The 144,179-nt window shown below is 35.3% G+C and overlaps 2 protein-coding genes across 12 annotated transcripts; one reads left to right on the top strand and one right to left on the bottom strand.

The window, feature by feature from the left end:
• Positions 1–61,889: 61,889 nt before the first annotated feature.
• Positions 61,890–128,558, bottom strand: LOC138709080 (katanin-interacting protein-like). Its single transcript, XM_069839585.1, has 15 exons — positions 128,238–128,558; positions 124,199–124,336; positions 120,388–120,713; positions 104,674–104,921; positions 102,835–103,032; positions 99,463–99,600; positions 94,785–94,922; positions 92,529–92,664; positions 89,474–89,570; positions 85,238–85,403; positions 82,821–83,406; positions 80,519–80,658; positions 78,043–78,144; positions 74,915–75,060; positions 61,890–71,589 (listed from the first exon to the last, which is right to left on the bottom strand). Exons 1-15 carry the CDS (start codon positions 128,348–128,350, stop codon positions 71,442–71,444), a joined length of 2,820 nt encoding a protein of 939 aa, XP_069695686.1. The 5' UTR covers positions 128,351–128,558; the 3' UTR covers positions 61,890–71,441.
• A 160-nt stretch (positions 128,559–128,718) lies between these two features.
• Positions 128,719–143,961, top strand: LOC138709081 (uncharacterized). Of its 11 annotated transcripts, none has more exons than XM_069839587.1 (6): positions 128,719–129,926; positions 136,020–136,165; positions 136,263–136,337; positions 137,394–137,500; positions 138,405–143,791; positions 143,876–143,961. In XM_069839587.1, exon 1 carries the CDS (start codon positions 128,876–128,878, stop codon positions 129,920–129,922), a length of 1,047 nt encoding a protein of 348 aa, XP_069695688.1. In that variant the 5' UTR covers positions 128,719–128,875; the 3' UTR covers positions 129,923–129,926; positions 136,020–136,165; positions 136,263–136,337; positions 137,394–137,500; positions 138,405–143,791; positions 143,876–143,961. The 11 variants fall into 11 exon arrangements, 10 of the variants coding, with proteins under 10 accessions (XP_069695688.1, XP_069695693.1, XP_069695689.1 ...); XM_069839592.1 differs by lacking the exon at positions 143,876–143,961 and having other exon boundaries at positions 138,405–138,512; positions 143,336–143,855; XM_069839588.1 differs by lacking the exon at positions 143,876–143,961 and having other exon boundaries at positions 138,405–138,512; positions 141,609–143,854.
• Positions 143,962–144,179: the final 218 nt, after the last annotated feature.

Here is a 144,179-nt window from a genome sequence, read left to right as displayed (position 1 = left end):
ATAAACTTCACATATCATCTCTGAATACTATTATTATGATTCTGTAGTTCTCGATGGTATAGTGGTTACCACGCCAGCCGTTGTACCTGAAGTTCGCGGGTTGAAACTCGGACCAGGTTGGTGGTGAAGATTGGTACTGATAATTATGCGATGAGGACAAGGACTCTACTTAAGCACTTCAGTTCAAGTAAGCTTTTAGTGCATCCATTATGGAATAGGTTGCTTACAGATTGTGCTGCCAGCTAACCGGCTCCACAATCCATCGCACCACGCATTCCTCTCAAGTCAAGTCTGAATAGACCTATCACATCTCTGTTGGCGGTCTATCGTAACTCAGTTCCACCTGAATCATCATCAGGCAGCGCATTTCCGTTCCCAAAAGTACAGCGAATCGAGTAGTTTCTTCTCGTACATCTATTACGTCACGTGGATGCATACGCAGGGTGAATTGCAAGCAGGTACGCATGGGGCCATTAAATAACAACGATGTAATGTATTATAAATATGGCCCTGTAGAAAGAACATTCTCTTAGTTTAAACAAATTTTATGTGATCTTCGTAAAAGATTTGCACTTCATAACCTCAGAATATGCTTTCGTTCACTGCAACGGGATAGGTTTTGATAAATGAATTATTTTGTCATTATGTAAAATGTAAATATCGATAATTTGTATAGGCTATTGATTTCCGTTACTATTATTTTGTCCCTGTAACGTCATGCGACTAGGAAGAACATTTTCTTAGCTTAAACAAATTCGTACTGGCAGTTATAGTAAAAGATATGAATTTCATAATCTCAGAATATAATATATTATGTTTTTGTTCACCGTAACGGAATTGATTTCGTTACTATATGAGTGTACAGAGTATTTATAGTTAATGTGTATCATGTTTACTACTATGTTCTATAATATATATTGCATATACTAGTTCAGTATTATTATCGATCTAATTATATTCTCTGTCATATGTAGCACTAATATTTTGTACAGTGTTAGTTTCGCAGTGTTAGTACGTTCATATGGTTAAAAAGTAGAGCTGGAGAACATTTGAGTTTAGCAGCGATCCCATTTACAGTTATTATGCTCCATTATTATTATGTACCGAACTAGATTATACCTTTCGTAGCGTCCTGACGTAAGCATTTAGGGTTAGAGTTTTAACTCTAAAACTCCAGGATATACTAACTGATAATTTTCCTAACTTGTCTGGGAACGAAAATGCGCTGCCTGGTCATCATGTCCCGGTCAGGGTAGAGAGACGTCTAAAATGCACTACCACTATCATCTACTAGTCTGTGGACGAATCCTGAGGAACGACCAAGACAGAAGGCAGATTCGGTGTCGCACAAACACAAGTCGTGCCCTATCTTTTTCGAATCGAAGAGGTAATGAAGGGGAACTGAATATTGTTGTTGGAATGAGAAGAGAACCCCGAGAAAAAACCTCACAGTTTAGACTTTGTTCACGCATTATACAACCCCGGTGTTGCAGAGATTTCGACTCGGGTCCGTAGTCTTCGTAAGCCAGCATTCTGTCACCTGAGCTAGGAGGCAAAAAGACAATAAATCCAATAGTAAGCCTGCTTCGTACTTTTACGTTAAGTAAATGAACCCTCTCCCTGACAGAAGGCTTCAGACGAAATTTATCGAGACAAACCGGAGAATACTCACAATGACGGATGATCGGTATGGCGTCACCCAAACACAAATGGTGCTCTATTTATTTTCGAAACGGACTGAATAAAGAGGAAGAATTTTTTTAAATTGTTGCTGAAATGAAGAAGAAAAACTAAATAACTCCGAGAAAAACCTCACGATATTGGCTTCGTCCACCATCCGGTATTTCGACTCGGTCGTCGTAGTCAGCGCTCTATGAACTAGATTACTACTAAGAGAGCTTATAAAGGACAATAAATTCCAAGCGAAAGTAAAGCATCGAGATCCGTGCCGTGCTTTTACGGTACGTAAAAGGATTCTGTTCCTGACAGCGGGCTCGAAGCAGCAATAATCTCCCACGTCGAAATTTGGAGATAATATAATACTTCCATATCAGTGGTTTGAGTACGCGTGGGTTTGTCCCGACCTCCACCTGTGATCAACTATGGTTTTATTATTAGGATACATAATTCTATAACATTTTTCTTTACTCCTGTGTTAATTATTAAGTTAATTTATGCTCCGTATCACCTGATAACATAATATAAATGTTGTAGTTTTTTTGGTGAATTTTTTTCTTCATATGAAAGAAAGGCCCGAAGACTAGCACCACAGACTTAAAAAGGCTCATTATCACTCTTTTACTTAGGAATGATTGTTGAAGTCCGAACGGTCATTTTATTTGTTGATATCGTGACTCTGCTATATCATCTGTCGATTCAGCCATACAAACTTAAGGATGTGATGGAACCTCACTAGTGTGTCCTTGAACCGTCCAGAACTGTGGAAATTCATCACGTAAGGAAGATTGCATTGTGGAATATAGACAGTTTCTATCGACGTTTGGACGCTGGATACATGCCACAAGTCCATTCATCTCCTGAAGATTTGTATCTTAAAGAGTTTCACGAAGTTGTTGATAATATTGTGAACTATTTGAAGGGTTCAGAGCCATAGTGGGCCAAGCGCCATTTATTAAAAACGGAGGAAGTGAGAGTTAAAAGTAGTGAATACCATAGTTTAATGAAGATTGACATATTATTTAGTTTTAATGTGCATACTTTATATTACTTGCTATATGTTTCCATTGAATTATGGTAATAATTTAATTTTAACCCTTGTTTTCTACGTCTTTAATATATGGCGCTTGGCTAACTATGGTTCTAAACCCTTCATTTGGATGATTACACTGACACTTAATACTGCAAATTTTTAAGCTTGAGAATTTTCTTAATTGGTGTTTTGAAAGATGGTGATAAGAAACTGAAAGAAATTCTCTCATTTATGGAAATGACTTGGACAAGGAGAGGATACTTTTACACAGGGACACGTTATTAGATATAGCAAGATCAAAACTGCACCACATCACAGATTTTCAGACTGTTTTTTGATCTCCTTCGGAAAGAAGCTTTTCTTCGTGACATGCTACCAGAACTTGTTAAGTTCATGAGAATAGTTCTTACAATAGTAGTGTCTACCTCACGGCTGAGCGATCATTCTTCTCTCTGTGTAGATTTAAATCCTACACTATGTCCACCATGAGTCAACAGTGAAGAGAAGAAGCTCTGCATTTAGATTTCGATGAAATAGCAAATGAGTTCATCACCAGAAATGAAATTCGCAGAGAGACATTTGCTATGAAAACGTAATTCGCAAAAGGGCCACCCTTCTATGGTACAACATGTTAAGATTTTATTAATCCTCATGAAAAATGGTAGTGTTATTGATAATGAAATAATTATTGATTAAAATGAAATATTCAATTACACAATAATAAAATCATTCCAATTGGAACAGACTATGAACAGAATATTTATAATAATGTTAAAGGTAAAAATTGTTCCTGGACCGAGTATCGAACCCGGGATCTTTGGATAAGCGCGCCAACGCTTTACCACTGAGCTATCAGCAAAACAACGACCAATTATTTATTATAACGAAGAAGGACTTTCAACAGTTTCATCATAAATTATATTAAACTTGAATGTGGTTTTCCTTTGAGTGGGTACCTCCAATAAATTTTGCAAGTCGGCGCCTGTGTGTAAGAGCTGATGTTAACTCTATAACACAGAAGACAAAAGCACTACAATTTGATAGCACTCCGTTTTCTCAAGGAACTAAAGAAAAGGCGGATTGGATGCTATCTAACCACACGCCTTTCAGAACCAGTGCTGATTTGTATGTACGTGCGGTTCTGGACTTCGAGGGTGACAACGAATCGACAGCCATTGCAATCCATTAGTGAACAGTGAGATTTTGCCCAGACCACTCGTTCTTTCAACCCCGTTTGTAACACCCATAGGGTAACTGGAATGGAAAGGATAGGGAAGATGTAGGGTCGCAACCCCTTTTAGATGCATTTCATAACGAAGTGAAAGGGGCATATTTGCTTTACCACATAATCCAAATTTTATCATTCGTATATGGTACGGTTTTCATGATAGAATTCGAACAGTGAACATTGAATCTCCTTCAGAATTTAGTGTTAATTTATTATTATTATTATTATTATTATTATTATTATTATTATTATTATTATTTTACTTTATCATTACACGAGAATATCATTTTACAACACGCTACGCTTGCCACAATAGACAAGTCATTAAAATGTAAAATCTCCTCCTCTTATTGTTCAAGATTTAGGATTTTCCTTCTTACGTGACAGGTCTCCAATATTATTGACTTTTGAATTTCTGGTATTATGTAATTTATAGTGGTGAATCTCTTGATGTTTGTGTGAAAGTTCTTCGCAACAACTTTTGTGGCATAGTTATTTTCTGTCGGACCCCGGCCACTTAGTCACTCATAATGAGTGCACCTCTGTAAGCCTCCATAGTGTTGAACATTGTGCCACTGTCACATATTCTGTGACACAGAACATGAAGGTAGGCCACCAAGAGAGAATAGAGAGATAGAACTTAAACTGAGAAGAATTCAAACCTGCTTCGGAACTAGAATCCGGTGTGGCTTAGTGGATAAAGCGTCAGCATGTAGAGGTGAAAACCCGAGTTCGGGTCACGGTGCCGCAGAGAATTTTTCTCCGTCCTACCCATTCTTCACTACATGGCAATGCAGAATTCCTGCACGGAAATATATGTACTTCGGTACATGATAGTAATAGTAGTTATTTGTGGTAATATATTTTCTAATTCCACAATCTGACTACTTCAGGGTTTGGTACATCATGTGTTCCTCGCCTTCTGTTCTTGATAGACTGTTAGCACAGTTTAGTATATACAGTCACGAAGCTTGAGTTGTTGAGGATCCTAGGAACAATAGACTGTGCCGGTACTATTTCGCATTGTCTGTGATGAGGCGATAGTAGCGATCCTAGTGGTTAGCAACAATCTATGGATGCATATTCCCTGCGTATTGAGCTTCGTGACTGTATATACTAGACTGTGCTGTTAGTGTGGGGAATTTAAATGCATACAATTTATTCTGTTACATTTGATGAGCTAATATCTTTGTTCATTATTCATTTATATTGCATTATCACTACTATCAACACCGCTACTACTATTATATTGATCTTCGTGGCTTCTCACACACCTTGACTTAACTGATTTCAATAAACTGAAGTGGAATTCAGTGAACTGTAAACCTTCTCTAATATTTAATAGACATCACGTGAAAAGTCTCCATTGTATCAAATTTTTCCCCTTAAAAATCTGCAAATATATTAACATGGAAAGTGAAATTTACGTATGAAACCTAGATGGTAATTTTTTAATAAAATATTAATACATCTTGATTACACAGCTTTTAACAGTATACCACTTCGGAGTTCTGAAGAATACCCATAACAGGCCGAAACATGTTAACGACGATAGAATTTAACACGAGAAAGACATATAATACATACCGGTATTCCGAAATAATATTAATATTTGAATAATTTGTAGGTCTACTTGTCGCCATACCTAATTTATTCGGATTAGTGTAAAATATTCATCACAATTTAACTAAATTAATCTTCATTATGAGTTATATTATGCTCTTGTTTAACACTGATAAATTTCCAAACAGAAATCCTGTAACATATAGAAGTCTTAACTGATTTACTGACTTTACTGACCGATTGACTCACCAGCTGACAAAGAGAGGGAATAATAATCTAGAAAATGTACTCAAAACCACGTTCTTAAACAGCTTTCTGAGGCTGAAGACCATCTATGTTACTTCGTTCGCACTGTCCAGAATGAAGGGAATTTGGAAGATTTTTATGAAAAAAATCGAACGTAGGACATTAACATTAATATACAATTGAGAGAAGTTAGCCTTGAGCATTCAACAAGTACAGACACACCAAGAATAGCCACCTTTCTCACATCAGCAAAGAACAGAGTATTACAACCAAAATGGGAATATAAATTCGAATAATAAGTTAAGCCTCCCTCAATTCGACACCTTAAGCATATTTTATATTTAAACGAAATTGATGATGAAGACATATTTCGAAAGTATAAAAATTGCGTTGCAATATTGATACTAAAGAACATCTAAAATAAAAATTTCGTAAATAGTAAGGTACTACTTCTTCTCGTACAAAAACAAAAGAGAAAGGGGGATGCACCTGGCGAAGTTAGGATGCATGTGTTCTCTAAGTTCGCCACTTGTTTGCCTGATGTAAATTCAAATATATTTTAATGTCATCAGAAATGAAGCTGTGTTGTAAAGAATGGGTGAAGAAAGGATGATGCTGAAACTGATGAGGAAGAGAGAAAGAAACTGCCTACTGAAGGATACACTGAAATGGAACAAGAGTTCGGGATAGAAGAAGATTTCATTTGATAAACGACATTAAGATATATGATCATATGAAGAGATAAAGAGGAAGGCAGAAAATAGGAAAGATTGGAGAAAGCTGGGTTTGCAGTGAAAGACCTGCCCTTGGGCAGAAAGCTGAATTAATTAATTAATGAGAATACAGATGTAATATATTTAATACAGAAAAAATGGTCATAGTAGAAATTAAACAAAGTTTTATCATTAATAAATTATCACAGGATTAATAATTTTAGTATTTCTTTACCTATAAAATATCTCATGTAAATACTAAAGTTAAAATGTAATCAGTTATTTTAACTGCCAACTGTGATTGAAGTAGCAGAGAACGATCCTAAGTTGACCATGCACGAAGCTGCAGTGGCGAACTTAAGAACAGTTCCAACATTTAATAATAATATCAGAAAATAGTCAATCACTTTAGTAAATGTAATTCTAAAAATACAACCAGAAAGTACTTAAAATAGCTTTAAAATGATATATTACACTCTGTAAATGCATTACTTATTCCGCTGGATGAAACGGACACTTACAGAGCAAATCTTACACCTGCAACCACAGTTAACACAATATGGAGACTACCTCATAGCAAGAGATACTGGTAATGAAACTTGCATATTCAACGAACTTCTAACGCATCATGCATCAAGTTACTGTTGCCACAACGTTTGGTCAAATATCGTATCTTAACGAAAATGACGAGTGGCGAAATTTGGAGACCTGGCGAACTTAGAGATACCTACATTACTTCCAAAATTTGAGTGAGGAATTGAACCTGGTGCTAAAAGGTTTCTTTGGTAGTAAAATTGAACGTTATAATGTTGAAATACTAAGGGAATGTGTTATAGTAGTAAATTCATGGCCCATTATTACCGGGACTCATCCCGATATTTGTATTCATTCTTTAAGAAAACCACCGAAAAACACATAGGCAGGCTGAGTGGTCTCAATATTATTTAAGAGAGTGAGTGAGCCAATCGATACATGTAAATTGGTTCTATTAATTATCAAACCTTTGCTGGAAAGGAAATTACACATTGTTAAATTAATCAGTATGTGGGATGACAGTGGTAATTAGGAAAAGACAGGGAGGGGTAGAGTGGGAATGATTGCTACCTTCATTCTGACGATTAAGTAAGTCTAAATCAATCGCTATTAGCATCATCATGTGAGTCTTGTCCCAAGTCAAGTCCAATTAATCTCTCCAGAGCGGAACTGTATTCCTGACTATAGAAGATAGAGGACCGAAGACGAAATACTCCTATAGTTCGCAGGTCTGATTAAAAAACTGAACAATCAAGGAGAACTGTGTCATGCGCGTGTTCCAATGGCCTGACCAAGATTATATTCCCATATGAGTTTTAAGCATTTTGCAAACCTTCTATGCGTTAATAGTTTCAATTGGCAGCTAAAATTTTATCTAATCTTTCATTTCGCTGTAACTTTTTGCCTGATGATTTTTTTAAATTTCCTTAAGAAGCGTACAGGATTCAAGGACCTCACATTAGAATGTTATGGGCATTTTTATTCTCTTGAAGGATTCGGTACTCGATTTTATGGAAAATTAATGGACTCTATGGCAAGATGAAAAATTCCGTCTCCGCTTGGAGTAAACCAGAGATTTCCTACTCCGAAATCGGGCATTTCATGGAAGATGGCAAATATATCTATGTTCTAGGAGGGATTGGAACCTACAGTAACCATTCTCACACGGTTTAAAACTGTGATTTATTCACTGCATAATAGTTAAATGAATTATACGGGTGGATTGAGTGTCTTTGAGGACTAAGCATAATCCATCCTGAACCGAGGCTTTGTTATTGTTATCAGGATGAAACGAGTTCATAAAGGCGTTAAAACTGTTATAGACGCGCAATATATACAACATGCGCTCAATGATCAAGAAACGTATTAACTGCACAGTATAGCCCAGAAGCTTTGTATACTGACTGGCGGAACAGAAACAGCGATTATGTGCCAAAGAGTTTGTCACAATAGCTTCAAAATACGTACATGTTCACGCCAATTTCTTCCATACTATGCAAAAAATTATTCTTAAACTCCCACAAATATAAGACAATAATAAAATTATTAATAAAATATTAACAACAGAATTATTGTTAAAATAATCGTGACTAACTAACTATTCTGTCTATTATCGGGCAGTACCGTACATATCACTTGACAATTCTGTATCTGTCAGAGAAAGAGCAATTGTTTGTATGCATCTGAAGTCTGATTAGTATAACTAGTCAGCAATGTATGCTATGGAGGGGGGGAAAGGAAATGGCCACCGTACCCCATTATCTCCTGGCTTAGTTGTCTCATGAGTAATGCATTATTGTCACTTATGAGGTTCAATCCTGTTTTCGGACAGATAACTAAACAACAAACAACTGCTCCTAAGTGTTTACATCCAAATTCCAAACATTATCTACAGTCCTAAACAATTGCTTCACAACCGTAATAACTAGGACCAAGAAATCCATGCCCTAAAAACAAAGGTACTAAAAATATACATGCTAGTATGCCTTTAAAACCTTAAAAAAATTAATAAGCACTAATAAAATCTTATATTTATTGTTATATGATTAATAAATAATAATAATAATAATAATAATAATAATAATAATAATAATAATAATAATTTAAAATATCAAAATTCAAATTTAAATTAAGAAATCACATTCTAGTTCATGGAAATGCTTGTTGAACATCTGTCAGGTTGCGCAACTTCAGCTTAACCCATGACATATAGTAAATATTGTAACTATGCTGTTGTAAAGTTAACAATTAATATGTAATGTATTTATTATTATTATTATTATTATTATTATTATTATTATTATTATTATTAGTTATCACTATCATCATTGCTATCTCCGTTTTTCTTTCTTTTTTTTTTTCTTGTATTAGCTCGATGAAAGCTCTATAGTGTTCTTTTGACCCTGTTGACCCTCCATAGGGCTTTAATTTAATTTGTATTATTTTCATCAGTGTTCGTACTTATTTTTGTATTTATATGTGCTATCTGGTAGGATGGAAGAGAAGGCCTTATGGCCTTAATCCTGTCAGATTAAATAAATAAATAAAATAAAAAATATCTCATTGTTCGCGCAAATATTGAGCTGAAATTTTTCTATTATTAAATATCGGTACGCTTTAAATATATCATCGAATTTCTGTGCATTATGATGAGTAATTAGCTTCGATTTGTTAAAAATAATATTACAGGAGTAAAATCATACAACTTTTACAAAAGAGAGATAAAAATTAAAGATAATTCACATTAAGCCATGCTAAATAAACTAAAATAATACTTAATTCGCTCTTCTGGTATCTGTGCTGTCGAGGAAACCAAAATATTACAAGTTAAAAGTAGAGTTGGTACAATACAATACTGAGGAATGAGTGGAATTACGAAGATTTGAATGAAACGTCTATAATTCTACACACACAGAATGCATGACAGGTTAGTCAGATCAAAGTAAATAATAGACATATGTATTGCAGAAAAGAGGTATGCATGTAGACTCACAAAATGTTGGAGAGAAAGCTAGTCCTCATTGCCTGAGTCTCCAGTAAATGAAATTGAAGCAATAGATCACATACCTATAAAAGAAAAAAGAAAAAATGTTTATTTAGTGAACTGCAATAGACTAAGAATCCTTTACGAAGTATGTCTTAATAACACAAATGTCTAAGTCTTGACTGTGAACGGAGTTTTTTTTTTTGTAAGTAACACAAAAATTAAACTGAAATGAAATGGAAATTTTATAAGAAAACGCTCGAACATGTCGACCCTTGTATTTCGAAAGTAGCATTTTTATGGAAGTATTTTTGTTCCATCGATAATATTTTCCGTCATATTATTCAAGATACAATATTTTTAACATATATACATGAAACCGGAGTTTGTGTGGGATACATATAGGCTGATGGTAACCTCTGTATCAACATTTAAGAGGTGAGTCTACATTTTAAATACCGTAAAACTGGGCAACATTGTAATATGAGTGTAACTTTGCACTACCACCACTTTTTGAATTGTACATGTGATTTTATAGATCTCCTACAAAATATTCCGTTTGTCTAGTAGCTCTTTTTCAAGTCTGTGATTTCAGCTACCATCTGGTGTAAGTTAAATTACCAATCGTTTATTTGTCCATCACTTATGGAATGAGTGGTTGAAATTGTGATGAAAGTTTTTGTTGTCTTACTGAAACTTTTGAATCATATATTTTATTGGGTTATTTTACGACGCTGTATCAACATCTAGGTTATTTAGCGTCTGAATGAAATGAAGGTGATAATGCTGGTGAAATGAGTCCGGAGGCCAGCACCGAAAGTTGCCCAGCATTTGCTCGTACTGGGTTGAGGGAAAACCCCGGAAAAAACCTCAACCAGGTAACTTGTCCCGACCGGGATTCGAACCCGGGCCACCTGGTTTCGCGGTCAGACGCGCTGACCGTTACTCCACAGGTGTGGACGAATCATATACTGAAAAGGTAAGTTCCTAACAATAAATTTATATCAATTCATGTACCTGTAAGTAGGTTTGCATATTGCATATCATTAAAATAATGATTCACATGGATTAAATGATTGGAATGCAGAAATGTTCAGTCACATTACTCTGAACAACTTCGCACCGCGATATTCTTAATGGCATTTACAACAACACACATTGTGTATTAGTAAACCACATTAATAGCGAACTGCAGTATGTATTAGAATAAAATAACTTCAGAATAAGCATTTTTGAATAGTTACTAAGGCATTACATTATTCCATTCCAAGCACGGTTCCATGTCTCATTCGAGGAACTACAGGAGAGACATTAAGAAAAACAGAAGCAGAAGGAGTGGGCACTCTAAAGTCAGCAAAGAGGAAGAATAATGCAGAAAATCAGTTCTGTGGTAGTGAATCTGATACAGATGTAATTTTGGATGATGAAATTGATGTCAGCATTGTGCCTTTTAAGTGTAAAAGCCGACCAAGTGCTGCAAAGAAAATAGTGACAAAATCTGAACCATTAAAGATTAATAAGGGTGTTTATGTAATTGTAAATTATTTTGGTAATTTGTATCCTGGTGTTGTTACAGCCAGTGAAAAGAAGAGGGTTCAAGTTAGTGTAATGTATAAATCCAGTAAGTGTTGAAAGAGGCCCAATGTAAAAGATGAACTGTGGTATGACATAGGAAATGTAATATAAATTATTTCTGAAATTAGAGGTATCAAACCGGGGATACTTTAATGTTCCAGAAATTTCAAAATATTTAAACTGATTAACAAAGACCGGAAGTTTAAGCATTATGAATCAATAAAATAGGCAGGCAAAAAGGCATCATAAATAGCTAAAATAGTTGGGCAAAAAAAGCATTATAAATAGCTAAAATACGCAATAAAAAGCAATTACAAAAACCTTGCACTAGACCCACAATCTTGCACTTTCCACAAAGGGATTTCGGCAGCAAGAAAAGCTTTACATAAATCGAATGCAAATTGAGATTATTTTTTGACTGTATGTTGCAATGTTGGAAGCAAAGAAATCTTCTTCCCAGTAGCCTTGGAAAGTGCATTTCTGTGTTTATTTATACTGATTGCGATATGAAATATTTAGCTAGCTACAACAACGTCGCAATGAAAACTGAAAGAACAATAGCCGTCAAAAATAACGTTAGAACCGCACTTAATGTTGCCTTGTCAAATAAACACAAGCGATAAAAAACACTTACTGTTATAGATTTTCCGCGGCAGCACTCATTGTTGCAAAGAGAATATGAACTGATTGAAAGACAATAACATACATTCGGTGAAGTCACTTTCATTGTAACGGTTATAGAAATAAATTAAAATATACCTGTAGGAAATTTTAATAATAAATTAATAAATAGTAGATAAATAATAATCAAAAGCATTTATTTTGTAAATTAGACATTTATATTTTAAAAAGGCAGAAAAGGGCAACATAAAACTGTGACGTATAATTCGTACAGATTTACTTTCAAAATGAAGATAGATTTAACACATTTAAAAAGGCATTCTGCCAAAATTCCGGTCTCTGCTGATTAATATACAGTACTAATTCGGTGAGGGGTTCAGAAAGGTACACTACTAATTCGGCGGCCGGGTAGCTCAGTTGGTAGCGCAGCTGGCTACGGACTGGAAAGTCCGGGGTTCGATCCCAGGTGGTGACAGGATTTTTTTCTCGTTGCCAAACTTTCAGAACGGCCCCGAGGTTCACTCAGCCCCCTATAAAATTGAGTACCGGGTCCTTCCCGGGGGTAAAAGGCGGTCAGAGCGTGGTGCCGACCACACCACCTCATTCTAGTGCCGAGGTCATGGAAAGCATGAGGCTCTACCTCCATGGCCCCCAAGTGCCTTCATGGCATGTTATGGGGATACCTTTACCTGTTTTACCTTGTTTTTACAATACTAATTCAGTCCGAATTATGAAGGTATGTCCCGCGCTGTAGGGTCGTAGTCTAAGGCATTTTGCATAGGAGTCGCGTTAAGGAATGCGCGCTGGTTCGAGTCCTCACGGGAGAAGAAATTTTCTCATGAAATTTCGGCCAGTGTATAGGATCGGTCCACACCCAGCATCGTGATGCACTTGGGGAGCTACGGTAGGTAGCGAAATCCGGTTACGCAACCAGCTACAACGGCTGGGAGGTTCATCGTGCTAACCACGATACCTCCATTCTGGTTGGATGATCGTCCACCTCTGCTTCGGCATGTGGTCGTGAGGCCAGCAGCCGGCTGGTACGTCTGGGTCCTCCATGGGCTGTAGCGCCACTGATTATTATTATTACTATGAAGGTATAGACAAGTTATATATAATCAAAGAAGAGACTAGTTAATAGCAGTGTTTTACATTTAAATGATGAATTAAATTGAAGCAGTAAATCACATACCTATAAAAAGAAAAGAAAAAAAGTTTATTTAGTGAACCCCTCCGAGAGTATTTGGTAAAATCTGAGCCAAACATCGTCATGTATACCTAGTACTATTTCTGTCCTATCAGGTACACAACTGAAATATTATACAATACTAATTCGGTCCGGTGTTCAGAAAAGTACAATACTAATTCAGTCCAAAGGTATAGACAAGTTATATACTGTATCATCAAATATATCAAATAGACTGTTACAATATAGGCCTATATCATCCATGCAAAGTTAAATGGCTTATTCTACATCGCTCACTCTAACATCTTTCAATTAATAGACTTCTAAAACGAATTCAAATTCACACATACGTACAAATTAAAAGTCCAGCAACAAAAAGAAGACCAAACCAATTACTTACTTACTTAATGGCTTTTAAGGAACCCGCAGGTTCATTGCCGCCCTCACATAAGCCCGCCATTGGTCCCTATCCTCAGCAAGATTAATCCAGTCTCTATCATCATATCTCACCTCCCTCAAACCCATTTTAATATTATCTTCCCATCTACGTCTCGGCCTCCCTAAAGGTCTTTTTCCCTCCGGCCTCCCAACTAACACTCTATATGCATTTCTGGATTCGCCCATACGTGCTACATGCCCTGCCCATCTCAAACATCTGGATTTAATGTTCCTAATTATGTCAGGTGAAGAATACAATGCGTGCAGTTCTGCGTTGTGTAACTTTCTCCATTATCCTGTAACTTCATCCCTCTTAGCCCCAAATATTTTCCTAAGCACCTTATTCTCAAACACCCTTAACCTATGTTCCTCTCTCAAAGTGAGAGTCCAAGTTTCACAACCATAAAGAACAACCGGTAATATAACTGTTTTATAAATTCTAACTTTCAGATTTTTTGACAGCAGACTGGATGATAAAAGTTTCTCAACCGAATAATAACAGGCATTTCCCATATTTATTCTGTGTTTAATTTCTTCCCGAGTATCATTTATATTTGCTACCCGGGACCGAACTAGCATTGTTTACTTCTTGGCTACGGACCGAACTAGTATATATTTTTACCATGGGACCGAACTAGTAAACTCCGGACCAGTTGTGACCAATCAGGTGCTCTTTCAAAGCATTGTTTGCATTCACGTGCACTAACGAGAAAAAGAGAACGTTGGCGTTGTAAGCTTTGGGACGATCTATCCTCGCACACTGCTCATGTACAGAGAACAGTGCTCTTGTATGGAGAGCAAGAGTTGGCCACCACTTTAGTAGACCATGATGATATCATCTCTGTAGCTGCCGGCAGAAAGGAGGAAGTCTCTTCCCCTCTGCTGGTTTGACTCGCTCTATTCTTCTCAATTAACTTATACGTAGTGATCAGTGTGAATAATAGGTATAATATACATTTTAAGCCAAAATTTAGTACAGTAGGCCTATTCGAATGTACCGTCAGTATAGCCTATATCTTGTCACACCTACACATAAATTGCAGGAGAGAGTTGCAGCTCAAATATTATAATACTTGCAATTTTGTCGCATACCACAGTGAGCGGTCCTATTTCCAAAGTCCTTAAATCCATATCTTCCCACGTATCAATTGCAACTTCATGAGTTATCGGTAATAGACGTAGGTTTATTCTTTTACTGTAAATATTTCTTCAAACACAGGATAAGTCATTTTCTATTTGCAGGATACTTGGAACATCTCTAATCGTTATATCAATTATTTTCGATGATTGCTGTGAAATGTCCTTCTATCTTTTTCTTTTCATACTGATACCAGGACGAATATTAGAAATAGTGTACGCACTTCTATGTTTTTCCATTGTCGGTGACGGACCTGACAACTACTGGCGCTTCGATCGCTAGGATCTATCGTTTGTCTGAAGTCAGACACCTCGAAAATATATTTCTCGCGCGTTTAATGATGAAAGTTTCTAGGGGTTGTTAATATGCTTTGTTATTGAGGGTTACGTAGATGTCTTCAATTTGTTGTGCTTTGAATTAACCAGGGTGGTTACAAAATAATTACAAAAAGCTGTACTGTTTTGTTCCGGAATACAGTAGAAATAGTGTAACAAGACATTTCTTATCATCTCCCAAAGAAAAAGATGGGTTAGAGAAATGGACCGAGCGATTCCGCGGAAAAATAGGCAGTTTTCGGTAAATAACCATATTTGTGATGTGCATTTTTTCCAATACTGGTACATGATTATAAAATCAGACTGTTTTATTGTAAAAAGCCATAAGACAGAATTGCCGCGAGTGCGTTGAAAATTACAACCAGGAGCTGTACCTCACATTTTTCCTAATTTACCGAAATGATTAAATATATGAAAATAAACGTTACGGAGTGGTAACATTAGTGCTGCTCATCGAAGTGACTACTACCGCGGAGGAATCGGAGATTACGAATAAAGCTCTCCACCGGTGATCTCCGGTACTATCGTAGGTGGAACAGGGAACATACGGAGGGATGCGGTGGTTCGGAGCGAAGCGAAGGTGGAGGACGTAGAGCTCAAGGACGACCGGCGCGTACGTACTGAGGGTAGTTGTGAGTGGAATAAAATGGCACCAAATCGTATATCCGTCGCATGGAAATTCTTTAATTTAATTGAAGATGATAATAAAGTCCCACGCTGTGAACTCTGCGGGCGAATTTACTCTAAGGGAACTTCGAATTTGTTAGACCATTTGAAGCGATCGCACAATCGCGAACTTGAAGAAAGTAAGTAAGTAAATTTAACTGTTCAAAACACTTTTGAACTCTTTTAAAAAGCGTGTTTACTTTGATTTATATATAAAAGTTCTAATAAATAATTTCGTGGTTTTGTGTGCAGACAGAGTAACATTGCGAATGAAAAACTAAAAAGCAAAAGAATTTCAGCAAAAAAGGACCCTCTAAGATTGATCCAGCATATTGTTACGAAATGAAAGTCCAAACTTCAGTGATGAGCCGCTTACTTGAAAGGAAATATGAGTTGGTGATTGTGTTGCCAGAAAAGCCAAACGCTCCTAGGACGCTAACAGGTCCGTATTTGGAAATCTATATGGCGTGGACCAGGTTAGATAGAGTCTCTGAGTAGGTCTAAATTTTAAAATGTAGGTATGTAAGTGTTTAGGCTAACATTAAGAACCGCGGTTGTGGTACTCGTACTTGCTGTCAAAAATAAATTATTACCATTCAGATACACATTGACGGTTAATTAGTGATATCATCGTTTTCATAGTTTTAAAATTACGCAAAACATTTAATACGATTTTTTTAAACTGCTTTAGTGCTATTGTTCTAAAGATCCACAGTCTAGAAAAAAAGTCTTGAAATTTCTATAAAACGTAACTTTCGAGGCAATAAAAATCATACATAACTTATATGGAATATTTAAAAGGCAACTTGAGTTATTAGATTAAAATATTGAGTTTCATTCTGAAACGTAAGAAACGTGTGGTAATAATATAATTACAATTATCCTTAAGTTGATATCCGCTTATATTTTTTATTACAGAGGAAGAGTGATGCGTTTTAGAAGAGACAGTTGAAATACTGACACCCTTTAACACAATGATCACAATCCTGTCTGGTGAAGAATCTTAATAAATTATTTTGGACAGTAAACTTTAACCCATTGATACCACATGTTTCTTTTGTTCCATTTTGAAACTCCGTTAATATACTTTACATTAAACTAAACCGATTAGAATAATAATTGACAAAAACTGTTTGTGAATAAACGAGTGTTTCCAGCATAATTATAAATGTTTACATTTACTGAAAATCTTTACTTCTGCGTTAGTTTTCAGTTAATTTTAATGTTATTCATTCATTTTATCAATGACATAAAAATAATACGCCTTTCCACATATACTATGAATTTTAAAACTAGAAAAAAAAAAATTGTCAACTAACATAGTACTTCAAGCAAAACAAGAAAAAAGAAGAGCCGAAGAAAGACAGAGAGAGAAAGAGAGGTAAATAAAAAAGAGAAAATAAACAACAAAGAATTGCACACTTATTTTAAAAGATACGCGGACGTCAGCGGACTCCAATCACTACCTGATCCGATTAAAGGAATGCTCAGCGGAGGTAACCGGAGGTCTCCGATTGAAAGCGCACAAACAACCGCTCCGGAGAAAAACCTAATCATAAGCAGCACTAGGTAACATTCTATGAGGTCAAGCTCAGAGAAGAAATTCAATTTAATCATTATTCCTTTAAAGTGAACGAATTTGTTGATTTCGAGATCTCACGACTGATGTCCAAAAGAAACAATTAGCAAATCATGCATTAATATTCATGTTTATGCCATTTATGCACGATTGGATTCAACCAATTGCTATTTACGCTAGCAGAAACGCTACTCCAGATGATATTCTCGCTAAAATTCTTATGCAAGTTATACTACAATTAGGAGCTGGCAACAAATCATGATGAGTAATTTAATTTATTTATAGGCACGTAAAATATCATTCAACTCTTTATATAAACCTACTAACATGTTGTAGGTTTTGTTTTCTGTCTCTGAATTCGCAACTTGTTACAAAAAGATTAATTATTTAAATACTGAATCTATAATTGCTTTCACAACGTTTCAGATGCCATTGTATTTTCTGTTACGAACGTTCATAATAGTATTACTTGATATAAGACTATTAATAATTATGAATAAGGGACTATAAAGGTATTTCTTAAGTTACGAATAGCCGGGTTAAATGGAAGAAATTTGCTTTTAAAAAGGACTGCATTCATAGTGTAACACGTACTGTGAACTCTTTCCGAGTCACGCTCATAGCGGTAGCAGCGCCGCATTGCGGCAGATATGTGTAAACTCACAGAGTGCGTGCACTATTTCTTCTATTCGTCCTGCTGATACTAGCAATATTTCTATCTGTTGCTTTCAGTGAAACGTCATGGTTATAATTTCGATCACTTCGAGTTATTACATTTACACACTCCATGGTAACAACTTTTGTTTTACCTGGTTTGACTAAGCACGACACAGAAACACACGTCACTTTTTTTTAAATTTGTTCTTTATGTATATTCATATATATAAATCTATGCTGTCCATAATTATGTCGCTCCCTCTCTCAGAAATCTCTGTCCGAATATTCACAGCAAACATATCATAAATAAAGTATAAATTTATACACGAAAAATGATTCACCATTTATGAAATATTTGTTTGCATTCAAAAACAATGAACACTACTCAGTCAAACCAATAAAACTGCTCTGAGTCCGACTATTATTAAAAACTGTTCAACACTGTCATAAAATATAGAAAACAAAATAAAATACGGTTCTATACTAAAACCACTGTTGAGTATTCATTAATATTTTGTGTTCATTTTATATGCCATTCTGCAGTATTAATAAATCATGTTGCACCACTAGACAAATCACTCTGACAGAACTGCACTGCAAAAACACGTTTTTTCAAGCTTAGCTAATGCGCTCAACTACTCATCCCAACCGCTTCCACTCAGTACAAAACTTTACCCAGCTGCTTTCACTCCGAAACATACGTGCATACCTTCCGCTAACCGCTGACGAGGCCTAAGATAACAAACCTACTTTACTCCGCAATTTATCATCGCCTCATGAAACATCTCACACTTTCAATAAGTTAAATTTGGCGTTTCTCTAAAGTTTTTTGTTACTTGGTTATTTAACGACACTGTTTCAACTGCTTGGTTATTTAGCTTCGGTGGAATTGGTGATAGCGAGATGAAATTTGGCGAGGCGATGCCGAGGATTCGCCATAGATTACCCGATATTCGCCTAATTGTTGGCGAAACCTCGAAAAAAATCCAACCAGGTAATCATCCCATACGGGAATCGAATCCACGCCCGAGCTAATATCCGGATCAGCAGGCAAGCTCAGCTACGTCTAAAGTTGATGTTATGACATAACAGTTTTTGTGCAAATAAAATTGTATTACTTTAACATGTTGTCCACTGCTGTGGTCTCGTGGTAGCGTCTTCGCTCCCGAACCCAGCGGGCCGCTTCATCCCATGATTATCAGGTAACTTATCAGGACTATGGAACCACATTCATTCTCTCCACTTCCATTCCTCCTTAATCATCCTTTCCTCATCATTCTTGCTGTCTTCCTTGGTTTTCAGATCGCGCCTGCGGCGGCCCTCCGAAGCCGCTGACTGTCTCGGCCGGCCTCCGTGGATATGTCAAGGTATGGTAGTTGGTGGCCAGCAGCGGAACCCACTCCCCTTCCGACGGGAGAGAGGGCTTTTACCTCAGACCGTTGAGGAAACAGGAGAGGGGGATTATACCTCAGACCGTTTGAGGGGGGAAATGTGGGGGCTGTTGGCGTAGAATGGTACACGAATTTCAAAGGATGGCGGGACTGGTCGTCAGGGTGTTTGCGGTTAGGTCGGTTCGGCGTAGGTGGGGTCGGTGGGTTTGCAACTCATCCCAGGGGCTCATAATAGACCTCAGGTCGCGTGCACAGGGATGTTCCTCTCCCGCCCTCATAGGGAGATAAAAAAAACATGTTACGTCTTGTAAAAATTTTACGTTTTTACAAAAGTGCAACGAATATTTAAGTGAATTAAGTAATTTCACGCAGTTTAAATCCTAAAATTCACTTAATTACAAGTTCAAAATGTTTCCCATTTACAATTTTTCAATGACAAAGGCGCAACACAATAATTTAGTTATCAACATTTTTCGTCACCCAGAGTCGGGAACGAAACAACAGCGCGCAGAGCTGAGAGGTCCTGGATTCGATTCCCGGTGCCGGTACGAATTTTTCTCGTATTAAATAGGAATAACACTAATTTTTTACTTACGACATTTTTACTGCGCACCGTAGAATTGTAAACTTTACACTTTAAGTAAATATACGAGTACTTATATGATTAATTTAAGAAATATTTCTATGATTCAAATTTTTCTGTAGATATTGTTATTGATTATAATATTGCCTTGCTATTTATGACAACAGGTATTTCCAATTGATAGAAATACAGAAAGTTTGGCAGGAAACAGGTTTTGCTGAGGTAAATGCCGTCGACCTTTTACTGTTACAGATCGAACGCGACTGCCGAGAAAATAGTGTGTACGTTTCCTCTGAATAGAGCGTGGGAAGATATTGTGTTTTGTAAAGATAACAGAGGCTGAAGAGACGTTAAGGATAGAGATTTAGAGTGTAGCTGATTTTCATTCAGTTCAGTCCAGCGTCAGATTTCCAGCCCATCATAATCATTTCAAACTTTGCTTTTGCTCCACTAAAAATTTGCAAATTATGACTTACGCCCTTTTTACCACGTTCCATAGAATTTCAGCAAAAAGTCTTACTTTCTAGAGTGCAAAAAATATCCGTTGAGTAAAATGCAGAAAGTGAAAGATCTAGCTTTTTATATTGGTGCATAGCAAATTATTTTATTTTTCTACATTTCGTGAATGGTATTTAGTGAAAACCTACACAAAATATTACTGTTAACATGTTAAAGAACTGCGACACTGCGAAACGCGAACATACAAGATTAATATCATCTTCATTACACTAGAGCAGCGGTTCCCAAAGTGTGCTCCGCGGAGCCCTTGGGGCTCCGCGAGTGATTTTCAGGGGCTCCGTCCGCGGCAGTTATGAAGATGACAAAAATGTCTGCTTCCATCTAGTCTCTAGTAAGAAAACCGCAAACTACCTCCATGAAGCGAAAAATACTTTCTCAGAAAATAGTTTGCGTTTTCTTTCTAGATGGAAGCACCAATAATAGATCTACTCGTTGGAATTATCTCGATTTTTCTTGCTTGCCAAGTACTCGATGATTCTCGAAATTTATTTTATGTTTCATACACCAAGCAGGCAGCGTTTGTTAATCGTGATACGTGGAATCTACAATCTATTGACTGTTATGTTTCCTCAAAAAATATATATACACCTGCATGTTAATTTCATTGCTAAACTTTCGTTGAACTGAAACTGTGGCTTAAGATGGGCTCCGTAATACCCGAGAATCATCAGCTACCAACCAGTGCTCAGTCAAAGGGGATAACAGCAGCTGTAACCTTACTTCAAAAGAAGATAATGCGAATTCCTTGAGATTGAGTTTGGAATATGCTGAACATGATCCTGCTTCAGAGTCTATGGTGCCTAGTGTAGAAGTACTGAAAGGAATTTAAAAAAAAGGAAAATATTGTGATTTATATTTGGATATGGGATTCACTGAGTTTGCTGATGGACGTCCACAGTGTGAGATATGTAACAAAGTTTTGCCCAATAGTTCTATGTTCACTGCCAAGCTTAGTGACGGCATTTCAAAAATCATCCTGACTTCACAAATGAAACTGCAGACTAGGTACTTTAAAAGAAAAACTGACGAACTCCATGCAGTTCAGACAATATTTTTATCTCATGTAAAAAACAAGTAACGAGAAAGCACAGGAAGCGTCGTACTTGATTAGTCATGACCTGGCTCTTGCTGGTAGTGAAGGTAGTGAAGTGCATCTGGACGAAAAAACTGCAAACTTGATCCTCAGTGTGTCCTTATCAAATAACACTGTGCGTAATCGAATACAGAATCTATCAAACCATGTTAAAAATACCATAGTTTCCCGTATCAGTCAAATGAAATTTTCACTACAACTTGACGAATCCATAGACGTTGCCGGATTAGCTGTGTTAAAGACGTTTGTGCGGTACGAGTTTTCAGATCCTTTCTTGAAAATATTTTGTTCTGCAAGCCATTGCCATCCTCCACAAGCGGTACTGAAATTTCATTGAAAACCTTGGGACAATTGCATTGCCGTGTGCACAGATAGTGCAAAGGCCATGGTAGGTCCTGTTTCTGGCTATGTTACAAGGATCAAGAAAGTAAAAAAAAAAAAAACTGCACAAGTAGTCATTGTGCACTACACCAACACGCTCTCGCAACGAAAAAAATTCCAGCGTTATTAAAGCAAGTACTACGTACTCAACGTCGTCAAAATTATAACCTTTGTTAAGGGACGACCTTTGCAGTGTAGGCTACTCAGTATTCTGTGCAAATATAGGGCTATACAAGTCATTGTTATTACACATAGAAGTGCGATGGTTGTCGCGTGATAAAGCGTTGTCCCGTTTACTTGAACTTCGAATGGAAGTTTCGTCACTTTTGAATGACCAAAACAGTTTGCTAGCAGATTATTTGATTATTGATCAGGAATGTTTGTGCAAATTATGTTACTTGGTAGACATGTTTTCAAAATTAACTAATTCAACACATCCATACAAGGTAAACAGAAGATTATATTCGATGTCAATGAAAAAAATTGCCGCGCTGAAGAAAAAGATAGCGTTCTGCATAGAAAGCGTCGAAAATAACTGATTTCAAACTTTATAGAAGAAAATAACACAACAATGAATGACTCATTCATAGCAATAATAAAAGAACACCTTGGCAATTAGTTTCTAAATTTGAATTCATACTTGCCAAGGGACACTCAGGAATCGATTCGAAAGAAGTATGAATGGATTGTAGATCCATTCCTAGTGAAGTCAAACCAGCTCTCACTGCGGCACAATATGTGGTCCTTATAAATATGAATTCTGACAGCCACTGTCAGGCATCATTTAAAAGCAAGCCACTTCCGGAATTTTGGGCTCAGTTAAGGGAGGATCTTTTGATATTAAAGTCAAAAGTTAAATTTATCTCACTGGCTTTTGGTACTACGTATCTCTATGATTCGGTCTTTTCGAGGTACGTGGCTACAAAAATAAAATATCGAGCTTGTTTGGACGCAGAAGATGATATACGTCTTCAAACTCACTTCTGTGACAATGGACAGTGACAAACTCTGCTGCAAGAAATAGGTACATTCTTCACATTAACTTCGAGTGCACATGCAACATTGCAACATTTTTTATAAATATCTTAACTACTTGTTATATCATTTTGTAGATTTAAATAATATTATATCCAGTACTTTTTACTATTGTTGCCTTTATTAATACTGTTTATCTTATTATACATATTTTCATATTATGTATCATGTGTAATATGCTTCATAGAACATAGACAGATATAACTAACAGCTAAACTTTTCTTGGGGCTCCACGAGAAACTTTTGCTTCAAAAAGGGCTCCGTGGCTGAAAAAGTTTGGGAACCGCTGCACTAGAGAAAAATTACTGTTAATGTATGAATGAATAACAATTTTAAAATAGGCAATGAAGTCTATATTTGTAATTATATATCTAATAATTTTACTCTATCTATCCATCCATCCATCTATCTATCGCTCTTCGGCCCGTTTTCGGGCCAAGACCTCCCCAATTCTTCCTCTCCATTCTTCTCTGCCCCTTGCTGCCACCTTCCAGTTCCGCAATCGCAGAAAACTGGTGGTATCTTCTTGAACCATATCCTCCCATCTATTCCTTAGTCTTCCAACAGGTCTTTTTCCTCCATATTGTCCCTCTGAAGTTCTCCTTGGTATCCTTCCCTTCTCCATCCTGACTATATACCCTGCCCATTGCAGTCTCCTGATCCGTAAGTAAGTTGACAAAGCTGTATCATTGTATAAGGTGTATAATTCATGATTATATCGGATTCTCCATTTTCCTTCCCTTATCACTGGTCCAAATATCCTCCTTAACACCTTTCTTTCGAAGTTGTCAACTGCATTCTCTGATTTTTTTGTGAAAGTTCAATTTTCACTTCCATATATAATTATACTACGGATCATTGTTTTATATAGTTCAATTCGACATCTCCAATTGGTTCCACGATGCCTAATTAGAGGGATAAGTGAATAACATTCTTTATTAGCGATTTTAATTCGATTCTGGATTTCTATATTCTCTTCATTGTCATGCGTGATAGTTACACCTAAATATTTAAATTCATTTACTACTACTGCAGTATTTTTTGGTTGGAAATTTTACTGACATGCATTAATAGCTTGAAATACTTCCCTTCTCTTAATCTAAAGCTACTGTTGCATTAAATTCATCAACACCCCTGAAAAGCCGCTCCAAAATGAGGCAGAAATCATCTGGAGTGAACTGTTACAGAATAGACCTAAATTGCACTTAATTCGCAGGCGTTTCCAGAATTTAAACCCGTAGAATTAGGTTGAAAAAGAGCATTAATATAAAAAGACGACTAGGAAATGTACTTAAAAATACTGCCGCGACGTATAATAACGAATCACAGCCAGTTCCTTCACTGTCTAAACTTCCATACATCTCCATATTTCATGGTTTTAATAGACCAATTCTGAAATTTCTATGCCACCATCTCTCTCTCTCTCAACCTTGATAGTTTAACGTAACTCCAAAGTATTTTAAACCACCCCGTCTCACCTTCTCTCATATAAAAAGGTCGATCCAATATCTATTCGAATCACGCACATTTCGCGAACATGACTTCAACTGCTTCTACTAACAGTGGCGGGGCGCCGCCATAATAAATAAAGCAGTGGAACTGAAAGGCAGGAAGAGGCGTCCGTTGAATGTTAAGCAGCGCAGACAGACGAACAACCAACCAAGGCAAAGCGCTTTTATCAATTTTCACATACAACAGCTCAAGTATCCATATCATCTTTGCTTTCAACTAAAACAATGAAAGTTCATTTCCAAGTTGGGATAATTACAATGCAATAAAACCATTTTTGTTACGATATAATGAATATCTTAATGAAAAATTACCTCTGAAATTCAGGGTTTAAGCCACAGTCGCATCTGTCGCATTTTGCTACTCGACTTCTAAAAATACAAGAAACTTTCTATAGTAATCTCAGACCTCGAGTGACATTTAATTATTAGGACTATTTCGTGAATAAAAAAAAGTAAATCTATTCCTAAAATTATCTCACAAAATGTTAATAATTGTATATTTATGAATACTTAACCTATTCAGACATTGTGAAGTCGAAATAGATGAATAACGATTACTGCAATAAAGAAATTTAATATTATTCAGTAATGTCAATTGAGAAAAGCGAAATACAGCTTTAAAAATGTTAATTACATTCACTGCGCTTTTCTCTTATTATAAACAGAAATACGTTTCCATTACCTTAATCATAATTTAATTTCAACATTTTATAAAATAATTACAAATAACCTAATTAATACATTAATTAAATGAACAATTGTTATGAAGTATTGTCATTTTCTTTAGATACAATGGAGTGGAATTATAAAATGAAGATGTAGATGTGGAAGTAGGATTTCGCACTTTATTTAGTACAATGGATTCATGCACATCGATTTACAGGGAAACAGTTGGCGACACTGACCAACCAAAAGAACGACTATGCGATAAATTGATAATGATAAATCGAGCTGCAGAAATTATCGCGATGTATGACTGTGACTGGTTGGAATTCAACATTTCATTACACTTCATTGGCCGAAAATGGAATGATGTCATATAAACAAAATAGTGAATGTAAATGTGCAAAAATGCGACAACCACATTGGACTTAAGAAACGAAGATGGTAATGTAGAAAATGAAATCTGAGATATGTTTGAACTAATCTGAAATGCTAATAGCATGGGCAATGTTCAAAAAGGTATTGAGCAATAGATGTTCAGGAATGGATTTCAAAGAGTTGGTGCAACTCATGTAAATTAAGTGAACAATTTCTTCGAATTGATTTATGTAATTTCATCGCATACTGTAAATTTTGAACGAGAATTTAGTTGCATGAATCTTGTAAAAACTGTATTTAGAAACCGCCTTTCATAAAAAAGAGTTAGCACTCTGCTAACAATAAATCTTTAAGGGCCTACTCGTAAAGAATTTCAATGTTCGGAATGCTCATAAAATAACGTACTTTAATGTGATGTAAATTCAGCAGTAATTGATTCTAAACATACCTACATGTAATGATTTGCTTACATAAGTATATCTATAGTGTGGTAAGATGGATTGAAAGTAATAAAACTTCAAGAAAAAATTACATAACTTTTTGTTTCTGCATTCTTTATTAATATTTTATCTTTATATAGAATTATTTATAATATTGCACTAGCTTTTCGCAATTTGCACAAATATAATTTCACGTTTGTGCATTTTTGCGACAATTATTTATTTTCTAGCTTAAACCCTTCTCTGAAAACATTATTGTAAAATAATGACTACTGTGACTCAAGGACTAGAATTTCCAGTTACTGATTTCGACTTAATACGCAGCAGACCTAGATTTGATTCCCGATGGGAAAATAGAGATAGTTATCACGTCCATAGATAATCCATGTATTGATTCATTGATTGATTGATTTCGCGAGGGCTGGATCCGGGATGGATCTTTGCACTTACGCCATTTAGGCCCGTTGTTCGCCCTATATGCGATGATCGTCTAAGTCCGACGGATGGCCAGGGTGGAAATCGTGAATCCGACGCTGACAGGCGAGCAGTATCTGACGTGGCTCCGTCCAGCTGAAACCACATGTTTTCGATCTTAAGATCGTGCAGTCTCGGTACAAAGAATGTTTCAAGCATAGCAACATACTGCTCGACAATCGATGGAAGCCGTTCGCCAATGCTCATTTCGGGTATATATCCATATGTATCATCTCAAATGTAAATTGTGAATAAATTTGAATTTGAATTTCGAATTTGAATTGTTTGGAAGGCGCGTCATGGCAAGTAATGGTGACATTGTCCCCTGATCTCAGTGTTTGCGATTTCTTCCTGTGGGAACATCTTCAAAGCAATGTATACCGCACACGTCCTGCAGCCATTGCTGAACTAAAACATAGGATTGAAGACGAAATCACTGGCATACCTCGAGACATGATACACCGAGCATTCCAGAGTTTCCAGACGCAGATATCAGAATGTGCACGCAGAAATGGAGCACAGGTTTCCGATGTCATCTTCAAGAAATAACATGACAAGTGACAGTGTGTAAAATTGGCAGCATAAATGGCATATTATGTACATGCACTTCCATCAATAAATAATGTTTGTACTGTGTTCGTGTCATTTACGTTAATTCAAAACTTCCCGTTTCCCTGCGTCACTCTGTATTTATCTATCTGCTTGTATAGCAATCAGCTATTTCTCTCGGGCCATTACCGCAACAGAGCGCTGCAAACATTGGGCAAAGACTATTTTTTTTCCTACTTAAGGGGACACTCAACTTAAAAATTGGAGAAAAAGTGTCATAGAAATGAAAAATTAAATTTCTACACTAATTTACGTGACAGAACTAAATCAATATGCAGAATTCTTCCCCTATTCATTGAGAAGTCACAGTCAAATGCACAAAGCCAAAAAATAAAAAATGATAATTAAAAGTGATATTTCAATTAATGATTGATTAAAAAGTGAAATATTTTTTATTTTGAAAAGTATTGGATCTAATGAGCTGAGATTTTGTATGTTACTTTCCATGTGTATATTAAACTTTTTCTCCAAATTTTAAAAAGATTGGTCAAATAGGAAAAAAGTTCCAAAATATAGTTGAGTGTCCCCTTAAGGGTGCTTCAGCGAAGGAAAGGCATAATAAAAGTTTTGTTATATTTAACATATAGAATCAACTCGTAAATTTTGGTGCATCGGTCCCCTTCCATCCTGTAGGCTATATAAAGTTACATATCTTCAAAACTATTAATGTTACATGCATATTTGGTACACACATCCTTTAGGCTATAAAGGAACTTTCCTCTGTACGCAAATTTGAGCCTTTCTTTTATTAAAAAAATATGCCTCATATTTCTATAAAAGTAACTTTAAAATTCAATCACGAAATGTAATTGTTTGTCTTAAAATTGTGAAAGCTAATATCAAAACTATACTACACACAACTTAAAGAACGAGCTATTAGGAGTAAAATGTCATAGAGACTTTGGATTTATCTTAAATATCTGAGATAAACATTTAAATGAATTACTGGATCCTGCTTTTTTTCTCTCGAAATTTTAGCCCAGTTTTTTTAACTAATCCCGAATTTAAGTTGTTGCAGCAATTATATTTCTACGTACAAAATGTAAATTGTGCACAAATTAGAAAGAAATTCAAATATCAAATCCTCTCCGTTTAACCCGTTGTTAAATACATGTCATTTTCATGTATAGCCTAAGAATTTTTAACATCTAGTAAAGTAGTGTAAGAAATTCCGAAATGGAGACATCTATTTACAGTTTTCGCATTCTTCTTAAGTGAACACATTAACAATTTTGTTTATATTTCTATAAAAAACATTAAAAACAGCTATTTTGATTTGTGTGGGAGAAATTTGTGCTTCGGCGATTTTGTTTTTTCAGCTCCGTCAGGATGAATAAGATCGATGTTAAACAATCAATGAACCAACGTGGGTAAACAATTATGCCAAACGGAACATTTCAATTCCGGACACGAACAGCTCTAGTATTTGTTATGCAGTGGTTTAATGTGTTTTGTAATTCTCACCAAATGCTAGTTGTTACCATTCAATGCACCTGCTGCATTCACCATCTTTTTTATTTATTATAACATCAAAATAGCTTTCAGTAAAATAGTGCAACATTTTGTCACATGAAACAAATGTAATAAAATGTTTTATTCCCACTCCAGAGAAATACGAAATAGCAGAAGTTAGGTCAATAACATATTTAATATAATTACACCTATTTTGAAAATATATAATACAAATATATAATTTGTAGACAAAAATGAAGATGTATCCGATTACATTAAATATTCATTAGGTCTAATTTAATCCATTTAGGGTCAGTTGCCTAATTATACACTTAACCTCATATTAATATATCAAATTAATCTTCAATTATACTTAACTGCGAATTTTTGGTTGTATAAATACTAGCTTTATTCTTAACACTAGCCGTACCCGTGTGCACCGCTGCACTTGTTAGATATAAATATAAAGTAATTACAAAATTAAAATAGGACGTTTGATCCAGGGAACATTCGTTTTTGGTAGAAGGATAAATCTTTCAATATGTTATTTCATTTAAATTGTATTTAAATAATTACAATGCGGTCATTTTGGTCCAGAGAGCAATCGTTTGTTCAATGACATTTCCTTTAACATGTTTCTTAATTGTTATTACATGCAACCATAGTTTAATGAAGATTGACATATCATTTAGTTTTAATGTGTATACAGTACTTCATATTACTTGTTATATGTTTCCATTGAATTATGGTAATAACTTAATTTTAACCCTTGTTTTTTACGTCTTCAGTAAATGGCGCTTGGCCCACCATGGTTCTGAACCCTTCAAATAACTTAAATAGTGATACAGCATAAACGGTGATATGTAATTATATTTCTTTCTTTCGAAAATGTAAGAATTCACGATCTCCTATGTACCATTGCCATGGAATGAATAAATGTGTTTTTTCTTCCTACTCAAAAATTTTATATTTTGCACATAGGAGTTACTGCAGGAACAACAACGCTATAATCTGAGGCGGCGGTGAAAATGTATTGTATTGTTATTTCAAAAGTCTTGTATATCCTTAAATTTCACTCAGAAGTTACTGTAATAACATTACAGAATTGTGTCCATCTACAGAAACTACACTTTCCAAAGGTGAAATAATAATTAAACAATTAATTAGCTTTCGATATTACTTCATACAAACACAGAAACATTCTCTGTAGGCTATGTTAATAGATTTCGATGGTTGTTGTCCAAGGCCCCTTATAGACGAAGTTTTTATTTCAATACAGCGCCTTAGATGGCGTTGTTATTGTAATTTTAAAACTCATTTATCTTATTAAATATCAGTCCTATCAAACTTTTGTATAGAATAAAACTTATCGGAAATCATTTATAAAGAAACTTTTGTTATGTAACATTTTTCATGAAAATTAATAATAAGGGAGATATTTCGATTTATTTAATTCAGGCCCCCTTATGACCCCCCTTTTAAATAAAGTATTTTAAATTCCGTATAGCCTAAAATCTAAGTTACAACAAACTTAATTTATATTCCAATTTTCATATAAGTCGGTTCAGCCATTATCGCATGAAAAGGCAACAAACATCCAGACAGACAGACAAAAATTTCAAAAAAGCTATTTTCGGTTTCAGGATGGTTAATTATACATGTTAACACCAATTATTTTTGGAAAATCGAAAATTACCAGAAAAATTTTGGCTACAGATTTATTATTAGTATAGAAGATTAACTTAAATATAACTGACGAATCTCCTGGAGTTAAATATATTAACTGAGTTTTACAGAAAATATTTCCGAAAGAAAAAAAGAGCAATGTTGCCAACTGAAGTGGACGGAAAGTATACAGTAAATTGAAATGTCACTAGATTCCTAATTATCAAGAGAAAGTTCAATTTTTTCTAAAGGTTGAAGAGAAAGTAACTAAATCCTTATTTAAGCAAAAGAAAAACTAAAAAAAACTTGTCGCCCGAAAACAGTATAAAATCTCCAGATATAACGACAAAGTCGCCAAATTGGCAACAATGATTAGAAGAGAAAAGTTTCCCTTGTAAGGGGTGACTGAAGTTTGTTTTTATTGTATTTAGGCAAACTTTTATTAATTTTTAAGTTCCGATTGTAGTGAAATAATGTTATAAACACTTTTAATATAATTTTCTAGATTACGTTAAGGCTCCCATACAAGCAAAGACTTACCGAAGACTTATCTGTTCACTGGCTTTCAGAGATATCTGACCTCCAATTTTCTGATCGGTTAAGCGAACTTTCTAACCACGGGAAAAGTCAGAGCCAACGATACAACAAATTGACAAACTTTGAAATAGTTCCGCTAGTTCTCAATAGGTGACCCTATTATTGGGACGGGTAAAAAAGTATTTGGGGAAATGTTGATGTAGATTAAGTATAAATAAATTATTCTCATATTAGATAGTATCATCTGCATAGTGGTTTTTTTCATTCATTAGTGGGGTATGAAATTTTGAATTTTATAATGCGGGCGAAATGACTGTTACCTTCACCGTCTATTCACAGAATAACCAGTGAGCTCTAAACTAAACTGGAGGCTTAACTCAATGCTTTAAAAGCGTGATGCGAATGCTGAGCACCTGAGCGTATTGCTATCTCTTTCTAACATAGTGTTGTCCTTGTCTGTCTTGCAATGAATGATATTTTTATTGCTAACTGCGCATGTGCAGCATGAACCTCACGAAAGACTGATTGAAACATATTAGTTAGAAAGAGAGAGCAATACCCTCACCAACATAGCGTCTACAGTCACACTTTCAGACAGGAAAGAGTATTGCGGTGGTGTCTCCTGTTTAGTATAGAGCTCACTGTTAATAACTAAAGCGACACACTAACAAATTATCGAATACTATCGATTAGTGGAGTCAGGTAACTTTGAGGGAGGTAGGTACGAATTGGATGATTGTTGACTGCAATTCCCTGGGAGCAAAGCAGTCATTCGAGAAATACTATTCCTTGATGGTTCCGCGTTCATAGAAATGCGTGAGAATAATTTCTTTCTCAAATCTGTACTTCCATAGCTTATAGACATTTCGCTACAGAGAACTTCTTGAAAACAAAACCATACGGCGAAACGACGAAAAATATCCACCACATGCTTGTAGTATCGTTTGTTTCTATGTTTACTTTTTCTGCCGCTACATTCAAAACATGTGAAATAGTCGCAGAAGTCTGGAGACTTACCACAAGGCCAAAAGCCTTTATATTTTTCCGAAATTATTCGCAGCTCACAAATTTTTTAGTATGATTCACTCAAAGTGTATCGTATGTGTCTATCATCACTTTAATATTGTAGAACTCGCAGTTACAAATCAAACAAGTGGTCGCACAGCTCCGTAGCTGCTCTCGATATCGAAATATTACTGAGAGAAGCCGCGCGGTATGGCTAATTTTATACGCAACTTTGGCGCCCTCATGTTCGTAGCGAGGGGACGTGGTAACACAGGTTACATTGGTTCATGTTCTAACTACTACTAACATTGGCATTCGATTGTGACTCAAGTGTTGTTACGATACATATTTTAATGTGTGTACTTTTTTTTTCACCATAGATCCCGGAAAGACTTATTCTACGTTGAAAAATGAAGATATAAGAAAATAATTAGCAATAGACGAACTAAACACAACAATCGAATAATAAAGATTAGATTGGACACGGCATGTACAGTACGATTATTTAGTCCTGACAGTCGCTGGCAATGTGCGCCTGGGTCAGGCGAGTCCATTTAGTTACGACAAGGGGTGTTTGGGTTAGTCTGTTGCTTGCCTTCACAGCGATAGGATGTCATGCGTGAGTTAGAGCAGTATGTTTCCAGTACAATTAAGCTGTACTGCATTCCTTTACTGACCGCTCGCCCTTATCTCTACTCCGGAGTTCTTCCCACTACTCCTATTACTTCCCCTTTTCGCGTCGTCGAGCTGTCAGGACTAAATAATCGGTCTGTACTACAGATGAACAACATGTTACCAAAGTGAATTCTGCACTACACACTAGCTGGCAGGAGACATTATTTGGGAAGTCTGTTGAAAAGATGAGCAAAGGAATCAACAATAAATTATTATTGGTACAAATTTAGATTCGGAACGGATCCTTGATGAAGAAGAAGGAGAAGAAGAATTAATTTCTCTCATACAATCATTGTTGTTTACAATATCTCATTTACGAGAGGATATCTCAGGAGGAATGTAAAATACTTCAAGATAATGCAGTTTGGGTTAACCTACATCGATTTAACCTGATACACCTATGTAACGGCTGGTAAATTATTGGTGGGCGAACTTTTAAATGTAAAGAGGCATTATAGACGTATTTCTACATTTTAAAACATTATTGGAAATGTTGGAACTTGTGTTATTCCAATAAGTTGGCTTCGTAATTAAGTATAAACTCTGTAAAAAAAAAATAATTACACAAGGCAAATTACTAAGGTTGCCCTTCTTATGGATTCCATGAATTTTAAATTCGTATCAGGTGCCGGCACCGGTTGTCTTTCCGACCTCAATGAAACACTTGGTAGCTTGCCAGTTTCAGGTAACATCCGGTAAACACGGAAAAACACACAGCAGGAGTTACCCTTCGATTGGGAAGACGTCGTCTGTATTCCTCAACAGTAGCCAATGCATTGAATGAATGGCCTGATAATGTCCCGTGTAGGGCAAAGGCCTCCTAAGAAAGGGTGGCTCGATGTACCTTACTTGGTGAGCCATTCCAAGTAAGACTTGTGGCACTCTGATATATATCACTGACACTAACTTTCCTCTTACAAGCTATTTACACTTTAGATTGTACAATGTTCACTTCTCTTAAGTGTTACTCTAGTTCCTTCCACTTTTTCCTGTCTCTTGCTATTCTTGACCACTGTTTTCCGGCCCTCGCTGCGAGTATGTCTGCCCATCTGCGCCTTGGTCGTCCTTGTCTTCTCTTCCCCGTGAATGGATTCTACATTGTAGCTGCGTATGCCCATCTTTCTGGATTTTCATTAAAAATTCATGAACAAAAAGAATGTCAGCATATTCACTATACGAATATACGAATTAAATGTCAAGTGAACGTGTATTCAGTTACGTATGTTGCGCAAGCGTTATGGTGCTCAGATGCTGCAATTTTCAAAAGAGCTTGCGTAGTATAGTACATGGAACCGCAAGAGGTTCCAGTATTTCTCCCCTTAATTTTTCCCCAACAGACTTCGGACATAGGTATATCAGGTTAAATCGATGTAAGCTAACTGCAAACTACATTATTCTGAAGTAGGCCTATTTTACATTTCTCCTGAGACACTCCGTATATTTTTATAGATAAGAAAAAATTCATTATATCGTTACAACCAGTATCGTGCAAATTGATAGTTTGTAATAGCCTACTTTCCTCAAATAAACACACTAATTTTAGTAAAAGTGACTACACTTAATGTCCGACCTTCTTGGGTAAATTCGGTGATAGGTAATTAATATGAACTATTCGTTCAATAGTTGAGGAGCAATCGTTGTACACAGACAGATGGAATGCAGTAAACAACTTTCTCAATACCAGGACTAAGTTTACATATTCCGAAATAGATTCTTTCAGCATTACATTACTTTTTCTTTACACTCAATGTGATGAAAAAAACATAAATATTGTTTCGAAGCACAATAACAGAAATTAGACTAGTATAATTAAAAATAAATACAGAAGGTCATTGTGTTTGTGACAGTTGATGTTTCCAGTAATAATGTCAATTTTCCTGTTAAAATATAGTAATATGTTTATACGGAGTAAAGAGGAAACGTGGTGTGTTTCAGATAGGGGAGGAAGGAATAGATTAATTGATATTCGATTGCATGGTCGATGATATTGCTTTACTGGACAGTTGAATTACACACTTGTCAGTGGCGCTAAACGTCATTCGAGCTACAATATCAATGTCCATCACTAGTGGCTTTTGTCTATATATTTTGCAACAGACCTTTATGTTAAATCTACAAACCCCTGGAATTATATTCACTTCAGAGAGCTGTAGAAACAGACAGATTTTTCAGTGGTAGGCCCTACTATCACCATTATAGAGAAAATTTTCTGTCTATCCAGGATCGGCTTTCTGTGCCCCGTGGCTGCCTTATCAATCAATTACAGTCACTTCTCACAATTCATTCCCCATCTAAAACTGATAGTTGTTTCCAAACAGCGTTCATAAGTAAGAAACATGTAATAAATACAGTTCAAAAACTTCAGCATTAATTATGACCATGAAGTATTGTTACCATCATAATCATAAACCGTACAAATTAGTCCTCCTGGCCTATTCCAGTTTCACAGAATTTTGTTAAATATTAGGACTGCTTTCTCCAGAGTTTTCTGTCTGTCAACATTTCGTTTTCCATTGGGTTTATAATTATATATTTGTGATAGTTTTCTAAATGATTGAATTCTAAGCATATGTGTAAAGAAATTTTATTTATATTTCACAATTTCAGATATTATCTTCTTCTTCTTCTTCTTCTTCCTTCCAAAGGAGTGGGTGTTTCTCGTTCCGAAACCAAATATCATTAGAATTGTTGTGTCCATCTTCTTTTTGGTCTCCCAATGTCCCATTTTCCAGTAGGCTTATAAAACGAAGCTTATCTTGGCAGTCGACCAGGTAGCATTCTATGTATGTGACTACGCCAATTCTTCTGGTATGTTATGACTAAGTAGCGGATGTTGATGAAAAGTCATCGTCTTATTATTTTCATATTAGGACGATGCCTATTAATATAGAAATCCTTTCTATGTTAATATCAACGTAAAATAATAATTTCTTATATTGCATTTTTTTACATTTTTGACGTTTTTGAATTAATAGGTCATTTTTATATTTTTTCGGCATTCTTTGGTCATTGTTAATACTTTGAAGAACTTTATGATCATTTGCAATGCATTTTACTTTCTTCTTCACCGATAGGTCTGTTAAATCATTTTCTATCCAAATACATGAGTAGTAATTACCTACTGAATAAGTGAATAACAGTGAAGCTTGAGTTTTATAGTTTGGAACAGACTCTGAAGTCCATCCCTTATTCCACTGAAGGCTTCGCACAACGGAAGTAATACAAAATGCTTGACAACAGCTTAGTTTAAGTGAGGGTTTTGACCACTACTGTTCTTTTGTCGGTACGAGGATGTCTTTAGAATTTATATTTGGAAGGGGGAAACTTTCACAGTGTCCTGGACAGGACGTGGTTCGGAAGGGATGTCTACTGTACTAGACAGTATTAACACAAAGATTGCAAGAATGCACGGTGCGCCCACAATTTGTTTTGTCATTCACACTCCATCATCTGGAAGATCTGGTAACAAAAGTGAAGCGCGGAAGGAGACAGAGAATGAAGGCACTGACATGGGCGACCCCTGATTGAAACACATTTTAAACTCTCATTAAAATCTATAATTTTTCCTTAAAACTTTCATTTTGTTGCATGTTATTTTCCTTTATCTCAGTTAAATTCCAGGACGTTGCCTCCGAGATTTGCTGGGCAGTCATTGAAACAAGGTGACTAATTTTTAAGAAGTTGTGGTGCGACTACGGTGAATAATATTTTAATGTCATTTTCTTTTAATTATACGTCATTTTTCTATTAGTTTAAGGACATTTTAATGATCATTTTAAGTAGATTTTTAGGTCATCAACATCCGGCCCCTAGTTATGACTTTTCGTAACAAGATTATAGCAAAACAGTTCTCACTTTAACTTTTAAACCATTTTTTCATACTTAGAAAATGTATGTAATGAACATGCCAGATGGCTAACAGACTTTCCTTTATTTTTCAAGGCTTAATAGTTCCATCTTAACAATGAAAACGTTTGTTTCAGCACAGAATAACTAAATTCCGATCTTGAAACCTAATTCCTAGTCACTTTGTTCATCTCGATTACTCAGTTTATTTAAAAATTATATACAGAGTGCAAGTGAAATAATGCTGTAAATTTGAAGGAATGATAGAGTACACTTAAATAAATAGAAAACCTATAGTATGTTTTGTGATTAAGTGCACGGTTAATAAAATTAGAAAACTGAGTTGGAAGTTTCAGTAGTCTGGCAACATCGCCGCTAACACACTACACTTTCTTCTCGTAATATAGATATAAGAGTTCAACGAACTCAGGCCTGTCTGTCTTAGTGAACTAGCTCCCATTTCCCTTTATGACTACAAAGTTGCAAGCTTGTCGCATCGATCAGTGGCTTCAAATTAATGAATCTTAAATTAAATATATACGAAACCCTCCACACTATTGAAATACGACAGAGGGATAAATGATTATTTATTACATTTTCTATCGATATGGACAAAAATCATGACCCTACTAGCAACAGTTAACCAATAAGAGGATGTTAAACATTTAGGGGGGAAAAAAAACATTTTTTTTCTAAAAAAAACAGACTTTTCACTTATATGGTATTACGCTTTTTTGTTACACACAACATAAACTTGTCACTCTGAAAATCTTCAGTTATTTCACCTCCACTCTATATACTAATTTCAAGTGTGTTAGTTATTTATAATCTTATACAATCATATTTTCTTGTAAATTAGTATTATTATTCCATACTTTTGTAAAATAGATGCCAGATCTAATATATGCAAGGAACATGATGATAAAGTTAATATTAAATAACTAAAGTCCCAAAATTCAGGTTTTGTTCATAAATGCATGAAGTTTTCAAAGCTTTTCTGACATTGTACTAACAATATTACGTGACCTACTCTGGTAATATTAACAGAAGCATGTATCGTGTATTGTGAAAATGTTTGGTAAAGATGAATTACACACACTGAAATTTTGAAGCAAGCAAAGGAAAGCAAACATAAAACATATTTTACATGCTTCGAATATAACCCAGCCTACAATATTTCAAGTCTAGGACGTGACATGAATCAGGAGTAGATGTAATCAATTTTTCCAGTAAACCATCAAGAGTAGTGACATATATAGATGAATGTATAAAACAGAGGAGAGGGAGAAAGGGAAAACCCCTTTACATTGACGCTATCGACTGCATGAGAGTGAGAAATGTTTTTCTGTCGCCTCAAAGGTTTAGGCGGATAAAAATTATTGCCACTTTCTTAGATGAGCCTAAAGCCTGCAGGCACTTCGTCACTAGCAATGGCGGCAGCAACCTCCTTGTTAAATGCAGTGCCACAGCGCCGTGTATCGACACAGTCCATAGAGCTTGAATTGGCGCTGCACTGACAGCGAAGAATTGAGTGACATGCGAATGACTAACTATAAGGAATACCTTTCTCGACTGTGTTCTTAGGAAAATCAAAGCGGATTAGGCCTACATTGTACAAAATTCATACAAGTCGTGTATTTATTCATTTATTTACTTATTTACGTATGTATTTATTTGTTTATTTATTCATTTATTTATTCATTCATTCATGCATCCATTTATTCATTCATTCATCCATTTATTCATTCATTCTTTATTTATTCATTTATTTATTTATTTATTTACTTATCTGTTTATTTACTTATCTATCTATTTATTTATTTACTTATCTATCTATCTATTTATTTATTTATTCACTTATCTATTTATTTATTTATTTATTATCACAGACACAATCATAATCGAGTGATTATTATGTTAATTTACTCGCTTCAATTTTCAGTTCAAATCCTGTTGAGTATATACACATTGTCCCAGAAATAAGCGCCATAACTTCAGGAATGTGTTCCTCATATGTAAGAAATAAAATAGTTCATACAATAAGTATGTAGGTCCGGAAATGCTTGCTTTCCGAGTCATAACTTTCACAACACGTGTTAACTGAAATGTCTATACCTCCCACAGGTGATTTCCTGCAACACAAGATACTGCTAAGGGGACACTATGGTGAAATATTGGTGAAAAATTAAGAAAATCCACTTAAAAATTTATTGTGACTCTCTATTTAGATCGAGCTCAAAAAGCTAATTAATTTATGTTCCCATGACTATTTTGAAGCTTTTGAGCTAATATAAATTAAAAATTGTGAAAATTGTGACGCAAGGAGCCTTTTTAGTGACGTCAATATAAAATATATTTAAAAAATATCATTTCAAAACTATTAGTCCTAATGGCACCAAATTTTGTACAGATGATAATATTGTAGGCATATTTATGTAATTTAAAATTCATAAATTTTGGATGAAAATTGTAAAAGATTTAAAACTCACATAAGTGTCCCCTTCACAATATGGTAGTTGTCTAGTTAGTGGTACATATTGATTGAACGTTGTTCAGACCGTGTACACATGAAGTGAAGAGGTGCGTTGTCGTGAAGGAGAATAATGCCTTTAGACAATTTTCCACATTGTGGCTTCTTTCAATTTATCTTTCAAAAGACTACTGTAGTGTGTTGCATTCATAGTTTGCTAATCGATCGATTAATATCGGCCCTTCTAAGTCCTGAGAAACAGCACCCATTATCTTTTTCTCTGATGATTTCATTTTCACAATTTCATGTTGGCGGATATATATATTTTCATGCCTTACTATATCAATCTTGATTTTAGGAGTATAAGTAACCAAGAAACCGAAAAAATATCAGGATTCTAGACAGAGTATACAGAAATTCGCACGCCAAAATCAGACAGGACACTGAGGGAGAAAAATGTCCACTAGAGAAAGAAATCAAACAAGGAGACCCAATCTGTTCACAAGTCTATTGGAGACCTCTTTCGAAAATTCAAATGGAAAGAGCATGCCATAAACATAAATGGTAGAAAACTGATAAATCTTCGCTTTGCAGATGACATTTTCTTGTTCGCAAAAATCCGCTAACGAATTGACAAAAATGCTGGACGATCTAAACAATGTAAGCCAAGAAGCTGATTTAGCCGTGAACCCGAGCAAAACGAAGTTTATGATAAATCACACAGAAACTGAAATCGCAATCAGTGACGTAACCCTGGACTATGTCACACACTACACATACCTAACAGACAGCATTCTTACGCAACACATGTACAAAGGAAATTAAAAGAGGGCAGCCTTGGCTTGGAAGAAATTTTGAAGTTTAAAATGCATTGCGACTGAAAAGTACCAAACCCTGATAATGAAAAAAGAAGTACTGAAGAAATGTCTGATCCCTGTTCTTCTGTACGGTTGCCAAACATGGTCGCTAACAGAAAAGGAGAAGACAATGCTTCAAAGATTTCAAAGAAAAATGGAGCGCATCATCACAAACGTCTTCCTGAAGGACAGACTACGGAGCAGCGACATAAAGAAAAGGACGGACATGACTGACATGGTGACGGCAGCACAACGACTGAAGGGGAGAGGATGGTATTTTTAAAACGTTTTTCCTATTTGGTGTAAAATATTAATTTTTTGTATGTAGAGAGCTCATAGCTGTGGCAACTCAACCAAATAAAAATATTTTGGAAAAAAAATTATTTGGGGGCCCAAATTTGAAAAAAAAAATATATATATCCAATGCAGGATTGTACTAAAACCGATATATCTAAACCGTTTTTAAAGATAGTTTCAAACAGTTTTTTCCAATGTATTTGCAAAAGCATGTTCTACAAACTGTCTGTAACAGAATTTCGATATTAGTCCCTACGTTTCTAAAATAAACAATTAAAATTTAATAACAATTTTCTGATTTCCTTTTCTGCAAACAAACGGACGTATTTTTTTAATGAAATCAATTAACAAAATTCTGTTGCAGAAAAAAGTTTCCTAATAGTCTAAAGAATGAGTGTTCTAAATTTCATGCATGTATCTTTAATAGTTCAGAAATTATATCCATTTTTGTTTGTCAATGTAGCAAAAAAATGAAGTTACTGGAAACCGATAAAAGCGGGCATGTGATTTAAAAATCCATAGCACAGGAAGTTTAAAAATGACATCTCAACATCCGATAAGAGCACAAATACCCACAAAATATTATGTAATGCATTCCACACATATCAAAGAGTATTTTAACGAAAAAAAAAAAAATTTTAATTTAATTTACCGGAAACAACAACAAAAGTGGGCGAGTGATTTAAAAATCCATAACGCAGGAAGTTTAAAAATGGCGATTCAACATAAGATAAGGGCACAAATGCCCACAAAATGTTATGCTATGCATTCCACACATATCACAGAGTATTTTAAACATCTTTTTTTTTTAATTTACTCATTTTTCACCAAAAAATACCATCCCCTCCCCTGAAGTGGAAGTCAGATGACCATGTGTGCAGACTTCATTCGACGGGGTAGGCGCCGAAAACCAACATGAGACCCAAAGATGGGAAAGAAAAACATCTGCAGACTATGCGCGCATTGAGTGGGCCCCTTCAGGAAGGAGGCTGGAGGACAGTGGATCAGAGCAGATAAATGCAGGACATCCAGAGACAGCTGGAAAAAAGGCGGACAGTTTAAATAAAGAACAAAGAGAAAAGTGAACATACCTAATCTGTACCAGGAGTAGCTTCCGGCAAGTAACAACAAAGACTAGCCCTGCGCATGCACGATGCCCTTGTCCTGACGGAATTCTGTGGGTTTATCCTTATCTTCATGTTTATCTTTAATAGAATATCTAATTCTCAATGGTTGCCGTAATTATATTCAGGAAGTCATTAACTTTTGGCCGTAGTGCTGGAGATGTTGGGAACAAAGTTCAACTTTTGCTTTGTTTTCTTCACTCATATTTCTGTGCATCCATTTTGTACGCACTTTTAAAAGTTTTTGGTGTCACTGAATAACTTTCTCGATGCTACCAACGCTGATATTTATTTTCTTGCACAATTTACTTCTATCGGTTTTCCCGAATAAATTTTTCAGATATTTTGTTCGTTCACAGAAGTCAAGAATGTGTAGCATATGTAAGTCGTCTAGTCGCAAGACGTTGAATGCAATAACTCAAGAATTTTCTGGTAATTACAGTAACAAATGGAGAAACATTTTACTGAAAATTACGTAATGTGGAAATTTAATCTGTAAAACAGTAGTTCAGGAACACTGTGCTGTGAAAAACAAGTGGAACACATCTCTTTATATTACGGGAAATACAGCAATGAAGAGAAACCATCTTATTCAAAACCTGAACCAAGTATGTATTTTTTTTAATATAGTATTTACAGGACGTATAAGTTAATTTTGGTATGTTGCAATATCCTTACAAACAACTGAACTGTCCATAACAGTCATTCATTTGCAGTCCATAATTATGGAAATAAGCGAAGCCGTGAGATATCTGGAAGAATACAATTGTTAAGTATATATACCGGTACCAATCGAAGTCCCAATAGTTATTAAAGCAAATATGAAAAGTGTCCCTAAAAATAATGATGGGTTTAATATGATGTGCCACATACGAAATGCTCCATTAGATTCACAAAGCTGTTATTCATTTGATGATACAGTAAGAAATAGTACTGTATCATATTTTATATTTTGCTCTAGTCACATCTTGACATAGAATGAACATTTTTCACATACAAATATTTTTCTGAACATAGAAGAAGAATTTCTTTTGATACACTGATAATGTACAGGGACATCATTTTATTTTTACTTCAATTTTTATTGTACCTGAGTTTTTGAATGTACTTCACTCCCACCACCTCTACTAGTAAACTTCCAACCGTTCTCCACACACAACAGAGGCCGCGTATGCAGTACTGAATTAGTGAGTATAGTGCGTTCCAGAAATATGTTCGCGTTTTCCAGTGACGAAAGAGCTTTCAATATTGAATCATATTTTCGCACAGGTACTGTCGTCCGTTTGCCTACGTCGCATCCCGGTTTCCTCCCCTCGCTTCTGCTCGCCTCTCTGTAAAGGCTAATGGCTGGGCTGTCTTAGCTCTTTTCTGAAAACATTAATTTCTGTTAGAAATTGGACGTCTACGTAATATTATATACTGTTTAAAGTAACTTAAATAAAAGGGCCTCGTTAAGTAATTAACTGTCACGTGATCCCCCTTTCTACGACCCTGCGACAAAACCACTTGAACGGACAGTACATAGCATTTCTGAGTAATTTTATCTTTTCGGATCGGGCAGAAGTGAAGATTGAATTTACAGTACGTAAGGTACTCTTTTATAGAGTAGGTATAGAATTATTTCAACATGAGTTACTCGTACGCAGGACGAAACTGGTAATTGGAATTAGGTACAATAGTCTATAGTGCGATAATATGCACAAAAGAACTGGAAGCCTGTATCGAAATGAACGGCCACCATTTTCAAAAATGTGTTTAAATATCCATATTATGATTATTTTTCAATTTAACTTCATTCTCTATATTGTACGCTAATGTGCTGTAACAGTACAATATACACTGCATAATTAATACGTCTGAATGGATAGCTCAATTCGTGAGTAAAAACACTAAGTGTTAATATAGTACTGTATTTTGATTAAACAGAAACCTAATGAAAATTATCAAACTCAAAATTGCGATATTTCCTAGTTTACATAAATGGATGAACTACTTTTCTTCCCTCCTATACCTAGTAAAGTGATTTGTATTTTACGCCAGTATCATCGAACTCCTGTCTTGGAAGGGGGAGAAAGCGGTGTTTCCGGTTGTAGACTTTTAATCCAAAGATATAGCCAGATTAACATTAAAAATGTTAGTAAAAATAAAATGATGTCCCTGTATATTATTAAGATTGTAACAAGTCTAGAGATATAATAATATGTAAAGTATTTTATTTTTTACTTTCATACGTATGCGTAAATTATTTTGGATTTAAATTTGTCAATGTTCTAATTTGACAATAATTAGTGTCTTTTTATATTACTTGCCTGTAGTATTTCTTTTTCTATGGGCATGAACCACTAGCACAAAGACAAGTTTGGTTACCACCCGACTGTACATGTCTGTTGTGCTGGTTGACGTTTACTACTGTTCATTCGGTAGAGATATAGTTCAAGCTCACACAACTTACTAGTTTTAGTATCAACTTTTTAGCTCTGCTTATTACTACTGCGTTAGTAAGCGTTTGACCTCTCTCACGCTCTGTTACTACAAGCAGCTGAGTAGGCTATTTTCACACGAAAATCATGCTTGAAAACGAGATGTCTTCTTAAAATTGCTTCTCATAGAGGTATAGTTTTATATAAAAAAATAAACAGCAGTATTTAGTATAGAATTTTAAAATTGATCTTTTTTTCAGTTTCAAAACTCTACTTTCCGCAACGAATTCGCACTTCACTGATTAAAGGATTTAAAATCGAAGGATCATTCCGGATTTATTCCTTTTGAGGGATTAAGAACTGTTTCCCTCATAGAAATAATTAAGCGAGGTTGTAGACCTACTTGAAAGTGATTTTACGTGTACCTATTCTATCTACTGACTAAGCACACTGCATTTTCTCTCTACAGTATGTCCGAGAAGTACCTCTAGCTCTGTGTTATAAATATTTTTTTAATTATGGTTTATTTAACGATGCTTACAACTGCCGAGGTTATATCAACGTCGCCGGTGTGCAGGAATTTTGTCCTGCAGGAGTTCTTTTACATGCCAGTAAATCTACTGACTCCTCTTTGTTATACAGAGAACACATTTGGTTCTACAATGTTATTTCAGTTGTAATATTATATTAGTATCCCTGCTTTGAAAGGCATCGAGAGCACTGTCAGCAGTTCTGTTGTGACATGGAGCAGCGAGCCTGCCGTGTTTTGTTGCCACAATTTCCAAATGACTTGTCTCGCACAAGGGTGTTATTTTCCGATGAATGTGCGATATATCGCAGTTCATACAGGATAAATGTGGTTTTCTGGTCTGAAGAAAATCCTCATTATGTGCAAGAGTTGGAACAGAACCCGCCTCATTTCATGATATATCACGAGACCTGTTCGGACCGCATTTTTTTTAAAGAACGTGAATGGACATTCTTATTTGCACATGTTGCAAACGTGGTTAATACCTCAGCTGCAAGAGAAGAGAATCAAAGGTCATGTGTCATTACAGCAGGAGGGGATCCAGACCACTTTGTTATTCAGGTGCGAGAATTCCTAGATGAACAATTTCCAGGCCGCTGGATTGGGCGTCGATCAGGAACATCTACAGCCCCATTGAAATTACCCCCGGATCTTATCACACCAGAAAACTCATTGTCGGGACTAATCAAATCCCATGTCTCTCAACGTCGGTACAGAACAAATGAAAAATCGCGTGAAAGTGTGGAGGAAGCCTTTCGAAACATAAAATATAAATAGTGTTACACAATATTCTTGATATGTAATACAGAAAACAATGGAAACAAAAGTAGACTTCAATATTAATATGTATCTGTCCCGTGCCGTAGCTGCGTGGTACGTTAAAAGTAAACTATTATGATGCACGGTAGTCTATATGTTAGATTTTCTGGTATTTTTACAGAATTCATCATCATCATCATCATCATCTGGCACTACAACTCTAGGCGGGTTTTAGCTGTTCGTACAACAGTCCTTCATTCTGTCCTAGTCCACCGTTGCGAGGCTGCTGTATTTGTTTCGTAACGATTAAATTTTTACTGAGGTGGAATCGTCAGTCCCAAGCTCAAATCCCCAACCTGGAGGACCAGAGTGTCTCTCTTCGTCTGGGTTCTCACTTTCAATCTGTCCGGCAAGGGAGACCCTGCCAGTAGCTACGCTACCGCCGGCTTAGCTCTCGAGATCATAGAACCACTCAAACCCCCCCACCACGTTAAGGTGGAGACACCATCGGGAGGTTTTTTACAGAATTATGAATGATAATTATTGTGACTTTTGGTAATCAAATAATTCTTTTTTCGGTAATTTGCTAGGAGACGTCGTTGCATATGGACCACTTTCACGCTATGGTGCGTGCAAGGTACACTAAAACCCTAAACTAACCTAACCTATCGTAGATTCAAGAAAGGTTAGGTTATGTTAGTGTAACACATGGCATCGGTGAAAATTTCCCAGAAAACTATTACAGTAGAAATGATAGGAAGTACACAGAAGGATGCCGGATAATTGAGAGGCCGGATTATTGAGGTCCAGATTAGCGAGAGCCTAGTTTATCTCACAACTTAAAAATTTCCTAAGTGATCTATTATATACTTTTGTTTGCTGTTTGTTTTTAAATGCGCTTATCTTTTCATAATGCTGAGTGTTACCACCCCTGGTAAATATATTTACGACAAGGGCTTTGGTTTTCGAGGGATGGACCCGAGAATGGGTACTTACACTTAGGCTTACTTTGGCCCTTTGTGCTTCTTATGTAAGCAATGATTGCCCAAATGCGGCAGATGACCTGGGTGACATTCGTGAATTCGATGCTGACTGGTGAGCCATCCAACCTCAGATCTGACACAGCCAGGTTCCATCCTGATAAGCTCCAGGGCCCCAAGTCCTTTCTGCATCAACATCGGAAGCCCATGTTATCCCCTAGTCATCCCAGACTATTTTTAACTATTGCATATACAGGGTGATTCAGACCACCCGTAACAATCATTTATTTCGGAAACTAGTGCATTAAAGTGTTAGTTGGGAGACCGGAGGGAAAAAGACCTTTGGGGAGGCCGAGACGTAGATGGGAGGATAATATTAAAATGGATTTGAGGGAGGTGGGATATGGTGATAGGGACTGGATTAATCTTGCACAGGATAGGGACCGATGGCGGGCTTATGTGAGGGCGGCAATGAACCTTCGGGTTCCTTAAAAGCCATTTGTATGTATGTATGTGTGTATGTATGTATGTATGTATGTATGTACTAGTGCATTAAAATTTTCGAGACAAAAATATTTATTACTAAAGCACATGTGAACTTTCACTTGAGCTTGATTTCATCAATCAATCTTAACAGGAAGTAGGGTCAGTGGCGTATCACTTTAAAATTTCAAATGGGAGTAGTGGTCAAATATGGTACCATTTGATAGAGCTCTTCAAAACAAACAACTTTCAGAGGAAATGTTTTTATTAATTCCTACTCTTTTAGTGAGAAAACGTACAAAAAAGCAATGGGTGATTCGGACCACCGTTAAGTCATTTACTTCGGAAACTAGTGCATTAAAATTTTCGAGACAAAATATTTTTAACTAAAGCACATGTGAACTTTCACTTGAGCTTGATTTCACCAATCACTCTTAACAGGAACACTTTAAAATTTCAAATGGGAGTCCGGTCAAATTTGGTACTATTTGAAAGAGCGCTTCAAAACAAACAACTTTCATAGGAAACGTTTTTATTAATTCCTACTCTTTCAATGATAGGAACGTGGAGAATATTAGTAGAATAATATAGAAAAACGGGAGTACCCCGAGATAAACCCTCCGCAACGTCTGCTTTAACCATAAATTTAATCATGACCTTTCCGAGGATCGAACTCGAGCAGCCTGTATGTAAGACCATCGTGCTAGCGCTTGAGTCACAGAAGCGGATACAATAAAAAAATAAATATTACATAATGAGACGATCTTCACTAGTCTTCATTACCTGGCTGGCGTTGCTAATTCCGATTATAGCTATTGACTCCTAAATACCGAGTCTGAACAAAATCCGACAGTAGTTCAGGAGAAATCAGCGGTACCGATAGATTGACTCAGGTGTGCTCAAAATGTGTATTTTCGTAAAAATATCGAAATACGATATTTACTTACTCAATTTCCCCATCGAATGATTTCTATGCCCTCAAGACTTTTAAAACATTTTTAAAATTGTATTTTCTTCTTACATTAAACAACTAGACACCCTTTTCCCATCAAGATTATCTTTCGTAAAAATCCCAAGAATCGTACAAATACGCATGGAAAGGCCATCCAGTCCTTAGGCAAAAATTGTTACCCGTTTATGAATATCTCACTCTTGCCCATGCAAGTCTGAGCGAGAAAGCTCCGTCTTTGTCTACCGTGAGAAGCTGGTGCACGAGGATTGTCTATGCGGCTTTGAAAGCAATAATTCATGTTTCCTTCCTGTCGGAAACATGGGACACTGTCATCCCTGCTTGTCCGATTGTAAAAACAGTAACTAAACAAATGAATAATAAACTGATTTAGCGCATGAAATTGTAATTACTTTGCAATATGCTTCAGTAATAATTTAACTATCACAAATATATCACAGCTATTATGTTACACGTATAGAAAATAAATCTGTTCTATTGTTAAGTAACACTTTATCACAGCTTTTACTTACTTACAAATGGCTTTTAAGGAACCCGAAGGTTCATTGTCGCCCTCACATAAGCCCGCCATCGGTTCCTATCCTGTGCAAGATTAATCCAACCTTCCTCAAATCTATTTTAATATTATCCTCCCATCTACGTCTCGGCCTCCCCAAAGGTATTTTTCTCTCCGGTCTCTCAACTAACACTCTATATGCATTTCTCTGGATTCGCCCATACGTGCTACATGCCCTGCCCATCTCAAACGTCTGGATTTAATGTTCCTAATTAATTCAGGTGAAGAATGCAATGCGTGCAGTTCTACGTTGTGTAACTTTCTCCATTCCCCTGTAACTTCATCCCTCTTAGTCCCTAATATTTTTTCAAAAAAACTTATTCTCAAACACCCTTAATCTCTGTTCCTCTCTCAAAGTGAGAGTCCAAGTTTCACAACCATACAGAACAACCGGTAATATAATTGTTTCATAAATGCTAACTCGCAGATTTTTTGATAGCAGACTAGATGACAAAAGCTTCTCAACCGAATAATAACACGCATTTCCCATATTTATTCTGCGTTTAATTTCCTCCCGAGTGTCATTTATACTTGTTACTGTTGCTCCAAGATATTTGAATTTTTCCACCTCTTCCAAGGATAAATCTCCAATTTTTATGTTTTCATTTCGTACATTATTCTGGTTACGAGACATAATCATATACTTTGTCTTTCGAGATTTACTTCCAAGCCTATCGCTTTACCTGCTTCAAGTAAAATTTCCGTGTTTTCCCTAATCGTTTGTGGATTTTCTTCTAACATATTCACGTCATCCGCATAGACAAGAAGCTGATGTAACCCGTTCAGTTCCAAACCCTCTCTGTTATCCTGAACTTTCCTAATGGCATACTCTAGAGCGAAGTTAAAAAGTAAAGGTGATAGTGCATCTCCTTGCCTTAGCCCGCAGTGAATTGGAAAAGCATCAGATAGAAATTGGCCTTTACGGACTCTGCTGTAAGTTTCACTGAGACACATTTTAATTAATCGAACTAGTTTCTTGGGAATACCAAATTAAATAAGAATATTATATAAAACTTCTCTCTTAACCGAGTCATATGCCTTTTTGAAATCTATGAATAACTGATGTACTGTACCTTTATACTCCCATTTTTTCTCCAATATCTGTCGAATACAAAAAATCTGATCAATAATCGATCTATTACGCCCAAAACAGCACTGATGATCCCAAATAATTTCATCTACGTACGGAGTTAATCTTCTCAAAAGAATATTGGACAACATTTTGTACGATGTCAACAAAAGTGATATTCCTCGAAAGTTACTACAGTTAGTCTTAACCCCTTCTTAAAAATAGGTACAATTATGGACTCCTTTCATAGTTCTGGTGCAATTTCCTTTTCCCAAATAGCAAGTACAAGTTTATAAATTTCGCTAGATAATGCCCTTCCAGTGGAAGGCTTCCACCCTCATGTATTAATTCTGCTGGAATTTAATCGATACCTGGAGACTTGTACTTTTTCAGATTTTCTATCGCAATTTCGACTTCTGAAAGTGTGAGTTCGGGTATAAATGGCTCAGCAGTTTGTATTTGAATTTCGTCCCGATCATTTCTATCTGGCCTATGTGCATTTAGTAGTAGCCCAAAATAGTTTTTCCATCTGTTTAGGATTGAATGAGAGTCTGCAAGCAAGTCACCATTCTCATCCTTCATCACGTTTACCCTTGCCTGACATCCGTTCTTAAATTCCTTTATAGCTACCCTTATATAAATATCGAATGTTTTTATTCTTACTATTTGTTTCTACCTCATTCAGTTTTTCCTTCAAGTAACCTCTCTTTTTATTCCTAAATGTACAATTTGCTTCCCGTCTCTCATTGAAATAATTATCTCTATTCTCACCTGGATCCTGTAAGAATTTCAATTTTGCCTGTTTCCTTCTTTCTACTACCATGCAACAATCTTCATCAAACCACGGTTTCTTTTTTCTTAATTTCATAATAACCTATGCTCTGCTCAGCTGCAATTTTGATACTATCTCTGATATTTTCCCATACGCTATTAACATCTTACTCTTTCTCAACTTTGTCGGAACTTCCTAAAGTGGCAAATCTATTCGACCTGATAATGTTGCTTAGTTTTCTCATCCTTTAATTTGAGAATATTGAATTTATTAATTGAACTTGTTACTCTACTCGCTTGGCTACTGATAGTATTTCTCTTAATTCTCCAACTACCAAATAATGATCAGAATTACAGTCTACCCCCCCCCCCTGAAAGTTCGAATGTCTACTATACTAATATGTCTCCGTTTATCTATCAAGATGTGATCTATTTGGTTGTGTGTCAATCCATCTGGAGAAGTCCAAGTATATTTATGCATTTCCTTATGGGGGAATGTTGTACTTTTGACAATTAAATTTTTTGATGTCGCAAAGTTGACTAGCCTAACTCCAATGTCATAACTAGTTACGTTTAAGCTCTCTTTTCCAATTGTTGGTTTAAAAATATCCTCCCGTCCTCTTTAGCGTTGAAATCTCCCAATAAAATTTTCATGTGATATCTAGATAACTGATCAAAAGTATGTTCCAATTCCTCATAGAAGCTATCCTTTATATCGTTGTCTTTCTCTTCTGTAGGGGCATGAGCATTTATAACTACGATATCGCACCATCTACCCTTAAGTGCTAAATATGATAACATGTCATTAATAAATTCGACCTTTTTTACTGCTGATTTTATTATTTTATGAACAAAGAATCCTGTTCCTAATTGGTGATTATTGTTTCCTTCCTCATAATACAACAAGTAATCTGTGATATTCCATTCCGATCTAACCTAACCTCTTGTACTCCCACGAAGTCTATTCTATATCTAGCTAGTTCTTTTGCTACTAATGTTACCCCTCCTGTTCTATAAAGACTAGTTACGTTCCACGTACCAAATCTCATAACCTTATTCCTTTGCTGTGGTCGTGCCAGAGAATCAGTCCCATTCCGAGGCTTATTGCATGCATTCGTAACAAGCTGTTTTTTACGGTGATGGGTTGTTAGCCCTTCGCCCAACCCCCAAGCTGGAGGACCACCCCTTATCGGCTGTCCACGACTGCTTATTCAATATATTCGCAGCTACCCTCCATATCTGGAGGCCGTCTCCTCTATCCGCAACCTGAGGACGCGCCATGCCGTGGTGATAGGGACCCACAATACATGGTATCACAGCTTTTACTTTTGAAAAATAATAATGATATAAAGCATAGTTGGTGGGAAAATATTTTAATATTTCAAGTTCTTTATAGTGGGTAATCTTAATAGATTTATGAATGAATATGAAATCAAGACAATTATATCGTCAATGACATATGCAAGGTCGAAAATAAAGATCTGTAACTGCGGGTCGAAACACTACGGCGAGTCAAATTATTCGCACTCTAATTCTAAAATTCGTTGGAACAGCAGAGAACTTACGAGAACATCATTTTTAACGTAATCGTCTTGCTTTTAAATGTATTTGGTCCAGCGTTCCAAATGTTAACTTATACTCTTGGTAAAGAAAAAAACATGTTTTTGGTTGGTCTCTCAGCTGTGTACTAACTTACTTTATTTTGATTCATGGCAAATCGATGACGTCTTGGGGCATCTTTCAGTGGACAAAACCTACGGAGGATACTCCAATACCACGAAATACAATTTTTTAAGCTTGTGGGCAGTCTATAAACAGTAGTATATAACGCATTGTCATGCAATAACAAAACACTTTTCTTTGGTCTTTGCTTCGAATCCCAGGTTTCAGTTTTTCGCGTATTATCTCACAATAAGCTTGTTCTGTTTACTGTTGAGCCCGTCTTCTAATGGTTTTCCATTAATGACCTTTGTGAGTTCCAAAAACTAGCCTATGATCATCTGAATTCTTTTTACTGGCCAGCCACGATATTTTCAGTTCATATTTCTAGCATTTACTCTCCAAGTCGAAGTGCCCTTGGGTCCACGTTTCATTCCCAGTAATAAATTATTCTTTTATCATCGTCTTCATTACCATACTGACCCAGTAAACGCTGACGGAAGTCCAGACGATGGCTTGTGCTCTTCGAGATCTTGTTCATGGAGTCTTCGTACACAGACTTCATGAATTTATTTTATTGGGTTATTTTATGACGCTGTCTCAACATCTCAGGTTATTTAGCGTCTGAATGAGATGAAGATGATAATGCCGGTGAAATGAGTCCGGGGTCCAACACCGAAAGTTACCCAGCATTTGCTCGTATTGGGTTGAGGGAAAACACCGGAAAAAACCTCAACCAGGTAATTTGCCCCGACCGGGATTCAAACCCGGGCCACCTGGTTTCGCGGCCAGACGCGCTGACCGTTACTCCACAGGTGTGGACCGACTTTATGAATAAAACCTGTTACGAGTGAGACTCATTCGTCTGTTTGTCAGAATCATGGCATAAACTTGTTCAAAATTGTCATCAGTAGTGCATGTGAATGGGGGTCCTTCTCCTTCGTCGTAATTAACGGCTGTCAGACCATTTTCTGTCCATACTTCGGTTTGGTACTACCACAGTCTAGTACGTACAGTCACGAAGCTCAATACATAGTAAATATGCATCCATTGATAGTTGCTAACCACTAGGATCGCTAATATCGCCTCATTACAGACAATGCGAAATATTACCGGCACAATCTATTGTTCCTAGCATCCTCACAACTCAAACTTCGTGACTGTATAAGTGTAGACTAGACTGTGGTACTACATTGACACTATGCGAGGATTGGTCAACTGAACGTTCTATGGCGAAGCGGAGGGTGTTTCTTGCTAACGAAATAATACTACAAACCCTCACAGTTAGCCTATATCCAGTGCAAAACAACTGAGCAGAGAGGGATTACAAATTATAAGGCCGTGTCTCAAAGCTCAAGTCCATACTACACACTAGTGACTAGCAACTAGATGACTTGTGAACTACACACTAGGGAGCTTTGGACATGTATGCTTGAAACATGGCCTTCTTCATAGATTATTTTTCTAAAAACCATGACATTACGGTGCAGCACTAAATTAAGAAGGCAGTGTCCTAATGCAGTTTCATTACGAGTTATATGGAAAAGATAAGGGCTTAATATATTACAGTAATGATTAAAACATTCTACAGAAGATACTAACAATATCAGTGTTCAAAGTTAACGTGTTATTCTAAATTATATTTACATTATTTTACTTCCAAAGCATTTTCAGATTTCATAACCCCATTTGCTGATGAGGTATCCATGTTTGTTTAGTGAACAAGTCAACAATCAAGCAAGCATTTTCGTTGACTAGCTACTACGGACTTGATTGCTATGGACTATGTAGCTTTGGATCATGACTTCAGACGTCACATCCGGCTATTTAGTCAACAATCTAGTTCACTTCAGCTGAAAATGTAGCTTTGAGACACGGCCTCAGTATATATCGAGCATGGATATAATAGAAATCATATTCACTCTGTCAACAGTTAGAATTTAAAAGAGATTAAAATAAACATATTTCAAACAATTAGAACATTCGTATTTGGAAGGAAATAAACTTACACAAGCGCTACTTATTTTTTTAGGAATATAATATAAGGTGATTATTTTCACCTGACTTGGAAATTAATTACCATATATTATATTCCTAAGTGATACAGTGTTAAAAGTTGTGTGATCAAGATTCTTATTTTAATTTATAAAACTCAAAGTAGGCCTATTGCGGATTAAAAAGAAAAGCAAATACATTTAATCTCGCCCTAACAATGGCTCAACAAAAACAATCACGTTAAAATTGCGTATATTTAAAAATAAACTCTATTTTCTATCATTTTTTGTAGATGAGCTTAATTCTATTATTTCCGGTGAAAATGTCGGTCACATCGTCGTTGAATGTAGCAGCCCATAGCAGTTCTTACAATGAAGTCTTTTGATGAATACTTAGCAGGACAAATTCTCAATGATTTACAAGGTAACTGGAAAGAGTTTAATTTTTCACTCTAGCTAAAAATGATAAGTATGAATCTTTCTCTAAAAACCAAATAATTCTTTAAAATCTAAATCACAAACTCAATGATTTACAAGGTAACTGGAAAGAGTCTAATTTCTAACGCTGACTAGAAATAATAAATATCAATCTTTCTCTAAAACCGAATGAACAAATGAAATGCGAATTATTTTAAATTTTATTAGATTGTGATTTATAATATGGTTCAAACAATACAAAATTGATTTAAACCATTAAAATAAACATACACATAAACTTGATATAAATACTTTTTTTCGATTTTCACCACATATAAAACAACAACAACGTAGATTATTACATTTTAATTGAGGTCACCTTCAATTTGTAATTCGATGATAGTTGCAAATTTAATTGACTGGATTGTCTTTGTTAAGTATTTATTCTGATGAGCCAATATTTAATTAATGTAACAGGACTACATTAAAATGGTCAAACAAGAGTTACCTGATACTGCAAACCCCGAAATGTTTACCTCATTAGACTGTTCAAATTGAATTTCAGCTATCCATTTGGTTAATTCAATTAGAACTTCAATTAAAGTCACTAATGGTATTGACAATAATGTACTAAGTATTCGACCCAAACCAACTAATGGAACACTAAAAAAAAACACGTAATTTATAAATTTATTGGGAGAGAAGAAATACATAATTATAAACGAATACGCATTATCCTAGTATTTTGGCATAGGTAAGAAGTTTCATAAACTGAAAACAAAGTCATTATGGGAAAATAGTCATTGCACATATTTTTTTAGAAAATTTATATAATTTTAATTAAGTGGGTGATAATGTCTGCTTAGTCATAGAAATTCATATAGAGTACATGCAAAATAAACTTCAAAAATTAGTTTTATTTATAGTCAACTATAATGCAATTATTACAATGGTAAAACACTACATCTGCAAGATGAACAACTTTCATGCTACGTACAGTACCTTTAAAACTGTCGAGACGTATAGCGATGACGTCACTTCACAAATCACCTGACTGCTGGTAAGTCGCTCCTCTCTGCATGTGTGCCTCTATGCTGTATTTGCAGTCCGAAGCGAAATAACACATTTCTTCTGCCTCTTCTTTACTGGGTTTTGCCGTGTAAATAGTGATGCTACATTTCATTGTCGATATTTTCGATCCGTTACGCGTAGAATGTTATAGTTCCCTTTGTTTCGAGGTACCTCGTCCAGTTTTTTTTACAAATCAACTTTTGTGACCAATAGACGGATTTACTATATTTTGTTCTGTATATACCTATTATCACAAAGGTTTTGAAAATTCCACTATTGTATATTTCAGTTCATCATCATGGATCTTACGTATATTTTTTCTTTTGAAATACATTCTTTTGGGAACGTATTTCAGTTTCTTATTATGAAAATATAACGGAATCGACATGTTTAAAATGATTTGTGTATTATGTTGCCCACCTGCAGTTAAACACAGACTTCTTTCAGTGCAATGCAAAGTTATCTCCGAAAAAAATAAAGCACTATTGTAAATCTTCATGAAGTCCTGATGCAATATAAACATTAGGTAAGATACCTAATGAAGATGTTCTTTTCGTCTTACGATTACCAGCTAAAGGAATGGCCATTGGTCCAAATAGTTTTCAATTGAATATCTTGTATTATTGTAATTTCCGTCACGCACAACACATAATGGCATAGTTTGAATAAACATAACAATACACTGGCAATCACTAAATCATTTATGAACTTTAACGTTCACTTATTTTCAATTCGTTCACTTTCCAAATCCATACAACTGAACACATAATATTCTTCACAGCAATGTAATCACACTACTTGTTCATTTACTGCATTTCTATAAGATCCAAGATCCAATTAATATTGAACGTTTTCATCATGCTCAAATGCTCATTATGTTATCTATTTATCAAAGTACTTACAGATAAATCAAATGTCTTACTGATGTATTGCTAGAGCTAGGTTTATGGCTTTCCAATGGTTGTGAAACTATTTTCTTTCTTATGGATGACGAATCCATTCTTTCGGACATTTTTGTGAGGACAGAAATTTTGTCGCAATCATGTCGTCCTTTAATCTTGGATGTTTAAACGGTAAAGTCTTATTTTCGATAGGCTACGTCTGACTTTAGGAAATCTTCATTTCGGAAGTGAACTTGATTATGAAATGGATTTTTTCACCTTGCACACAAACCTATTTCTTGTATACACTAGAAAATGTTTCTTTATATGGAGAAGATAATAACCGACAATAATATTATCACAACAATACACGCTACGTAAACCCATTTTACACAATGCTACACGAATAAATCAAATTTCACTCAGTACCGTATTGACAATTCGACACTTGCATTTTTAGCGCGTAACCTCCACAAAGAAACGATGCACTGATCAGTAAAATCGTTGCTTCTATTCGCCGTTCCTAGAGACGTAGCATAGTGACGTCATCGCATCGGAACACCAACTTCACACATAAATTCAAAACATTTTCGTACTTTGCGATGTGGTTTTCAATGCTGCCATCAGTTCCATATTCTCTACAATATACATGAAAAATACTTATTTTGTTCAGTATTCCTTTGAAGAAATCATATTATTTAATCTACTCGTGTAATTTCATTATTAGGGATAGGCCTATATAACACAGTAATCTACACAGGAAATAATATACCGGTTCACTGTTGGACACCTGTACTGTTTCACGCGCAATAGGTCCTATCACAGTCTAGTATATACAATCACGAAGCTCAATACGTAATAAATATGCATCCATAGGTAGTTGCTAACCACTAGGATCGCTAATATCGCCTCATTACAGACAATGCAAAATAGTACCGGCACAGTCTATTGTTCCTAGCACCCTCACAACTCAAGCTTTGTGACTGTATATACTAGACTGTGGTCCTATACTGAAATACAAAACGCTAAATGGAGTAAGTTAAATATAAAGACTTAAAAAAATTTAAATGAGTTCAACTATTATAACTTTTTAAAGTAAGAATGAATTTATTTGTCAACAGATATAACATTTTAGTTCAGTATTTATTTCGGCGTCTCTCGAAGTCCACGTCCCTTAATACTAATTCTACTCGTTATTCAGTATGAAGAAGACGACCTTGAAGTTAAACTGATTGATACCGTATCTTAAGAGTTACAAAACGAAAAATCATTGACAATAATTATTTCTGATTATGTGAGGTTATAGTAAAGAACAACTTGACCTCAAATTATGTAGTCTCTGGTGGGGATAAGACAAATAATGGAGGGATTAATAGAAAGTCGGGAAATAATTTTATGTTAACGCATATGAAATAAAAGTTAAAAAAAATATGGTCGATATTGTTGACCAGTGCATTGTGCACAACACGATCTATACTGCATGTTAACCTATGAATATGTGTGTGTGTGTGTATAATGCCTACCCACGTCACTTTACGTGATTCGGGTTCCGCATACTGCGGATAGATGGCAGACTGCGACCCATTTTCAAATTGCACACCACTTTGGCAGGCCACGTTATGCATGATGTGTATCTGTGAAGAGTTATGTCTTGTACTAGGGTGAGTGTATCTTAAGCGTTCATGTAAGTGTAGCACAGGGAATGAGCGAGGATGATGATGGTAAGGAAGGGAGAAGGGGAAACCCAGTGCCGGCACCTACCCTACTCCTGTCGAATAGCACCAAGGGGGCTGCCAGTCTTAACGTCGCCATCCGACGGATGAATCACTATCGACAGTGACATATGTCTTCCCTTCATATGCACTGCGGAGAGATTTGGGATTTAACCCAGGCATATTGTCCACAATTTAGTGATTAGAAGTTGTGCACCGCCATCTCTCCTAGTCTCAAGGTAGAAATTTTACAAAAAAATTTCTGATCCTGCCAGGAATAGAACCCGAGCTGGCTAGTCTGGGGGCAGACACGCTACCACAGAGCTAACTCGGTGTGGGTTCAAATCCAGCTGAGGACGATTTATTTTCAAAGATAATAAAAAATTCTTAGCATGCCTTCCTTCAGAAGGGAAGTAAATCTGGGTAACCAGTGATTTGTGGCACATAAAAGGAATGTTCTCCTGAACAGGAAGGTATCAATGTATATTTCCCAGTCATTTTTTGCTTACATCAGAATTCAGTTCTACTAGTAACTATTTTCCCCTATCAACATATTAATTCATTCATACTGTTCTACCCAAGGGCAAATCCAGCATTCTTCAATCTATTTTCCGCCATTCTCTTAGTCTTCACATACAATTCATGTATTTTAATGTTGTCTATCATCTGATATTTTCTTCTGCCCCAAACTTTTCTTCAGTTCAGTATTCTTTTCCACATATGTATTATTAAGAATAATAAATTCTGCTTTACAGTTTCTCTAACTCAGAAATGAAATTCTCTATACCACTACAATTGAGAGATCTTTATTGATCCTGGACGTGTTAGCAACCAAACAATATTTTAACAACAGTCAAATTAAGATTGAAGCTATTGCGTTGCGCATCTATTGTTACCCAACATTATCAATCTAGGCCCACTTATTCCTAAAGTTTTAACGCAACTGTATAAATTTTTATCTGTCCCCATGAGAATATTTGCTTGTAAGCTGCATGTATACTATAAATATGGAACTAATTAAATATATGCATAACGATATCATCTATATTAAAATAAATTTTCGAAACCTTTAATTTCCATCGTCCTGATCCGAGCATCAAATATGAGTTTGCAGAAATATTCATCTATGAAATTTGTTGAGAAAAGACATAAATTTAGTTGTCATTGGTTCAATGCCTAAGCACTTGACAATGAAGTCATTTGGCATATTGCATCCCAGTATTTTTGTACGATTTCATCTTCTCATTGCAATGCTGTGCATTTTTTGATGTGTTCCATGCTCATCTCTTAATTTTCATCATATAATACACAGGCAGATGTGCAGATGGCTTGTTAAACAATCATAACCTGAATATCGCAACAGCAGATTTATTTGGCTCTTACAGGATTATCTTGGAGTTAGTCAACAAAATTTCGTAGGTTTCATCTTTTGCTCCATCCGAATTTTGTTGTTTTTGGGCAGATCTGAATTTGCTTTTGATGATTGTAAAATTTCAATGCCCAGTTTAGCCAAAAAGCCTGCTGTTTTATTCCCATTCATATCACAATGCTCTGGAATCCACTGTAAATCATTTTTTTTCTGTAGTTTAATTATGTAGGTAATAGATCATTTTCTTACAATCCTGAATTTCGGACCCTTTTGTAGACTGCTGTGAATTATATACTTGTATGGTTGATCTTGAATCTGATAATATGACAGCATTTTGAAATTTATTTAATATATATAAGAGGTTTAGCAAATATATATAAATAACAATGGGCGGCCGTGTAGCTCAGTTGGTAGAGCAGCTGGCTATTGACTGGAAGGTCCGGGGTTCTTTCCCGAGTGGTGACGGGATTTTTCTTGTTGCCAAACTTTGAGAATGGCCCTGAGGTTCACTCAGCCTCCTATAAAATTGAGTACCGGGTCTTTCCCGGGGGTAAAAGGCGGTCAGAGTGTGGTGCCGACCACACCACCTCATTCTAGTGCTGAAGTCATGGAAAGCATGGGGCTCTACCTCCATGCCCCCCCCCCCAAGTGCCTTCATGGCATATGACGGGGATACCTTTTTATATAAATAACAATAACTTCTCCTTAAAAATTTGTTGTATATGCTCCTAGAGAATGGTAAAATGAAAAGAGAGAATACTGCAGTCCCAGTAAAATAGTGTCATAACTCGAAAATTGTTATTTCTAAAGATATCCTATTTCCCAGTAAAATACTGCTGTAAAAATATTTTAATAAATAGGTACCAAAACCTTTGATAATTCATTATTGTATTATTAAAGTTTCATACCTCTGACTAGTAAAACAGCATTGAAAATAATTTACGAAAGTAATAAGTGATTTTCGACTTAGTACAGTATTTTATTGAGTGTGCGATATGTTCTTCCAGCTCCTGCTCCTCTTGAATGTGATATAAGGGATCCATCTGTATAAATTTGTAACCATTACATACGTGGATATCTTGTTTGAATTGTTTCTATAGCCAGAATCTTCAAAACTAGTTATCTGTTTCCAGGGCTGGGCAAAATACTGACATCCAAGTATTTCAAATACAAATACAAAATACTTCAAAGAATAGTATTTGAAATACAAATACAAAATACTTTTAAAAAATTAACCAAAATACATTTGTATTTCAAATACTCAAAATATCTTTGTATTTGAAATACTCGATACAATATACAAAGAAATAAGAATATTACTTAAAATCTAAGTATTTTTACCTCGAAGTTTTATATAAACACTGTAACTGAACATTCTTCCTTTTCCCAGTCAGCAATGAAATTATGCCATATACGAATAATTACTGCTCCCCTTAAAAAAAAAACACTCTCTCAAAAAGTTTATCAGATAAGGATCCCCTTGCTTGTAAATGAATAAATCCTGCAAAACAGAACAGTCTTTCTACAGGCGCAGAAAGCTTGTTTCATTGTTGGATAATTCTGTAGAGTGCACAGGGTTGTCCCTTTGCAATTGAAGAATTGTGTGAGCTCATACTCCGCAGTAGACAAGTTCTTTTCTTTTTGCTTTCAAAGTCTGTTGTACTTGAGTTGAAAACATAAGAATTGTTTTGATCATCTTCGGCAGAGAACTGCCCAGTTGATTTCAAGCACATATTCTGTGTCCTCTTCTTATCATTTGGTAAGGCAGTGTCAGGTAGCCAGCCATCCATCTTAAATGATGGGTGGAAGCAAGTTGCCAAAATAGCTCAATTTGCTTCTGGGGTCAGATCAAACATTGCTTTAAATATTGATGAAAGCGAACTTATTAGATTGGAGTTACTTGGAATAGGGGCGTAGATTACTAGATAACAGAATATGTAATCTGTTTTGGAGGGAAATTAATGTGGGCAAAAGTTGGCCATAATAGTACGTCTTCTCATTTTGCATTAAATCAAAGGCTACAACAATGGGTTTCAGAACTGCACAATATTCTTCAATGTACTGAAATTCAACAACTTTGAAGGTTACAATCCCAGTTTTTCACATATACTGTTTATATCATGTTTGAGTTCCAATATTTGAGGGATTGAGTCATAAAGAGAATTCTATCGAGTTGAGCAAGGAAACTTTATTGAATATTTCAAGACATCTGATATAATTTCTGAGGATTTGGGTCTCCTAGACGCATTCCATAATGATGAACATTTATTAAATGTTGGGTGATGCATCCTTGATGCTGTTGGAAATTTCTTTATGGCATTAAGGAAATCAGTTGTGACAAGAAAACTAAGTGTATGACTAGCACATCTGAAATGTGTAACTTAGGCAAATAATACAAAAGCTCATTCTTCAAATCCAAATCCAAAACTTGGACAAGCAGAAGAAAAAAGTATTTTGAGTACTTGAAATAGATAAATCAATTTTATGTATTTAAATACAAAATACTTTCTAAAATCCTTACAAATTACAAAATACAAATGTATTTCAAATACAGCCCAGCCCTGTCTGTTTCAGATTTTTTTTAACATCGTCCAATAAGGTCAAACTGTGTTCTATATGAATGGTATTTAATGGGTTGTCTTTCATTCATTCCTTTGAGGAATACTTAAGTTTTTTTTTTTAATTTCCTATATACTATCTTCATAAAACATTTCTGTCTTTTTGATCTCTATCCACAGTTTGGTTCCAACCATTTCCTGTAGGCTACATGGCAATCTAATTAATTTATCATTCAGGCCTCTCTTATAGGGACACGATTTTTTCACGTGGTTTTACTTCTGATCTAAAAGAAGTCATGCAAGGATTTTATTAATATTGACCGTGTTTAAATACCGAACCTGAATTTAAAATCAAGCATATAACCAATACTCCATTCAGATATTGTACAAGTAGCGGTACTTACACACTTGAGTTGTGGTTTGCATGAAAGGAAGAAAACATGAAAGTATACCGAAAATTTGAGTAAGAAATAAAAACCTTTACGAGGGGTAATACAAATTATAAAAGCAGCAGTCAATTGGAAAGAATAGAAGCAGAGTTCTTCCATTGTTTATTTATTTACAGTTAAATTCATAGTGATGGAGTAGACATTTTAATCAATGTGAAAATAAACACTTAAACATGTACTTCAGTACTGACGTCAGGACAAATTCAACTCTTTGTACTTATTCATATTTTCTGTTGTTAACATTTCATCTATTTATGTGTGCTATAAACAAAAAGAACATACAATTATTCATTCAAATGGCAGTATGAAAATGTGTTAGAATACAAATCTCGATTTTATATAGAATGTCTTAGCATCCATAATTTATTCACTACCATACGTAAATTCACTTACTATGTCCATATTTAGGCCTATAACACAGTTCGGTACAAATTGGTAAAAAATTACGTATACGTATAAGTAAATACAACAAACATATAATTGTGTACTAATACAGTATTGCAAGTTGCCTACCCAGTTATAGTTTTGATGTTGTCTATTTAAAATTCATACAATTAATTACGATGATAATAAAATAATATGAAACAAAGTAGGGACTTCTTATATCCATATAAATAATGTAACATACTAGAATATTGCTACAATGGTTATTACAGCTTCGGTTTTTTACTATTACTGATATCTGTGATGAAGAAAACACTAATGCAGTATATGGCTCTATAAAAACATACAAGAAACAATTTTAAAAGTGTGTTAGAATTAGTAGTATATGCTAATATCATGTAGAAGTGTGTAAATATATTATGAAATATGTATATTAATTATTTTAATGTATAATAAGTAATTCATTGTCATATTTCATCAATAATATGCTTAAAGTTTGAAAGAGAAGACCAGCTGATGAAAGAGAGCAAAACGTTTCAGTTCTTTGAATACATTAATATTATTACAGTCTTAAAATAATAATAATAATAATAATAATAATAATAATAATAATAATAATAATACGTCTATATAGTTAATACTATCTACATTAGTATAAACATAAACATCATAGCATATGGTTTTCTTCTATTCAGAATTCAAAGTTCAATTAAACAACAATTCGTCAAATACCATTATGCAACGAAATTAATTTATAGTACTGTAAGTTTACCGACAATGTTGTTTTCTTTACAACATATTTAGATTACTTTTTTTCATAACCAGTAGTTTCCTGTGAGAGTATACACTAAATGTTCAAAATTTTGGTAAAACTAGAGCCCGAATATGCGCATACAAATTTAGCAAAATACTATCAATAAACGATTACAATTAACGTAACTATAACAAGACTGGCATCATACAAATGGATTTATCTTATTCTTTGCTGCAGTATTCACGAAAATCATTTCGAGATTCTCCTTAATGATGCTTTCATATTATGTTGTTCTTTTTTAGTGGGTTATGTTATGACGCTTTATCAACTGCTGTGGTTATCTAGCATCTGAATTATATGAAGGTGATAATGCTGGCGAAATGAGTCCAGGGTTCAGTGCCGAAAGTTATTCAGATCTTAATGGGTTGAGGGAAAACCCGGAAAAATCTCAACCAGATAACTTGTCCCAACCAGGATTTGAACTCGAACCCGCTCGTTTCACGGTCAGGCATGCTAACTGTTACTCCACAGCGATGGACCATGTTGTTTAAGGAGATTTTTCACAGTAAAATGTTCTTTTTGTATTAAGACTTTCTCAATACCCACATATTACTAAAGCATGAGAGATGAGGCTTGCCAGACTTAAGCATCATGATTATGATTCTTCTTCCAGTAGCTGCTGTTAGCATATTACAAATTCCGTTTTTTTCAGCAAATCTGAGCTTTAAAGAGGAGAATATGCATTTTCTTGTAGAAATCGGAAAATATGCATAAAAATACTTCTGCAATGAAATGTACATAATCACATGCATCTAAATTCATCGACCAAGGAGTAATTTTCCAAGGACATCAATTAGCCATAGCCATGTGTTCTACAATATCTTGTAGAATATGCACGTTGTTTATCCGGGTTCTAGTTTTAAAATTATACTTAAGCCTTCCAAAGTATTTTATACATTTATTTCCCAAACTCTCCCAAATTTTTAAATTTCAATATATATGTTATATTTCACCAATTTATTTAATTAGACATTTTAATACCCATCCTTCCTTCCCTCCTCTCAGGATATATTTGACAAAAATAATCAATGCTGCATCTGAAACTAAAGTCACGTAAGTCCGAAAACAAAATTTTGGAAGAAAGCTGTACAACAAAATTTCACTCTTATTTTTATTACTTATGTATTGAATTGTGCTTCAACCAGCAAATGAGAAGAATCGAGAGACAAAATAGTCCAACTGCAGTTACATTTCTGCCTTCGAAATATTATTAACAGTTAAATGTTGTGCGTCCAACTCTTCGCAGGTCAAGTGTAGTTCTTACGGTTTATTTATGCGTGCCCATGCTAAGTCTAGTCAGTCCCATAAGGGTGAGGGTGGAAGAAAGAGAAAGATGTATGGTCCTTACAAGCAGACAGTGTGTTGCGGAGGGAATAGTTGAACGCACTATATCAGTAAAGTGAATTTGCTTTAATCAGATTGAAGTGAACAAAACTTGTATCTTGCATCATTACAAACATGTTTATTCCATAATAAATAACTATTTTCGACTTGCTACATTGTGGATCTCAAGCATCATATCAAGAGCACTTCAAATCTGTCATAACCTCGTTTTCGAAAGAAAAAAATGGACTTACGTGACTGTTGGCTCCTATGTACAGATTTAAATTAATTTAAATTTTAATGGCAAATTACTTATTCCTTTCAGCAAAAACGTTTTCCTTAGCTTTCAGGAGGTGGGAACTCTACACTTTAGAAACAATGATTTAATGCACTTTTATAAATGAATTTTTAGGATAAATGGAGTAGGCCTATATAGAAAAAGTCCCTGAGCTTTACAACATTAATTAAATAACTCATAAAAAATATCAGAACAAAAAGATATATAAATCATATTTTAATTTGCAAAGAATATTATACGTAACACGAACATTTTACACGTAGTTTTTCTATTTCATCTTTCTACATTTCTACCTATTTTCCATAAAATGGACGGAACATTAATAAGACACTTTTAGATGATTCTAGCAAAGCAATTCTAAAAATACAATATTTGAGTGATTATTTTTGATTTAGTTCAGGTCACTTGCGAAAAAAAAAAGTAGAAGTACAAAGTATGGTTTGGCATAATTTTTTTTTCGTTTATATTCTATTGTTAGCTCATAAATGTAACCGTTAGCCTTCAACAACTGGCAAAGTCTGAATATTTGGGCATGCATGTTTTCTTTATGCGCAATAATTTATTACATACCGGTACTAAATTACCTTTCAACTACTGTGAGGACAGATGTCTTTAATTTATAACTTACAAACTTCTTTTTGATTATTATTTGACAAAATTTTCAAATAATCCTTTCATTTTGAAAATATTTTTCTATCACATATAAACATACATACCCAGAACTCAACATTTCAATTCACTAAAACATCAACAAGATCCAGTGATCACTTTCGCTAATGCACACATATTACACTTCGAACTTTTGTCTTCAAAATTACGTTTTTCAGTACCATACATTACATACTAACATTACAATACAACTGCATTCTTTCATTAACAATTAATTGCAAATATATTTATAGGTACACAGAGATAATAAACTCAATTTCTAATGCTACTACAAAAACGAAAACACACAAACGTCATTTCTCTAGAACATGGACTTAAAATAATTTATGCATAACTTTATACGTCGTAAAGTACATAATTTCTTGGACTAATGACCATGTGATCCATTGCACCAAACAACACACTGTTCGCACAAGTAGTTTCACCTATACGCTGTTCGCTGATGACAAGGAATTTACTTTATATTTTACAGAGTTAGTAATTAACTAAGTCCATCAATGTTTGATTGTACTCCCACTCACATTTTACCTCTGATCTCACCTTGAGAATTTTACAGGAAAACTTTTCAAGTGCTACAGATAGTCAACATTTTCTGCTTAGAGCAATAGTAGATCCACACAATTATAATAAAGAAAATTATTAGAGAGAACATTGGTAGAAACGTGCAAATGATGATGCACTTACTGGTTACTTAATTGCAACACAAGTCCTCTGCTCGAGTTCGAAATATGTTTTATTGAAATGTTTCCAGCAATTGTATCAATGCTGGTAGAAGTACAGCTTAGGGAGATTACTTTGCAAACGGATGTGGATGACAATTGAAGCGTCAGCTGGAACAACGTTGTAAGTTACAAAATTTTCATTCGGTGTGTTTCCGTGTAATAATGTTGTATGTCATGTTACTTTGCTATACTCTTTGGCTTGCAACTGTCCATCAATGCAGTACGTGAAATTTGTCCACTCAAAAGTTTGCTACCCTATAAGAACAACTTTGTATGTGTACACATTTTTGCAGTTCCTGTAAATTTTACCAAATGTAACTTATAACGTTGTTCTAGCCGACACTTCAATTATCTCATTGGTGTTCACAATAGCTGTAGTCCACGAAATTATTCACTCTACGTTACTACTTCAGACCAGATAATGCATAATTCATTCTGCAATTCCAGTTGATCGTCATTTCCAACAAAACAGAAAAATATGTGCACCTACGAACACAATATCAGTGCATTTAACATATCTGTGCAGATAAAACGGACATTTTTCACAGAATCATTTTGGATTACCTGATATCCATTTACTAATATAATATAAACCATATGTGTATACTTAGATTAGAATAAGATATGGTAAAAATACTTTATAATTCTAATACTTTTGATTGAGGAAACGTTTCCTTCTTGTTATCATTTCCCTTGCATATTTATACGTCAACCCACATAACTTCGGTTTTGATGTAAACAAAAAGAAAAATCATATTCTTCCACTTGAAAATTGAAAGCAGATGATGCGCATTCACACACAAAAAAAAGATCTTAATGAGAATCACTTAATAGTTTCATTTGATCAGTGAATTACCGTAACCATTTCTTTATATACATGGAAATACCTATTTTACAGCACATCTTGTCATTATACTGGCCTTATTCTGTGACTGTAATGAATAGAAGATCTAACAGAAGATATTACTGCTAACGTAAATATCTTTAAAATGGTTACACAATATATATGTGACGCTATTTTCACGGAGTCAATAAAAATAAATTATGGGAATTTATGTATGAAAAAGAGAGAACCTCAACATCTTTTAAGTGTAATTCAAAGCTTATATGTAAAAAGACATTAATTGAAGTAGGAAACAAAGGAAAAAAAGTACGAAAAAATACCAACTGCACGTGGTATGAGACAAGGTGTCCATTAATGCTCATATTTTAAACTACTGTATTGTATGACGCTGCCATACAAAATTAGAAAAATGTTTAAAAAATACAAAAAATTACCAGTAATAAATCTATTGATTCCAGATGACCAAGTCACTATTATAAACCCTGAACGTGATCTGCAGAAAGCACTATATGAATTGAAAGAAATTAGTAGTAACATACAATTTAAATACATCAATGAATAAAACTAAAATACCGGTAATGACATTTAGAGGAAAACATGTAATTAGAGCAAAAATGTTAGCAGAAAATACACCAATAGAACAAGTTATCAATTTTAAATATTTGAATTGTACAACAGGCTTGGACAGATTCAGAGATGTTTCCAATAGTTATGTGGCACAATTAAAAAAACATTAAACGAGTAAACCAGAACAGAAACTATAATGAAGTTATATGAAACAATGGCAGTCTCAATGTTGCTCTATAGTGCAGAGTGCTGGACCCTGACTACAAATACAAAGCAAACTCGATGATTGGAAGTGGCAGAAATTAAATTCCTGAGAACTACTGAAGGATATAGAAGACAGATAATGTCAGAAATGAAGACATTAGAAAATACTGCTTAGTTTATAAGAAAAATTAATGTGGCTACCATTCTGTAAGTCAGGATTTCTGCAATATTTTTATAGTCCATGTTCACAATGTACCAGCAATCAGATTTAGTTGTGCCTCACCGAAACAAATGTCACTGCCAAAAAAATCTGCCATCTGCATTGTCGTAATTCAGAGCTAATTAAGTTAATTTTCATATACATCTTCAATACACACTTTTAACACTTATCACTAATGATTTGATAAATTTGTTATATAAATAACTTTCCATAATAGTTTCAATCAACACAGAAGTTATTTATACAGTGTAACAAATTTGCCAAATCATAATTTTTATATGAAAGAATTTCATCAAAGATTGAAAAGTAATCGATGAATGATATGTACAGATACAGGATTAAAAAATGAGCCAAATCTTGGTAACAGTCCTCCTCTATGTAGGCAATAAGCTTCGCAAGACTGTCCACAAGTAACATACATTTAGGTGTTTTTGTTTACTGCAAATGCACAATGTGTTGTATCTGGAACTTAGTAAAATTAGTTAGTCCAAATTTTGTTTCTGGGTCTGTATTATATTTTGTAATGGCAGTTTAATTATGGGGATGAAATTATATAATAAGCTCCCAAGTCAATATTATAAATTACCAATCAATAGCTTCAAAATTATATTTTACAATTGGTTATTAAATAATCTTTTTTATTCTGTTGCTGAGTTTTTCAACACAAATTTGTATGAAATTGTATTTTAATAAATAAGTTTAATTGCAATTTAGTTAGTTTTCTTTAATTTAAAAGTTTCAAATTATTTCATGTTTTCACTGTATTATTTAAATTTTACTGTTTCTTTTATTAGTGTTTTTTAAAATGTATTTATATGTTTTTCAATGTATTCTGACGAAGCTTAAAACTGTATGTCTAATGGCCAAATAAATTGAATTGAATTGAATTAAATTTAGAGTAAAAGGTTGCAAAACTAACAAAATTCTGGATGCCCAAGAAATAAAGTCACTTCTTAGGAGAAAGGCTCTGCAAATTTACAAAACTACAACCCAGAATGACATCAAAGATAAACAGTGAAATAAAATACAAGAAGAATGAATAGTCAATAAATAAAAACCACGGAAAGAAGCAGTAGCAACATTAAGACTGAAGACAGGTCATGATTGTCTAGCAGCACATCTCTGCAAAATAAAGCTCTGCACTTCTGAGGAGTGTACTCTCTGTCGACAGCCAGGGACAACAATGAATGCAGATCACTTTCTTACCTGCAGGAAACTTGATGCAAAACAACAGCAGACAGCCGTCTTAGCCAAATTGTACTGAACAGCAAGATTCCAAATGAACTAGATGATTTCAGTTGGAAGGCCATTGGAGGAAGAAGAAGAAGAGATTTAGAGTAAATGTTTTTTCTAAAATCAATCAGTGACATAATTATTAAGGTTTCAAAATCCCCCATTCCATCAGTTCACCCTTTATATCTATACAAAAGTCTCGACTGACTGAAGAGCAACATCTCATTAAACTGCTGATGTGTTACACAGACAGAGGAGGACAAAACGAATTACCAAGAAAAAAGATCTGCAAAGGCTGTAGCATTGCAGCATTTAGGACACTTAAAAAGACCACCACTATTAATAATTTAGATTCATATTTTAGCACCTATAATAAAATTGTTTTATATTTTACTTTAATTTACAAGAGACAGTTTACAAGAATGCTTAATGTATGAAAGTTACTATTTTTCCTGACCTCACAAAAATACAGGATCCAGTCGATTTATCATAAATTAAGGTCACAAGAGAAATTCGCCACACATTACATATTGGCCATCACACAAGTCGTCATATATTACGTTTCTGTGATCACAAAATCAGTCACATATTAAGTATTTGTCATCCTTCAATGTCACATACTGTATTGTATATTCGCTAGCGTGCAATTCATGACACTACTGTATATTTGAAATACATAACTGTAACTTATTAATTACCCTAATCTTTACGCACTTAAAGGGTAGTAATTAAGTCATTAATTAATAATAATGTATACTGTTTCGAGAGTGTTTATTAATTGACGCTTTATTTCCACAGTTTATTGGTCCAAAATTTCTAGTTTGACAGCTTAATCATTTCTCTTTGAACGTTCTACACAATGGCGTAGGAAATTAGATTAATAAAAACAGAACGCGGCCAAGACAAACTAATTCCCAAGGTTTTATTGGGTATAATAAACAATGAACGATTACAATCAGAGAGCCTCATTGAGGAATACAGAAGAGAAAATAATTTTGAAATGAGAGCAAAATTCCATTCTCTTATTTCTTTGGCATTTATTCCGGAAGATGGTGTTGAATCTGCATAGTATCAATGGGTGACAATCTCATAGTAGTTTTTGACTACGTTGAAGATTATTATGTGAAGAGACCTAGAAGAGGAAGAGGAAGAGGAAAGCAAGAATCAATGTTTCCTCTCTACATATCTGGAATTGCTTCACACGCACTCTGGAAAATATTCCAAGAACAACAAATACCAGTGAAGCCTACTTTAATAGGGAAGATCGCTCATCCCTGTATCATGTGCTAGAGCAGCGGTCATCAGCATACTGCACTCTTGGGCTAGCATCTCTTACCCGCAGTCTCTTACAGCACCAGGGTGCATCCGTGGCTGCTGGTGGGTATGCTATCTCCCTATCCCTTCTGCACAACAGAGCATATTTTGTTGCACTCTTTGCACTCTACCCATTTCAGCAAGTGCTGACGACCACTGTGCTAGAGGAACTGTAGGGTGAGGTGGTAAAAATGGATAAGACTCTTGAGAGACTGGAAGCTGGCTTCTCTCTTCAGAAAAAGATGAAATGGTAGTTAGATTTAGACTCAAGAATTTGGAGAATAGTTTCGAATTCTGAGGAGTGCAAAGAAGGAAACACACTTCAATACCTGTGATTCATTGGTCACAAAGTGTCTGGAAATTGACTGTAAATCAAAATAAACATGTAACTTTTTATACTACAGTTTCATTTCTCATTTATAAGAACAAAGCTGTGACGAATTAAGTACAAGTGACTGTATATACTGGGACGAATTTTCAACTTGTGACCATTCATCAGGTGATCAATTTGGTATGTGTAACCAGTGAAAGGTGATGAGTCATTTATGTCAGACCAGTAAGAAGATGGCAGGTCTACTGTGACTAGTTATAAAAGTGATGAAAAGATTTGTGACGCATTCCGCTAAAACACAAAAATAAACCTAGTACTGTTTTTATATGTGGTATGCTCACATAATTTCGATGTCGTTAAAAAATACATAAATCACAAAACAATACCATGCATTGTAACACTGGTATCAACTGTAACATATGGTACCATCCAGATATATATCACAAATTACAAACTGAAGTAGAATAGCAAAATGAAAACCGTAAAAACTCCAAGACTCAAATCTAAGCTCAATTATACATTCAACATACCAGATCTTAAAGAAAGCAGTGTTAAGTCGTTAATTTTGAAAGACCAGGACTAGAGTTGTATACGCACATATAAACACTGATGTGGTTGTGGAAGCTGGATCAGGAATATCTGAGTTCTCAGCAGGCTATTGTAGTTTGGAAGTTGAGAGACAAGCAGCAGTTCATCATAAGTTATACAAGCTTCTGCTACGTGTAGTTGGTACAAGGGATGTAAGAGGGCGCTGTGACTGATCTGCAGACAGGCATGATCCACCAGATGTGACCCTCTTGTGATCATTCAGTAACTTTACATCATGACCGTAACTGCTATTCCTATGGAAGAAACATAGGTACATAAACAAATAGTTTTAAGTTTTTCCAAAATAAGGTAATTAATTATACATAATGACCTACTAGTCAACAGAGTTCTAGCACATTTGAACAGAGACCTTGATAATACCACTAGTGACTGGAGAATTGAACTGTAACAAACCTTACTTAATAGATTTAGATTTATTTCCATCCTTTGAATCAATTTACATTAATATTGGACACGTCACCTTGTATGAAGACCTAGACTATAACTTGATTTTTTTTTATTTCGCTTGGTTATTTAACGACGCTGTATCAACTACGAGGTTATTTAGCATTGATGGGATTGGTGATAGCGAAATGATATTTGGCGAGATGAGGCCGAGGATTCGCCATAGATTACCTGACATTTGTCTTATGGTTGGCGAAAGACTCGGAAAAAACCCAACCAAGTAATCAGCCTAAGCGGGAATCGAACCCGCTCCTTAGCCGACTGAGCTATGCTGTGTGTGTCTGTGTCTATATATATATATATATATATATATATATAAACTTGATGTTATAATAATACTGGCTTTTAAGGAACCCGGAGGTTCATTGCCGCCCTCCCATAAACCCGCCACTGGTCCCTATCCTCAGCAAGATTAATCCAGTCTCTATCATCATATCCCACCTCCCTCAAATCCATTTTAATATCATCTTCCCATCAATAATAATAATAATAATAATAATAATAATAATAATAATAATAATAATAATTTTACAAGGTACCATATTACATGGACATAGCTTAGAATCTACAATGAAACTTACAGTAGACAGCAGTATTTTGATTACAGCTAGTCTTACAATATATTCACTCATTCAATAAAAGGTAGGCTATGTAACTGTAGGAAAGATCTTATTCTTGTTTGAATTTTTTAATATGTTTTATTTCTTTAATCTGCTGAGAGAGTCTACTGTATATTCTGGTACCAGAATTAATAAATTACACTGTACTTGCCAATTCCTGTTCTACAATATTGTACATGTGAGTCATGCTTCTGTCATATATTCTACAATATTGTACATGTGAGTCATACTTTTTTCGTATACTCTAAGTATGTAATTTTGAATTAAATCTTATGACATTTTATGGATTTTACCAATTCTTCGATATAGATGCAGGTAAGTGGGAGAAGGTCAAGTTTTCTGAATAAAGGTCTACATAATGTTTCCTTACCAGCTCCACATATTGTTCTAATTGTCCTTTTTTAATTTTAAATGCTACCTGCCTGTCAAAGTCTTCATCCCAAAATATTACACCATATTTCAAATGGGAGTAAAAAATATGCATAATGTACGTTTTTTAACACTTGCTGACTGACTGTTTCTCTAAGACAGTTTATCATGTAACAAGCTGAACTCAATTTAGAAGCCAGTGAATAACATGAGAAATGAAAACAGACTGGCTATTCTTAGTCAAAAATATAAAAAGATTAATAATAATGAAGAAAAAATAATACATCTTGAAGCTCAAGTACATAGCATCACCAGGTGATGTCTTGTACTGATATACATCAAGATTGTAACAGCTTTTTGGAAGTATACAAGTCCGAAAGTAGTGTAAAATCTAAAATAGCATTCACTGAACTTAAGACAGCAGTGGTAAATACAGTGATGGAATTGATGAAAGTAAAAGAAAAATACGTCCTATGCCATAGCATTGTGGTCTAAGGCATTAAGCCTAGGATTCATATTACGAAATGCACGCTGTTTTAGGTCCTCATGAGAAAGGAATTTTCTCATTAAACTTCAGCCAGTGTATGGGACTGATGCCCACACAATATCGTGATGAATTAGGATAGTGAAAATTTGGTTACAGAAACAAGCTATAACAGCAGGGGGAATCACCGTACTAACCACATGATACCTCCATTCTGGTGGGATGACCGTTCACCTCTGCTGAGGCTTGTGGACATGAGGCCAGCAGGTAGCTGGTGAGCCTTAGCCCTTCATGGGCTGTCACGCCATTGATTTAATTTAATTTACAAGGAAAATGTTCAGTGTGTGAATAGGTAAGGGGAAGACAAACTCTGGAAACATCAAACATATTACTGAAGAGTAAACTGTAGACAGTGAAATTCTACCCTCCTCCTCAAGCTGTCGTCATTTAGGACACCTAAACTCATCAACAAGAATAAACATCCAAGTTACCTGTTTGTTACTATATTCTTCTACAATACAAGGAATAGCAAGTAAGCCCAGACCTACACATAAGTCTTATATCAGGGCTCCCATCACTCAAGAAGAAAAAGTAGGGCATTTAACAAAACAATATGGGCAGTATTTCATTATAATATATTTATTTAAAGCCTCACAGGGACCCCTACATACCACACATACGCGATTCAATCAGCGCTATAAGAAGCCATTGCACAATGAGTCTAATGCCATTAGAAGAAATACTAATATGGAATTATTTAAGATTATTTAGTTGTTTATATAATAATGGGAATGAACTGTATGTGTGTCCCTACTCTTTGTTTAATACAAAAGTAAAATATTATTTGTTTATTTATTTATTAGCATGCAATATTGAAGTTAGCCACCAGCATAGCTCAGTCGGCTAAGGCGCTTGCCTCCTGATCTGGAGTTGCGCTCGAGCACGGGTTTGATCCCTGCTTGGGCTAATTACCTGGTTGGATTTTTTCCGAGGTTTTCCCCAACCGTAAGGTGAATGTCAGGTAATCTATGATGAATCGTCGGCCTTATCTAGCCAAAATACCATCTCGCTATCACCAATCCTATCGACGCTAAATAACTTAGTAGTTGATACAGTGTCGTTAAATAACCAAGTAAAAAAAAAAAAGGAAGTAAAATATTGAAGTTAATTTTGTGAGTAATGTTCAATTTAATTCTAAAAATTGTTAATTCTTAAATATTTACCTGAATATTTTTAGAATTTCAAGACCTAAAACAATCTCACAAATTACAAGAAAAATATAACTTAACTTCTTTCTTCATCATCCATGTTGAAGATCTTCATAAAATCTTATTGATAAAAGTAAAATATTATTTTACTAGAGTATGAAAACTCAGCAAAAAGTGGGAAATATAAGACAAATTACTAAAATGTAAGACAAAGTAGGATATTTTACGCAAAAGTAGGACAAATGGGAGCCCTGCCTTACATAAATTTTCTTTCTTCTTCTGTCTTTCTGAGGACTTAGTCAATATGTAGCACCGAAACATTGGATGTCTCTACATCTAGGACATTGTGCAAATAACCAAAAATCTCGCACCAAATTATAAGTATGAATAAACAAGATAGCAACAACAACATAATTTAATTTTGTTTCCTTACCGAACTTGGGTGCTACGTTCTCTCCTTAGTAATTCTTTATCCGTTGTAAAGAGAACTGTTCTGTAAGGAACTTTCACTGAAGTCTTAGGGACACTCGATACCTTGTCAAGAACACCATTATATACTAATAGATCATCGACCAGTATCTGTAAAGGAGTGACAATGTGAATTAATGTGATTCGAAACACAAGATAATACCAGTTATACTCTTATTCTGCAGTCATGAATACTATGTACAGTTGCTCCTAAAAAAGATTGAGTGCACTTTTGACAGCGCATGTTATGGCACTAAACCAGGAAATGAAGACAAAGTCCTCAGTCTGACAGCAGATTGAAAGCGGTTCACCTCAACTGCTGCCAAGAGGGCCTCATCTTGCTCCCTATCAGAGATGCGTGGACGGGCTGTAGAATGCCTTTTTGCTACTTGAGCAAGCTCCTGATAAAGCTTGGACCATAGTCTAGCTGTAGAAATAGAAACGCCATGTCTCCGACTGGACTCAGTTGCCGAAAAGTCTGCCCTCACTAGAGCTAAAACTGCTGACCTTTCTCTGAGCTCTGCCATTTCATGAATGATAATAAATATAGTTTTGTTGCCCTCTAGCGACCAATATAACAACATAAGATTATAGGTTCATTGTTTTTAAATGTTATTAAAACATTCCATTACAACACACAAAAGAAATCTGCTCATTTTTCACAATAAACACTAAGAATGCTAGACATTTCGCTAGCCCACACTAAGAGTGTGCTAAATTAGCCCTGGTTATCGACTGATTACTTGAACATGATTCATATCATATCATATCGCTAACACTGGTTCATGAATACGAAAAACGTTAGTTCGCTGATCATCCACAGGAAGCCCGCGCTATGAATGTCTATGAATACAGCCCTAAAGAATTAAACATTAAGATTACCTAATTAACTTTTCGCAAAATATTACGAGGCGTGTTCTTAAAGTAAGTTCCAAAAGGGTGTAGTAAGTAAACGGGAAAATATTTACAAAACATTTTGTTGTATTGTACTCCCCACACTTCAATTACTTCTCAACGTAATCTTCACCATTATTGAGGCATTTATCGAGTTGTGGCACAAGTCTTTCTATCCCCTCATTGTAGAATTCGCCTGCCTGCGATGCGAACTACTTTCGCACTGCTGTTTTCACTTCATCGTCGCCATCAAAATGTTGATCACTGAGGAACTTCTTGAGGTGCAGGAAGAGATGAAAGTCACTCGGAGCCAAATCCAGGCTGTAAGGGGGGATGGTCAATTTGTTTCCAGCCAAATTTCGAGATGAGAGTTTGGGTGTCACGAGCTGTGTGTGGCCGAGCGTTGTCATGAAGCAACACAACTCCATCGGTCAGCATCCCATGTCTCTTGTTCTGAATTGCACGACGGAGCTTCTTCAAGGTCTGACAATAGGTTTCTCTATTAATGGTTTCACCCCGAGGCAAGAATTCGATGAGTAGGACTCCTTTTCTGTCCCAAAAAACAGTGCACATGATCTTGCGTGTTGACATGGTTTGTTTGAATTTCTTTTTCCTTGGCAATGCAGTGTGACTCCATTCCATGGACTGCTGCTTCGATTCAGGTGTCATGTGAGACACCCAAGTCTCGTCACCTGTCACGATATAGTCAAGAAACTCATCGCCTTGCTCACTGTAACATGTGAGAAAGCTCAATGCACTGGAAGCTCGTTTGGTTTTGTGTTCCTCGGTGAGCATCTTGGGTACCCATCGTGAGCACAATTTTCGATATTGTAATCAATCTGTCATTCCGCGACATTTGTAGAAAATTCAAGTAAAGCGAAGAAATTGTGAACCTCCTGTCCTCATGAATTTTTTCATTGACAGCACGCACCAAATCGTCATTGATCAAAGATGGCCGACTGATATGCTGCTCGTCATGCACAGAGATGCGGCCCTCGTTGAACTTCCTAACCCATCTCCTGACCATTCCATCACTAATGGCATCATCACCATACACCTCACAAAATTGACGATGAATGTCAGCTGGTTTGATGTTCCTCGCATTCAAGAAACAGATAACAGACCGCATCTCACAGTCGGGGGGTGCTCAATCACTTTAAACATTTCAACTGATCACAGCTAACCACACACACGGACTGAAGCTCTGAAACTGCATGCACAGCTTGCCTGAGGACTGAAGAAGAAAACACACATGCGCAAAATAACGATTGCAGCAATGCGCGGCTATAATTGAAAACGGAACTTTACTTTAAGAACACGCCTCGTACCTTTAAATACATTAACCAGAAACGCAATCTATGAGATGAAGTGGAAAATTTTACTTGAACAAAAAAAAAAAAAAAAAAAGGAATGGACTGGAATCGAACTCGCAATCTTCAGGTTTATTTCTCTATGCCTTAACCATCTACGCTAAGCTTTCACATTTAAGAGTAGAGATTCTGTGTATCATACTATTAAATGTTGACAGATATACCGTACCCAAATAAAAGTTATGTGTGTATTTCTCAATATTCATTCATTCATTTAGTTTCTGCCCAAGGGCAGGTCTTTCACTGCAAACCCAGCTTTCTCCAATCTTTCCTATTTTCTGCCTTCCTCTTTGTTTCCTCATATGTTTCTTAACATAAGTGATTAAAATGAACTAATTTGAAGGTCAATCAATTAAATTCAACCATTTCGTTCTCCAGAATAATGTACCGGTAATAAAGTTAGGGATGGAGGAAAAGGCTTATTTTCCTTATCATGTGAACTGATAAAGATGGTACAACACATGCACACCTGTGCCCAAGAGATACTTTGAAAATATTATGTGCTCAATCTTTTTTGGAGTGACTGTACATTAAAATTGATAACGGAAATATAATAATAAAATATGGACATAAAAAATGGAAAACAGCTCTAGATCTCTATTTAGCTGTTACACTTAAATAATTACATTTATTTACATCCGTATAGTTTGCTTTAACAACGAAGTAAAAACACATACGGTATTTTAATATTATGCTCTTTATCAAGTAGAAACTCAAACTTGAATATTATGCTTCTATCAAAAAATTAAAGCCCTATACAAATATAACTGGACGAATAAAGAATGAAAAAAAAAAAAAAATGAATAAAATACAATCATAAAAGACTTACCCCAAATTCTTTAACACCTCTGCTAGGAGTTTTCCCGTAATTCCATAATTTTATCATAGAAACTGTAACAGGGTAGTCGAATACTATGTACACACGATTCAACTGAAACATGAAGGAATAAGGCAAAATGAAACTCGTTTAACTTTTGTTTAAATATCACTAGATTTGAGTAAAACTAAGAGGCAATCCAGTCGTCTTTCCAACTTTCATGAAAGATTCTTACTTCATTATATCTGTGTGTTCCTTTCTATAAAATAACTATGATAATGTTTTGTGATTAATTTGTAATCATATTCTCCATTAAGTTGGAGGTTTGTGCTTCCTATTAAATAAAAAGGTGGCAGACCGCACAGAAAACACCTTAGTTGTTGGTTGAAAATAGAAGAAATCTATGTAGATCTCTACGTAATAATAGCCCAAAGCTTCCAAAGAAACATTTCTCTTATGTGTACATTCTGAGATAAGAAAAATTTTAAATGAAGAATTTACGTAAAATGTGTTGTCTTTAGGTCTGAAACTGAAATATGCAATACCGGTATATAAAAGAGTATCACTATCTCCACATGAGTTAAGCAATGGGAAGTCCAACTTTGTTCTCAGTTTTCTTCAGATAATCATGTTCCAGAAGTGAAGAAGAAAGTAACAAAAATCAGAATTGGATATTGAGTGGTCCAGTATCAAAACTAATCACCTTACATTTCACTGATTTTACAGAACAAAAATACCGTCCATAGTTTACCTACAATGAAATTGTCGTCCTACATAGGTACAGTATAACTTTCAACTTCACTAAATCTATAGAAGTAGGTAAAATTTGTAACTGAAATGTGTAGATAATTAATTCTGTAGCCATACAAGTAGGCTGATTAGTTTTGAATCGATATAATATACACAAAGACTGTCACATATTGAAACACAATTCATTTTATGTATTTTTTATAATATGAATTAGAAGTTTTATGATTATTAATATTTTAAACAGTGATTATAAAAAACACATTTTATTTGAACAATGAGTAAATAAATTGCGATTTCAATGAAACCAAGTTCAAAATTAAAACAAACAACAATATTATTTGAAAATCTCCCTCCTCCTCTCTTCCTCATCATCACTGTGGTCGTCGTTATTACCATCATAATCACTATTATCATCCATTGAAGAACCATCTTGAACTCTTTCATTCGAAGTGTCCTTGTAGAAGGAGAAAATATGCATCTCCCGCCAGTTGTTGCCATTATATTTTACCAGTAATCTTTCCACATCCTTATTTTGTTGACATTGAGTTCACAGACTAAATAAACTGGATTGTGCTTGATATCAGCAATGCTCTCTTTATTATTATAATTATTAACATTAAACCTCTGTTTTCCTCTTACAACTGCTTTTTCCTAACAATTATTGGGCCTAATGGGCCGTTATGGTCTCAAGCCAAAGGTCTTCCTACTGATCTCTTCCCTCTTGGACAGTAGGTAGAAATGTGACAAGGAACGCGAGTCCTTTCCATGTGGTGAACATGTTGCTGCCAGTTAGTTCTGTAACTACAGATGTAATCCAAAATATATTTCCAAAGATATTTCAAGCTCTTGAAGAACATCTTCGTTCCTCTTGCGGTCTAATCTAATATAGCCAGCTATTCTTCGCAGGAATTTCATCTTTTTGACTACTATTCGGGTTTTATCTCTTTCCCTCAAAGTCCAGGCCTCACAACCATAAGTTAGTACTGGTGTTGCCAATGTTTAATAAACTTTAATCCTCGTATGTTTCTGCACTAGTAAGGGTTTAAGCACTTTATTGATGACTGCCATTCTGATTCCATATACGGATATTTCGATGTAAATGATACATTCTGAAACTGAAACTCCAGTATAAATGAACAGATTTATAACCAAAACGAAATTTCAACATCAATTTAATGGTGAGAAATGATACATTATGCTTCCAATAATTTCACACAACGTGCACTGCCTTCTTTCAAATATTGGAGGAGGGAAGGAGCAAGACTCTGCACAAAAGTCTGACAAGCATATATTACACCACTTTATACACCGGCTGTCTGGCAGCAGCCGATACATCCAGTGAGTCTGCCTAAAATCATGCATGAACATCAAGCTTCCCTTAACTACTGTGCTCAGTTTTGCATCCCTAACATAATTGCTTCTGATGGGAAAAAATAATGTTGATATATTTTGGACAGACCTCATACTTAAATGGTACAATTGATGAATGAAGTTATATTTTATTTTTGAGATTAGAAAGCATGCTTATTTTATTATTTGGCTGCATTGTAAATGATTCATTCATGTAGCTGTATGTCTTCAGAATGGTTGTTCAATAAAATGAAGTATGAATATGAATATCATTCGCAACATAAAAATTACTGAATTGTTGCAATATGAGTCAAACGTGTAATGTGTTGGTACAGTATGTGTCATTTCTGCAACACCAAGTAGGCTGGAAAGTATGGCAAACAATTACCTGGTTTGGAAGAATTGGTGCAAGCCACATATGTCGACCATCAAGTGTATCATTCACACCATCTACAAGCTTCTCAGGTGTTCGAACATCACAACTCACACCTTCCAGTACATTCACACTATCAGGGAAAGCTCCTATGTCTGGAAGAGTTATTATTCTCTTGTAATACATAGATGCAGCACAAGTAAAATATATTGCAGTGTAGAAACAAAATAATTTTGTCTTTTAACATTTCACATAAGGTCTGTAACTTAAAATGTTCAAGGATTTTTATATCTAAAATTGTTTATAGGTATATAAAGGCCTTTAATACACATCTGATAAAAAGACACTGTTTTAAGAACAATAAGTTGTTCCCATTTTCCAAGCAGTCTAGAAAGTAAAAATCAAATGAATACTTTAGAGAGAAGATTTAAAATGAAATGCAGGCAGCAATTCTTCGAGATGTGGCTAGATTATTTATTACAACAAAATCATTGTTTAATATGCCTTCTTTCGGCTTTAACTAATGCCTTTATTTGTTTTAGCCTACATTGATTTGTATTGTTTTTGTGTAAAACTACCATCCAATCTTACATCTCGCAGTTGTTTCGTTAGAGTTAAATGGGGCAATCCCTGGATTTAATGCCACGAGGGTACTTCAAAAAGTAAGGTAATAAGAGCTCTCAGAGACAAACTTTACTTCACAGGCAGATATACTGATGCACAGTAGTAGGGCACTGGTACGCATTACTTTTCAACATAGTCACCATGCTTGTACAAACACTTGTTCCAATGGTAGACCATTGATGACAGCATAAAAGAAATCTGCATCAATAGCTGAAGCCACGGTATGACGGCTTGTTGAAAGACCGTATTGGTGTTGAATCCTTACCACCCAAGTATTTATTCAATGATCAGAAGGGATGCAAATTACTGGGTTCCAGGTCAGGGCTGTAGGGAAATGGTCCAGTACCTCTCACAGAAAGTACCGCATCCGTGACATGACTTTCGCAATGTACACAATGAATTTCTGCTGGTGAGGTGCCCTTCAGACGCAAAATTCAGATCACACTACGCACTTCCACATTTGATCAGGTTTCCATGCACGCAGCCATCTTACAACTGATAATGCGAGGGTCTGACGCAACATATGCGCCATTTAATAGCTGAGTGATAAAGCTGTGGTTTGCTACTGCTGCCCTAGGGGAAAATTCGAACACAAGGGGGAATATGACACCTGAGAGAGCTCTTGTTACTTTACATTTTGAATCACTTCATAGATGAATTTTACTTCTGCCATAAGCTGAAAAACAAGATAAATAAATCAAAGCCGCACATTTTAAGGCCTTAAGAAAATATTAGCAAACGAAACTGAATAAGTAGCACTTGCAGATCAATAGAAACCTTTTTCAGATATATGAAGCCTCTGTCAAGCCAGAAGAAGAACATTTTGAGCATCATTTACAAAGGATACGTGTTAATTTATAGTTAAAACATCTGCTGATAATGAGACAGTCTCTTTTGTTTCGACTGAGTTATCGCACAAAATTGCTCCAAGCTCAGACCAAATAAAATATTCCTTGTATTTACATAACAAGTAAATGAAAATAAATTTGTATATGAACAATTTATGAAGACAATAATGTCAGTGAAATTAATGGAGAATATGAACTTACACGAAAACTTAACTCATGAAAAGTACGGTTCTGTTTACTTTGATGTCTTAAATTTGCTAATTTATGAAATTACAGTCTGCCAAACATCAAGTAACAAAAATAAAAGGTGGATGACTAGGTTACATAGATCGTGTTTATGCTATTACTAGAATTAAAGTAAGATCTAATGTCCACTCTAATAATATGATCATGTCTTCAATTTAAATATATAGATTAATATATATTATCTATTTTATCAATTTTCAACCAGCGAAATGAATCATCTATTCGCTTCGAGAGTTCGATAATGGAGTTAAAGTCTTGCAAGTTCAGAGCCACAGTGATACCAATGTTATTAAGAATACAACTCTTGCATTGGAAGATCAAGGTTCAATGACTGCAGAAAAATTGGCTCAGACATAGGGTATATCTATTCTCCTAGTTAAAGAGTGCTTGATAACTACAGAGAAACATGGGAAAGCTTGCAGAGATGAAAATATTGAAGGCCTCAGATTCTATCCAAATCTATTTCTTCAACACGAAAACTAGAAATTATAAAACATATGTAAATATTCCTATCATAAGCAAATAATAAAAATTGTCAGTTATTTTTTATCTCAGAACTTTTCTAGTGATCTATGTACATAATTATAATAGATACTCACTATTTTCTGTCAGTCTTATCTTGTCTCCATCTTGATCATAAAGTTCCAGTCCATTGAGCCCTACATAGTACGGATCCCCCCATGTCGAAAGTATGAGCAATTGAAACACAAATCCCTGAGGCATCACAGGTGATTCATACTCCTCGTCTCCCACCATCACGCCACTCCCAGCACGCGGTGATGCTGCAAGTAAGGAGTTCCTCCGCAATGGCACATATTCATCATCTCCCACACCACGAATAGTAACTGAAGGATAAATGTGGGGATATGGACTCAGTCGTTCTTCATCAGCATCTCCAGAGCCATGTGGTGGAGATAATTTCACCAGGGGATGCTCGACAGGGGAACTGAGTGGATCCTCATAACTGCTATCTCCCACGTGCAAGCTACTTGAGGGCTGAGACATAGAGTAATAGGCTTGGTCGACGTGCATTGAAGACTGGTGGCTGTAAGGGGGCTCTTCCAATAAATTCAAGTCCTGAGCGAAGTTGAAGTGGCAGTTGCCTGGTGCTCGACGAAGTGTGAGGAGACCTTTCAAACCAGGTGACACGAGTTTTCCATCGAAATGTACCATCACCAACTTTACCTGCAATTTGCAAAGTATTCACCACATTAATTACAACAAACTTCTCATACATTTTATGTGTTTCACAAAAATTGAGTTCCTTCCTTATGTTGTAAATTATATTATTACTGCTTATAGTTTATATTCGGGAACTATTATCGGTACCAGTATTTATTGTGATTAAAAAGAAGATTATTTAAATTTTATGAAGTGGACATAAAAAAGCATTCTTCATAATGCCAAGGATAATATACGATATCATTTATAATTGTATGGCTTAAAAAGAGTAAAAATTTTGCACAAATTACCCTGACAGCTTTCTTCATAAATTGAATCCACTTTCAATGGTAGCTTTCATAAAAATCAGAGTTTAAGGGGTTAGGTACAGCTTACAGTGCTGTAAGTAAAATTTTTGGAAATATTCAACATTTTTTCTCCATTACTGCATCTTGTACAATAATGAAAATTTGTATGTATAAAACACTGTCCTTCTCCATGTGAAAAAAATATTTTTACGATTAAAAAAAAATTATTTATATATATATATTTTTTTCAAAATTCAAAATGGTGGCAGTTCACTGTTCAGTGATCAAGCATTTCCCTCATAACTCAAAAAATTGTTTTTAACTTTTTCATGTTCTCTCTCTTTTACTTTATTGCTGAAATTCATGTTTACAATATCATGCTCTTTCAACTATATTCCTTAATAAATAATATTTTTTTTTATTTTGTGTTAGAAAAAATACTGATATTTGACTATTTTTTTGAATGAATTTATTTTTTATCAGACAATCTATCAAAGGTAGAGAAGTGACCTTGCATCATATTGTCGATATGTCATTCATAAATACACACAAAAAATTTCATCTCAGAATGTTGGATAGTTTTTTAGTTATGTGGGAAACGCTTCATCACTGCACAGTGAAATTAATTTTGAAAAAAAAAAAAAAAAAAAAATGTAAATCATTTTTTTTAAATCGTAAAAATATATATTTTTTTTTTTCATATAGCAGAAGGACAGTGTTTTACACATACTAATTTTCATTATTGTACAAGATACAGTAATGGAGGAAAAAAATGTAGAATATTTCCAAAATTTTACTGCTGTAAGCTGTACCTAACCCCTTAAAACTGATAGGAATATTAGGATATGTCAGACCTTTAAAATGCTATTCTGATTACGTAACTTGTGAACAAATCACACTGTAAATCCGTCGTGCTACAGACCATGAAAGGTCAACCTCTGCTTCAGCATGTGGACGTGAGGCCAGCAGCCAGCTGGTCAGTCTTGGTCCTTTAAGTGCCATGGGATTGACAGTAATTGTTTTTGTCCAATGACAGGGCCCTTCAGCCCTTCACTTGTCACCCAACTCTATGAGCATGCTCATATATCTCGCTAGTGCCAAGAAGCATAGATCACTTAGTTCGTCAGAGACTATCCAGAGTACACTCGTAATGAATGATGATGATAGTGAAGAATTCTTGGGATATCACAGGGGAACTGAAGTACCCAGAAAAAACCCATGTGTTGCCTGGACTATGTGCTTGCCCAACACAATTTATGAATTCAAGGTGGATAAATAGGTCCCCTGGTACTAGCCAAAGTGTCGGTTATTTCATATATGAATTGTTTGGTGTGAAAATATGGTTAACAACAATGTCTGATTCAGAGGGGAAAACAATAAATTACATTTTTAATAATAATTAATTTTCATATTACTTTTCGATTCCTACAGAACCTATTTTTGCCACTCTGTACTCTGCACATATTGCACAATTGGTACAGCTAGCCCTGATTGAGATATCATCTACAAAACAGGCAAATTATGTATTACATTAAGCAGAAACTTACACCACAATATGAAAGATCTGGAGTGCAGTTGTGGTTCCAGACTCTAATAGCTGCTATGTACACAATAACTGGGAAGTTGATGGTGAGGACAATTTCGTCACCATCCAGGAATGGCGTGCTCCACATATGATCCTCGTCTGTAGTTACATTCACTCCATCTACGATCCTGAAGTAAAAGACAATAAGTTTACTCTAGATTTTCTATTACATAAGTTAAGTCTGTTTTCTGCAAGGATTCAGACATCAGACCTATTACAGACTAAGAAGAAAGAATTCGTATTTCATACAGTAATTTACAATGAAATTAGGTATCTCCAGCAATATGTTCAGATGGATATCAGAATTCCTTAGTCAAAGATTCATTGCCACTAAATTCAATACCTCACTTTCTAGTTACAGACAAACATATCGAGGTCTACCTCAAGGCGCTGTCCTCAGCACAACTTTATTCAATATTTATATAAATGACTTACCCTCCCTATCAGAGGAATCAAACAGGAAAACAGCACTATTTGCAGATGATATAGTTTTGTGGACTTCCGGATCTTACAGACATAGAGACAAAATTCAAAATTCTGCTCTTAAAGCTCTAAATCAACTACATGAATGGAATACATCAAATTTGATGAAACTTAATTTAAGCAAAAGTAACTACCAAATATTTTCACTCGATAAAAAAGAAAGGGAATTCAATATCCAATACAATGGCCATCACCTTCCTAGGACTTATGAATCCAAATATCTTGGAGTTATTTTCGATAGTAAGTTAACATGGAGCAACCTTCTGAAATACATTTCTGAAAAAGCTCGTAAAAGATTCTCCCTTCTAAAAAGACCAGCAGGAAAGAAATGGGGATGCTCTAGGAATACTTTGAACACTACATACAAAATGTTTATACAGCCAGTGCTGACGTACTGCGGAGAAATTTTAATTACTTCAACTTTCATAAACGAAATAGAATATGTTCAAAACCAAGCTCTCAGACTCATTACTGGTGGAATCAAAACAACTCCAATAGATTCTATGAGATTCCTCACTAACATTAACAGCATCAAAATGACATAGAAGAAAAAGCACGGATTCAATATGAAAAACTTATCAAATTACCAGGAAACAATTGGCATTCATACAGTCCTCTCTGTAGATTGAAAACTCAAAAAAGTTTCATATCCATTGTTCAAGAATTAAAACAGAAAATCAATATCCCGAATTTAAAAGAAAACTTACAAATCAAACCAAATCCTTTAACTCTATTAAATACAGAATATAATCTAAATTTAACAGAAGAAATACTGAAATCAGAAGCAAACACTGAAATAATGAAACAATTGTCTTTAGAGACAATTAATATTAGGTACCCTCCACAAAACTGGCTTCATTTATACACCGACGGATCCTTGATCTCCAGGGAACAAGGTGCCGGTGCAGGTGTTATGTGCTGTCTCTTCTCACTTTACAGATCTCTTGGATATGGAACAACAAGTTTTGATGGTGAAATCATTGCAATAAGTGAATGTCTCAGGAATCTTCTATGCCACATCAATAAATTTAGGAATGCAGTTATATTGTCAGACTCCAAAGCAGCTATTCTATCAATCGTCTCTAAACACACACCTTCATCTCAAACAGCAGAAATAACTAAAATGCTCTCTCAATTAATATCACTCAATAAAAGAATTGTATTCCAATGGATACCATCCCATTTTGGAATCCTGGGAAACGAGAATGCGGATGCTTTAGCAAAGAAGGGCAGCACTGCTACTTACAGACCTGTTACTAAATCTACGTATTACTCTGTGAAGAGATTTATTAAATCTACATACTTGGACTTCAACAAACAAAATTTGATAACTCAATCCCAAGGGAAAAAATGGAACTCCCTGCATCAAAATCCACAGTTAATTCCCGATTTACCACGAAAATCGTCTGTAGCTGCATTTAGATTGGCAACAGGCCATGATTGTTTGGCCAAACACCTGCTAGAATTGGGATATATTAATCCCCTAACTGCCCATTGTGCAACTCAAACCAAGAAATGGATTCGGAACACCTCAAAATCTGTGCTTCAGTGGCTGGTCATGATAATATCTTTGAAAAATATTGGAGTGCAAGAGGTCAAATGACTTTATTGTCAAACGCCTGGCATTAGAAAACAACAACAACATCAATGAAAAGTACTGGAAACGTAACTTATTCTTATTCATATAATTGAGATGTCTATAAACATTTCAGAATATTAAAAAACAAGATTCTTAGCATCCAAAGACACTACATTATATAGACTTTTATCCTAAAATGAAATTTTCTGAATTGTTGGTACCAACAGTGTCAGTGTCTGAACAGGAAATTTTGTTGATTTTTTTAAAAAGACCGAGCCTTTGATGTTACGAACCTAGATTGTAAACATAGAGGAATTGCGAATAGTGTGTGAAACATTTTGTTTAGAAGCTAATATATCCCCATATATAATGGTCGAATGTTTGCCAGGAAACGTTTCACTCAGATAAATGCCATTGGTCTTTTACTGTCATGAATCAAACGCAATTACTGTGGAAACTGTGTGTACATTTCCCCTAGATCAAGTTTGGGAAGGTTTTGTGTTGCGTTGTATGGACAGACAGCACAGACTGAAGGTAGTGAAAGAATGTCAAGATTAGATGATTAGTATACAGCTGACTTTCATTCAATACAGTTCAGTTTAATTCACGGCAATTCAGTACACAATAAAATAGCGAATTTTCATTTATGATACATATATTACGAAGAAATTGTACAATAAATATCGTGCTTTATTTCTGTGGAATCAAGATTTTAGAGAAAAAAGTGACAGAAAATGACTCATTTTTTAATAAAAAATGAAGGCACATAAATCGCGTTCTAACTGAAGAAAAACTCGATGACATAGGCTGTAGGCTAGAACAGTCTCCCACTTATTGAATGGTAATTCAATAACTTATATATGTAATGTAACATATAAGTCGCGAGACTTTATTGTTGAAAACTGATGCACTAAATCATTGCTAAGCAGCCAGTTACATACCAATATCACTCACTATTTCAGTGCATACTAAGCAAAACCTATTTCCAAGCAAATACCTGTTACTTTCAACATAATATTTAAAATATTATATTGATGGTGTTGAACAGCAACCTCACATGTCAAACAATTCAGTTTTACAGGAGAGTGAAAAAACATTTTAATATCTTGATAACGAACAAATGTCTGGCATATGAGGATATTTAAATGTGCAGTTTGTATCCATGCCTTGACTTAAGATGTGTTTGCAGAAGATTCGGGAAGATTTTTTATAGGGATCAACTGAAATCTCATAAATGTCAGAGAAACAAATATTAATATCCCCCAAAAGAATGGTTACATATTTTTACAGATGGATCTTCTAAAGACCACCGAACTGGAGCTGGAGTCTCATGTTCACTATTCTCATTTCATCAAACAACAGGTTTTAACACCACAAACTATGACAGAGAAATAATGGCAATACACATAGCTCTACAGCAATTAATGAATCTCCAATTAACAATACAATAAAGCAGTAATCCTCTCAGATTCCAAAGCTGCAATTCAAGCAATATGTTCAAACACAACAAAAAAATCAGAGAAAATAAAGGATTGCTACAACATGTTAGTTCAACTTCAAAATCTGAATAAAACAATTCACATACAGTGGATCCCGGCACACTGTGGGATCAAGGGCAACGAACTGGCAGATACACTTGCCAAGAAAGGGACAACAATGCAGCAAATGAAAAGGACAAATCTGCCAATGACTTCAGTAAAGCGCCTGATCAATTCTAAATTCTCACACCTTCATATTGAGGAAACAAAAATACATGCCGAAAACAAAAAAATGGAATATACCCTAATCTTGAACCCAGAAGTAATCCCACAAGCACCACGGAAAACCGCAGTTGCAGCCTTCAGGCTGCTTACAGGACACGACTGCTTGGCAAGCCACTTACATAAACTATAAACTCTAAATTCACCATTGTGCCCTCTGTGCAACAGTCAAGAGGAGATGAACGAGAGCCACTTGAAGACTTGCAATGCACTATCTGCACAAGACACTGTAGCCCAGACGTATTGGAGAGCACGAATGCTAATGGCTTCATTGCTAGATGCAAGGCATTGAAACAACAACAACAACAACAACAACAATTTAGTTAAAATGTACACATATGCTATTAAGTTGAACTATGTTGATAGGTTTTATTACCTGTAAATGTCTGGTGATAAAACACTGCACTGAAGGAAATGCGGTTCTACTGGAATAATAGAACCACCATCACCTAACACTTCAAGACCTGTTAAACCTGTAAAAGAAATATAGTAGAACTCAAGGTTAGACAAAACTATTACAAAAGAATTTACATGAAGATAACATCACAATGTTAATGCAGAAACATCCATCGTTTTGGAGCCAATATTGGCTCCATAATCAGGGAAGAACCAAGAAAGGAAAAACTAAACTATCTGTTGAAACTGTTATCAGCAACTACTCTTCAGGCCTTTCCCTGATAGTGGAGCGAAATCTGAAACCTCGGATGTTTCTGCATCTATAACATGATACAAACATCCAAATGTCTCGTACCAATGTGAAATATACATTATCATTATAGGCCTATATGTTACACACACTTTCCAGCAATCCAGATTATTATCATGTTGCCATTGATATTGCTTAGAAGAGGTGTAGATTGGGTCTTCTCCACTGATAAAGAAAAAAGTTATCCCATATTTCACATCTGTTCTTTTCATTGCCCTTACATGTTTATTTTATTCATGTAAGTTCTGTCTTACAACCCTCATATAATCTTCCTTTGCCTAAAGGGCTTTATTTATAAATCCTGTCTGCTCATGAGGTGTTTTATGTATAGCAGTGGTCGTCAGCACAAAGCACCCTGGGGCTAGCATCTCTTACCCGCGGAAAACACAGTGCACCATGGTGCACTCGTAGCTGCTAGCAGGTATGCTATCTCTTCCTGCTGCACGACAGGGCACAAGGGAAGGCACTGCTTACCCTTTGCACATTTCAGCCAGTGCTGACGACCACTGATGTATAGGCTACTGCCCATGTCACTCCCATACTTCAACTTCACTTACCTCTCCTTTGTCCGATAATTCATGTCTGAACCTGTTCCCTGATGGTCTCATGTCAGAATACATTCTTCCACGAAGAAGGTTAGACAGTTGATTCTAGACCAACGCATTTTTCTGTGTAAATGTTACTATAAATACAAATCAACTCATCATGCACGTGCAGAATTTATTCAGACTAGTCCTGATCAACTGTCTCCTTTCAGAACTGCAATTCACGAGTGTGTGCACAAATTTTAATCTACTAGTTCAATGCAAAAGAAAAAACACGAGCAAAAATGTACAGTTTTAACAGAGAAAAACTAGACGAAATTGGCGCAAGTCTTGAATATAAGTCAACGAAATCACAAAGTTTACAAAACAAATCCTCACACATCGGAAAAACTAAAGTAAAGCATTAGAAATGAAATCAGAAACATTACAGTGTCAGAATATGTTTTCCTGATGCAAGAGAAGATGACACTGATGCTTCTTTCTTCTTAGTACTGGGGGACACATATGTAAGTGTACCGGTAGTTGATTATCGAGATTTTAAAAGACAATCTTTTTCAGAGTGGTAGTGATGTCACTGCTGTGGATGTAAATGCGACTGACTCCTCATTACTGTGATCTATTTCTGCTGCACACTGTGCATCAGCATTCATTTCTTCAACCCAAACCAAGAAAAAGTCTTTGAAACCGTACCCTTTAGAAATAAATATTACCGTATTTACTCGTGTAATAGATGCACTTTTTTCCATAACTTTTGGACTGAAAATTCAGAGTGTGTAATACATTATATGCGAGAAAAAAAATTTTAGGGAAAAAAATCATAACTACCTGACATCCCACGTGATAATCACAGCTGGTTTCGACATAGGACATTGAAGTAATATTGAAAATGATCGATTGTATGACTTCGAGAGCAACAATATAGGCCTACCAAACGCTTACAAGCAGTAATAATGTAAAGTGCATAACATACAAAATGAATAAAAAATATAGCATAGTATAATCTAAAACAGAATACAAATAAAGCAAAAGCTAGGTATTCTTTGTGAAAGTAACACTACCACTACTTTTACCTTATTCAATACTGGTTTCAGTATCACTGTCATCCTTTACTGCAGCATCACTTCCAATATCCTCTACTCCACAATCACATACGGTACTTGTATATTACCGCAGGTAGCAATTGAAAATGTAATGTGTGCATTATGCAGAGACTTTTTTTTCCCCTACATATTACTCTGAAAATTGGGGTGCATACATTATGCGATGGCATCTATTACGTGAATAATTACGGTATATATTACTTCTAGTCTGTATACATTTTAGTCCTTCTGGTTTCTTTTGTTGCATTCTATATTTTTGTGTGTGATGTGAAAGACAACAGTTATTCTTTTATTTAGGTGTACAGTAAATTATTTCGTTTATGAATGTCTTTTGAATGATACTTTAAAAAATGAACAGCAACATCAGTTGATTTAAATGAGATAGAAAGCAATAGTAAATTGTTACAGGAAATATACATTGAAGACATTATTACAAAAACAGCCCTAGTCATTTTTAATGAAATTGAGTTAAGGACACATTTTTAAATGTTTATAGACTCCAAAAACAGCCCAGGTCAAGTGCAATAGACACAAGGATAAAACACCAGTTGAACGGAAATAGCTGACATGTGTTATTCTTTTATTTTTTATTGTTCTCCTGAAAAATAGTAATTTTGACAAAGGTTGTTTTTTTAATAATGTCTTCGATTGAGCTTTTTCATTATTGGTTGTTGTTGTTTAATCAACTGTCCAAAGACAGGTTTGAACCTCATAAGTAACACCAATAAGGTATCTCTCATGAGGCAACTAGGCCAGGAGATATTGGGATAGGGTGGCCAGTTCCTTTCCCCCTCCAATGCATACATCGCCAATTAGCTACATGTTCCACTAACCAGACTTCAGATGCATACAAACAATTATTCTTCCTCTGACACATATCATCAAGGGAGATGTACTGCCTGATAATAGATATACATATAAGCCAGAACCTCAATCAGAGGTACCATTATTGGTAATGAAAAAAAAAAATAAATAAAAATGTTTCGGAGATTGGCTCTAGCTTCATCTTCAGGTGAACACAAAATGATAATAAATAAATAAAAATGTTTCGGAGATTGCCTATATTTCCGTTTCTACTACCTATGAGTGCAGGATGTCCCCAGTTTGCCATGAGAGTGATCTCCAGTTTCTGTCCACCAAGCAGGATACCGGAACAGCTATCAAGTGCTGATGAGCTATCTGGCAATGTCCTAGCACATGTGAATGGTCGTTCATCCTGCAGAACAAAAATAATACAATGATGTATCACACTTATACTTTTTTATCGTTCTTCAAAATGTTAAGTTCGTCTGCGATACTGTGATATTCATGAAAGGGTCGTCATTGTAAATGATGCTCCTGGCAGGTGTAAAAATGTTCACTCTTACAAACGAGCATAGTGATGACATTTTCTATTTCTATTCTCTATGATTATAAAAGGAAAGGAAGTAGTGAGATTACATTGAGACACATGGACCCTGATAAAATTTAATAAACCAATAACTACTGGAATGAAACACTGACCTTGATTCTGAATAGTGTGACATAAATAGGCCTACGTCTTTTATTAAAATTACTTTTTAAGCAATGAAATATGTTATAAGGAGTTTATAATTACCGTTTATGTTACCTTTTATTCCCAACATTTATTTTCAACTGAATAGCTGAATGGAAAAATGTTACGAACGCCAAACTGAAATTTTACAACAGGAACAGGAGAAGAAATACTTGATGCTCAGCATTGCAACAACCTCCTAGGTTCTAGAGTATAAATTGAAGGCTTTACTTCCGTTTTAAACCAATGGAGTTCACTCAAATATAAAACATAGTATGTGCAACGTGATTAAATTAAAATATTGCAAGAGGAAATGAAATATTTGCAATGTTTTTCCGCTCAGCTATTCAGTTGTAACAAACCATTTACAATTGAAAATGTGACTAATTATTTCAATTAGAGTCAATGGCAGTTCGGAAGGCGGTCGGCTGCTATATGCACCACAGCATTTCTGGCATGTGATGTCACAAACTTGTATTGTAGAACTAATAGGAATCAGGCAGTAACAAACGCTTACCGAGTTCGTATGTTCAAGTGTCAGTGTTTCAATACATTGAATAAGTAAAACTAACATATACTATGTGTGTGTAAGGTAAATAAATAGAATGAGAGACTGTGAAAAGACGAGTATTGCACAGGCAGATCGGGAAATAGTGTTTAAAGTGTGTAATTATTTTAAAAACGTCGACCAGCAGAACACTGCCAGCCATCATGGTGCTGGCTGCAGCATTGCCAATGTGCAAGAAATGACTGCAGAAGCATTCATATGAGTTTGCGAACCATTAAAAAAATTGTAAGTGAAGGAAACAGGATTTGTTTGGTGTCATGCTTACAGTAATCAACGTCAAAATTCATTATTATCTTTTGAGAATTTAAATTCTCTTCAGTCTTATTTATACTGCATGTGCGCATGTAGTATGATATGGCAATGTTGTACACTCTCTCACTCATTTTCTCTATCTCTCTCGGCGCTAACTCTAGCAGACGACTGCCTTCCAAAATACAGTCGACTCTAGGTAGCTATACTTAAAATAAGTCTAAAATATGTATACATGACAGATAGCATTGTAATTAGTTGCTAAACAAATGTCGCGTGCTTTTATTATTTTAATTTTAAGTAATAATCTCCAAATCATTGGTCCTACTTCAAATCTGAAATCATATTTAGACAGTTTTAACATTTTTACACGTTTTATAAATAGCATGCCTGGGTCCACCTTTAATATAATAGGAGCTATGCATTCTTAACAAGATTCTACATACATATTTACTATATTAAGTAATAAACAATGCTAATAATTGTTAAAAATAATGTAAATGAAAATAAATATAGTATACTATCTTAAAACTCTATTTTATGATTATTTTATATAAAGATTCAATGCTATTAGCCTTTTAGTTTTTTTAGTCATACAAATTTAAATAGTCTCATACTTTTAATTCCCTGATTCTGTTACCCAGTTCATCACCCAGATTTCTCTAGTCATCCTACTATATATACGTATTTACGTCAAAAAATAATTTGGTCAGCTTCATAGAGGTCTCACAGTTAGCCAGATTGTTAGGGCCCAAGTATTCCAGCTAGAGGCTTGAGTTCAAATCCCGTGATTTCAAGTGCAATTTGTACTTGGCAAAGAAGTTTTCTTACGGTATTCTCTCGTTTTTCCTGTCAGCATTTCACCATTTCTTCATAATTCACAATCATTCTCGTCACCAGTTATGAAAATAAGAGGAACAACTGCAGATTCACTGCCTTTATAAACAATAGGGAAATAAAAAGATATAATGTTAAGAATACTCACGCCATTGTCTGCAGTTATGGGCCTCTCCACATGATAGTTATCAATATCCTGATGAACCTCACTAAGCAAACTGTAAAATGATTCATCGTACTGTGAGATCAGTTCCAGTATCGTGTCATCTGTTGTAAAAAGAATAGTCTGCAGAGAAAAAGTACGAGGTTTAGTCTATTAAAGGAATAATGAAAAACTTCCTTCTGTTTTAAAAGTGAGGTGAAAACTAGAGCCTGGATATTTGCAGGTTTTCCTACTCCTCCATATTATTTTGGACTTCTCTGACATTCATTGCAGTATGTAAAATAATAATAATTATTTGACGCGAATTAATATTATGTAGTTTTTTAAGATGTTTGGCATTTTAAAATGATTTACTTATGAGTTACAATTGTAACAGACATGATTTATCAGGCTCTCAATAAGATGAACATTTATTAATATATTAAAAGATAAGAGTAATGACTGAGTTATTATGAGGTTAAATTTACTAAAAATGTAAAATACTTTAGATTACATGCGATGAATTTATTTTTATTTTCATTTTATTGGGTTATTTTATGACGCTGTATCAGTATCTCAGGTTATTTAGCGTCTGAATGAAATGAAGGTGATAATGCCGGTGAAATGAGTCTGAGATCCAACACCGAAAGTTATCCAGCATTTGCTCGTACTGGGTTGAGGGAAAACCCCGGAAAAAAACCTCATCCAGGTAACTTGTCCCAACCGGGATTCGAACCCGAGCCACTTGGTTTCGCGGCCAGATGTGTTGACCGTTACTCCACAAGTGTGGACACAGGTGATGAATATGAATGTACATTTAATCCCACGTATGTATTATAATATATTTAAATTTTTATTATATGCCTATTTCATATTGCAAATTGTGTGGTTATAGTTATAATGTAAAACTATGTCAATCATTTATGTTGAATGTCTTAGAAATTTTGTGATTTTCCTGATCTCATTTTTAGTAAAAATTGTTGGCAACTCTGTATGTATGAAAATGTGAATACTGAAATGCGTCATTTGTTACCAATTCACTTTATAAAACTTAATTATTTGAAATATGATAAAACTTTACAAATTAAAATACTTTGAACTCTTCATTGTGTTAAAATAGATGAATGTGCGCATGCAAGAAGGTGACTTCTCCAAAAGGACAAGTTTTCAGCAGAAGGCTAAAACTAATTTGTATTTGTACTTAATGCAAATAAAATTCATTGCTTATAATACCTCAGAAAGACAGACATTACATTGTCTATTGATATGTTGTAATAAAGAAGTTGTGCAATAAGACATGCGACTACAAATCAGTTTTAACCTTCTCCTGAAAACTTGCCCTTTTGGAGATGTCACCTTCTTGCATGCGCACATTCAGTTAAAAAGATAATATACTTTGATATGCACATACGGCCATTTCAGAGTCCATTTACTCCACTGTCAGTGTTTCGAGTAAATGGATTCTGAAATGGTAGAGCAGGACAGGTCCTTTCTAATGCATATTGCTTCACACTGCATACATCTTGTGCATAAATCCAGACTCCAATGTTAAATATAAGAGGTGTATACATAAGAACTGAATGTTCATAAAAGTCATTACCAGAAAGCTACTCTAAAATAGTAGGCCTACTCTAAAGATACATAGACTTACACAGCATGCAATCTTTAAGTTATGCAGCAACTTGCAAGGAAGCCATATATATATTGGCAACCAACTCATTCTACCCGTGAAACATGTGGTTTAACTCTCCAAATAAAAGTAGGCAAAGTTCGATTTTTGTTACTACCCATACGCTTCAACATTTTCCACACTTTTCACCGCAGTTGCTGAAAGTGTTTTCTACTCGTAACCAGCACAACCTTAAGAAGTCAGAATTTATGTGACGAAGTTCTTAGGAACTTATGAGAGAACTGTCACCGTACTTGTAAGAATTAGATGATGAGGGATCGGGAGAGCAATTTTTAATTTCATCTAACTCTCGTCTATTAACATCTGATGTTCCTATTTTCATCAGAGTGCTGCATTGGAGTTAAATCGCTCGCTTGAACTCGGTCGAGTGTCGCACTCTCGAGTGATATAAGATCGGTCATGATACACTCGTAATATATAGAAGCACAGTACAAGATCATCTCACCGACATGTCTTATTTTGTATGGAAGGCGACAGATAAGATACACATATGAAGAGTTTGCGGGAAAAACGATGAATGTCACAGTTTTCTTAAGGTTGATGTCATTATCTAATTCAATGGATCACTGCGAAATTTAATGTTGTTCTTATGAAAAATGGTAAAAAGGAGAATTATCACCACGAATACAGTAATCCTTTTCTTTATTTTCTATAGAAACAGCACTACATCTTGCAGTTATAGACTCAATTAGATCATTATGTAATCCTTAATAGAAATGTGACAGTCATCGTTTTTCCCGCAAGCTCTTCATATGTTTTGCTCACACGGTAAAAATAAGGCTTTATTTTCTGCGTTTATGACAAACGTTCAATGGAACAGTCAATGGAACGTACCAAAACAGTAACATGAAGTTATAAATAAAATAGTATGAAAAACTTCAATATACAGTTATTATTGCTAATTAATAATTATTCAATATTTGATTTACCACAATATATAATATGATAGGTCCATACTCTCGGCTCCACAAGTAAAGAACCCTGGCCTCACACCACTTCTACACAGATGACAGTGATTGACAGGCCAGTTAGGGGAGGTAAACTTGCTAAAACTTTCAGCTGTTGCCATGTTTGCGCTTGGTTTGATTCTTTAAATGCATTTTCTTTTGCAACTGGTTGGATTCTTTCAAAAATGGAAAATTCACAACACAGCATTCTCGGCGGTCTTCTGGCAGTATCTTTGTCCACAGTTTCACTAATTGGGGGAGCGTGTAAGTCAGATTTATGGCTTCCTGAACCCAACCCTGCAACGAAGGTTCTTTAATTGTGAAACCAAGAGTACATAGTGTTCCGCCTATATACTACGACAATGTAGAAACGTTTTACAAAATATTATTGACATCAGTAGATTAATAACAATAATAGTACATAGATAACGTCACAGAAAATATAATAAAACGAATAATCATGCTGCACAACTGTTACAGACGCAAAGATTGATACACTAATTATTAGAGCTTATTATTATTACTAGAAAACTTGATACAGTTCTTGCATTATCTGATTGTGTTCTCTGTTTATAGTAATTACATTTACATCCAATAACATCTATCAGATGTGGCAAAAACAAAATCACTGCTGTGGGGGGGGGGGGAATTTACCTACAACATTTATATTACATTTTAAAGCAAGTTTTGTAGTTGTACTATGGAGAGGTTAGTTAAACACTGCAAAGTTTTGAAATGATAATCATCTATGATGTTACTACACAGTTCATCACTGTAACAAGAACGAATGTCTAACGCTCGGCTTATACCATTCGAGGATTTATCGCTCATGACAATTTTACCCATCATGCATGTGTGCTACCTATCGGATTATGCTATGAACTACTTGGCGCTCGAGCGAAAACATCTGATTCAGACCTCTGATTTTCGTTTTCTTTTCTAAAATAGAGCTAAAATACTTTTGCTTACAGAATTCGGTATATCATAGTCTTACGGAGAATAGTGATTCTAAGAAATTTCTTATAACTTGTAACAGACTCTAAGCATGATCACACTACACAAATGATTGTCAGAAATTGGCAAACTGTTTTTTTGCGAATGATTGATTCTTAACATTGTTCATGCGATGTCATGCGAGATTTTTGGTTTTTGCAAAGATTTATGAACATCCAAAGTTTCGGAGGCAACTATCTGTTTCATCAGTCACCAAGAGCTGTTCTTCAAGTTTCCATTTGCCAGTCTTCTCTGAAGATTGAGTCAATTCATAGCTCAAAAACTTGGATGTTTCTGCATTTATGACACACTGCACATAAAAAGTACCACACTACATTACACTGTAATAACCAAACTGACAATCTTAAATCATACTATTCCATTGAAAGGATGTTTATAATATTACACAAAAATTGGAACTTTCTAGAATAAATAAACCATACTTGTCTGTTATCTCACGTTTCTTGTCGTACAACCCTAAAGAATAGCTCCTGGTAACAGATTCAACAGATAGGTTTCTTTTTCCTTTTCGTCTGTATTTGAAAAAAAACCATGATTTAATCATATGTCAACTTTCTCTAGAAATACGATATAACTGTATTTTATTACCGAAATGTAGCATATTTCATGGACACACCAACAGTTGTTGCTACAATACGATCTACTCGTAGGCTTATAGGTAACTTAAAAATGGCACAGTATATGATAAAACAGAACATTAACGAGAGAAACTATTCGATCATTAACAGTTAACCTTTATTATCGAATTTCGCATCCTACTGGAATTTCTTTTTCAACACAAAGATTTCCGAGCCTGGAAAATTGAGACAAATTTACTTACAGATACGACCTCCATACTGTACAGTAGCCTGCTTCTCTTTCTATAGATGTTAATGAATTTTTGTTAATCTACCAGAGTCCGAAAAATTACTTACTGAACACTTCTTTAATTATATGAAAGAACGAATTTAAACAACTAAGAGAAACAAATTTAAATTAACATTATTTCAAATTTTCAAAACTGAGCTTGTAATAAAGAAAAACTAATACATACATCTCCAAAAGCTTCTGTTCCACCCAAGATTCCACCACAAGCACGAGCAATTTCACCACGAAATATTGTAACCCCGTCCAAAGTAATCTCGACATCTCTTGCACCTCGATAAGAATGGATTCTTGATTTGTTGTAATTCTGTAACAACAGAATAAGGTCACGTCTAATAATAATTTTAATACATATAAATTATAAAGCAGAGGCGATCCGAAGCTAAAGAACGTTAGGAGAAAGTTATAAATGGTACTCCTGGTAATGACAATTTGAAACTATATGAAGGGTTCAGAGCCAGAGTGGGCCAAGCGCCAATTATTAAAAACGGAGAAAGCAAGGGTTAAAGTTAAGTGAATAACATAGTTTAATGAAGATTGACATATCATTTAGTTTTAATGTGTATACTTTATATTACTTGCTATATTTTTCCATTGAATTATGCTCGTAACTTCATTTTAACCCTTGTTTTCTACGGTTTTAGTAAATGGCATTTGGCCCACTATGGTTCTGAATCCTTCATTTTCTCAACGGACAGGAGGGTGATGGTGTGAGAAACAGTTTAGGAAGGGCTAGATGGAGTTTTTATCATTATGCATGCCTGATGAATTCAGCATGTTAATGTAAAATCATTTCATTATTGGTTTTAAAGTTTAAAAATTCACTAAAATGAAGATGGCATGTGTACTATTTAAAGTTAATAAGCAATTTTTAAAGTAAATAAATCTTTAACTGTAGGACAGAGCCATTACTGTCTATACTGATCTACATATAACTGAAAACGAGGGGATTCATTAGTTTTAATTCAGTTTTTAAGTTGCACTTCTCATAAAGAGCTTAATATTAAACTAAAGTAGTTTTGATGCATCTAAAATTCCCCCAGAGGAGAAGGGGAATTTTAACTTCAGGACAGAAATAGAGCGGTTTCGGGAATGGTTTAATAAGGCAGTACAGACAAACGGATATTGCCTTCCTGAGAATGAAAGGTTTTCATAACGACAAGTATGAAAGACCATGAAAGCCCGACCGAGAAGTAGAAGAAAGAAGAAGTGCTTAAAAGATGTGTGCTGCTGTTGCAGCGTCAATTGAGAGCTCATCAGTAAAGTTCATTTACAAACAGTCAGCTGAGCTTGATATGCCACATTCGATTATATCCAATCACATGACGAAGGATTTATCTGTGAGGCCATATCAAGTGACCTTCATCAACGAGCTGTCAGAAGCAGACATGGACAGCCATCTTGAAGCATGTCAGTCTCTTCTGGAAACATTCCTACAGAGATGAGTCTGTCATATACCAAAGCATGCAAAGGAGTTTTGAGTGGGGGGGGGGGGGGATTTCACTTCAAAAATTGAATACAACCCACTGCATGTTATGATCTGGGCAAGCATGACATAGCACAGCCTGTCTGGACTGTATTTTGTTTTATGGACTTGTGAATGCTGCATCGTATTCACGAATGCTAACAACTTGGCTAATCACACAACTTGAAGACACAGGACTAATGGAGGTGGTGTGGATACAGCAAGACGGATCTCCAGCACATTTTGCTCTTTGCATTCGTGACCTGTTAAATGAGAAATTCCCTGGATGCTGGATTGGACGTGGCTTCCTAACATCTTCAGCACCATCCCATGGCCTCCACATAGCCCTGACCTCACAACACTGGACAACTTGTTATGGGGTATTCTGGGTATTCTCAAGAGTAAGATTGTCATGCATCACTACTGAACCAACAATGAACTAGGACAAACAGTAGGGATGCCTTCAGCTCGGTTACATCTGCAATGTTGAAAAAATGTGATGAAGGATTTGGAGATACATAGAGTGTGACCGGCATGATGAAGCACATATGGATTCCTTGGACAACTAGCACTGCAAGTTCATTACTAAATTAAATTAAGGGATTTAAAGGACTTCCCAGATACACTATGTATATATTTGTACAGAAAATGCTAATATAATGTGCAGTTTCTCATTTATAATTTAGTTTTGCATAGAAATGGGTGTATTATCAATTAATATGCGATATACATGCCTGAACTGTTTCTTGTACAAAACCAGTAAATAAAAGAAACCTGTCCGCTACAGGAAAAAATTCTGGTTTTGTGGAATTTCCAGTAGCGGCCAGTGACTGAAATCTTCAGTGAGGCCTGATGTAATTAGTTTAAGTAGACTATCTCCCATACAAAAGTTTATTATTGATGATATTTTATTATGATTGACATTATTACTATTATTGTTATTATTATTATTATTATTATTATTATTATTATTATTATTATTATTATTATTATTATTGAATAATATAATAACATGTCATTCAATAAATAAGTTGCTATGCCGTGAGCTTGTTTCAATAACTGTTTAATTTTTATAGATATATTTTTATTATGCGCAGCTGAAGAAGCGTGTGTTGAAATTCCCCTGGAAATATTTTTCAGATTGCTGAAGCCGTCAGTGGGAGAGAAAAAACTCTTTCTCTCTCCCTCCCCCTCCCTCTCCCTCTCTCTCTCTCTCTCTCTCTCATCAAGCACGGTCAATAGAATAGTTTATTTCGTGCCACAATACCAAAAAGACCCATTTATGTTGTTCACACCAGGCTGCATTGAAAGTTTGCGTTTTAAGATAATCTTTCTGAAAAATTGTCAGTGACGGCATAGGTCTGTTTTAATTTAGAACTTCCCTTATTTCAATATTATTTCCCCTCGAAAAGGATATTCTAACAATGAATTTATTACAATTATCATAATTATTTCTCGCAGCTCTTTCGATTTTTATTTTCCGGAACACATTACCACACTGGACCACATGACGATTCACCACTGTTATTGTCACCCCGGCATTGACAAAAGACCAGGTTCTGAATGGAAGAAGTGAAGGCTGATGGGAGGGGGAATATCTGCTAGGCCACGAGGCCACAAGAAATATGCCTCAGTTTCAGCTTTCCAAGTGCAATCTTTTAAAACCCGTGAAAATATACGAAATCTAGAAGCCAGACCCAGCTAAAATATTTCGGGCCTCATGAACAAATTTTACTGCAAGACAGGTCTATATACATCACAAAGTTTTCTACTTCTACAACTCTATATGCTTCATTCAAATAACTAATATAATATGTTATATACGACTAAAAAACACTAGAATTTAGAGTTTAAGGAAGTCAAGTGACTGAGGCCCGGCCTCACTTGCCTCAGCCAATCAGCCGCCACTGGGAATTTCGTCACAGAGTTTTTATTGTACTACAAATTTATTTAGTTTCTGTTTATCAAATTCTTGAGAGGACAGCATTTTTTAGCAAGTCTACATAATCTATTATACCTTGTAAACATGGTGATGCAAATATTCGACTGTGTATTTACTAATTTATATTTACTTACCCATATCCTAATCATGGCAACTTGAACTTTATGTTTGAAAATTAAATATATGTAATGGTTAGCACCCTTTGTGAAAGGAGCTAGCCAAAGGTGCATGTCGTCATGCGTTCGGTTCACACCATCCAGGAGGTTGGTAATTACTCGAGGGTCCTTGCTATACTCTGGTAACACATTTATGTCTGCAGGGTCAGCCCATATCTGAAATGGTTTGTAATACAAAATACAGGCTATAAGAATTAAAAATTAATTATCATAGAAAGATTATTTTCAACAAATTTACCGAAACAATATGAATAAAAGCAAAAAAATTAGAAGAAAAAAAATTGGAAAGAAATCACATCCAACGAAGGAAGGAGGCATTAGCACCCTTCTAGTTGGAGAATATGACTGACTAGCACAGTACTTAAACAAAATCAATCTTCAACTGTGACCAATGCATACAATGCAATAGCCAGAACCCAAAGAACAAATCAATTTCCCTTCAATGATAATTTTCATTCGCATTTATTCTCTTCACCACATTAACATAAAAACCTCCAAATTGTAATTTTGTACTATATTGTTCAAAATTATACATCTTTGGTTACAAAGACTAAATACGAGGATTGGATAAAAAGTAATGGCAGCATTGCTATAATTTTGAAATGGATTTATTATCAGAGGAAACACCACTTACATGTAATCACCTTCCTACCTTCTGCGATGCTTGTGGAAAGTGTTGTATAGCATCAACACGTCCATCTCAGTTGATGTCCCGAATTGACCAACCTATGACATGAATAATGACGTCTCTTGTGTTTAATGCTTCCGTATAAGTGGCTCTTTCATTTTGGAGAAGAGGTCATAATCGCACGGCACCCGATCAGGTGAGTATGGCGGATGTTCGAGTACTTTCCATCACCAGCAGTCCAGAATATCCATCATAGTGTTAGCATTGTGACTCCTCGCATTGTCATGAAGAATGATAGGGGTCATTTCCAGAAGGTGCCGTAGCTTTCTCCTTAAAGCTCGATGAAGGTGTTGTTGCAGGAAATTGCAGTAGTAAACAGAATCTACTGTCTTCCTTTGTGGTAAAGCATGGTGAAATATTACCCCATAGATGTCATACACCACAATGAACATTACCTTCACACCACCTTGTGCAGAGCACACTGCCTGGATGCTTCTATTCATTTGAATGCCGCTTCAAGCATGGTTCGTATGAGCAAGCCCACATTTTGTACATAGTGAGAATCCGTCCTCTCGTAGCAGTTCAGCAATTCTTGTGCAATTGCATAGTGCTGCCATTGTTGCACCTCAGTGATCTGATGGGTTATCCAACGCACTGCAATTTTGCATAGCCCAAGAATATCGTGCAGAATACGGAGCATGATTTTGTGGCATATGCCTATCTCTGCACAATCTATTGGCGATCAACCTGCAGAAGGGAAGCTAGAAGCTGAATAGTGTGGTCGTCAATTTGGGATCATCCTGAATAGGGCCTGTCCTGAACACAGTCCCTGCCTTCATTAAACACTTTCATCCATCACACCATTGTACAATATGACAATGCTTCACGCAATCCCTGATAACAGTCTTGTATACTACAACCTCGTGCAACTTCAATTTTGATCCATGAACGTTGTTCCAGCTTCGTAAACATATCGTTAGAGCACTTGCACTATCCTCCTGTACTTTAAGGACTTCACTAAATATCATACAATTGATACCACTCACTACACTACCTTGTCTGACCTTCCATTCTCAGCTCCACAACACCCTAAGGCAGTTGACGTAGCAGCAATGTTGCCATTTACTTTTTATCCAACCCTCGTATATTTTGAGTAAGTTAGAAGTTACCTTTGCTATTGTAACTGGTTCTCCTGTACTACTGAACACCTCAATACCATTCAGACCTAGATAATGTCTGTCACCCCAAGTGGAGTGGATGTTCAATTCCATCTTGGAACCAGATGGAAGTTCAGGAATGATGAAATCAGAATCAGAACTGTTCATGGAATGAGTCCCCCCACTGTCGTCTGTATCTCCTGCTGGAGACAAGCTCCCATTCAATGGGTCAGAACCAATTGGTGACGAGGTAAGTTCATCTATGAACATGTAACAACATTAATAACATATCAAACATTATTTATAATTATTATTTCTTCACATACAGAAAATAATACTTGATGATACATCACACATTAATTACTTGACAATGACTTACACGCTATGTCAATGGTTGAATGGAGTAGTGAAGTGCATTCAATAATCTCTCCTAAATCCGATCCTCACCTTCCCATGGTGCAACCTGTTTTTTAACGAATAAGATTCTGGGGATCGAGTTACAGCAGTATAGCTGTTATATAAAAATGGTGGAAATGCCATTTCAGCATGCTAACCTTCATTGTATCCTGTACGTAATCCACTTCTGAGGTTGGGGAGCCTGGAAGGTGGAGTTGATAGGATGATTTCCTATGCATTAATCGGGAATCGAACCTGGGACCTCACGAACTGTGGCCAGAATATCTGACCACTAGACCATAAAGATATAAGTAGTATCCAAATAATAAGAAAAGATGCCAATTACGGAAAAAACAACACACCAGGACAAAGTTATTGTAATTATACATCTTGATTGCACACTTTTAACACTTGTATCACTAACGATTTGGGAATTTGTTATATAAACAACTTTTCTATGAAAAATGAAACTATTATGGTATTTTACCTTAGTTAATTACTAGTTTCAGCTTGATATCCGCCATCTTCAAATTTTTAGTGAAGTCCTGTGTTTTTTTCTGGTTTCTTCTTTTTGGTGCATTAGTGGGGATGAGTTTATGATCAGTAGTATTGTGTCAAATAGGATGTGCGTTCTGAAATTTAGTTGTACGTTGAGGGTGTGTTATGCATGTGTTTTTGTATGTCTGTAAATTTCGTATTGTTCTAATATACTCCAATAATTGTACATGGAACCCTATTTTTCTGAGACAGACATGTTAGGGTTAAATATAATATTACATTGATTAATGAAAATCTTATGTTTAAAGTCATATATTTTTTTCAATAAGTACAATATGAAGAATTAAGAATTACATACTTTTACATGATATTGATTTGTGAGTGTTGGCCGATTTTTTAGGTTATTTTGTTTGTATATAAATTGTCATTTAGGCCTATCATAAAGTAGAATTAGGATATGAATTGTAAATAACTTAATTATAACTTATATCATGTTTAGTTAATATTTCATTGTAGCCCATATAAGCTTGTTAATGTGAATGAAAATGATTTTTATATTTAAGTATGACTTTACTATTTTTCTCATTGTTTCGTTATGTATTTCACTTCTGATAGTGTGGAAGAGAAGACCTCATGGCCTTGACTCTACCAGAATAAATAAATAAATAAATAAATAAATAAATATGTCTGCTGACATTTATTGCCAACAACTCAGATGCCTCGTGGCACAATTGAAGAAAAACGACCGGTATGTGCTACTGCAACACGATAATGCATGCCCACACTCCGATAACATGACGAAAGGAGCTATCCAGGAACTTAATTGAGAAGTGTTTCCATATTTCCCATATTCTCCAGATCTTGTGCTCTCAAAATGTCTATGTTTTCTGTTCCCTATCCAACAATCTTCAAGGAAACTACACATAAAATTTAGAGCACTCTATCATTTCATGGATATCCATAATAATTTTGAATGAAATTTAAATATGTTGCTGATATCTAACGAGTAAAAGAAAGAAAACTGAATAAAGATAACGAAAGATGGAATGATTATGACAATGGTGATTAAGGCAGTGTTGATCATGGTATGTAAATTTCCAATCCGGCATTTGCTGTTGTTACAGAGAAACCATGAAAAACCTCAATTAGATTGGCTGGCCATGGGATTTGAACCTGGATGTGCGAGTCTAGAGCATTAACAGTGAGCCACTTCGTTTGGTAATATTTAGCCTATATTCTAACAGTAGCTGTTAAGTAATACACGTCAGTTGAAAGAAAAGTAATATATAATATGTCATTTAAACAATTATATATATATATATAATATTTATTTATTACACATTACATACTATAAATCAGCTCAAATTATCTATGCTGAAGCACACAGCTTGGGAACCACTGAATCTTGAAGTGTTATCACATGTAATGACATCTGCTAGGCCCATAAATAATGCGCTCAATCATTTTTTGGTAACTATACATTTATCAGATATAAAATAATCGCATTTTATGAAAGAAAGAAAGAATGCAGACAAGTTACCAAGACGCTTCCAAGGTTCTGATTAAATATTTAGAAGAACCCTTGAATATGCTGTTGTGGTTTTCTAATTCCAGGCATTTGACAATAAAGTCATTTGACCTCTTGCACTCCAATATTTTTCAAAGAAATTGTCATTGTCAGCCACTGAAGCACAGATTTTGAGGAGAACCCTTGAATATAAAGATGTAGATATTATTACTAACAATATCTATTTTAAACATAGATCTTGTATCTTAGTAACAGCTTTATGAATTATGTATTTTAACATCTTTTAAAAGTCACGATAAATGCAACAACATACCATGTTCCTACAGTGTAGGGACCTACTTAATATTTTGAAATACATTTTTGATATCCAGAGCAATTCACCTAGTTCAACATTATATTAAAGATGACAACAGAACCTGGTATGAATAATTACGATTAGAGTAATAATTTTCAATTTAAGAAACATTTAAAATTAATTATTGTTAAAAACTTTAAATCTTATTTTAATTTGAAGTATACATGTAATGGTGTTGTTCAAAACCATTTATTATATTAAGGGTGGGAGTCAATTCTGAAGAATTTTATATTTAAAGTTTCGTACAATATGCACTAAAATGTGAAATTAAGTAAGAGCAACTACTGCCCACTGCTCATTGTGCAGGGATCAAAATGCAATTTTAAATAATAGACATCTATTGGAGTGCAGCCAACTTGACAGTGACAAACAGAAGCATTTGTAATAATTTAGTAACTTATATATATACCTATTGTACACATTACATACTATAAATTAGCATAAATTATCAACGCTGATGCACACAGTTTGGGAACCACTGAATCCAGAAGTGTTATCGTGTATAATGACATATGCTAGACCCATAAATAATGTGCTCAATTTTTTTTCTTTTTTTGGTAACTATACATTTGAAGGGCTCGGTGCAATAAGGTGTTAACCCACACGTAGTTACTTCTGAGATATGGGCATTTTAAAGTTTAGAAAAACGCATAATTCCAAATATTGAAATTTAAATGCTGAAACTGCTTTCAATGTGAAGCTGTGACTCTTAAGTTACATTTATGTAATTTTGAAACATTTTACCGAATTTGGAAGACCTATATTACGGGCATATTTGATAATCGGGGATGTCTATGTTGGTTAGCACCTTATTGCACCAGATGGTTGGACACTGCTTTGAGAGGAATTACGAATGAATAAACAAACATAAATTTATTCTGAACATTTATACAACCTAACTAAATTATTTTATTTTATTTTAATGAGTTATTTTACGACGCTTTATCAACATCTAAGGTTATTTAGCGTCTGAATGAGATGAAGGTGATAATGCTGGTGAAATGAGTCCGGGGTCCAACACCGAAAGTTACCCAGCATTTGCTCATACAGGGTTGAGGGAAAACCCCAGAAAATACCTCAACCAGGTAACTTGCCCCGACCGGGAATCGAACACGGGCCACCTGGTTTCGCGGCCAGACTCGCTAGCCGTTACTCTAAAGGTGTGGACTAACTAAATTAGAATTATAATGAATAATATCTGAATTTGTCCTCTGCATTTGGACATTCTAATTTAACGTTGTATTATACTGTGTTTACAACAAGATTTGCTTATAATAATAATAATAATAATAATAATAATAATAATAATAATAATAATAATAATAATAATCCGAGGCAGGACAGTCCATGAAGGACCATGATCGTCCGGCTGGCTGTTGACCTCACGTCCACATGTCGAAGCAGAGGTGGACGATCATCCAACCAGAATGCAGATATCGTGTCGTTAGCACGGTCATCTGGGGGCCGTTATAGCGGCTTTCATAATCAGATTTCGCTACCTATCGCAGCTCCCCTTGTGCATCACGATGCTGGGTGGGCACTGGTCTCATACACTGGCCTAAATTTAAATGGCATTACAGCAATTCAATTTTACCATGCACTATATATCATCAAGTATATCCATATTTTCAGGTTAATATTCTTCACCTGCAGTACCACGAGTAACGAGATTCCTGTAGAAAACATGATGTACTGGTGGGATCTATACCAGAAGTAACATTACATCTGCTAATTTTCAACTCTCTATAGGAAGTTATGTTGAATATTTAGGTTGTAATACAAAAATTGAAATTGTTGAACTGTGACGACCCCATTTCTTGAGAGCGTACTGGATGTAATGACAGTTCATGCTAGTAAGTGTAACCAACCTTTAAAATGCCTGGTAAAGCTGAGTCAATCTTAAAGAGGCATTTGAAAATTGGAGAGGTTTCTTTGAATCTGAAACTATTTTCTTCAGTACTGAATAAGTCAATGGACGAAAATTTTTAAAGTCCAACTGATGCATCTTCGTTACTGTAAACTTCTTTTTTTGTATTAGCATTTAAGATTATACAGGGTCTATCAAAAGGTCAGGTAAAGCCTTAAGGAGGTGATTCAGGACCCTATTTCCAACAAAAATCGTAATACATTTTTTTCAATATTCATCCCCGTTTCCGAGTTTCACGAATATCATGTACCGTATCTATCCCCATTTGATTCCACACCTAATGGACCTGTCTGCTTGAGAGAAGGTAGGCTAATTGTCAGTAGTCTAGAGCAGACGCTCAAAATGTACCCCTTTCGCATGAATACACACTTCAGCACGCCTTCTGACCTCTCGCTGCACATTATCCAATCCGTGCTGGTATATCTCCATTGCAGTCATGTTAATCTTTGCAACGAGCTCTTCCCTGCTTGCTATCTCCGTTTGGTACATTTTCTCCTTCATGGAGCCCCAGAGAAAGAAGTCCAATGGTGTTAGGTTTGAGAAGCGGGCTGGCCAGGCAATGGGACCACCCCTTTCAATCCATCTACCTCGAAAATGGTGATCTAACCATTAGCGTACTGGAAGTCTGAAATGTGGTGGAGTACCCTATAGTTGATACCATAGTTGCCTGACCAGCCCGGTCCCCAGACTTAACACCATTGAACTTCTTTCTCTGGGACTGCAAGAAGGAGAAAATGTAGCAAAACGGAGATAGCAAGCAGCGAAGAGCTCGTTGCAAAAATTAACACAGCTGCAATGGAGATACATCAGCACGGATTGGATAAATAATGAGCAGCAAGAGGTCAGACAACGTGCTGAAGCGTGTGTTCATGCAAGAGGGGGACATTTTGAATATCTGCTCTAGACAACTGACAATTAGCCTACCTTCTCTCAAGCAGACAGGTCCATTAGGTGTGGAATCAAATGGGGATAGATATGGTACGTGACGATTTTTTGTTGCAAATAAGATCCTGAATCACCTCCTTAAGGCTTGACCTGACTTTTTGATACACCCTGTATATGACCAGTCTTCTGTAGCATAAACGGTGGAACAATATCTCCGAGAATACAAATCTACTGTATGCGACCAAAATCACGAGCGCTCTAGTTTGAATAACTTCCTTGTTGAACAGTGAAGTATATTGTTGTCCTTTATTTTTCCTTCTCTTGTGTTTAAAACGTTCCCAGTCTTGATGGTGACCCTTTCTTTTCCTGTTTGGAGGGAATTTGATGTGACTGATCTCAGGTTCCCTTGATATGTTTAATTCACACTGAAACAGTGGAGTAAAATAAAAAATATATATATATATATATATATAACTTTTATAACGTTTAACTTTGATGCAAGAAGGTGTCATCCCTCAATACTATTTTAATAATGAGAAATTAAATTAATCCTCACCTCTTCCGATGTGCCTTCATTTCCAGTCAGATATAATATAATCTGGGTCGTCGATGCTATCATCGGTGTAGTTGCTCACGTCATCGTTTCAATTAACTTATTTTTTTATAATCTGTTCATTTGGCTACTTTCTCCTTCCAACTTGGTATAGGTTGGCGCCTTATTGCTCAAAACAAATGACTCTTAACATTGATTAGAAAAAGGATATGCATTTACTGCCGCGAAATTTATACTCATACCAGAACCATCTTTTGACAGAAAGTGCACAATATTATTCCACGTATGTTTGTGCATAAATCTCAATTTTCACAAAAGTGAGGGTTAGCACCTTATTGCACCGAGCCCTTCATTTATCAAATAAGAAGCTCATTTTATGAAAGAAAGAAAGAATGTAGACAAGTTACAAAGACACTTTCAAGGTTTTGATTAAGGGATTAGGTACAGATTAGAGCAGTAAAATTTTTGGAATTTTTTTCCTCCATTACTGTATCTTGTACAATAATGAAAATTGGTATGTGTAAAGCACTGTCCTTCTGCTATGTGAAAAAAAATATTTTTACGATATAAAAAAATTATTTATATATATATTTTTTTCAAAATTTAAAATGACTGCAGTTTACTGTGCAGTAATGAAGCGTTTCCCTCATAACTCATAAACTTGTTAACTTTTTCATGTTCTCTCTCTTTTATTTTATTGCTGAAACCCATGTTTACAATATCATGCTCTTTTAACTACATTTCTTAATAAATAATATTTTTTTTATTTTGTGTTAGAAGAAAGTACTGATATTTGACCATTTTTTTTAATTAATTTATTTTTTATCAGACATTCTATCAAAGGTAGAAAAGTGATTGCGCATAAAACTGTAGATATGACATGCATAAATACACACAAAAACATTTCATCACAGAATGTTGGTTAGTTTTTCAGTTATGTGGGAAATGCTTCATCACTGCACAGTGAACTGAATTTTGAAAAAAAAAAAAATGTAAATTTTTTTTTTCAATTGTAAAAATATTTTTTTCATATAACAGAAGGACTGTTTTACACATATTAATTTTCATTACTGTACAAGATACAGTAATGGAGGAAAAATATGTTGAATATTTCCAAAAATTTTACTGCTGTAAGCTGTACCTAACCCTTCAAATATTTACAAAAACCCTTGAATATAAAGATATAGGCCTAGATATTATTACTAACAATACCTATTTTTAACAAAGACCTTGTATCTTAGTAACAGCTTTGATTTATTGTCCAGTTATAAATGATGTATTCCAACACTTTTTAAAAGTCACGATAATTGCAACATATTATACTTCCACAGCGTAGGTATTTCATTCTTCGAAATACATTTATAATATCCAGAGAAACTCGCCTAGTTCAACATTATATTGAAAATAACAACAGAACCAGGTACGAATTACGACTACAGTAATAATTTTCAATCTAAGAAACATTTCAAATTAATTATTGTTAAAAACTTCTTTAAACCTTATTTTAATTTGAAGTATACATGCAATGGTGTTGCTCAGAACCATTTATTATATTATGGGTTGGATCAATTCTGAAGAAATAATTTTATATTTAAAGTTTCGTACAATATGCATTAAAATGTGAAATTAAGTAAAGGCAACTACTGCCCACTGCCCATTGTGCAGGGATCAAAATGCAACTTCAAATAAGGAGTATATATTGGAGTGGAGTCAACTTGACAGTGACAAACAGAAGAAAAATAATTTAGTAGCATTATAGGCCTATTGGGAAGTTAGGGATAATGGGTGAATATTCTGAAATGGGCAAATATGAATAACAAAACTGGAAAAAATATATTATATTAAATTGTGTACTTTTTTTCTCACATTGGTTACATTTGCTCCTATTATTGAAGATTCTGGTATCAGTTGAGCTTAAAAAAAATTTTTATGTGAGATTTTCTAATTTAAAAAAAAAAGCCAAGGGATTGTTGTTATCTTTCCCTTACAGCCCATTGTTTAAGGGATCTTCTAAACTTCTGTACTTCAGATTTCACTTGTCTTCGAACATTTCTTTTTTCACGATCAGTCATATCTACTATTTTCTTTCTTTTTTTTATATTCTTTGCCATAGTCCCTTTTTTTCTGCAACTCCTCTTCAGTCATATTTGCCCTCTGCCTATGTATCTTCTCCCTTTCATATTTCCTACTTTCATCATCAGACTTTTTTTTTTCCTTCCTATAAACAATCACATGAAATAATATTCGAAGTTACTTTATACACCGGTATTTAATAATTGTATGTTAAATGAAACCTCGTCCCACAATAAAGGAACCGACCTTACAGGGACCATTGTTACAAATTAGTATAATTTCCGCAATAGTTCTGACAAAATAAATCGTTAAAAATATCATAGAGGTTAGATTTTTTAGTCGACAAACATTGTAATGTTTTGCATATACTACGAAAGTTTAGTATATACAAACTATATTTAATGCCACCTGGGACCGGTGTTACCAATAGAAAACATAACATTCAGTCATCAGTGATGATTTTTGTATTTTTCAATAAAATAAATTACGACAATGAACGAAAATGATTTTTGTATTTTTCAATCAAATAAATTACGACAATGAACAAAAAGTTTTTCAACTGGCGCCATGATGACTTCTCATCACTATCAACCGTTAAAATTTACCACATGAAGCAAAATTGTCTTTTGTGTAGCTTTTTTATTTCGAGAGACCGGCGTTACGAAATTTATGGGGACAAACTTTGCATTAAAGTTGTGTCCTTTCAGAATTAAACGAACAACAATTCCTGCCTTTCAAAAATATTTTAACTATTTATTTTTATAATCTTGGCCAAGGAAATAAAATCAAATCGAAACATTCCGAGAAAAACTTGGTAAAACAGAGTAAAATGTAGTTGGGGACATAGGGACTGTAGTTACATTTTGACGTTATTTTTTAATTATAAATTTTAAAATTAATCCTTTTATACTTTGTTTCCAACTAAAACATGTGAGAGTTAGTTAATTAAACGCAAAAGTAATCAGTTAACATTTTCAAGAAACTCCTTACATCAGTCGGGACATACATTTACCCATTTCAGAATATTCACCCTAATATCAATACCCCAGATAGCCACTAGCAATTTTGCACATTTTGTGATACAGTACTAAATCAAGTCGAATGAAATGAGGATAAAGAGAAGAAAATTATTTAAAAGATATGCGAACATACATCCTTGCAAGAGTATCACATAAGGGGATGAAACATTCAATTATACAGGTTGATTCACAAGATCCTGCAATATTCTATGAACTCATTCCTGACATCATTGTGAAGAAAATAGTTCATATACACATGTGTTTGATTTTGAATAATTTTGGAAATAATCACAGTCCTTGCTTCTGTAACACAGATTCTTGTGAACTTCGCTCAAGTGTTTAGAATTATACTGTACTGTAAATAATTCACGTTACTTGGAACAATGGACAGAGTATTACATAAAAATTGGATCCACTGTTGGAAATTTTGTTTGATTTATTACTAGTATATGTGCTATTTGACGTGTACAGTTCATTGTAGGGTGACTACGTACATTGCTGTAGAAGATGGGGCCTTTGAAAACCAGCTTCAATATAAAATGTTATGGTGAATAATAATGTGAATGTAATGACAGTGGCGACTCGTGATATTTTTTGTATGTAGGATATGAGATTGACGACTGATGACCAAGACAAAAACTAATATTAATAATAATATAATATTAGTAATAATAATAATAATAATAATAATATAATAGAGCATGTAAAATCAATACAAGTAGGCCTATGTTAGTCTTTGACTCACCATTCTGGAACTGGCAATTTATTAGTAGTAAAATTCGATTCTCTTCCCCATTTTAGTTGCGAAGATGGCTCCTAAGCCATTGTACTGCCCGATATTTACTGATGTTCAGTTGTACGTTCGCGCAATTAATTTCTTGCTACAGTTAAATTCTTCTAAATGATAAAATACAACTTCAGATAATCTTTCGGTTGTCCTGTCATCTGAAAGTCCTATTATTCTTGTATTTATTATAGCTTATTTTATTTATTTTTATGTGATGTTGTTTTTATTCATTTTATTTTCTATATTATATAATTTTAAATTATTTATTATTTCGTTTATTCTATTCTTTTAAAATGACCAATGAACTGCATTTAAGGAGGCTATAAGGGTACTTGAAAATTCTTATTGTAGTCTCTGACAGGTTCTCCATCACCCAGAAAGAAGAGTCATAGTATTAGGATGCGCGGTCATATCCTCAAACGCAGTTAAACTCAAGCCATACCGCACCCTCCCCTGAACAATAACATCACTGTTAGAAACATCGTTTGCTGTTAAGATATTTGGATAGTTCCTCGGAAATTATTTCTGTGCTGTGCAGTGGTGACAACTCACGACAGAAAGTGGAAGCTTAAAGGAAATTAATACATGCAGGATGCATTGAAAATCAAAATCTGTAATTAAAATGTTTTTGCAGGAGTTAACATATATTTTCTCAGAACGGCCCCAAGGTTCACTCAGCCTTCTATAAAATTGAGTACTGGGTCTTTCCCGGGGGTAAAAGGCAGTCAGAGCGTGGTGCCGACCACACCACCTCATTCTAGTACCGAGGTCATGGAAAGCATGGGGCTCTACCTCCATGCCCCCCAAGTGCCTTCAAGGCATGTTACGGGGATACCTTTACCTTTTTTTTAACATATATTTTCTATTCTCAGAGGCACGAAATTGAATTGTAGGATCATCCTCATATTCTTCATGGAGGAATCGCCACTGTGTAATAGTGTAATGTTTAATACATTTATAATATACCCAGTACGATTTTCCTAGATATTTAAATGATTATATTCATAACTTCCACATTCATGTTTAACTTTCAGAAGCATGTAACGTAATCAATTTAAAAAATACGACATATGTCTATACACTGGCGCAGCAAAGGAAGGGTCGTAGTTTGGGGTAAAAACCCACATCAGAGCCATAAAAAAAAAAAAATCTGTTCACAATAATGACAACTCTCCCTGTAAGTACTCTCGTACTTCTGAAAGATCATTTTCAACACTAAGGAAATGTAGGCCTACCTTAAGAACAGCACAGGGGAGGAGCATTTTTATGTACTGGCTCTCAAGTACATATGGAATTAAAATTTGAAGTAAGTCTTGATGGGAGTCCACCTGTAAAAATGTTAAATGTTATGTTTTATTTAACGACGCTCGCAACTGCAGACGTTATATTAGCATCACCGGATGTGCCGGAATTTTGTCCCGCAGGAGTTCTTTCACATGCCAGTAAATCTACTGACATGAGCCTGTCGCATTTAAGCACACTTAAATGCCATCAACCTGGCCCAGGATCGAAACCGCAACCTTGGGCATAGAAGGCCAGTGCTATATCAACTCGCCAACCAGGTCGACTCCGCCTGTATGTAGGCAACAATTTCGCAAAACTATCCACAAGTAGCATATATACAGGGGCTCTTGTTTACTGCACGTTCTCAGTGTGTTGTAAGTGAAACACAATAAGGAAGTTTCAAATTTTATTTCCATATCTATACATATATGCAAACATAATAAAATTTCTGTGAATGAAAATGATGTGCTCAAGGAACTAGCTAAAAAACGCAAAGGGTTTAAATACACTGTGTTCAGCAAAAAAGTATAATAAAAGAATATGGCCATCGGTCACTTCATCACACTTTAATTTTTTTTATTTCTACACATAAATAGGCTATTTTAAATTTTGTTGCATGGCAACACTGTAATGAAAATTTAAATCTGTGCTCACCTATTCTTGATATCACATGCTCAAGTAACTTACTGTATAAAGAATATCTTGTTCGAAGTGTATTGTTCATACTGATTCAAGGTGAATAGTTCCTTATGTTTGTTCATTCCGCTTCTTTTTTTTTTTTTTTTTTTTACTGTCCTTCCCAGTTCTATTTCTCGCATATTTAGTACCTCACATCGTCGTCGTTCTGGCAGAAATCACAAAGTCCAAAATTGTTATTTTGAGTTACAGCGATTTTAAAGTTTAGTCAAATTTTAAAAATCTGTTTTGCCATAATTTAATCTATTTTTTTCTTCTGATTACATCTACTACTTAATTTTATCGGCATAAATGTGAAGTTGTTGCCACGTAGATATGCATTATTTTTTTAAAATATCCAAAATAAATGGATTTCGTCAATTTTGGACTTAGTGACTTCTGCCTGAACGACGACAATATTATGTAGTTTATGTTTTATTTTAATGCATCTATGACCATGAAGATTGGTGGATATGTCTTACAAAATTAATGTTGCAGTCCATTGTTGTGACATTCTGCCATGTCTGTAGTTTGCACCATTCTAAGTTGTAGTGCTTCAGCTCATAATTCAGGGGAGAAGGTTGAAGTTTCAATATAGTTTTACAGAATATAATGAGAAAATTTAAAACATTCACTAACAAGAGGGGCTTCTGATATTAGTGCTGCAAAATATCTGATACGTCTGATGGTGGTCTATAGGAAATACCAAAAAATAAAAGTTTTTAGCCACTATCGAATTCCAGATATTTGTTTCGGAGGTCCTGATATGATATCCTATTTCCTTTAATTTTCCTAAGCCAACTCTGTTCTAGGTGAAATTTACACTCTATAACCTTAACACTGGGAAAATTAATTTTGGCAGCAGTGTGTGATGCTATTCATAATCTAACAAAAGCTTTGAAATGATTAACTACTTTCCACATATTTGGAGACATAATTTCTTCAGGAAGCACCACAGGTTATATGTGTGAGTATTAGCATTTGGCAAAAAAAAAGAAGTAACCACAGGAATATTGAAAGCATTAACATACGAATATATGGTATACAGTTGACAGAAATGACTGGAAGCATAATAAAAAGCATCATCAGCCTTCCGAAAACACAGCTGAAAGTTGATCAGAATTTGTGCAATTGTTTGCCCAGTATGCAGTCGTTCAAAAATCCACATTGTAGTCATTAAACATTCTTCAATCGTGAAAATGCTTAAATCCGTCTTATTTCCATTCTCTATTGCTTGTTTAATTACACTGGGCAACAAAAAAAATTTTTTTGAATGTTTCTTGCACTTCATGAGTCAATTCTTACTAATTTTGGGTTGAGAAAAACGAATATGACAATAAAAAATTTTTCTTAGCTCTAGTTTCTGTGATACACAATAGGTGGAAGTATTTCAGTTTAACGGATTAAGAGAAAATGATACATTTTAATTGCATATGCCAACAACATTGAAAGTACATTTACATTTTTTTTAATGGCAGTTACATTCTATGAGTTCTAAATTTATGGAAGAATACCTGGCAGATGGTTGGGTCTGAAGAGAATCATGTGTGGCTTCATGAGATCGTCGTCTTTTAGTTTGCCTCTTGTAAGTGAGTTCCGAAGCATCCCTACGCAAAGACCAGCAGTAATCCACAAGCATTGTTTCATTACAACGGCCTGATATCTTTGTTCCATAACAGAAATATCGTGATGGAACCTTCCTCCGTGTTCATCACTGAAAGCTCCACAACTAGGAGGCAAAAAGTCTAGGTGGGAGTGGAGAAAATGGATTTTAAGGGACATGTTGCATCCGAGTTGATGGTATTTTTGCAGGAGCACTGTCACCAACTGAGTGTAGTTATCATCTCTTTTGTTGCCTAAAAATCCATGAATAACTCCCTTGAAGGCTTCCCAAACTTCCTTTCCTTTCCCCTCCAAAACTTGGTGAAATGCAGGATCCTTTACAAGTTCTCGAATTTGTGACCCGACAAAAATACCTTCCTTAACTTTGGCATCACTTAATTTCGGAAATTTCTCTCTTACGTACTTAAAGGCCTGTCCTTCTTGGTTTATACCTGTGACAAAATTTTTTATCAAACCCAGCTTAATATGCAGGAGTGGAAGAAGAATATCTTTTGGGTCCACGAGAGGCTCGGCAACGACATTTTTCTCACTAGGTTTAAGATTTCTTGCAGGCCAGTCTGCTTGAATATAATGTGATTTCCTATCCCTGCTGTCCCACATACATAAAAAGCAGCAATATTTTGTGTACCCCAGTTGCATTCCTAAGAGTACAGCAATGACTTTTAGATCACCACAGATTTTTCACTTGTGTTCATGATATTTGATTGAGTCGAAGAGGGCTGTCATATTTACATGAGTCTCCTTCATGTGAACTCCATGACCAACAGGAATAGAAGGAAGACGGTTGCCATTGTGAAGTAATACAGCTTTCAAACTAAGCTTGGAGGAGTCTATGAATAGCCTCCATTCAGTTGGATCATGGTTCAAATTCAAACATTTCATAAAGCCATTAATGTCGCAGCAAACAAGATTGTTTTTCTTCAAAAAAAAAATAATAATAAAAAAGGAAAGCAGATCCCTGTGACGTTGTCTGTACTGTGAGACCCTGACATCACGTTCGAGAAGATTCCATTGCTGTAGTCTAGACCCTAGAATTTCTGCCTTCTCCTTTGACAGGTCAAAGTCTCTAATGAGATCACTCAATTCCGCTTGACTCAGTCTGTGCAGTTTATCATCTTTTTTCCTCAAAATCAGGGTCATGGGTAGTGGAAGCCTTGTTGGGTTCTTCTTTTTGTTCCACACTGTCTTCATTTTCTACTTCAAACACACAATTTTCGTGGCATTTTTACAAATTTTAAACTTTAAAAACACTTCCAAACCAGAAATTCTGCCTTAATTACAGCAGAAATAATATGAAATTCACAGTCACAGCAACAATATCTATGTTTGTAACTTACAAACAGCTGAACAACATTTGTGTTTTGTTATTTGACAGGTGTGCCAACTAGCAAAACAAAATTTCCCCCAAACTGAAAATGTTGACTCTAAAAACTGAAATGTCACTTTATCTCCAAAGCAAGAGCTAATCTGTCATTTTTATGGTGATTTTTTAATTCAGCAGGTGGAAATACATAAGAATTAGCTATTTTTGAGCAAGAAACATTTTCACTGTTGACCAGTGTTATCAGTTGTTTCATTATTGTTCTCTCACACGTTTCATTACTCTCGATTTCATTGTTAGATTGATCTATTATTGCAAATACACGACTTTTATAACCACAGAAGACATTTATATCCAGGGAGTATACGGACTTTTCGCCAGGAGATATACGGACTTTTCACCCACTCTCTGTATACATCAATATATCTGTTATTTCAGAAGTAAATGAATTACCCAAAACCTAAACCACAACTCAAGCTGTGCCAAAGTCTCCATTTTCATACAAATTCGATCTATTTTACCACGATATGTTTTTTATAAATTCGTTAATTTTGTCCCTTAAATTAACTACATTAATATCAAACATGATTAGCTGTAAAAGCGTTTATTGATGATATCTGAATTGAACAAATGTTAGAATTTTAGGAATATGAATACAAATGTAGCAAAATAATACATGACTTTTATGTTGTATGCATTTATAAATTATAATTTAACACATTAGATTTTCAATAACGAAGAATCAATCATCAGGAAGCATTACAGCATGCACTCTATTTGTCCAAATTGGTGTCAGACTTACCCTCTGCTTTTTCAGTAAGACGTCCTTTATGTCTTCTATCGAAGAAACTAAGAGAACTCCATGATTCTTCCAAAGAGGGTTCCCTTCCTTCTCTAGAATTTGAACTGGCAGCACTTGAGTTTCTGGATGAAAATCGTTGTCTGGCATTAAGTAATTCACGCTTTGCAATATTAGAAGGCACTGAAATATCTTTCCAGTCCTCTCCCATCATTTGCTGAGATGATTTCCTTGGGCTGTTGCCTGCTGACCTCGTTCCAATAGATGACACTGCTCGTCTTCCATGTCTTGCAGAGCCATTACGTGGTAAGGCGAGTAGCTCTTCATCACTAAAATCATTAATATTCATTATTTTAAGTACAGAACTATTCAAGCAAGGAAAGGATAATGCAAAGCATAACTGACTACAACAGATCACCAACTGAAAGCACTCTGCAAATACGAAAATTATTGTATCAAACTGTTAAGACCGGAAACAGAAGTAATACTTGTAATACTTTAATGGATTAAATTCAGTGACATGTTGGTTTGGAAGGGAATGAAATTTCTGATACTTTGGCCAAAAAAAAAAAAAAAAAAAACTGCAAAGTCAAAATAAAACAAAACTTTGAATTAGATTTTCTCTCAATACTTAGGCTTGTAAAAAAAGTCTTATCTGAACAGGAACATAAAAAATCCAACAAAATACAGTATTTACTCGCTTATTAGACAACCTCTGCTTTAAGAGCAAAATGTAAAGAATTATATATATATATATATATATATATATATGCGTATTAGGCCCCTCCAACATACACACAATAAAAGACTCTAGGTTCTGAATTTCTGCCTAAGACTTTTGCACAATAGAGTACATTATCAATGATAAATGCTCATGGAAAGATCGCAAGGTAAAACCCACTTCTGAAACCATCTTCTGTCCCAGGCCTGCAGAACTGTAGCTCTTAAGAGCGACTGCTTTCCTCTCCTTTCTTACCCCACCCACCTTTTCTACCTGTGTGGTTACGGTGTTCTAGTTACGCTCGGCTGCATCAACATTCATTCTCGGGGTGGAAGTCGATCATCCCCAATAGAAGTGGAGTGAGGCTGACGTCATAGTTCCCCTACTTTACGAGTTCTGAAGGCCTGTTCTGTCCCATTGTCCCACTACTTCTGTAATTGTCTCTGGGCTGACAAAGAGGAACAACACATACACACACACACACACACACATATATATATATATATATATATATATATATATCCCCCTCCCCTTCGCCCTTGCCCTCTCCCTCTCCCTCTCTCTTTTTCTCTCTCTGCCTGTTTATCCTCACACTACATACCTTACTCTCTGTCCCGTTAGTTAGCTTCTATTGTTACAGCAGAGACAGAGAGACAAATTCCCTTTCTTCTTCCACTGATGGTATCAGTTTTCGCATACCATAATTCCGAAGTCAATCATTCAGAGAAAGAAAACAATGCCAGGTGTGAATGCAAAATTGAGCAAAAAGCAAGTGAGTTATTATGTGTCATTTAAATTAAATGTGACTGACTTCCCAAAGAAAATATATTGCCATTTTTAAACTAATATCTGCATTTAAGCCTACTGTTACATAACTTTAACAATTTTATTCACTTACTGCATTTTTCAATTATGCGCATATAAGATTCCCCATACTTTTTGCATTAAAAAAGAAAGAGAGAAAAGGGGGTCTAAAATGCGAGTAAATACGATATCGAAGAAAAACATTATGAATACCTAAATAGACACAAACATCTTGTGACAAAATCACATTTTTAGACACTGAAAGAACTGCCTGATAATTCTGATATATTTTAAAATTGTGAAGAATGGACGAGATTGATTACTTCACTTCAATCCTGAGTCTAAACTGGTAGTTTTGCTATACAAGACCAAGTCCAGAGATTAACACAATGAAACTACTGAGTATGTGACGGCACTTTCAAGAGTCTCGTTAAGTTGTACATCGTAGACCTCGAAATTTTACTTAATTTTAGGTGTGCTTCACTGCCTGCAACAGTTACGTGGCAGTTCATGACAGAGCTTGTTGGCTTACCACAAGTCTGAGTTGATTCTTTAATCCTACCTACTACTTCCATCACATCACACCTTCCCCAGTCCGAATCATAATAATGTTCAGATGATTTAAGCACTTCATCCATTCCGAGAGCAATATGTCTGTGTTTGGTATATAAATTACTCTTTGTATATTAGTTTCAGTACCACGAAAAATGGCTGTTACTATATTTCGCTTAACAACCGGACATGATTGTCTCGCCTCTCATCTATATCGAATTAATATCTACCAGCATCTACAGTGCACCCTCCGTAGAAATCAGAACTCCATCATGGATAAAGAACATTTGCTACAATGCCCAGCAATAAAGAAAATAGATGCTGATTTACCATTGCAGCTCACCAAATACTATTGGGACGCCTGTAAGAGAATGGAAGAGATTCAAGATTCTTAGCATTGGTCAACAACAATAACATATTAGTTTCGGTTTTCCCTTTTCGGATCCTTGGATGACCTATTACTTGAAAATGTTGCAGAAATGTTTCAGTTTTCACAAGTTACTACTTCTGATTGGGCGGTCGGGTAGCTCAGTTGGTAGAGCAGCTGGCTACAGACTGAAAAGTCCGGGGTTCGATCCCATGTGGTAACAGGATTTTTTCTCGTTGCCAAACTTTCAGAACGGCCCCGAGATTCACTCAGCCTCCTATAAAATTGAGTATCAGGTCTTTCCTGGGGGTAAAAGGCGGTCAGAGCGTGGTGCCGACCACACCACCTCATTCTAGTGCCGAGGTCATGGAAAGCATGGGGCTCTACCTCCATGCCCCTCAAGTGCCTTCATGGCATGTTACAGGGATACCTTTACCTTTTACCTTTTACTACTTCTGATTAAACTTGAATGAGAAATCATCTCTTAGTAACAGAAGTGTATTATTTTAAGGTTTTACAAAAATGATCAACAGTATCTTAGCAACAGAAGTGCACTATTTTAAGGGGACCCAGACGTGAGTTTTCAACGGATATATATTTATTTTTTTCTCTGGAAATATCAAAGATATCTGCAAGCAATTTTTCATATAAATTTAGCGTAACTGAATGAATAAATGTTGAAAAGTGCATTGAAATTGGTTAAATAGTTTGATCACAGTGAAGATCTTAATTCTAGATAAACATTTAAGATGAATTAAAACAATTCTATGCAAATCTGGCTTTCAGGTAGTAGCTCCCTGTAAAGCAGATTTGAATAATTTCAAGGAAAAATTGTTCCAGGGCTGGGTGTCGATCCTGGGACCCTTCGCTTAGCGCACGAATGCTCTACCGACTGAGCTACCCCAGGAGCTATTCACGTTAACAGGAAGCCACAATTTAAGTCACACAGAATTTCTATGTACTCAAAGTTGGGTTCAGGCATCTTATCAGCCCATTTGAGTTGTGTGGATATAAAGGAAGAATTGTGACGGTGTCGTGTATAGTTCCTGGGGTAGCTCAATCAGTAGAGCATTCGTGCACTAAGCGAAGGGTCCCGGGATTGATACCCGGCCCGGAACAATTTTTCCTTGAAATTATTTAAAACAATGTTGCTTGAAAGCACCCTGATACTAATTTATTTATGACTACACCCCTGTTTCTCACTCTAAAATGATGGAAGTGGAAGAGAAGTAAGTAAATTAAGTTTAAGATGTGGCAGATAGAAACTTTCGCTGTCAGCATCTCGGCAATGCTTGAGAATAAATACTTTCCTTTGTTTAACCTACCTACTTCGTTACACGTCATTAACATTCGACTGTTTTGCAACATACCTTGGAAGCTGATCTTGGTCAATACTTAAATTTTCCAACAACGAAATGACACCATTATTTGGCGGAGATAGATCCACGTTTTCAAGAGGTGACTCACGAGACAGTCTCCATGATCTTGGTCGATTTCTCCTCACATTACTGAAATAATTGAAAAAAGATGCATATTAATCTTTCAAATAATGAGCATTCAAATATTAAGTTATCATTCTCTTTATGAAAAATACTTCGGCCAATATAATGGACTTTTTTCAACTTCTAATGAAACATAGAGCAAACAATGTTTCTTCTGCTAAAAAAAAAGCGGAAGGAGAATATCCTATTCGTTGAGGCCATTGCAAATAGCATTGACACTTCATTAATCCCATTATCACAATGGAGTAAGTCCAATCTAAACTCTCCTTGAATAAACCATCATTTCTTCCACTCCACTTAAAACGATCTTAAAAAAAACCCACATGAATTGAGTAGACTACCGTTATTCTAAAAGTTTGTAACTTAGGCTATGCATCCTTACTCATCTTACGTGTTGAGAAAACTATGCAAAGAACAAATCTAGGGTAATTTACAAAAATCCGGAATCGCACATATGTATGCCACTATATTGTGTTACTATCGATATATATTGTGCATATATTATGTTTTTGATACAGGGAAAAATACTTTGCAAAAACATTCATAAAATACTATTTTCGCAAAAGACAAGTATTTCCCCTGGACTAAAAATAATACGAGGAATGGAAAAATTATATTGTGATATATGTGCGGTCCCGGATTTTAGTAAATTACTCTTCTTTTCTTCAACTATTCTATCACTCTGTTCAAATACATACATATGTATAGGAGAAAAATGTTAACATCTACTTGGAGGATTTAGTGAAGAACTGTTTTCAGAATATAGAACGAGTGATAGTAGGAGGAAGCATAAAGTGCATAAGATTTGCTGATGATATTGGCTTTGTTAGCAGAAGAGGAGATGATACTAAGGGACATGCTACTGGAGCTAAATGACAGCTGTGAGCAGTATGGGATGAAAATAAATGCAAATAAGACTCAAGATAATGGTCATAGGAAGAAAAATAAAGGAGGTAAACTTGCGAATTATAAATGAGGCAGTAAAGTAAGTGAACAGCTTCATATACTTGGGTTGTGCTATAAGCAGTAACATGAACTGCTGCCAGGAAGTCAAATAGAAGATAGCAATGGCAAAGGAAGCTTTTAATAGAAAAGGAGCATCTTCTGAGAACCTCTGGAAAAAGAACTAAGAAAGAGATTAGTGAAGTGCTTTGTGTGAAGTGTGGCATTGTATGGAGCAGAAACATGGACATTACGACGAAGTGAAAAGAAGCAACTAGGAACATTTGAAATCTGGATATAAAGAAGAATGGAGCATGTGAAATGGACAGACAGAATAAGAAATAAAGCTGTGTTGGAAAGAGTGGGTGAAGGAAGAATGATGCTGAAACTGATCAAGAAGAGGAAAAGGAATCAGTTAGGTCACTGGCTGAGAAGAAATTGCCTACTGATGGATGCACGGAAGGAATGGTGAACGGGAGAAGAGTTCTGGGCAGAAGAAGATATCAGATGATAGACGACATTAAGATATATGGACCATATGCAGAGGCAAAGAGGAAGGCAGAAAATAGGAAATATTGGAAAAAGCTGGGTTTGCATTGAAAGACTTTCCCTTGGGCAGAACACTGTGAAATATATATATATATATATATATATATATATAGAGCATTCAAGCCAAAATGTCCCCCACTACCATGAAAACTGGTTGGCGGGCAGGAATATGCAAGTCCTGGTGTTATGCCTCTCGCTAGTATGGCAGATTTTCATAGCTCTCAAGTCAGTATTCAGTGCATCTCTGTTGTGAGTGTTTGTGTTGTGATGTACAGTATAGAACAACGTATTTTTTAATGCAAAACTTTCGTGAAATATACATGGAGAACATGTTGCCGTAAATTCAGATGTCATTTCCCAGATGGTCCTGTGCCAAATAAGAAAACAATGTACAGACTCATAAAGAAATTTAAGGCGACAGGCTTGGTTCAAAATAAGAAGCGTAGAGTGAATAAACGGATCTTAAAGGAGGAAACATTAGATGAAATAGGTTTTCGATTAGAACAAAGCCCTCAGAAATCTTTGCGCAGATTAGCCCAGGAAGTATGGTTGTCAAAAACCTCAGTTCAACACGCCACTAAATTGTAGAAGTTAAAACCATACAAACTCATGTAGTGCATCACATAAGTGGAAATGAACTAAAGAAAGTATTCGAGAATGTGCTGAAGCAATGTCAAGCATGCTTGAATGTCGAAGATCACCATTTCCAGCAATTACTACAATAAGATAAGCATTTTATTTCAGTATTATGAGTTTTATTTTGCCGTAACAGTCACGATTTAGTAGGAGATGGGCAACCCATATAGCATGTGGATGCCGCGTGGCCACCAGTAGTGAGTGGACATCTTGGCTCGAACATTCTGTATAAATGTATATATTCTTTTAAAATAGTCTTCGTTCTTGAATACACTCTTTTAACACTGATATAATCACTGATGAACTATTAAGTTAAATTTAAATTTAAAAAATTGTGTTAATTATCCTCTGATTGAGGTTCTGGCTGATATGTACATCTATTATCAGGCAGTACATCTCATTTGACGATATGTATCAGAGGAAGAACAATTGTTTGTATGCATCTGAAGTCTGACTAGTGTAGCCTAACGTGTAGCTTAGTCGGCGATGTATATAATGGAGGAGGAAAGGAATTGGCCACACTACCCCATTATCTCCTGGCCTAGTCGCCTCATAAGTGGTGTCTTCTTGGTATCACTTATGAGGTTCAGACCTGTCAGTTGACTGAACAACAGCAACATATGTGTTAATATTTAAAATAATCTGTAACTTCTATGCTCTTGTATCTGCTGCCCAATTTCGCATTTTTGGCAGCCACAATTGCTGGGAATCTTTTTTTTAGTTGGTTATTTTACGACACTTTATCAACTGCTACGGTTATCCAGTGTCTGAGTGAGATGAAAGTGATCATGACAGCAAAATGAGTCTGAGGTCCAGCGTCGAAAGTTACCCAGCATTTCCTCTTAAAGGATTAAGGGAAAACCCCGGAAAAAAACCCAACCAGACAACTTGTCCCAACCAGGATTTGAATCCAGGTCCCTTCCTTTCACAGTCATGTAGGCTAACTGTCACTCCACAGCGGTAGACGGAATCGTTATTGTATGTCTATAATAAATGTATATATAAAGTGAATTTAGCTGTTTGTAACAGTACTGGTGCCTAACAAACAGGATATTTCTCCCTCTTCACCCCATTTAAAACAAATTTGTGATGTAACTAATTAAATGTAAGACTGAACTAGTGCTGAGATAGTTCCCTTCATACTCCACTTATACACCTTGCATATACGAATGTGACAGATTAGGTTTGGTTAGTTTAGGCTTTAATTATGCCTTGCATTTATACGATCAACTGCATCTCCACCAAAAAAATCCCTTATAAATTCACGATTTTTACTTCCAAAATCACCGAACTACCTCACCGTTAGTTTCACCAAATGTAATATAAATAAAAAGGGGGAAAAGAACTGACCACTCTACCCCATTATCTCCTGGCTTAATTGCTCCGTAAGTGATGCCTTATTGGTGTCACTTAAAAGGTTCCAACGTGTTTTTCGACGGTTGACTAAACAGTAACATAAATAAAAAATAAATTTTTATATAATTTAAATCAAGAATGTGAAATTTCTTTTTAATGTTTCTGTCATAAGAATGAAGAATTATTGAACTATACAAAAATTTCAGCTTTCTTATAACATATGAATACAAATTACAATATTAAAAGATAAAAAAGGTTTAGAGTTATATATAACAGAATAAAGTGTTGGTCTGAATAATAAGCATTAAAAATCACACTTCATATTCATTACACAATCACTCAAAGTTGTATTTTAACCATCGCATGCAATCTGCAGTAACCTATTTATAAACTAGGGCACAAGAATAACGTCAATAAAGCTTACTCAGTCATATCTTCAAGCCATTTTGGCACTTTTCCATGAGATGGTGATTCTAAATGCCCACTAGATCTTCCACTTGCGTGGGCTGTTTCTATTGCTTCTGTGTAATTGCTCATAGTTCCATAACATTCAGCTTAAAAACAGAGCATCAACATTTCGGTAGCTGTCTCCATTTCATCACTTGTCAAGATACTCTCAGCATCTTCCAACACAAAAACATCAGCTGTCATATCACAATACATTTTCCGTCTCTGCGCAAATACTGTTGTTTTGTTGTGTGTTGCTTGTTACTATGGAAACCAGTAATCGTTACCACTACCTGTTGATTATTAAATAAGGTTGACATTAGCCAATCCTGTAACCAGAGATGAAGTCGAAATGTTGGTAGCGCTTACCGTTTTTGTCGATGCTGCCATCTACTGATATAAATTTCATTCGATTTATTTTGCTTGGGCTCGCAACTATACGGAACATGGAGACGGAAGTTACGTAAGCACTAGCCGAGTAGGCAGGCAGCGATAAGGCGGCTTGAGGGATTACCATTATATTCATCCATTGCATTGTATTGTGTGTAATTTGTGCGCACGAGTCAGTTGTTTTGAGATACATGTGCAGTGCTGTTTCAGTTCTCTCTCTGCAACATGGTTATAAGATTTACTATCGAACAAAGAAGTTTCATTTGTAGTAACTTTTTAAAAAACAAATCACCTGCCCAGTGCCGTAGAGAATTTCAGGAACGATTTCCTGGGGTTGATCCACCAAACAGAAGAACAGTTCATAAAATAGTACACAAATTCAAAACTACGGGATCAGTATTGGACAAGAAATCAAATCGAAGACGCCACATATTAACGGAGGAAACACTTGATGATATCGGTTCTCGATTAGAACAATCGCCGCAAAAATCTCTCACAAAGATAGCTCAAGAAGCTGGGGTGAGTCGTTCATCAGCATTCAATGCTAGAAAATTACTAAAATTTAATCCCTACCGGTACAAGGTCACAGAACTACACGCTTTGGAGCCCGGAGATGCTCACAGGAGAATCAGTTTTTGCAGTTGGTTTCTTCAGTCAGTTAATGACGGCCATTTAGACCCACAATTAGTGATGTTTAGTGACGAGGCGTGGTTTCACTTGCACGGACGAGTTAACACTGAAAATAGTCGGTACTGGTCAGTAGATAACCCAAGACTTACACACGAAAGCCCAAAACATGATCCTAAGGTCGGTGTGTGGTGTGTCATAAGTGCGAAACGCATAATCGGCCCAATTTTTCTCCATAAAGCAGTTAATGATGACCAGTACCAAGCCTTAATTTTGGATCGGTTTTTTCCTCAATTAACCGAAGAAGAACGAAGGTATGGTGTGTTCCAGGAAAACAGGGCCAGAGCTCATCCCGCTGCAACTTCATTGCGTGCGATTGTCGACATCTTTGATGAGAGGTTAATTAGTGAACTGTGGCCTGTTCGATCCCCAGACCTAACGCCCTGCGATTTTTATTTGTGGTGCAGTTTAAAAGACAAAGTCTATAAATCAAATCCACGAACATTGGATGAACTCCAAAGCAACATACGAGAAGAAATAGCCAACATTTCGGAAGCAGAGCTGCAACGTGTGAATAAAAATGTACTTAGACGCTACAACGCCTGCCTCGCAGCAAATGGAGAACACTTTCAACATCGTCTTTGAAAAGGTAAGCGGTTTCTTTTTTTTTTTTTTTTTTTTTTTTTTTTTTTTTTTTTTTTTTTGCTACGAGAGAAGCTATTACAGGTCTCGCAAGCAGGGAATACCGACGGAAGGAATACGAATGAAACAATTCGATAAGGAAGAGCGGACGACAGGAAAGGTCACGAGCTAGCTTGAATGATATTCAAGAGTAGAATCGGAAAAGAAATGGCATCGATAGAATCAGACTTGCATTGTGATAGTTACATTACGACTTTAGTTTGTTCCATTGCATGTGAATACGTGTTTTGTATCGCACGGTATCATTATTTCATTCGTAAACATATGTTGCGCGTTTAATTAGCTTCAAATTTTTCTCTTGCTACGTTCTTTATTTCCATAGCGATGTCCTCATTTGTTCATCTTCTTAGAAGAGAGAGTACTTCCATCGGCCCGCAACTCTAGCTCCCTCGGCGTGCCTACATATACATCAAAACAGGCAGTAACGCCATCACTGCTTTTCGGTAATCGTTCCTTGCGCATGCTATACCGGTATTGTTGTGTTGTAGCGCTTACGGCTTGATCTATGAAATCGTTGAAGTAGTTCACGCAGTAGACAATAGAGTCGCATTTTGAACGGTGTGTCCGGGTCCGGATGCTCTGCCGGCAACATAGTCCTCTTGGCCGTCAAGCATTGTTTCCTGAGTTCGAGTCTTGTAAAGTTATAAGTGAACAGTATGGGTATAAAGGAATTGCTTAAAAAAATCATGTCCTGATCACATATACTGCACGTAATCAGAGCTATACTGAATTCCAGATATGAAAAATACTAAGGTAATGGAACATTTGATGCGAAATGTATTCACCGCTATGATACGTAACGAGATTTGTCTTGTTATTGCAGCGCGTGAACATTCTGCGTACATTCGGTACAGTCTGTTAATATGGAAATTAGCAATCGACATAGCTCAGTCGGCTAAGGCACTTGCATGCCGATCCGGAGTTGCGCTCGAGCGCGGGTTCGATCTCCGCTTGGGCTGATTACCTGATTGGTTTTTTTCCAATGTTTTCCCCAACCGTAAGGCGGATCTTCGGCCTCATCTCGCTATCACTACTCCCATCGACGCTAAATAACTTAGTAGTTGATACAGTGTCGTTAAATAAAGTTAAAAAAGTAATATGGAAATTACGAAATTAGTTTTAGTTATGAAGACAGGCATTGAAGATTTCCTACTTATGAAATTGGGGACGTGCAGTAGTATTACGGTTAAGACGTAATGCTGCAAGCTGGAAGGCCGTGGGTTCGATTCACGATGGGGTCATGGATTTTTGCATTGACCTCATCCTTCTAGCCGCACTATAGCCTTGAGGTCTACTCAGAAATAAGTACCAGAGGCATTTCCTTGGGGGTAAAGGCGGCGGGCATGTAGGACTGATATCCCTACTACCATTAAATGCTGACTGTAAAGGTGGGAGCCTTAATCTCTTGTCACCCTCTGGGCCGATTTGACCTGTCATGGGGTTGACTTTACCGTTTATTTGTAAATTTTAAAATAGCTGTATAAAGTGTCCCTAGTATAGTAAAGTGTAATATTATTCGTGTTATGCTACTCATTAATTTAATTCTCTTTTGATTATCGTTGAACTTGGCTTTGTGTTATAATATTTTTCATGAATCCATACGAAGTTATAATTTTACTGTTGGTAGTTACATTGTTGCTGTCTTTGTAAGTGTGGTACTTGGTGTGATTCCAGTATGTGTTATCTCCTTTAATTATTGTATTTAGGACTTGGTTTTGGGTTGTAATATTTCTCATGAACTCTTAGGAAACTAGTTAGTTAGCCTACTTACTTACTTACTGGCTTTTAAGGAACCCGAGGTTCATTGCCGCCCTCACATAAGCCCGCCATTGGTCTCTATCCTGAGAAAGATTAATCCAGTCTCTATCATCATATCCCACTTCCCTCAAATCTATTTTAATATTATCCTCCCATCTACGTCTCGGTCTCCCCAAAGGTCTTTTCTCCTCCAGCCTCCCAACTAACACTCTATATGCATTTCTGGATTCGCCCATATGTGCTACATGCCCTGCCCATCTCAAACGTCTGGATTTAATGTTCATAATTATGTCAGGTACGGAATACAATGCGTGCAGTTCTGTGTTGTGTAATTTTCTCCATTCCCCTGTAACTTCATCCCTCTTAGCCCCAGATATTTTCCTAAGAACCTTATTCTCAAACACCCTTAATCTATGTTCCTCTCTCAAAATGAGAGTCCAAGTTTCACAACCATAAAGAACAACCGGTAATATAATTATTTTATAAATTCTTTCAGATTTTTTGACAGTAGACTGGCTATAAAAGCTTCTCAACCGAATAATAACAGGCATTTCCCATATTTATGCTGTGTTTAATTTCCTCCCGAGTATCATTAGTTAGGCCTATATAATTTTTTCAAATACTTGGGGTGTACTATAAGCATTAACATGAGCTGCTGTCAGGAAGTCAAAAGGAGGATAGCAATGGCAAAGGAAGCTTTTAATAGAAAAAGGAGCATATTCTGCGGACCTCTGAAAAAAAACTAAGGAAGAGACTAGTGAAGTGCTTTGTGTGGGATGTGGTGGCATTGTATGGAGCAGAAATATGGACATTACGACAAAGTGAAGAGAAGCGACTAGAAGCATTTGAAATATGGATATGGAGAAAGATGGAGCGTGTGAAATGGACAAACTGATTAAGAAATGAAACTGTATAGGAGTGAGTGGATGAAGAAAGAATGATGCTGAAATTTATCAGGAAGAGGAAAAGGAATTGGTTGGGTCACTGGCTGGAAAGAAAGAAACTGCCTCCTGAATGATGCACTGGAAGGAATGGTGATCGGGAGAAGAGTTCGAGACAGAAGAAGATATCAGATGATAGAAGACATTAAGATATATAGATCATATGCAGAGACTAAAAGGAAGGTAGAAAATAGCAAAGATTGGAGAATGCTGGATTTGCAGTGTTAGACCTGCCATTTGGCAGAACACTATGTATGTAGTTATATTGTCACTGTCTTTGTAAGTGTGGTACTTGGTGTGTTTCTAATAAATTATGTGTTGAATTGTAGAGGGCACAATAGATCTGCAGAAGTCTAAATGCACAGGGACCCTAACTACTGTCTCTACTCCATTATGAAATCAATCAGTCATTCTAGTATGTACTGCATGTTTTAATTACTTCCTCTTCTCTTTCATTGAGTGTATTTGCTTCCCTTGGTATTGTTATAATTACTTGAACAGTATGCTTGCATATGATGGACCAGATAGACACAGTACTGGATAGAATTTTGCCTTTTACTGTTCATGTTCCCTTCCTGAATTTGTTTTATTGCTTCCTTTCCTGTTCCATTCTTATATCACAAAAACTGAGATGTATATCACCATTTGGTATTGTGTCAGGGAGATGTAGTTCGGACTCAATGCACAGAAAGTTGAACGGCCTCTGGTGCACACATAGGATGTTGTGCCTCAAAAATTTTGTATATCTCCTGTATAGTGACGGACAAGAATAATTTCTAAATGTTTGTCCTCTTTCCTGAAGTATCCTTAATGGAGATAAAGTCTTTAGCACAAGGTAATTGTCAAATTATATCATCTCGTTGAAGGAATTCTTTAATTTTTTCTATAAATAGAAGTGTGGTCTGTTTTCCACTGGGTTTTGTACTCACGAAGGATGTATACAACCCCAACCATTGGCTTAACACTGAAACAACTTCTGTTATTTACGAGGACTAGAAGTAATATTTTTTAAACACGTTTTACTGATTTTCCTAGTGTTTGTTTGCACTTCCATGTATTGTGGGTCCCTATCACCATGGCATGGCGCGACCTCCAGATATGGAAGGTAGCTGCAAATAATATTGAATAAATGGTCGCAGACAGCAGATGAGAGGTGATCCTCCAGCTTGGAGGTTGGACGAAGGACTAACAACCTATCACTGTAAAAAACAGCTTGTTACGAAACCCCAAAATAAAGTCCAGATATTTGAGATGGGCAGAGCATGTAGCCTGTATGGGCGAATCCAGAAATGCATATAGAGTGTTAGTTGGGAGGCTGGAGGAAAAAGACTTTGGGGAGGCCGAGACGTAGATGAGAGGATAATATTAAAATGGATTTGAGGGAGATGGGATATGATGGTAAAGACTGGATTAATTTTGCTCAGGATAGAGACCAATGGCGACCTTATGTAAGAGTGGCAATGAACCTCCGGGTTCCTTAAAAGCCAAAAGTAAGTAAGTTTGTTTGCACTTATATGCAAATGTTTGTGTCACTTGAGTTACTTCAGTTCTTGTTGATGGTACAGCTCCTTCACGCTGTTTCGTACTTTTCTTTTTCAGTTATGTTTTTCACGTGAGATTTAATTTTCTCACTGTGTGCTCTCAATTAAGAAGAGCTCTTTTTTTTTTCTTTCTTTTTTCCTCTTCCCCCCCTCTCTCGCGTTGTTTTTGCTTATAATTTTCTTTCATCTTTCTCCCCCCCCCCCAATACCTTTTAGCACATTCCGCTGAAGTTCGTCATTCTGTATGTTAAAACACTCTGTGCAAGTCTTAATAATGAACGAAAATCCGCAACACAATGACAAAACACCTAGTTATTTACAAACCGCGCATCTTTACACAGAACTGACACTGCAAGCTGACTATGTGAGACAGAAAATCTAAATTTGATATAACACACCCCTATTTTTATTATCCCTTGTTCTAAATATGAACTTTATTTTAACTGTGTTACTATGGTGAGATGTTATGAAAGAATGATATGAACACTAATGGAAAGAAGTTTTAAATCGGTTACTAATTACAGATAATTCATTCTTCTCATAAACATTTCTCTTACTTATAAGAATAACAGGAATGACAAAGATATTACATTCACAACTCAAAAATATTGTTTTGTAATCTAGATTACGACCTAAAATACATTCAGTTGCTTTGAAAATATAATAATATAAACACAGTTAGGAATCCAAGAAGGGAACTGTAATTATGTCACGGATATAATTGTCCACTCTTAGGAAAGCCGAAATAATTTCCATGTAATGATTATGACGAATTAAAAGTTCTTAAGAAGTTAGCATTGCATACACATTTTCTAAGAAATCTACTGAAGCATTTTCTTTAAATTAATGTTTTAGTTGCTGCTTCGTTACATAATTACAAGAAGTGCATGGGAAAATTTATGGTTCTACTAGGATGTGTGAATGTTGCAACTAATCAAAATAAGTTACGCCATTCTGTAAGTAAAGACTTTTCTTTTATAGTATACCATTTCAGACATTGTGTCTAAAAAATATTAAGGACGATGTCATTTTGGAAAGTGTATACTATTTGACTGTCTTCAGGCGCAAATAACATTAATTTGAATACCGTAAAGTGGGGTGACTTTGAACGCTGAGGTGACTTTGAACAGTAATTTAGCGCCTTTCTAAATTAAATGCTGTACCCAATTGCGAAAAAACTGTTTAAGTTGTCAATAAATTAGTTCAGTTTTTTCGCAATTGGGTACAGCATTTAATTTAGAAAGGCGCTAAATTACTGTTCAAAGTCACCCCACTTTACAGTACCTTGAAAAGGTCTGAAATTAAACATGAAAACAGTAATACTGAAAGGTAAATGAAACTCTGATATATGAATTAGGCCTACATATTTCAAAGATTAAATATTTTTTAATCGTTAGTTTTATTTTTGAGATGTGGCGAGTTTTTGCTGGAATGGGCCATATCTGCATCCCTGGAGTGTTTATGATAAAGATAACAACAGAGATAATTGAAAGAAGAAACTTTTTCTATAGTACTATTATTAGTACAGTAACAGTTTTGGATCTGAGATAGTTTTCCCTTCTGAAAACCTTTGGTTTTGTTTTGTGTATGGATATGCCTAAATTATAATCATTTGCTATTTTTAATAATTTAATATGCTGCCCTTCTCTTCAGAGTTTGATAGAATGATGTGATCATGTGCATATAGCAATGTACTTAGAAGGGAGTTATCAATCAAGAAGTGAAGGTAGTCAAGTTTTCCAATAATTCTTAACACTGTTGGTGGTTTGTGTGCTAATTCAATGAATGGATGTGTTTCAGAGTTATTGTTGGGGAGATGGTTATTTTCCATATGTTACCAGTGTTCTTCCTCATTTGTCAAGCTGTCCAGCATTCTACTATGAGTTGCACATGTTTGCAGGCATGCTGCTACTGTAGACATTTTCTCAAGCTTTCGTCTGATGTGGGTACGATATTTTGTTTCTGTGTAGACATTTATGCATTTGTTATTGCTATTACTTTTCATATTGTTCTTATTATTGATATAGTCATTGTTCCTTTCAGGCAAAACCATCAGTTTGTTCGTGACCAGCCACGATGACCTTGATATGAGACTGTTGTTGATATACTGTTTGCTAGGTAAGGGCTTGTCTTTTATTCGCCATATATTTCATTCTGTAATATTTTTACATCACTTACAAGACATGGTACTTTAATTTAAAGAAAAATGTTCTGTCATTATTTCTTCACTAACCTAAAAGATCTTGAAGAAATTGGTCGTTTGTGTGTTAATCCCACTGCCTGATGGATCGCATCCTATGGCTGCGTAAACTACCTGCTCAATCAAAGTTATTTTGCTTCCAGGTGGCAGGTAGTGCACATCGCTATCAGAGTCCATGGATACCCAGAGTAGCGCGATCGGCCACCATTGTTATTCCATTTCAACACCCTTGGGATAGGAACTTTTAAAGTAAAACTCAATTTAGGTCAGTATCTTTGGATGTTAAAATTAAAAATATTTGACTCTGATTTAGGCTATATAAGCTACATTCATTCCCTATATAAGTATATATGGAAAATAGCGCGCACTGGAATAACAATGGCTGATTTGTCAGCATTTCTGGCACAAAGGATTGCGGTACTCCTTTGCGGTATTCTGGATATCCATGGACTCTGATCACTATTAACATTATCAATATATGCAAAGTCACTACCTGCCACCTAGTGGCTACTAGCGAATAGGCATTGATTGGGCAGGCAGTGTAAGCAGCCATAGGATGGAATCCAGCAGGCAGTGGTTAATCCAATGAATGGATGTGTTTGAGAGTTATTGTTGGGTTGCTGCATCCTCAGTTATGAAACACTTTTACGTTCTCACACGAGCTGTAAATTTCATATTTCTCATCCCTGAGTATGTTGTATGACTTTGTGTGATGCTACTTTGTTATTTGCATAGCGTCTTGTCTGTCTTTCCTCGAACTTTCGTGTCTTTAGGGTTAGAACATTTGGAGGAGGAGTAGTTCTAAACTTCACTGAATTGCAATGTGCGTTGTGCTTGGTACATTCTTTAGCCTACAAGCTGTTTCAATATAATATACTCCTTTCCTTCCTTTTTTCTTCCATTCGACAGTAACTTCACTAAGATTACAATTTTTGATTACTTGTATGTCAATCCTTTTTGTTCTTGTGTTTCAGACTGCTAGATCAATAGCTGTTAAAATCATAACTCTATCTACTTGCACCACCATCATCCATTATGAAATGCCTTCACTTCTCACACGAGCTATATTTCTCTTCCCAAGGTATGTTTCTTCGATATTACTTTGTTACTATTAATGTTGTTGAAATTATATTATGCTTAGTTGCTTCTTTTGTAAAGACATTATATTTCTTTTCCCTTCCTTACAGTCTTTCTTCCTAAACTGTACTCTCCCATTTCACAGTTCTTGGTTATTAATGTTATTCGTGGTTCTTCTTGAGCTTATGATTAATTTGTGTGATGATTTTTCAGTTACTGTACTCTCTGCTTTCTGTGAAACAACCTCCCAATACCTCTCTGACATTCGAACACAAGCTGCGTACCTAAGTTTCCTCAACCATTTCTTCCAATTTCTATTTCTATTACGTAGTTAGTGTATATATTACTGATGTTCTAATTCTTATTTTGCTTTTTACTTCAATTTTTATGCCTTTTGTTGAGGAGATCATTCTGTTGATCTGGGCTATCAACATGTTCATTGCCAGTGGTCTACTGTTTTGTGTATTGGTGTGTAGGATTGGGTGTTCAATTCGAATTACAACAGTGGTGTTCTACTTTATTTGATTTTTTTTTTTTAACAATCTAACTGCAGTTGATTTACTTAATTTTGTATCTTTATGCACATATATTTCAACAGAGAATGACTTCTTTCCTTTTTTAAAATGTTATTACTTTGGTCTTGATTTAATTTTGTTTGTTCATGTAATGTTACATAGCTATAATTATGTCACATTACATGTTTTAATTGATCTCTTGAACTGCCTATTCACTGTCTCGTATTTTTATTTCTTCAGAATTAGGAAATATCTTTTCCATAGACCGCAAGTTGTTTTATCATGTACTACACTTCTTTGCTTCATTATCTTTCCTTTCCTTTCATTTTAACAAACACACAGTTTTCAGTTTTTCGTTATATTACTTCAGTCCCACTTATTATTGTGTTTCAGATTGATTGCTGTGTTCTTCATTATTTCAACATACTCATTCTCCATACCCTCCACACGCTGCTGCAGCCTTTCCTATGGAAATTGTTTATCGTTTGCAGACTAAATCAAGTACGGTGAAATATTGATTATTATTCCTTTCTCAAGTCCCTCCTGGTGAATGATGGGATAGTACCATTTTAAAGGGCTACAATCCGACTCCTACTCTATCACATTTAACCCTTTACCATTACTTCTTATCTACCATCCTGTCATCTTCTGTGATAGGCCTACCATCTATCCTGCAAAGTGTTGCACTTTGCTAAAGTGCCCTCTGTGGGTGCTTCAGTGTACCACTATGCTATGGAGAGGGCGAAAAGAACAAAAAAATGTTCTCACTAATCTCCAAAACTATATTTAGTTTTCTTACTCAATATCGTTTTAAATTACCATGAACTGGGATGTCTTTGATCAAGAAATATAAATAAATTGATCATAATTTGTAATGTAATTGTTTAGAACATTCAAAATAATTTATTTCAAAATAAGATATCATTCAGCACACTTGAACATGTGAATAATGTTGGCCATGGCTTCCTCTGCCCAGTGATATTGAATAGCAAAATTAATATGATTTTAAGGAAGTGTAATGTGACTTACCACAAGAGTAAAGTGTACCGGTAGTCATTGTGTTATTTTCATTCATTTCATTTGTGTGAAGGAACTATCATGTTTATTTGAAAAATTAGCACAATATTTTCTGGTTAATTGTTCATTTTGTGTTACTTTCACTCTATTAATCTCAATTTTATACTTTTCCTTTTGTAATTGAATAACAAGCTTACCATTGACATTTTCAAGTAGTATGATAATGATTATAATTTTAATGCACATACATACCATCTTAATTTCTTCCAAGTAGTCACTGAAGTGAATAGCTACTTTGACCTCTGTACCAAACTATGTCAGTAGTGACTGGGAGCAAGCATGTGCCGGGAAGCATCTCTTCAGAAAGGTTGAACTCTAGAAGGTGCGTTCGGAAACTCTCTTTTCACAGATGAATTCAGAGCTTGAAAGTTTGGAAACTGGTTATTTATATACTCTGCTATTCTGTACAGTTCTCATCCCTTTCTTCAGAAGGCCTGAACCGCCCTACAAATTAAACACAAAGTTTTCCAGTATGTAGAGTGTATTTCACAAATAAGCATAACTTTTAGTTAAAGTTTAGTTTCTAAATTCGAAGTTAGTCATTATAAAAGAATATTAAATTTTGAGATATTCTAACAGACAGAGCTTGGGTTTAAACATACTCACCCCTCTTCATGTTATGTATCGAGATGTTGGGTGTATACTTACTTACTTACTGGCTTTTAAGGAACCCGGGGGTTCATTGCCGCCCTCACATAAGCCCGCCATTGGTCCCTATCCTGAGCAAGATTAATGCAGTCTCTATCATCATATCCCACCTCCCTCAAATCCATTTTTATATTATCTTCCCATCTATGTCTCGGCCTCCCTAAAGGTCTTTTTCCCTCCGGCCTCCCAACTAACACTCTATATACATTTCTGGATTCGCCCATACGTGCTACATGCCCTGCCCATCTCAAACATTTGGATTTAATGTTCCTAATTATGTCAGGTGAAGAATACAATGCGTGCAGTTCTGTGTTGTGTAACTTTCTCCATTCTCCTGTAACTTCATCCCTCTTAGCCCCAAATATTTTCCTAAGCACCTTATTCTCAAACCTATGTTCCTCTCTCAAAGTGAGAGTCCAAGTTTCACAACCATAAAGAACAACCGGTAATATAACTGTTTTATAAATTCTAACTTTCAGATTTTTTGACAGCAGACTGGATGATAAAAGCTTCTCAACCGAATAATAACAGGCATTTCCCATATTTATTCTGTGTTTAATTTCCTCCCGAGTATCATTTATATTTGTTACTGTTGCTCCAAGATATTTGAACTTCTCCACCTCTTCAAAAGATAAATTTCCAATTTTTATATTTCCATTTCGTACAATATTCTCGTCACGAGACATAATCACATACGTCTTTTCGGGATTTACTTCCAAACCTATCTCTTTACTTACTTCGAGTAAAATTCCCGTGTTTTCCTTAATCGTTTGTGGATTTTCTCCTAACATATTCACGTCATCCACCTAGACAAGCAGCTGATGATTGGGTGTATTAATTATTTAATTTTAAAATGTTTTAATTCATTTTCTATGTATGTCATTTTGATGTCTTTTATTGTTCTTTTGCTAATTAATTTCCTTTGTGTAATCCTTAATGCTGTATTTCATTTGATTACCAGTCAAAATGTAATTAGTTTCTTAATGCAGGAGTGGCCGGTGTCAAAAATATCGAGTGTGTTACAGCTTAAACATATAGAGACATAAAATGTAACATGCAACTCACCTAATGCAGAAAAGTGAAATCCATGTAGCACTTTCTCCTACTGCAAAACATATCTATTACTATGGTGTTAAATCCTTCTTTGCATGACACCATCATTTTCTCAATAAATAGCATACTCTCCCTGACCACGTCAGAGACTGTCGGACAATATCAAAATTCAAATTTAAATTAAAAAATCACATTCTAGTTCGTGGAATTGCTTGTTGAACACATGTCAGGTTGCGCAACTTCACCTTAACCCATGACATATAGTAAATATCGTAACTATGCTGTTGTAAAATTGAAAATTAATATGTAATGTATTTATTATTATTATTACCATTATTATTATTATTATTATTATTATTATTATTATTATTATTGTCAGTTATCAATATCATCATTGCTATCTCTGTTTTCTTTCTTTTTGTTGTATTAGCTCGATGAGAGCTCTGTGGTGTTCTTTCGACTCTGTTGACCCTCTATAGGGCTTTAACTTAATTTGTATCATTTTCATCAGTGTATTTCTTTTTTGTATTTATATGTGCTATCTGGTAGGATGGAAGAGAAGGCCTTATGGCCTTAATCCTGTCAGATTAAATAAATTATTATTATTATTATTATTATTATTATTATTATTATTATTATTATTATTAAATTATTATCATACCAAGTGCAGTGACATGTTCCTGGGATATGGTGTTTCTTAAGAATTTTTATCCTTTTCAATGATGAGAAACACGTTTTGTAGTTCTACTGTCGTCATTAATGTTGTAACCAGAATCTTCAGTACTGTAACTTTGTTATTTCGCAAAATTTATCTTGTAGAGTGCTTGATAATGTATGCTGCAGCAGTGGAATGTCACCTTCAGGTGTTTTTGAAATTCTGTCTCTCAGACAGAACACGGAGCTCTGTCTTCAGCCTATTCTTATTCAGAGTGGAATAATGTTGAGCAGCAACTTCAAGTTCCACGTCTGGAAAATTCTCGGAGAAGTCACTGAAGTTGACAGAGTTTAGCAAGTTTGATGCATGAAGATGGGTTAGTGACTTGAAGTGATGTTGAACCGCTTCTGTAATTGTCACATACTTATTTGGTGTTGATATGCCTGCTTTCCATTTTTCTTTTCTTACTAGCTGATGAAGACTCGGTTTCAGTATGAATGTGATTTGTAGATTCTCTGATCTGCCTGACAAAATCTATGACACTTCATTTCATTCTTTAATTGTATCAATCGATCTAGCTTATAACTGGCTGTATAAAATGTCTCCTTGCAGCATTATTTTGCTAGAAAAAGATAGCAGTAAAGAAATTCTTCAACTTCCAAATATCACAAACCAACAGCTCCATGACAAGTTTTCTTATGTGACTCTTTCTCTAATTCCAGCAAGCAATATTTTAAACTCTCCTTGTTCTCAAATAACTATATTAACAGTTCTTGATTTAAAGTTCGACCTGGTCGCAGAACAGCTCGGAATTCTACGAGCCACCACTGATTCCAATGCTGACAAATGTTGAAAAGCATGCGGGAAAAGCAGACATATCAAAGAAAAACACTCTTGTTGATTAGTTCTGTGATGCAGCTCTTTCCGTAATGAAGTTTAACAGTTTAACTGGTGAGCATAGCAGTGTATGAAGTATGCACTGGGATAATGAGCTTTTATTTTTGCTTGACCCCACCTCTTTCACCAGACATGGAAACTCCATCATAAGTTTGTGCAATTATTTTCGGAGGTTTCTCTTTGAACAGACGATTTACTTAATTTAATATGCATTCAGAAATCGCATATGCGCTGTGACCCTCCAATTGAAAAAATTTCCAGAATCTTTTAAATGACTCACCTTTATTCTTGTAACGAAAACCAGTGCTGTGATTGAAAGGACATATCACTAGTCTCGTCTGACATTACTGCAACCAAGTTTGCTTTCTTCATTTCCTGCATTATTATTTCATGGCACACTTTCAACATACATTCCAATAGTTCGTTCTGTATAGTTTTGGAGGTTCCTTTAAACATTTGGTTCTATTCCATGTGTTCCCATACAGCATTATCTATCCTCGTCACGAAATCTATCTGTCCTAAGATGATACCATGATTTTCAGAATTGTTAGTCTAGTCTTGGCCTCTCAAAGAAAGCTAATAAAATCGATAATTTTGGAAAACATATTTTTTCCACCTGTGTTTCAATATTGCATCATGGTTTTCACGACTTAACTGTGCTGCTAAACTTACACTGCTGGTAGAAGTGAGGGTTCAATACATTGTGTATGTGTTTAACATTATCTTTGTGTTGTTTTATGAATTTGCTAAGATTCTTCCGTTCTACTACACAAATTAGAATTATTATTACCAAAGAGAACACAAGGGAAACAGTAAAGAGCGTTTCTTATTTCATAGTCTCATATCCAACTGTTTTCATATACTATCCTGTGAAATTTTCTATTGTATACACAATTTTTTCTGCCTTTTGCTTTCTGATTTATAGGCATTACACTTCAATTTTTTCTTCCATACTTCTAGAGAATGAATCAGTTAAACTCTGGATTCATTTCAGTCCACAGAATAACACAATAACAAGATGCAAGTAATATTTCACTCACTACGGATGCTTCCAACCAACCCCAGCTTCTGGGTTCTACTGGGAGAATAGTGCACTCCTGACCAGTTTCTAGTGCTAATGCTGAGACAATAAATCTTTCGTCTAAGAATATTTTTTACCTTGTTCAGCATTCAATGCTCACCTCTGTCTCACTACAGAGAAACTCAGCTTATACTGATGCTGTATAATAATTGTTTGCAAACACGATCTGAAGACTTGAGCCAAATGGTAATGTTTTTACAGAATATTAATTTGTATTTCCATCATCAACAACATTTATTTTAACACAATTATCAGTGTACTATAGCACAGTAGCACATTAGGACCTGTTACTCCTGTCTTAATGAATCATTTAGTATATTGATAAATGATCTTGACATTTTGTTTTTGGTAATAACTGTAATTTATTAGGTATTAAATCTTTTGGCCTGGAAGTTTTCTATATCTAGTAATGATCTTGACATTTTGTTTTTGGTAATAACTGTAATTTATTAGGTATTAAATCTTTTGGCCTGGAAGTTTTCTATATCTAGTAATGTATTCTGTGTGCTAAATAAAACTTGTATGTTTTATATACTTGCATTTGAGTTTAATTTCTGATTTTCCCTACGCACAGATCACTTTTCCTAATGCAAACCTTATTGTCACTGTCAACATTGTACTTATAAGTTTACAAGGTTCGAACTCGGGAAGTAATGCCCTCACTGAGTTCAAATTGTGGCTTGTTCGTACATGGACAAGGGTCATTATGTTAACAAATTTTGGCTTTTTTTTTTTAACTTCTTCACACTCATACTTA

The sequence above is a fragment of the Periplaneta americana genome, chromosome 11 (assembly GCF_040183065.1).
Source record: "Periplaneta americana isolate PAMFEO1 chromosome 11, P.americana_PAMFEO1_priV1, whole genome shotgun sequence".
Lineage (NCBI taxonomy): Eukaryota > Metazoa > Arthropoda > Insecta > Blattodea > Blattidae > Periplaneta > Periplaneta americana.
This window is presented reverse-complemented; position numbering and strand designations above follow the sequence as displayed.

What these genes read in the sequence shown, in the direction of transcription:
- LOC138709080 (XM_069839585.1), bottom strand. Translation starts at nt 128,350, where the DNA reads ATGAGCAATTACACAGAAGCAATAGAAACAGCCCACGCAAGTGGAAGA. An exon ending in TGGCTTGAAGATATGACTGA is followed by an intron (nt 124,337 to 128,237) that starts GTAAGCTTTATT and finishes CAATTATTTCAG; the next exon opens with TAATGTGAGGAGAAATCGAC. An exon ending in GATAAGACTGACAGAAAATA is followed by an intron (nt 80,659 to 82,820) that starts GTGAGTATCTAT and finishes TAACTCTTCCAG; the next exon opens with ACATAGGAGCTTTCCCTGAT.
- LOC138709081 (XM_069839587.1), top strand. Translation starts at nt 128,876, where the DNA reads ATGGTTATAAGATTTACTATCGAACAAAGAAGTTTCATTTGTAGTAAC.